A 117390-nucleotide genomic window follows, 5' to 3' on the forward strand; every position below is an offset into this window, starting at 1 on the left:
TTTCTGCTTCAGGTGTCTGTCTTCTTTATTATGTTATCTTGAAAGGAGGACAAGAGCATTACTTACTTCTTTGCTTCAGGCAGCAGTGTCTTCTCTGCTCTGATTCTGCACGATTAATTTTTTATATATCAGTAGAGCCTGTACAGTAAGATATTTTGATGTATGCAAAAAAAAAGAAATAAAAGAAATAAAATTAACATGTCTGTCCTCAGTCAAAATACATTTAATTCCTACTTGGTAGCCTGCTTCTTTTTACTGGTGCTTGATGTAATCTCATACAGGCTGGTTCTGAGCTCCAAATACACAAAATAAAAGTTGGGGGAGAGGAAAGTGAATTTAGGCCTTTGATTCCTTTTAAAAAAGAAAGCTATGATGTTTTAGGTATTGCTACCTTTTCTCCCATAATCTAGACCAGTGTTTCTCAACCTTAGCAAGTTTAAGAGGTGTGGACTTCAACTCCCAGAATTCCTCAGCCAGGCTGGCTGGGGAATTCTGGGAGTTGAAATCCACCCATCTTCAAGTTGCCAAGGTTGTGAGAAACACTGATCTGGACTCTGGGCCAAAGCACAAATCTGGGTCTTTCCATCAAATGCTCTTACATCCTCATAATAGGCTTGTCCTCCGTGGAGCCACACCCAAGTCAAAACTATAGCCTCCACACACAAGAAGTTGCAAGCTGAAGCTCAGGGAAACACCAGTTTGCTAAAGTATGAAACAGCTTTAGAAAAATAACTAATTTTACAATCCAAAAACAGAAGGAAAGGAAGAAAACAGTCTGGGGACCCTGAGCGTCCTCAGCTCCCCACACCAAATAAATTAACCAACGAAGGAGAGTACAGTACAGTAACTGAAATGGAGTATCCTGGGACAGGGCATGGCTGAGTGAAGAGCCTTGGCCAGGCATCCTCCCCTGCAATCTTCTGTTACTGTCCGATTTGCCAATTCTCGGCCTTGATAACTTTATAGGAAATACAACCACTCAGAATAGAATCACAACAAATGTTTTTAAAGTGGGACGCACCCAAGCCCTGGGCTCTGGGGCTATTTCCCCGTCCTGGGCCGGCCTGTACGGAGCAGAAAAAGAGAATTTCCACCCCTTCCCCGCTTCTTCGCCCGCCACCACGCTCTTTGGCGCGGTTATGAAAGCTCTACCCGCGCCGTCCCGTGATGGACAATAGCGGAATCTCCACGTTGCGCAGCCGAAGCGGGGCTTTGCGCGGCCTACCGAAAGCAAAAGCTAGAAGGAGCCCGCCGCTGGCGAACGTTGCGCGCCGCGACGTTTCACGAAAGGGAACCTTCTGACGTCAGAGAACTGGGCAGCCAATCGGGAGCCAGAGCGAGGAATTCCCGCTTCACTTGCCGCTTGTTCTGTCTCTTTAAATGATTCCCTTGAAATGGGGCTTCATTGGGATTTGGGAATAGAGTAATTGCAGCGGGGATTCCCTACGGAGTCGTAGCAAGCTGCCTTGAAACGGGGGGGGGGGGAGAACACGCCCCCCTAGTGAGGGCATCCAGAGGAGTAGTAGGCAAAATTAGATGCCCGCAGCTGTTTGGGAAGGTTCTTTCTTCGCCGCCGAAGGGGAAGGATTCCATCTAGTGGGGGTGGATCCTCAGGAAAGGAACGCGGTTGTTCAGCGCCAGCAAAGCGAATTAAGTAACTGTCTTCAGAAGTGGAGTGGAAGTTAGAAAGATGCGCAGCCCGGAAAGTCAAGACGGATGAAGACGTGTTGTGGGTAAATCTCGGTCCTGTCCGCTCAGCATCAACTTGCCCGTCTTTTCAAGAGCAATTCACCCGCCAGCAGCTGGCTCGAGTGACAGTACACGGGAAGCATCGCCGTCCACTACTTAGTTCTTACGCCTGTTTACGCAGGAGTAATCTCCATTCAGTATAAAGGGGCTGGGTTAGAAACACAAGGCAATTACACTTCCGCTGGTTGGTGTATGGATATTTCAAGACATAGGGCTTATATTTGAACGGCTCAGGGAGCTTTAGTTTCTCTTTTAATGGTGTTAGGAAGGGGGTATTGGTAGTAATTAAAAAGATGGCAGAAATAGTGGGAGAATTTTTAACGGTGAGGTCTTCCTTCTGTTTTGTTCAACTTTCAGTAATGTTATGGGCATCTCCATATAACTTGCTTGGCAGCAATATGAAATTGGTTTACCACAAGCCAGCTGCCTTCTAGGATGTATTTCCCAATTTAGCCTGCAGCTCTGGGATTTCTTAGTGGTCTTCTTTCCAAGTACAAATAAAGTCTGATCCTGCTTAGATTTTTGGGATCAGTTTTGATTGACTAGGGCATGTTGCCTTGCTGGACAAAGGACAATAAGGGTGGGTTATACATGTCTGGGTAGTCTGTGAATTCTATAGTTGTGGCAGGAAGCATCATCTGGAAGGATCTTGTCTGCTTGAAGTCCTTAAATATAAGAAGCATCCTGGTGAAAAAGGAACATAAATCAGTTGACTCCAGCTTATAACATGTAATAAATCATTTCTCTTTCCTAGTCTAGACAATCTTCCATGGTAGCTAGAGAGAACATTTATTTGCGCAGTGTTATAAAAGGCCTGTGCAGCAAGTATGTCTGTGTGTGTGAGCTGGGGAACATGAGAGGACGAGAAATGATCTGTGTCTGGACAAATATGAAAGCAAGATAATTACAAGTCTTTGAAAATAAGGATTGAGACTTACATAGTTCAAATGGGATACCTAAAGTGAGATATATGTCTTGTGTGTTTCTTTTAAGGGAGAAAATCATGAGAGTGCTTGGCACCAATCTCAGACAGAGCAGAAAACAAAGTTTGCAAAAGTTTACTAAGGTGAGACTTTGTAGAGTTGCATTGAACTCTGCAGTGTGTATTGTTTGTAATACTGTATGTCCTTTTTTTTTAAAGTCCTATGAAAGAAAATGGTGGAAAACAAAAATAGCATTCCTTTTGTCTTTGCTGTAAGTGCAAAAGGTATTTGGGGCCCAAAGGAGATGAGATGCAGGGAATTAATCTGCCCTTTAGTTCCAGCTTGTTTACCCAGACTGGCAAGTGCTTGCTTAAGGTCCTTGGCAGAGATTTTTTGCTTCCACTGCCACCTTTTAATAAAGGGGGTGAGGACTCTTTCAATGCAAATTGTGTACTTTGCTACTAAACTGTGACAGATGCATTTTCCATGGTAACCGAAATGGTGGTAACAGCAATGTGTGTGTCAATGTGTGTGTGAGGGGGAGAAATGCATGAAGGAGAGAACAATCCGCTTTTGTTCTGTAATTTGCTATATTTGTTGAGAGGGATCTACAATGGAGGCATTCTTATATGCACATACATACACCGGCTCCACAATTGTGCTACACCATAATTATTAATTAATTTTGGTTTAACACATTTTGTTCACCTGGCAAATACTTGCTAAACCATGGATATGCACAACAGACCATAAATAAGCCAACCATGGTTTAGTACAATATGCAAAGAAGCCAGAAAATGGTGTTTGCTGAAATTCACCATTTTATGCAGCTATTACTAATACAGGAGTCATGATCTCAAACACATCTCAGATTGCACGTGGATGAACAGAAGAAGAGCCATGTTGGATCAGACCAGTGGTCCATCTTTACCAATATCTGAAAAGCTCAGAAAGGGGATGGGCGAAAGCATCTTCTGGCTGTGGTTTCCCAGCAACTGGAATTCAACAGCTTGCTGCATCCGGTCCTGAGTTTTGATAGGCTTATCAAAACTAGCAGCCTCTAATAGCATTATCATTCTATAGCCATAACCAATACACCTATAAGCCTGCCTATCGTCTTCACTACATCTAGCAGTCATGAATTCAAACAATTTAAGTTTAGATGAAAAAAAGACTTCCTGTGGCCTGTCCTCTATTTCCCACTAACCTGATTCACTGGATGGGATGACCCTTAATACTGATTTTATGAGAGAGGTAGGAAAATGTCTCTGTATTATTTTCTCCACCAGTATGTATACTGTCATAAACTTTTCCCATTTCCCAGTCAGGCATCTAATCTGTGTTGTATTCCAAGTTAACTGCACAATTAACTGCACAATTGTGCCTGCCGTCTTAACTCTTTTGATACTTCCCCCCTCTGTGAACACTCCTGGTCTAAATGGCATAAAAATGTAACTATTGGTGGGCTAATTATAACAATTATTACTGGGAAAGCCTTGGGAAGTAGTAGTAATTTGAAATGGGGAAGGTTGGCCCCAACCCTGCTGGCCTTTTGGCACAGGAGTTGTGACGTTAGGTGAGCCTGTTGTTATTATTGTTGATAGTTATTCTCATCTGCCATTCTTTTTGATTGTGTATGGTTATTTTTTATTATATCAACGTTTTTACGCCTGTTCACTGTCCACTTGTGTGAGAAGCAAGGCCAAATAAATTGAATAAAATAAATGCAATGAGAAGGAAACTTTGAAAATGAGAAGAGGTATGTGTCACTTTGGCAGTGCAGTACTAGCTGGCTGTTTGGATACCTTTTGTGTTACAGCAGCTGGATGCACTCCAGAGTGCTGCATTCCAATGTGCTGCAGAAATAATGGAGATGTGCCCCTTGTGAACCCATCCATTGGATTAATTAATGGCTCTGTGCCAATTAAAAGAATCCAGATGGTTCAACTTCTATCAGTTTGGAAAAAGGATCCGATCTGAATTGTTTCAGAAACCTGATTTGATTGAGGCAATCTAGCTATTCAGTTCTGTTAATTTGGATTTCAGGATCAGTTCAGAGGCATTTGAGTCAACAATTCAAATCAACTATGATTTTTTTTTCAAATCATCTTTGAATCAAATCTCTAAAACCTTATTAATTGCTTGGGCTATATATTCTGGCTTTCTGGATAAAATATAACCCTCATGATTTATTATCATGAACCCTCCATTTAGAAATAAATATGAATTGATGGTAGCATTACTTTTACACAACTGGATGGCTGTAGCACAGACGCAAGAAGACATTGTGTCTCAAGGGCCCATCCTCTGGTGTGATGCAACCTGTGACTGATAGGCAGTGTAGAATTAGCTGGCTGCTTTGTTCAATTCTAGCAGTCACTACCACACTGCTACCTGCTGCAGGAACTGTTGGTTGTCAGAGAGAGAATGACATAAAGTTGTGTGTGTAGTGGAATGGCAGTGTATTGTTAGCTGGATGGATATCTGAATGACACCAGCTGACATTCAGCTGCCAGCCTACGGCACATATTTTGGTCATCAGGTGACCTCAATGGTTGGCACAGCAAAATGTTCAAAGACTGTTTGCCATCAAGAAGATTTATTCATATTTATCTGCAGACGACCCACGTTGGGATGTTTCTCTTACTAGGCTGACTCACAGGTTAAAAAATAGGCAAAATTGAAATCGTTTTTCTGTGCACTGGTTAGTGGAAGTTTCTTTAATGTTCTTCATTCTGATATAGCATCTGGTTCTATAGTACCATGTATGCTCTTTCTCTGTGTGCGATGGTTTGGCAGTGTACTTCTTAGTTAGCTGTTGTACATATTCCAGCAACTAAATACACTTCCATATTATTGCACAATTTAACATCATTTTTAGGCTAATATGTTAAATTTGCCTGTAGGGAGAGAAAAGCAGTATCTATCATTGTACATAAACATCCTTAAGGTCTGCAATGCTTAAAAAGTGCACTATATCAGTGACTTTAATTCATTTTGTTCCAAGTTGGTTTGGAAGACGCATCTCTTCCCAACTAGCTTGCCAAAGTTAATAGTAGAAAGGTATATGTATGGGAGGAGGGGGGACCACTATGTCCTTGGGTGTGTGATGCCAGTACCAGAGCACTGGGAAATGGCCATGGAGATTCTCTGATATAAAAATGAATCTCAGATCTTATAGATTAAGTAGATTTGCAATTGTTCTCAGTACTAGTGATATTTAAAAAATGAAAGGGATTTCAGAAATCCCACATTAAGGGGAAACTAAATGGCATTGTGTCTGATTACTGAACATTACCATATAATCCAGTAGCTCAGCTGATAACTTACAGTTGGATCATATCCTCAAGACCTTTGAAAAGGTGCCTTGTGTTGGCTGGATTCAAATTACACAAAGGGATAATGTGGTTTGCTTGCTTTGGTTAGTATGTTGTGTGAACCCAGACAGCATTTGTTCCTAAACCATAGTTTATGGCTGGGCATGTCTTAGGAAGCCAGCCAACTGTATTTTATTCAATAAATCCTATTTAATCAAATGATGACTTAGTGTGATGTGCAGTTGAAATCACGAAGGTGTTTAAGTGCTTCTTGAAGTGTTAAAGCAATTTTTCCCAACTTGGTACCCTTCAACTGTTTTGGATTACCACCATTGTCATTTCCATTCAGCATGCTCAATGGATATGCTTACTGGGGATTATAGGAACTGTAGTTCAACACATTGGGAGAGCATAGAGTTAGGAAGAACTGCATGAGAAGTAGGGACTCAGATATGCAAGTGACTTCTGGCTCTAAAACAGCTTCCCTTAAATGCTGTTTCTATATTTTAAGGGTCAAATCTGCTTCAATCTGCCTATTCAAATGGACATTTGTTGCAATACAGATCCAGTTCTTCTCCCATGATCAGCAAGGTGGCAACATCTAGTCAGTCTTATTCCAGAGTATGCATTCCACATTCTTATACACATTTTCCAAAGTTCTCTCTTCAACATTAAGTTAGAATTCTGTGTCCATTAAGGCATTTATCTCATTATTTTCTCTTACTTTTTCCTTAAAGATAATTTTGTATTTCTGCAAACCTTGACCCTAAGGCCAATGATAATAAGTTGTTTTGAGAAGGTGTTGTTGTTTGGACTGCTTAAGGATTCCACAGAAATTCAGTATTAATATTTGGGATTATTATTAACATTTGCCCTTTCATTTAAAACTGTACCGTCCCAGAATGCTCAGAACAAATCCAGCATTGCCTAGGAAAACTAATTTTGTTGTTGTTCTTTGCAAAGCTGTTTTATCAAACCACACCAGACGTGGATTATTCTCTCTCTTTTTAAAAATGAAACATCTTTGTGAGATTATTTACATTTTTGTAATTTGTCCCCCACGGCAACCATCTGCACTAAGCTTCAATGTCCTTCTGTTGTTGATAAAAAGCTGTGATACAGTCTTTCACTGGAAGCAGGATGATTCAGTGGCCGAAATATTCTCATCAAATGTTCATTTTTATGCTTGGCAAATGGTATTTAAATAATTGCTGGTGCTCCCCCCCACCCCTTTGTGGCTTTCCTGATTGAGATGGGAGCCATAATCTCACACAACTGGAGATGGGTCATTTGGAGAAAGTTGCTTTATTAGTTTGGAGATATGTATTCAAATATTTTCAAAATTTTATGGCTTTTCAATTGCAGAAAACCATATTTTAGGAGAATTAATAATTAATTGGCATATAATGAATAACCATCATAAAGATTCCCGGCCCTTGGAGATCTTTTAGTTCTCATTTTAAAGTACCTTGGATTTATAATTGCATCTGTTGAGTTAAACTCTAGTTGTTTCAAATTATCCTTTCTTAACAGGCCTAGACCATAAACCACATTTTATTATGTTTCTTTTTAACAAATCATGGTTTAAATCTGAAAGCTGCAATTGGACTTTGAGCGCTATACTAGGGACTGCATGTTAAAAAGTGGATGGAGCCAAGAGAAAATAAAATTGGTTTGAATTTTGATTGTGTTTAAATTAAATGAATGAAATATTGCTAATATTATAACCATGTATTCCATCTCTTGGGTCGTATTAAAAATCTAACTGCAACTTTTGGGTAGTTTCTGAGAATTCAAGGACTGCACTCTTAATTAAACAAATCTTCCTGGACTGCGCAGGATATTCTGGATATTTTAAAAACAGAAAGTTTGTGACTGTGAGGAAAGCACTCCATTGTGCTTCAATAAGCTCTCTCGTTTTATTTTTTCCCTAAATATCACCATGTACAGTACATCTGCTGTATTCTTTGTTTACTGCAGCTTTGCCTACACCAGGGTCCCTCCGGACACATAGACTTCAACTCCAGAAATCCCCAGTTAGCATAGCCACTGCCAAGAATTCTGGAAATTGAAATCTACATGGATAGAGAGTGCCAAGACTGGAGGAGGCTGGTTTAATGCTGTTATTTTTTAATAGACATTTTTTCATTGTTTATTTAAGGGCTGACAGTGAAGGAGACTTGAGCTTGGACCAGCCAATTGGTGACAGTCTGATTCTAAGAGACTTTTTTTTAATTGTCAAGAGGGCTAGCCAGTCAGTGCTTTGTTGTTCTAGAATCCTTAAAAGAAGGCTCTGGCTGTGGCAGATTTGCATGGACGCATTGCAGCAGCAACTCCAGCCAAAACTTCCTCTCCCATATGTGCATAGCTACAGGGGCTCAGTTCCAACAGCAGGAGATGTGCTTCTTTATTACTTTCCTTGATGGGAAGGGGCAAGAATAGATCTTTGCCTAGATTCTGCTGCCTTCAGGTGATATAAAGAAGTTGTCCCTGTTTAAAATGAGACTACTTTCATCATCATGTTTAGTTCCATCTAGTAACATAACAGAATGCAAATGCCTATTACAGGTAGTCCTCGACTTATGACCATTCATTTAATGACTGTTCAAAGTTACGACAGCACTGGAAAAAATGACTTGTGACCAGTCCTTGCACTTACGACTGTTGCAATGTCCCCGCAGTCACATGACCAAAATTCAGGCACTTGGCAACTGGCATATATTTACGATGGTTGCATGTCCCGGGGTCACGTGATCACCACTTGCAACCTTCCCAGGGGGCTTCCAATAAACAAAGTAAATGGGGAAAGCTGGATTCACTAAACAACTGTGTGATTCGCTTAACAACTGCAGCGATTTGCTTAATGACCATGGCAAAAAAGTTGTAACATCAGGTCTGACTCACTTAACAACCACATTGCTTAGTGATGGAAGTTCTGATCCCAATTGTGGTTGTAAGTCAAGGACTACCTGTAGAGTGTTCTCAGCTGATTTGGGGGTATCTACATGGTATGATCAAAAAGTCAAGATGGCAGCCACAATGGTGCAACAGAAAGTCTGCCCATTTTTGGCGATGCAATGCTTTAATCACAGTTGTGGCCATCATCTTGACTTTTTTTACTATGCCCTGCAGACACCCCTGAGCTGACTTTTGCTTTACGATGGCAATACTCTAAATTATTTTGATTAATAATAATCCATTTGAGGTAGGTTCTGAAGAAAAATGGATGATGTACTGTTAGCATGTATCACGAAAAGATTGTTTCAGTGCACTGTTTATTGTGTGAAGCAGTGCATTGAATTAAAACAATGGGCTATAGATGTTGGGTTATTTTTAATTATTTTCAGGATTATTCAGGGTCAGCCAAAAATATAAAGCCACTGGGAAAAGTGCAGTTGTGCGTTGGAGGTGCAGTGAAGACAGCTCCTGAGGACAGCAGACTAACCATCATAAGAATAGTGAATTTTGAGCAAGGGAAAAGGACGTCTTTTTGTTATGTTACCCTTAACTTTTTTTGTGTGTGGGTGCCTTTGAATCAGTTTTGATTCCTGACGACTGCCTGGATAAGTCCCTGCAGTTTTCCTGGCAATTTTCAGAAGTGGTTTGCCCTTGCCTCCTTCCTGGGGCTGGGAGAGAGTGACTGGCCCAAAGTCACCCAGCTGGCTTCGTGTCCAAAGCAGGACTAGAAATCACAGTCTCACCATTTCTAGCCTGGTGCCTTAACCGCCACACCAAATTGGCTCTCTCTCTAAAGTCGCAATACCACATTTTGGGTATGTGTGTGTGTGTATAAAATCACAGCAGGAACTGCTTTGGGAAAGCAATATTCATTATAAACCTTTCCCCCTTAAAAAAATACATATCCGTCTCTTATGCTGGTGATAATTAGATTTCCTAACCGGATATCCAAGGTCAACATGTTTGTAGGGTCCAAGGCTCAGTTGGGTAAAGTGCTTAGAGCACTGTTTGACTCTTTGCTTCTCTTGCTCTCAGCATCTTTAATAGTCCTAAACAGAAGAATTTTCTGTTTATCAAAGTTTATCATGGCACTAAATGGCAAGAAAAATCATTGAAAGTTCAGCATTTGCCATATTTGAGCAGGAGTGTACTAAGGCTGGATGGTGAAGTTGCCAAACGGATCCACAAAGCGCAGTAGCTTCCTTAAAGGTCTTCCCTCTTTTTTAAAATGATCTGCCTAATCAGTGCAGCTATATCTGACTTGATGTTTTCTATAGGTTCTTCGGGCCTCAAGAATTTCACAACTTTACCTTCGGGGCTGATAAGATATTTCCAGAAATTCCACTTAGGTTCCTTTTTGGAAGAATCTGCAGAAATAACATAACATAAGACATATTTAGGTCACAAACAGCTGGGATGTGATTTGGAAAAATATAGGCACTCGGTTGGGCCAATACAACTTAGATAAACTCACATATCAATATTAACTGAATTTATGCATTTCATTTTCTCATTCTTTTTATAGACGAATTTGAAAGCAGCAGCTTCTAATTAAAAATTGATTTCAGAACAATATCCTAACCTGTCCATTTCCATGTTACTTTCCATTATTCTATTCTATTTTCTTAGCACTGTCTTCTCCTTACATCTTGATTTTCCTATCTTCCCCTTCCCTACCTCTCTTCTATGGCTATGCTTTTCTTCCTTTGTAGGAACTGAAAAACTATGCAAAAAACAAACCAACAGCCTGGCCTAAGTTCTATGATATTATGCAGCCTGAGCAATCCAGAAGCTTCAACACTACCAAAATATTCCAAAAAGTAGTAATCAATATAAGTAATTACTGTCAGGTTCTATAGTCATAATCATTAATCCAGTTTAATAGAATTATTCTACTCATAATATAAAGCATGGGATAAGATCCACAATTCTTTTATTGTTAATAAATAATCAAAGAGTGACTAAACAAGAACAAATTATGGAAATTTTGCAGAACTGGGTAAATTTATATCTTTCTTCTTTCTGGTAATTAAAAAAAACATGGATATTATTAAAAAATTGAAATATCTGTGGTGTTAATTTGATCTTTGTATACTACTTTTCCCCAAAATGATCTCTCTAGATCAATGTTTCTCAACCTTGGCAACTTGAAGATGTATGGACTTCAACTGAGGAATTCTGGGAGTTGAAGTCCACACATCTTCAAGTTGCCAAGGTTGAGAAACACTGCTCTAGATGAATTGGGATTGTCATACATATATCAAGTATGCATGGGGTAGCCAATGTTAGTCAAAGTGTAGAAAGGAGCCAGAATTAGTGAGCAGTGAAAATATTAGCAGAAGATAACAGAAAATCTAAATACTTTTAGGGGAGGGGTGTTGTTGACTTCTGCTGACTACATGAACAAGTCCAAGCAATTTTCTTGGGAAAATTTTTGGAAGTAGTTTGCCCTTGATTTCTTCCTAGGTCTAAAACAGAGTGACTGGCCCAAAGTCACCTATCTGGCTTCATGTCTTAGGCCGAACTAGAACTCACAGTTTCCTGGTTTCTAACCTGGTACCTTTAACCACAGCACCAAACTGGGTTTCTAATTTAGTTTCTGTGAATGCTATTCTCGATAACGCCCCATACCTTTCAATCAAGTTTCAAGAATCAAGCCATCCTTGTTTCCACTACATCCATATATTGCTTTCTACAGTATGAACGTATGAAGTTTTATTATTTAAATTTCTCACCTTTTTCTTTTTTGAGAATCTCATCAACTCCATTCAACTGTGATTTTCTCAGTCTTGGCCTTCCTCTTGACTCATTCACTCGTCCTTCATAATTGATTTGCAGTTTGATCCTGTTATACCTATACATGTCAGAGCAGTTCCAGTATACCAGGAAGTACCAGCCTGGAAAATGCTTGGGTATATACACATGGATTCTATGCATCCATAACTGCAAACTATTTGGTTTCTTTTAAAAAATAAAAGGTAGAATTCTAAAGATTCTCAGAATAGAGTGCACATGAATGAGCACTGGCTGCATAAGCCCTCCTCATTATCCATGTCCAGGTTCTTACTGTTTTTCTTGGTATCAATTTTAAAGATAAAATTGATACCAATTTTATCCTTTTTCCTTCATTCAGGAAAAATATGATGATAAAGCAGAATTCTGTAAGCTGCATAAATTAGACAAATCAATCTTCTCATCCACACAGACGCAGCTAGGGCTGAGAAAAAGTGATTGGCCCAAGGTCATCCAGCTGGCTTCATGCCTAAGGCAGGACTAGAACTCCCAGTCTACCAGTTTCTAGCCTGGTGCTTTAGGGTGCTATTCTATTTCAAATAGCAGATTTGTCTAGACCAGTGTTTCTCAACCTCTGCAGCTTGAAGATGTGTGGACTTCAACTCCCAGAATTCCTCAGCTAGCCAGGCTGGCTTGGGAATTCTGGGAGTTGAAGTCCACACATCTCCAAGCTGCCGAGGTTGAGAAACACTGGTCTAGACAGCCTTTTTTTCTGGGATTTTGGCTGGCATTCAGTTGCACTTTTCAAGAATATTTGAAGGGATTTAGGTACTAGAAATGTTTTTTTTTTAACAGAAGCTGCAAATCCAAGAAACCTGAAGTCTGTATACATTTCTGCCTAAAAGTAACCTTGCAGAAATCAGACACAACACAGAGCTTAACAGAGACACAAGCTTACCTATCAGAAATTTAAATGCTGGCGATGCTTCAGTTCCTAGAATTTTTATCTTACTGAAGATGGGGAACGTTACTCCATAATTTGATTTAGCAAAAAAATGGATCTCCTCATTCTGGCCTGGCTCCATTTCCCCAAACTGATTGCAGGGGAAGGCCAAGACAGTGAAATGGGATGATCCGAATTCTCTCTGGAGCTCCTGCAGCATGATGTAATTTTTTTCTGTGTACTGGCAGTAACTAGCCACGTTTACAACCAGAGTTGCCTTCAGACAAACAGAAATTAGAAAAGAAAGAAAAAAGCTGATCAGATCAATGCTGATAAAATATCTTCCTATTCTGTTTATCTTGGCTATCCCCATTCAGAACAGTCTAGTATTCAGCTTAGTTGCATTATAAAAAAAAGTACACAGCATTTAAATCATAGGTATTAAGTAGAAGCAAACTATACAATTCAGACAAAGCAAAGCACTTTTTAGTTCTTCTCTTTAGATTATGTGAATTCATGAAACATAAACTTACTTTCTCCCACTGAAATAAAAGCTTGCTTAGCATTACAACATTAGGAACCATCTAGCTTCAGTGGTTCATAAGAACGTATGTGTTTAGTCACCCAGTTCAAGAATTCTAGTCAACAATAGTTCATTGACAAAAACAGATACTTACTGCCTATGCTTACATTTGCAGTTTTTATAATGAAATAAAGAATAATGTAAGAACTGGCCTATCAAACCAGACTCTGCTGGTAACCATCAGATGCCTCTGCAAAGTTTAAAAGCTGGATCTGATTCAGCCAAGCCTCCTTTGTGGTAGATATTCCTGGTCCCTAAAATCAGATAGTGGTGAGAATGAACCACTTCCCAGTTTATCTCAGAAAGTATTACAAAGTGGTTCGTTTAATTCAGTACGTTGGATTTCCACCCTCAGCTATTCCTAAATGTGGTACTATTATGCAGAAAGGATAAAACTACAAGTCTGCCTAACAGTAAAAAAAAAGGTCAGAAATAAAAGATGTTACTTACTTTGCCTCGATATTTCTCCAAGGAGATGGTTCTTCCTTTTGAATCCTTCACTTCAAAGGAATAAAAGTCTCTGTGTTTTAAGAACCTGAGCTTTAACAGGCCCAGTATGGCTGTGCATAAGACCAGAGAAATGAAAATAACAAAAACCTTGACTTTCAGCTTTGAGCTTTTTAGAGTGTATGTTGCAACGGGCAGAGACGGCTCCATTTTGGAGAATTTTTAGGGGAAGTTTCAGCAGGCCTGGAATGTGAGGAGGAGCTGAAGCTGAGCTACAGAAAGCTTGGATTGGAAGAAGGGTGGGGATGTGGGGAGAGAGAGAGAGAGAGAGAACATACTGGCTGGCTGAATTTTTCATTTGGTTTTATTCTCCAGGTCAGATTTCTTAAGGCCGGGTGCTACTTGTAAAGTATCTACACAGTTGTATTAGGACGTTTTAGAACATCTATACAATCTGTCTGGCTGGGGAATTCTGGGAGTTGAAGTCCACACATCTTGAAGTTGCTGAGTTTGAGAAACACTGCCCTACCCCACTAAAACCCCTGACAAGGTACATCAGCTTTCCCCAATCTGGAGCCCTGCACATACAAGTGTTTTGAAGTCCTCATAATCTCCCAGCCTTCACAGCTAACTGGAGGATAATGGGAGTTGACGTGCTGCACCTCCTGTGGGCTGGGAAAGGCTTTGTAGATCAGTGTCTCTGTTGTTGATGACAGTTCCACTAATACAATGAATTCTTCAGTGCTAATAAATCAAGTGTTTTTCAAACTCGGCAACTTTAAGATGTGTAGACTTCAACTCCCAGAATTGTCCACACATCTTAAAGTTGCCGAGTTTGAAAAACGCTACAATAAATCCTTTCTTCTTTCCTTTGCCTTTCTGTTAGGATAGCAGCATAAACCGCTGAGGTTTCCTGAGAGTTACATGAGCCCCAATTCCCCTGGTAATAGCATTCCAGAGCTTACATGCTTACTGGTTCCTTAAGGTGCTTTCCAATACTGTATTTCTCCTTCTCTAAAGACAGGTAGAATATAGATGGAGGCTCATCTCCAACTTGACCTGTGGTGGTAATACATAAATCAGTATCATCAGTGGCCTGAGGATAGCTGACCACAAATTGATTGATGCAGGCGGTAGAATGCCAACGTTTGCACTTTTCTGTATGTTATGATGCAATGCACAAACAAATTGTTCTTGTGCATTTAAAATCCTTTTACTTCCATGAGGTAAAAATCATTTGCAGAAAGCATATTTTTTTTAAAAAGCTATGTACACAAATGTGTATATGTGTCTAAGAACGGATATGAATTTTTTTCAGGACCTTTTTTTAAAAAAAAATGAGGAAGCAAGACAGTAAATCTGAAATTGGAAAAATGTGAAATACTAAAATTGAAGATGGCTGCTGGGCTAGTTTTATTATAGCTTCCCCTCCTGGTTTTAATGCTCTTATTTTAATTTTATTTTTATATATTATGTTTCAGTGCTATTTATTATTCATCAACCTGATAGTTTTTGTTAGCACCTAAATGCTGTAAATAAAACAAAATAATAACCTCCTTCCTGACGTAGTGTTTTCTAGGTACAGTGTACGTAATTCATTTTTTTCTTTATTGCATTAAATCACGTGAAGCCCACTTGCAGTCTTTATACTTACCCAGAGATTGTAGTACTAGCAAAACAATCCTGGGATAGGAATGGTAGGCATGGTGCCTCCCATGTACGATAATATTATCTACATGAAAGTAGCATCTTCACTATCTGAAACTGCATTTGCCTAAAATAAACTCTTAAGTATTACAATAAATTTCCTATTGTAATTAGTTAATTGGATTGTTGAAAACAGGTTCTAAATCTGTCATTGTTTTGTTGAAAACAGCTTCTGGCCAAGACTTCCTATCTGTAATTTAAAAGCTGGAGTCCCAAATGCCAGTTGCTAGTTGCCCAGTTTCCACAGGGTGGCAGCAAATGTGCAGCAGAAACAAAGCAGGTCAAATGTTTCTGGAATGTCCAAAGATAGGCCTGACTCCTTGGGAAGACTGCAACCATTCCAGGTCTGAGTATGTGACACGCTGAGATGCTGCCAAAGCGAAGACATTAAGAAGCACTGGCTGCTTTCAAAAGTTGTTACTAAATGATAACGTTTGATGTGACAAAAGTGGAAAACAAACACTTGACTGAGAATAATCATATGAACACTGGTTGCTTTTAAATAAAATGTAAATACAAATGAAAAGAACTTGAATTTAGTTTTGTCCAGCTCCATCAAGTCCTTCTTCTAATGCAGCTCCTGACATGCTATTTAAAAAGCATGGACAGCTTTTGATTACGAAGATGTTGACCACTTCTGCACCAAATTAACCAGCCTACCAAATCTCTATTGATGTTGGAGGAAAGATGTTGAGTGGTTGAAATTCGGAACATTTTATATAATAGAATAAGTAGAATCCCAACGATCAGTTGCATTAAACAGTAGTGTTGTGTGTGTGTGTGTGTGTATGTGTGTGTATGTGTGGCAGATTGATGAAACACTCCTTTCCTGTGTGCATTGTGATGCACATAGAAATCTGCATTATTCTAATTCAACTTCATTATTCTGTTTAAAGCAGCAAGAATCTGCAGATGCCACAGGGTAATTCTATCCAGTTTGGTCAGACTTTGGCCTTTCCTATCCAACTCCAGGTTGGACCTCTCAAATTAATCAGTGCTGGGTAGCCCTCTTATTTACTGCTGTAGCAAAAACAAGTTAAATTGGCATGCTGGAAATTTAGGAAGAATTTCAACTACAGTATATTGCAGTAGAGCCACAAGGCACTAAAAAACTAATGCATTATTTGAGAACTTCTGGGGAAGAAATGGAGAACTAATGACTGTGGTGGAATGAAGAGCCGGCAAATGGACTGAATCTTCGTAATTGAGCCATCTTGCTCGAACCACAGTTGGTGCCTTTGAAAGAACACTGGGTTTGCATACTTTCTTCTCTAATCACTGTAAGAAATTGCTTGTTAACTGCTTTTCAGCTATTAGGAACCTTTGGATCAACAAGTTTGACAGCACTGGGTGAGTTTCCTTCAATCCTTAGGGAAAGAAAGTTTTCAATACAAGTTTTCAATACTTTTTTGGAATAAACAGCAAAAGGGTGATTAGAACATTGATTTTGGAAAGTTACTGGACTTAGGGGCCAGTTCAATTTGAAATAAGATTTTGAAATTAAGTATAAGAATCCTTACCATGGGAAAATGCTGTGGTTTTGAATTCTTTAAAAAAAACATGTTAGGATGGGATTTTGAAGGTTGGATACTAGAGGAAACCAGAAGGAACTCAAGATTACAATTAAAGGAGAAGAATACTTAAATTTTACTTACTAATACAATATGAAGCAAAATATTTTAACATTGGACATATTGAAGGATATTTGTGAACAAAGGACCCAGAAGTTAATTTTAAGAGGGTCTGCCTCTATAGAGAAACTGAGTTTAAAAGATGTTATGGAAATGGAACAAGTTTTACCAGACAACCTGAGACTGATCTGAAAGCGGATTTAAAAATGACAGACTATAAGAATTATATGGAAAAAGTTGTTAAACTAGATATACAAATGAAAACAGTTGATGTTTTAATAATTAAAAGGGTTATACAAATAACAAACCCAAAGAGTGATCTGAATAACTTTCCTATATTGGATTTACAAAAGAGACTTGTTAAAGTTTTGAAGAATTTTGTGAGAAGAGACCAATGAAAAGAAATCAAGTTCTAGGACATTATTTGAAGGGATTAAAGATCAAGATTGTTAAAATTAAAAGGAAGGAATATAAAGTTGATTTATTTGATCAAGTTTAAAATAGATATGTTGTTATCTCTGGTAACCTTTAATGGACTTTTGCTGACATCAGGACTGAAATGACAAGGCTTTAAGGATTTGTTTTTAGATAACAGATGGGATATGTGAAGAAGAGATCATTTGTTCTATTTTAAAGAGAAGGTGATAAGTTACTAAAACTGTTTAGACTTGTGATGAAGAGGGAAATCATTTCTTTATTCTTTTCTTTTTCTTTACTATATTCTATTTGCTTCTTCCTTTTCTATTTTTCTATTTTTTCTTTTCTGTACTTTCTATTTTTTCTTTTATTCTATTCTTTTTTAGTTTGTATTAGTTTGTATTAGTTTTTATCTTTTTAATTGTAATGTTTAATAAATTTACTATATAAAAAAAAAGTGCATTATTTGGCATGGAAACTGTGAGTGGAGCTATGGAGAAGGTTGCTTTAATGAATACTGAACTCCGGGGCACTAGGCATGCCAGATTTGCAAAACCTCAGAGGGATTCTGGGAAGAACTGGCCATTGTTTCTTCTGTTTTTGGGGCATTCTGCCTGTGCATTCTCCTGCCTACCATTGCACGTGGGATTCTAGTTCTCCCCAGGAATGCAAGAGAAGATGGATGAGTGACTGCTGGGTCATTGGTCAGAGAAATAAATGTTGGTGCTTTAGCTAATGGCCTGGCATATTCTCAAGAGAGTTGGTTTGTTTAATGGATTCATTCTATTTCCCCCTTACCTCTATTTTTTTGAGCCTGCCTTGCATGGTTGGCCACTGAGCATGCTCACTCCTCACAAAATTGTTTTTTGCAAACCTTCAGGCTTTCACAAGCCTGTTGATACCTTCATCTTGTGTATGGATGATTAATGTTTTGGCTACAAAAGGATCCATACTCAGACAATGAATCAATTATTAATAGGTTGAATTGTTACAGCATATAACATACAAGGGTTGTATAGCTATGTCTCAGTGTCTTCTGCCTTTCAGCGTCTTCTAAGTTATGTCTTGAAGCTTCTGTCAGTGAGCCCTTAACATTTACTAATACCACTCATTTGTATGAAAGAAGTAAAACAAGGAACCAGGTATGCAGATAAATAGTTCTGATAATATTACGTTTAATAGTAAATAATTTCATAAGCACAGACTCTCAAACTCTTTTCTAATACATATGAACTGGAAGTCCACTAAGGAACTTCTAGGGGTTGCTGCTAGGAGGAACAGCTACAGAATATCTGAAACTGCCTTCCTAGGGGTGAGACTTCAGTTCATGTAATTCATGAACTAGCATGATCACAATATTTAAAAGAGATGGTTGCCTTTCTTGCCCCTAGTTACCTGACTCTTTTAGGTGGAGAAACCAAGAATCGATTGTGGGGCTGACATAGTATAAGACAACCTTATACTATGACCTTTCCACTACATGCTTGGAGAGATGCTTCAGCTTATTCTTTCAGAGTGACAAGTTCACAGCTACATTCTTTCCTGTATCTTACAGACGTTGATCATTGAAGAAAATAGGGGTTGCCCATCAAGCAGAGGAAACATCAAGTTCTGTGAGAAAGACAAGTGCCTTTGGAAAGGCATGGGGCACCTTCTTTTGAAGGTTAATGATATGCGCCCATTTGGCAGTAAACCTTATACCAACTTTAACTCCTAATATGCTTTCTCCCACTTGAATGTGCTACAGCTCCCAGAATTTCCCAGCTAGCATGGCCACTGCTGAAGTTTAGGGAGTTGATCATAGAAGTAGACTGCATTAAGATTGGGCAAGGTTGTCTTATACTATGTCAGTTCACAATTTAAAAAAAACACTTGATGTTTGGCTATGCTAGGTGTCAGTACTAGGACTTAAGTCAACATCAGGTTGAGAAATATAATCTAACATCTCCTTAAATAATTATACTTAGAATATTAGTCATAGTAATAACCAACCAAGTGCCACAACATGACCTTTTGTACCGAGTTTCTTAGATCTTTTTTCAGTGAGTCATGATCTCCTTTGTCATGTATCCAGATTGTTGTGTAGATCAGGGCACAAAAAGTGGTGTGATGTGAGAAGCCATTTCTTGAAATGATACATGGGAACTAAAACCAACAGCATCATCTCTTCAGTGAAGTGGTTTACGTCTTCATGGTTCCTGTGGTTACAGAGTTTACTTAAAAAAACACCCTGTAGACAAGATGAATTGGTTTTGCAAATATGGAAAGCATTTTCAGGAAGAAAAAAATGTTCAAAAACTTTATAGTAAATGACATTGCAAAAATGGAAACCATGGATAGAAGAACAGAAAGTTTCCTGAAGCTCCAACTTAATGGCATTGCAAAAACATTAATTATCTGAATTAAAATAAATATTTGGCTTAACTATGAATATCATTTGCTGCAGCTAACATTTCTTGTATATATAGCCAACCTGTTAGAAGAGTTCATTGGGCAGATAATGAAAATAATACTTGCCTTAAATTCTTACTGCCCTGTATATATATTTCTGGACTTCCAAGAAGCATCTGGAGATCCACAAAGGTTCTATAAGCACCCCTAAAAGTTGGGGAGATAAAGTGTCAGGAAAGTCAAACTGTGTTATCAAATTTTAGTTTGGAAGAGAGGCATTGGTCCTCATTACTCCCACCTCCAAATTCAACAGACCATCAGCTTAACAAGCATCAAATGCCACATAAAGGTTCCAATTAGAAGTTATTTTCCTGTCAGTTAACCAACAGGGACTAGCACTCAGTAACACTGGCACTTTAGGGTGAAGGAGGTTGTAAGATACAGTTCCCTCAGTTTGAAAAACAGTGTTTACTCCATAAATATCTTGCCCATGTAAAACATTTATTTGTTTCCTTGTTGAATTTTAAAGGTAACGATTGTAGGAAAAGTTGTAACTTTATTACTGTAGCACTGATTTCCCCAAATTGGTGCCCTTCAAGTGTGTTTTGAGTACAATTTTCCAGAATCCACACGGCTTGCAACTGTGTTGGTTAAGAACACTGCTGAAGAGCATCAGGTTGTGGAAGGCTGCTATGCCAGGATGAAAGACAGACCTTATAGGAATATCTTCCTCAACAATGACTTCTTGTTTCATTTAAATTGAGGTATTAGCTGTACATATATGTATGAATCATAATAAGAGTTGTGTTGTATTTTATCAAAACTCCACCATTCTGTTTTCCCAGTGTCAAGCAAGATGTCTGTTGAAGCCTTTAAGCAGGACACAAACACAGTGCCATCCACCAGTTGCATATTCTGTAAGCAACTGATGCCGAGTATTGGAATCTCTTTGCTCTTGGAAATAATACAAAGCATTCATGACTGGTAGTTAGCTATTGATAGCCTTACCCTCTTTAGCTGGGATCTATGGAGATGAGCACATGCAAGTAGGATTGCTAAATTTGCTTTCCCTGGCATGTCCTTATTGCTTTCGGTATTACTACACCTCTGTAGCACGACTTCGATTCTAGCGAACTGGAGCACTGAAAGCCAATGAGATGCTGGATGGTTTGCTTATGATGTGAGTATTCCTCACAGTCATAGCTGACATGTAAAATTGGGTTATCTCTTTGCTGTATGGGCTTCTCTTGGATCTTCCTTTGGGATATAAATTATCATCTTAAGAGCATAGAACATTTAAGAAAATTTTATTGTACATCTTTAACAATAGAATGGTTTGGTTATCCTCTGAACATACTATATATCCTCAGGTTGCAAGGATGGAAGCAAGAATCATTGCAATGTTCCTGGCATTTCAGCTGACACGAAAGACTGTTCAACACTGGACCCAGAAACTAGGTTTCACATCACTGCTTTACGCAATGACTACTCTAAATTGGTATTAAATATCCTAAAATATAATTGTGAAGACTGAAATGTTTATATCTTCTGTCTTAAGAGAGGCATGGTTAAAATGTATGTAACAGCCATAGATGGTGTAGGGAACTGTCATGAGTGCCGTTGAGCTGAAGTCATCAGCGCAATGGCACACATGACAATAGCAAGGAAACAGGAGAAGGGGCTCAAGATAAGTAGCCATCAACTCACAACGACTAACGGCCAACAAACAATAACTAAACGGATCACGGAGCACACCCGAGCCATCAGCGCCAATACAACGGGGATCGCCCAGCTGACAGCAATCACCGGATGAATAGAAAACCCGATGATGGGCGATCCCGGAACGCCAGCGGGGCCTCACAACCCCTCACCCACCGGCAGGGCAACGTATTGGACAAAGGGGGGTGACGTGACCGCGAGTGAGGGGGCGCTGACCGGCGCGGGGTATTTAAACCCCGCACCGGCGCGCTCCTGTCACTCTCAGCTTTTTTCTTCCGACGCTGTAACTGCGCTGTGAATAAACCAGAGCCTGATCCCTCAAGCCAGTGTCTGAGTATTATTCAGAGGCAGGCAGCGCATGACATAAAGCTGAGAGTCATAAACTCAGCCTCGCCGAGCCCCACCGGACGACAACGAGCCGCGGGAGGAATAGACGGCGAGAAGACCAGCAAGATGAAGCCGGAGCGACGCGGGCAAGGAGGGCGAGCCGCGCGGCAAGAGACAGAGGAGGACCGACCAAGGCCAGAGGCACCGCGGACTCCCGGAGCCATGGACGCCCACCCCACCCGACCCGAGCCTCAGCTCCAACCCCAAGGGGAGATGGCGACGGAGGCAACCCGACCGCGGGAGGGAGCAGCATGCCTTCCGAAACCAGCGGAGGACCCCGCGCCCCACATCGCACCCCAGCAACGGGCGTGGAGCGACAGCCCAACGGCGGTCAACACGGAGGAGGACGATGGAGACACCCAGCAGACGGCGGAGGAAGCAGACCAGCGGCAGAGGGAGGACGAACCCCGCCGGCCACCCACCCCCACTGACGCACCAACGGAACCGGCCCCAGCGGCGGCGCGGACTGTGGACAAGGAGGCACGAGCTGAACTCGCGGCCATGCGGGCTCAACTGACGGAACTCCGGACCATGCTCCAGTCGCTTATGCCCCCCGCGCCACCCAACGACGTCCCCGCGCAGGCCCACACCCCGAGCGAAGCACCGAACCCCCACGGGCCAGCGGAGGGTCAGCAGACGGCACAGGCGGACGACACCACAGACCGGGAAGCGAGAGGCAGGGCCGCGCAAAACGCCCGGGCCCCAAAGGACTTCCCCATCTTCTTCGATGGGAACCCCACGAAACTCTCGTTCTTCGTAACGAACGCCAGGGAGTTCATGGGGAGGCACGGACACTCCTACGACTCCAAAGCCGACAAGATCGCCGCCGTGGCGATCAAACTACAAGACAGGGCGGCAGACTGGTACGTCCAACTGTACGAGTCCAGCTCCCCCGCCCTCGCCACCTTCCCTGCCTTCATCAATAAGATGAAAAACTACTTCGAAGACCCCCTAGCCAAAGTAAGGGCGAAAAGCGCACTCCAAAGACTTAAACAGGGCACACGCACGGTCCCTGACTACGCCCTGGAGTTCAAAGCCCTCGCGGGGAAGGTCAGCGACTGGTCCGAGACCACCCTGCTGGAAATGTTCAAAAGGGGGCTCAATCGCGACGTTCTCCAATGGGCCCTCTACTGCGACGACCCAGAAACGCTACACGGGTGGATCCACCTCGCGGGGAAAGCCGAACACGCGCACCGCACCTTCCTCATGACAACCACGGAAGACACAAACTATGCCGGAAAAAAGGTACCCGCACCACACGTGGGGATGGCCGGCCCCATATACCCAAAAAAGAAATTCAATCGGGAGCCCTGCGGGAAGTGTGGCAAATTAGGGCACAAGACGGTGGATTGCTTCGCCAACCGACCGCCGACCAGTGCGCCTAAACCCACCCCGAAAATTAGCCCCAAACCACCCAACCTGGGGCCGCCCCCTCACCGCCGAATGACCGTGGCCACAGCGACACCAGAGGAAGGCTGGGACGCCTACTGGGGGGAAGACGATAACGTAGACCCCGACCAGCCGGCGGGAAAAGCTCCCCGCCTGCCCTGAAACGCGTTGCGAGGCAGGCGGTGGGACAGCAGCGCGGACCACCTCGACGGAACGACGAAAGCCCCGTAATAATGGCGGCAATCAAACTCTCTGCCGGCAACGGAGCCACCACGGCCGTGGCACTAGTGGACTCGGGGTGCTCAAAAAACCTCATCCACCCCGACCTAGTCGCCAAACTCGACCTCTGCTGCTTCCCCCTCCCCACGCCGCTGGCATTCCACCAGCTGGACGGCTCCACAGCGGGAGGGAAACCAGCCACGCTGCAAACCGAGCCGGTCACCCTGCAAATGGGCACTCACACCGAACGCACATCGTTCGTCGTCACTCACATCGGACGGCCCATTGCAGTCCTGGGGATGCCATGGCTCGCGACAAACAACCCGCGCATCAACTGGGAGACCCGCACCTTCACATTTGGCGACGGCGAGTATCGAGCACCAGTTCCAGCGGGCAGAACCAACCCCACTGTAGGACGAGCGGAGGCGACTACACAAGACAACGCCGCTACCACAGCAGACCTACCGGAACAATACGCCGACTTCTCCGAGGTCTTCGGAGAGGCAGAAGCTGACCAACTACCCCCCCACCGCAAGACGGATTGCCGGATCGACCTACTGCCCGACGTCCCCTTACCTAGACCAAAGATCTACTCGATGACCCCGAAGGAGATGGCAACCCTCCGGGAGTTCATCGATAAAAACCTAGACAGGGGATTCATAGAGCCAGCATGAGAAGAAAGACGGCACCCTACGGCTCTGCACCAACTACCGGGGCCTAAACGCGGCTTCCCTGTCCAACAAATACCCCTTACCCCTGGTGAAGGACATGCTCGCCCACCTGTCCACGGGCAAAGTCTTTTCCAAACTGGACCTTCGCGAGGCGTACTATCGCATCCGAATCAGGGAGGGGGACGAATGGAAGACTGCGTTCAACTGCCCCCTAGGCGCCTTCCAGTACAAAGTACTGCCCTTCGGACTCGCGGGGGCCCCTGGGGTGTTCATGCAGCTCATCAATGAGGTACTGCATGAACATCTGTTCAAAGGGGTCCTGGTCTACATCGACGACGTCCTTATTTACACAAAAACGCACGAGGAACATGTGACCCTAGTCAGGCAAGTCCTCGACAAGCTCAGAAGGGCGCAGCTCTATGCCAAGCCGACAAAGTGCGAGTTTCACAAAGCGCGCCTAGACTACCTGGGGTACCGAATCTCCGGGGACGGCATAGAAATGGACCCCGCAAAAGTCGAGGCGGTGCTAAACTGGGAGCGCCCCCGCAACAGACGCCAACTACAGAGCTTCCTCGGATTCGCGAATTTTTACAGGTCATTCGCCCGGGGGTTCGCAGAGATAGCCCTCCCCCTAACGGACCTCCTCAAAACCAAAGGGGTGGGGGACACCCGACGCGCCAAGAACCTGGGCACAGTGCTGAATTGGACTCCCGCGTGCCAGGCTGCATTCAACAAGCTGAAAGCGCTGTTCACTACGGAGCCAATCCTCGCGCACCCGGACCCAGAACGGCCGTTCGTGGTCCAAGCCGACGCCTCAGACTTCTCCCTGGGGGCCATCCTGCTACAGAAAGACCCCACGGGGCTCCTGAAACCATGCGCCTACCTGTCAAGGAAGTTCTCCGAGACAGAAAGGCGATGGCACGTCTGGGAGAAAGAAGCCTTCGCGGTGAAATCAGCGCTAGAGACATGGCGACACCTACTCGAGGGAGCCACCCAACCATTCGAGGTCTGGACCGACCACCGGAACCTCGAGGCCCTACGAACGCCCAGACGCCTTAGCCCAAAACAGGTCCGATGGGCCCAATTCTTCAGCCGCTTTAATTTCCAGCTGAAGTTCATGCCGGGCAAAAAGAACTTCCTGGCCGACGCCCTCTCCCGACTGCCCCAAGACGAAGAGCCTGCCCCAGACACCATTGGGACGGTCCTATCCGCCTCGCAACTGGGGATGGCCGTGACCACCCGAAGCGGCGCTCGGAGGCAGCTCGACTCTACGGCGCAGCCGACGGCGGGACAACCGGCGACCGGAAGAAGCCAACCGCAACTACCAGGGGGAATGCGCACGGACCTCGCCGCCGCCCTCAAAACCGACCCCTGGTTCCTGGCAAACCCCGACAAGGTAACGATGGCACAGGACCTAGCATGGGGGGAAGGCAGAATCTACGTCCCGGACTCGCAACGCCAGGCGATCTTGCATAGGTCACACGACGCCAAACAAGCGGGACACTTTGGGTTCCTCAAGACCCTACACCTAACACGGCGTCAATTCTGGTGGCCCGCGCTCAGGCGAGACGTAAAAGCATACGTGGCGTCCTGCCCAACGTGCGCTAGGGCCAAACGGGCACCAGGCAAACCCGCGGGGCTATTACAATGGGTGGCAGAACCCTCCCGCCCATGGGAGGAAATCTCTATGGATTTTATAGTGGACCTCCCACCCAGCCAGAAGAAAACGGCCATTTGGGTGGTGAAGGACTACTTCTCAAAGCAGGCCCACTTCATCCCCTGCACGTCGGTCCCATCCGCACAACAGCTAGCCAAACTCTTCCTCATCCACGTGTACAGGCTACACGGATGTCCCGCACGTGTGGTGACCGACAGGGGCACACAGTTCACCTCCAAATTCTGGCGGGCCTTCCTAAAGCTGACGGGGACCCAACAGGCCCTATCTACGGCCTGGCACCCCCAGACGGACGGAGCCACAGAGGTTCTTAATGCCACCTTAGAGCAATTCATACGCTCATATACTAACTATCACCAAGACGACTGGGCTGAACTGCTCCCGTTCGCCGAAGTCGCATACAACAACGCCGTCCACACGAGCACGGGGAAAACTCCGTTCGAAGTAGTCTCGGGGCGCGACTTCGTCCCCATACCGGAGCTACCTCAACCCCCGGAACCCCAGGTGGACGCTAGCGACTGGGGACGGAAGATCGCGGAATCATGGCCAATAATCACGGCGGCGCTGAAGGATGCACAGGCAGCCTACAAAGAGCAGGCCAACAAGCACCGGCGCCAACAACCGACGTTCCAAGCGGGGGATATGGCCTACCTATCCACCAAGTTCCTAAAGTCAACCCAACCCTCGAAAAAACTGGGGCCTAAGTACATCGGGCCGTTCCGAGTCACCCAAATAGTGAACCCGGTAGCAATACGCTTGGACCTGCCACACAACCTACGGAGACTCCACCCGGTGTTCCACACCAGCCTCCTGAAACCGGCAACCACCTCTCGATGGCACCCAAGCATGCCACAGCCCTCACCGGTGATGATCGACGGGCAACACCACTTCGAGATAAGGGACATACTCGACTCCCGCAAGCAACGAGGAACTCTACACTATCTGGTCAGGTGGAAACACTTCCCCCACCCGGAATGGGTGGCGGCGCACAACGTTAACGCGCCTGACCTAACCAGAGCATTTCACCGGGCATACCCCGACAAGCCACAACCAAGGTCAGCAAGCCGTCCCCTGCAAACCCCCCCCCCCGCAGGCCCCCCCGCCTCCCGTGCCCCAAGGGAAAGGGCCCCCCCAAGCCCGCGACTTGGGTGGACCTCCCCCCCCGGGACTCCCTCCCCCCGCCCCGGGCCCACGAGGTGGTGACAAGCGTTCGCCAGCACCCTCCCCCCGCCCCCCGGCCGCGGGGGAGTGGCAAGCAAGTCAACAGGGCAACCTGGGGGCAACGCCCAGGAGATATAACAAAGGCGACGCACTTTAAATGGAAAAAAAGAAGGGCCCTACCTGGAGCTGATAAGCACCCGACCAGCCACGCCTCTCTCCTCGCCGAACTGAGCCAAACAAACAGGGTGTGGCTGGAGCATGCGCACGCCAGGACGTGACCCGGGCATGCGCACCATGGACACACCCTGGGAAGGCACGTGGTAGAGGGAGGAGCAAAGGGAGGGGCGACAACTACTCCGGCGGGAATTTTGAGAAAAAAAAAAAAAAGTAAGTGCCGTTTTGACAGCTCCACCAAAAAAAAAAAAAAAAAAACCGGGGGGGAGCACTATTCGGACAGGGGGCAGTATGTCATGAGTGCCGTTGAGCTGAAGTCATCAGCGCAATGGCACACATGACAATAGCAAGGAAACAGGAGAAGGGGCTCAAGATAAGTAGCCATCAACTCACAACGACTAACGGCCAACAAACAATAACTAAACGGATCACGGAGCACACCCGAGCCATCAGCGCCAATACAACGGGGATCGCCCAGCTGACAGCAATCACCGGATGAATAGAAAACCCGATGATGGGCGATCCCGGAACGCCAGCGGGGCCTCACAACCCCTCACCCACCGGCAGGGCAACGTATTGGACAAAGGGGGGTGACGTGACCGCGAGTGAGGGGGCGCTGACCGGCGCGGGGTATTTAAACCCCGCACCGGCGCGCTCCTGTCACTCTCAGCTTTTTTCTTCCGACGCTGTAACTGCGCTGTGAATAAACCAGAGCCTGATCCCTCAAGCCAGTGTCTGAGTATTATTCAGAGGCAGGCAGCGCATGACAGGAACTGCATGAAAAAACAAACATAGCAACTCATGAGGAAACCACAAGTTTCATATTCTGATATATAATGCATCCTACAAATCATAGATATTCTCAGAGCTCTTTGAGATGCATATTTTATTTTGAGATTCTGGTTGAAATAGGGTATTTCTATTCCTTGTTTTTAAGAGAAAAGGAAGAACAGGACTATTAGATTGCTGGAATTCATGAAAGCTTTACTTGATTTGGGGAGATTCTCTCTCCCCAGCAGCCTCCCACAAGAGGGATCTTAACTCTCCATGAGGGTTTTGGTAGGATGCAGCTAAAAAGGACAGTCTGCTGGACCTGACTCCATGTGACTTCATTTACATGTTCCTGTAGTTTGCTTAGCAGTGGGAGTGGCTTGCAACTGTTTTCTCCCAAGATGGTTTTTTCCCACTTCTTAGTTTAATTTGCATCACTGGAATTCCATGATGGTTTCCCACCCAAGATAACTAACTTTTGGAAATTGGGGGAGGGGGGAGAGAGATAGGTGTATATCCTTAATGTGAGCTTTCTTTTATTCATTTGCCTCAGGATCCAAAACAATGTCTTTAAGTGACTTGAACCACTGTTTATAACCACCTCTGAATCTGTGATATCACTAATACCACAGCTAAGTCATGTCATTTAAATTCCTAAACTATTGCCTTTTCAGTATCATTATTCCTTTCCTTATTAGGAAGTTATGTATTGCAAATATTTATTAGTGCATACTCTATCACGGACAATGTTCTTAGTCTATAATTTCGGATTCAAACCAGTTTTCCATTTTCTTCCATATTTCCCTCACTTGTGGCAGTTTGTGGAAGACCAGTTTTTCTTTGATGTAAAGCTTCCGTTCTAGACTTTGAAACAGTCTGTGTACATTTTAAAATTCACAGAAAACCAAGCATTATCAGTTGCGGCCTCTTAAAAGGGATCAGTAGGGAAAACCTTAGGTAAAGGTAAAGGTTTCCCTTGACTTTCAGTCCAGTCGTGTCTGACTCTAGGGGGCAGCGCTCATCTCCATTTCAAAGCCAAAGAGCCGGCGTTTGTCTGTAGACACTTCCGTGGTCATGTGGCCGGCATGACTACACGGAACGCCGTTACCTGCCCGCCGAAGCGGTACCTATTAATCTACTCACATTTGCATGTTTTCGAACTGCTAGGTTGACAGGAGCTGGGACTAGCAACAGGAGTTCACCTCGTCACGCGGATTCGAACCGCTGACCTTCCGATCGGCAACGTCATGAGTAAGGATGGCGAGCAGGGGGCTCCCATCCAGACTGTCAAGCGCATGCGTAGCACTGAGGAACTGTTCAGCCATTCAAAGAGACACAGATCGGGACCGCCTTAACCCTTGGGGGTTATATGTCTGGGTTTTTCCCACGCTTCTTCAGTTTGTTAGGATTCTTGTTAAGTACTAGTAATAAATATTAGAGACCAGTTCATTGTCTCAGTGTGTTTCCTGGTTGTTAGGACATCAATCCTAACAAACTCATACTCCCATCGAAAGAGGGAGGAACAAGCAATTAAGGAGATACGTTTAGAAATGTCTTCAGAAAACCAAGAAATGCGACTCGCCATCCAGCAATTGGCAGCAGCCCTACAACAACACCAGCAACAAGTAGATCTCCAGATCAACACATTACAAGCTGCCATGCTACAGCAGTTACAACAACCAGCTCCGATTAACCCACAACCGGCACCAGCAGCAGCAGCAGCAGCAGCAGCTCCACCAGTAATGTTGAGATCCCAGGGCAGTCTACCAGAGAAATTTGGAGGAGAAGCAGGACAGCTGAGAATCTTTCTCACACAGTGTACTATGTTCTTCGACAGCAGACCCGCAGAGTTTCCCACAGACAGAACCAGAGTCACCTTCATCCTAGGCCTGCTGAAGGGACCAGCTGCCAAATGGGCTATTCCCATGGTGGAGAACAACGACCCGATTCTCAACGACTACCAGAACTTTTTGGCAGGGTTCCGAGCACACTTTGACGACCCCATCAGAGAAGCCACGGCCAGCCGGGAAATTCGGAGGCTCAAGCAAGGTAACAAGAGGGTGGGACTCTACATTGCTGATTTCAAGTTGTTAGCAGGAGATCTGGACTGGAATGAGAGTGCATTAAAAGACCAATTCAAACAGGGGCTGGATGAGGAAATTAAGAATGAATTGGTGCGCCAGGGAACACCAGCTACGTTAGAAGCCCTATATCAGCTATCGGTGGTCATAGATGCCAGGCTAGAGGAGCTTAGGCAGATGCAGCCGGAGAAGCAAGACCCTCAGAGCATTTTCAGGATTTCCAGCTCTCTCTGTAGCAGCCTCTCACTCAGCACAAGAGGAGCCAATGCAGATTGGGGCAAGCAGGAGACTGATTTCCGAGACTGAGAGGCAGAGAAGGAGAGAGAGAGCCCTGTGTTTCTACTGCGGAGCCCAGGGGCACATGGTGAGAGCTTGCCCAGCGAGAGACCAAGCAGCCTTAGTAAGACCCCCAGGGCAGGCAGCTGAAACAAGACCCATCCCCGCCTCTGTTTCCAATCAGGGAAACTCCGTTGGTCTCCCTCCAAAGAGCTCAGCAGGGAGACCATCAATCAATTGAGAAGGGCTCATTCCGAGGATTCCAGGCAAGCCTTTTACTACTTACCAGTAAAAATCCATGTCAACCCAGAGCACCAGGTCAAGCTAGAGGCCCTCGTGGATTCTGGAGCTTCAACTAATTTTATTGATGCGCAGACCGTACAAGACTGCAACATCCCGACCAGAGAATTACCATGCCTCATAGAAGTGGAGACCATTGACGGCCAGCCCCTCAAGGCAGGGCCGATTAGAAGGCTCACAGAACCGGTGCAACTGACAGTGGGAGACCACACTGAGTGGATCCAGCTTTATGTTACTGCATCGCTAAATGTGCCAGTAATCCTAGGCACGCCTTGGCTGAGGATCCACAACCCGTTGATGAACTGGACTACAGGAGCAATCTCCTTCCCAGCTGAGGAATGCCAGCACCACAAGATTCAAGCCGCTCCACGCTCTCCAGCAACCAACGCAGTCACAGTAGCAGGGGGAGTCCACTTGCCAGCCAAGTATGCAGATTTTGCAGACGTTTTCAGCAAACAAGAGGCCACAGCACTACCCCCCCATAGGGACTGTGACTGCACCATTGAGTTGATACCAGGAGCCAAGATTCCAGCAAGGAAACAATATCCCATGTCCCCCAAGGAGTTAGCCACCTTAAAGGATTACTTGGACTCCAATCTCCAAAAGGGGTTCATCCGACCATCTACGTCCCCAGCGTCTGCTCCTACCTTCTTCGTACCAAAGAAGCCTGACCCGTTGGCACCTGCAACCCAGGAGACACCCATGAGAGTGGTCCATGACTTCAGTTTTTTAAATAAACAAACAAAGAGAGAATCCTATCCTCTGCCCTTAATCTCGGATCTGCTAGATCGCTTACAGAAGGCACGCATTTTTACCAGGTTTGATCTCAGGAGTGCGTACAATCTGATCCGGGTGAAAGAGGGGCACGAATACCTGACTGCATTCGACACCAGGTTTGGAAAATTTGAGTACCTTGTTATGCCCTTTGGCTTGTCTAATGCAGGAGCCATATTTTCCAGATTTATGAATCACGTTTTTGCTGATTTACTAGACAAGTACATGGTCGTTTATCTAGATGACATATTAATTTTCTCTGAGGATGCCACAACTCACGTAACCCATGTACGTAATGTTTTGCAAAGACTAAGAGAGAACAGGCTGTTCGCCAAGCTAGAGAAGTGTGCCTTTGATTTAACTGAAGTACATTTCCTGGGCTATATAGTATCCACAGAAGGCATATCCATGGATCCTGCTAAGGTCCAGGCAATTCTCTCTTGGCCACCTCCCCGAAATGTTAAAGATATACAAAAATGGTTAGGATTCTGTAATTTTTATCGCCGTTTCATAAGAAATCACAGTGACCGTACCAGACCATTTACACAGCTCTTGAAGAAAGGCTCAAAATTCATATGGGGGGAGAGGGAGCAAGCAGCGTTCCAGGAATTGAAGCAGCTTTTTGCTTCCCAACCGCTCTTAAGGCACCCTGACCCCACGAAGCCATTCATAATGTATTCAGATGCTTCAGATGTTGCCATTGGGGCAGTGTTTTTGCAATATACAAACAAGGCAGAGAATACATTGCTTCCTTGTGCTTTTTTTTCACGCCTACTCTCACCAGCAGAGAGAAACTATGATGTTTTTAACAGAGAGTTGCTGGCAATTAAAGCAGCATTCCAAGAGTGGAGGCACTGGCTAGAAGGGGCGACCTTTCCTGTGAAAGTTTGCACCGATCACAAGAATTTACAGCTTCTACAGAACACCAGATCCCTCACCCCACGCCAGATCAGATGGAGCCAGTTTTTCTCCCGTTTCAATTTTGTTATTTCTTATGTGCCCGGGGCGCAAAACTGCTTGGCAGACGCCCTGTCTCGATCCTTTCAGGCAAAACCCCCCACTCACCAGGAAGTACAGGCTGCTATATTACAACCTCACAACTTTGATCAGCCGATGAGGAGGAGCCAAACAGAGAATTTAGCAGCAGACAGACAAGCAGAGGACCTATTTTCAAGAGCCAGAGCTCAGCAGCAACAGGACCCGTATGCCAGGGCCAGGATGGATGACCTCCAGAGGGCCCCGCAAGACACTGCCTCCCCATTCAATGTGGAGGCAGGAATCCTCTGGCATAGTGGGCGATTGTATATTCCCCCTTCATTGAGGGAAGAAGTACTGAGACTGTGTCATGACCACCAAACGGCAGGCCACGGAGGCGTTTTCAAAACTCTCCATAGAGCTCTGAGAGACTACTGGTGGCCTAAGATGGTTGCAGACATTAAGGGGTACGTTGCTTCTTGTCACACCTGCAGACGAGCCAAGCCTCTCCCAGGGAAGCCCACAGGACTCTTGCAACCCCTACCCACCCCCAGTAGGCCTTGGGATATGATCTCCATGGATTTCATCACTGATTTACCCCCGGTCCAGGGCCTGACTTCCATACTGGTGGTGGTGGACCTTTTCACAAAGATGGCACATTTTATTCCTTGCAAGGACCTCCCATCTGCACCAGCCACAGCGCAGTTGTTCATAGACCACGTTTTTAGGTATAGAGGCATGGTGAATCACTTGGTGAGTGACAGAGGCCCACAGTTCACTTCCAGGTTCTGGAGGGCCCTTTTCCAGTCATTAGGGGTCCAGATCCACCTGTCATCAGCGCATCATCCTGCCAGTAATGGGCAAGCCGAAAAACTTAACCAGTGGTTACAGCAGTATCTCAGGTGTTACACCACTTATCGGCAAGACAATTGGCCAGCCCTGCTGCCCATGGCAGAATTTACTTATAACAACTCTGTGCAGTCATCTACCCAGATGTCACCATTCCAAGCGCTCTACGGGGTTAACCCTCAGGTGTTGCCCACCTCCTCCCAGCAGGGAACTGTTCCAGCCGCAGCTGATTTTCTTAAAGAGCAACAAGCCGCACAGGAGTTGTTAAAGGAGCAGCTGAACAGGGCAAAGAGTGCTTATAAGAGAGCGGCAGATGCCCACAGGCAGGAGGGGCCAGCGATTGCAGTAGGAGACAAAGTGTGGCTCTCTACCAAGTTTTTGATCTCTACCAGACCCTCCAAGAAATTGGACTCTAAGTTTGTCGGCCCTTTCACTGTGGTGCAGCAGATAAATCCAGTAGCTTATCGTTTACAGCTCCCACCATCCATGAAGGTCCATCCAGTGTTTCACAGAGCCTTGCTAGCCAAAGACCCTCCCCCAAGTAACTTGCGATCACAACTACCCCCCCCCACCTCCAGTAATTGTGGAGGGAGAGGAAGAGTACGAAGTGGAGGAAATTCTGGACTCTAGGAGGAGGGGAAGGGGCATCCAATATTTCATACACTGGAAAGGGTACCCTGAGGAGGAGCACACGTGGGAGAATGCCAGAGATGTACATGCTCCAGCATTGGTTCATCGATTCCATCAGCTTTTCCCTCACAAACCCAAGCCTCGCATTTTACCCGAGATTCCTCTTTCGCCTGAGCAGGCCGAAGAGGCCCAAGCTGAGGAGTTTGTGAGTGTGTATTTCCCCCCGCCCCCACCTGAAGCCTCGACTCCAGTTACAGAGGAGGTGGGGGAACCACAGCCCTCAACCTCGGGCTTGCATTTCCCAGGGGGGAGGGGGGCTGACCCTGCTAACTCTCTAGATGTTTTCCAGCAGCAGCCACCTGGCCCGGAGGCGTTATCGGATTGGGAGGGCAGCACTGCTTCGTCCTTGGAGGAGTTGTCCTTTGAAGATTTGCCTTCCTTGCCCAGTTCCCATGGGACTTTACAAGCAGATAGCACATCTTATCAAGACTCTGGAGGGGAGGGGGCTGAAATGGAATGTGAATCTGGAGGGGAGGGTGATGTCATGAGTAAGGATGGCGAGCAGGGGGCTCCCATCCAGACTGTCAAGCGCATGCGTAGCACTGAGGAACTGTTCAGCCATTCAAAGAGACACAGATCGGGACTGCCTTAACCCTTGGGGGTTATATGTCTGGGTTTTTCCCACGCTTCTTCAGTTTGTTAGGATTCTTGTTAAGTACTAGTAATAAATATTAGAGACCAGTTCATTGTCTCAGTGTGTTTCCTGGTTGTTAGGACAGGCAAGCTCAGCAGCTCAGCGGTTTAACCCGCAGCACCACCGCATCCCCGCAGGGAAAACCTTACCCATGAATTTATTTTAATTATGTTTTTTCTTAAATATAAGAAGCTTTGGGGGAGAGTAATTAGTAATTCTAATTACTAATAAGGGAAAACCTTACCCATGAATAATAAGGGAATAATAAGGGAAAACCTTACCCATGAATTTATTTTAATTATGTTTTTTCTTAAATATAAGAAGCTTTGGGGAAGAGTAATTGGTAATTCTAAATTGGTATGTGGGTAATATACAACGATCAAGGAGAAAGTTCAATATTCAAAGCAAGAAGTCAGACTGAGGGCATATCTAGCAAAATTTTCTAGCACAAGGGTGTATCTAGGTCAAGAAAGTCTACAGGGAAACATGTTCTGCTCAAAGGGAATGTGGAGCAGATGAACTTTCAGTAATATTCAAAGAAAAATGTTGCATAATATAGTTGATTCGGGAGGGGACCCGAAGGAGAAATGGCAGAAATGTGGATTGTAAGCGTGTGAAAACAGAGGAGCAAAGATTATGAGCTGGGAAGTCCTGGAATGCAAGAGAAAAGAAGGCCAGAACATATGGATAAACATCTGGTGGTGGATCTAGGAGCTGACTGGAAGTTAGGAAGCTGTTCTTATTTTAAGAACTGCTGGACTACTGTATCCAGATAGGATAAGGGGTCACATGCCAGGTTAGAAGAGACTGAGATGGACAATGGTGCCACACCACTGAGGAATACTTTTTTTCCCTTTTATTATATAGTTGTAAATCTTGATACATTATCTTGTTTCGATACAATGATATTTATACAATATTAATTAATATTATTGACGTTCTATTGTTTAGATAGAAGCATTGGAAATAAAGAAATGTATTTAATTAAATTAAACAGTGTAGGATGTTGATATTACAAGCATAAAATAATTTGACTTTTTCATCCTACGTTGAATATAATGTTAAAAAAAAAAGAAACTGCTGCAGATTATATCAAAGTATTTGTTATTCAAGAAAGGTTTCAATCTTGAGCTGGTTACCTAGTATTAAAGTTTAGTGTTAATCTATGATCTAGACTATTAATAGTTAAATAGCACTTCTGTTATTAGAGTGTCTGCAAAGAAGTGCACCCTCAAATAGCAGTATTTGAGGTTAAGCTTGTTCGAATGATATTATTTTTCTACTTATCTTTAGATGAGTCATGTACCATTAATTCATACAACAACTCTGAATGTTAGTTTCATTTTCCAGCAGGGTTTTAGACTTCACATTGCAAATTAAAAGGCAACTAAAAGTTATCACATATTGTTCTATGGGATTAAAAAGAACCCAGTCCAATGTGCTGAATTTCCTTGTTATTCATCTCATCCTGTTGACACTGTTTTTCAGTTCTTTCCTAAATTTTGTATCCCATTCTCCTTCTCATGCTGCTCCAGAATGGCAGAAGGAAGGCAATATAGAGAAGAGAATGTATCGGCTCAGGATGGTGGGAATTGCAATTCAACACACTGGGAAGACTCTAGGCCAATTTAATCTCTCTATATTGCTCATTTAATGTTGGTCTGTGCCTATGTGGTATTTACCAAAGGCGCATAAGTGGCTGATATTGGATATAAAATTCTTTCATAATAAATGATGTTCTCTGCTGTTATCCACAGTGGCTCAATGCTAGGATATATGTGTCACCATGATATTCAAATAGCTCATTATCACATTGGGATGCTTCAACAAAGCAAACAAAGTGTTTCTGGCTTATGGTGGTCCCCAGATAGTAAACTTGTGGTTCTAGTGATGGTCTACTGAATATCTGGCCTGATAAGCTCAGTGTGATAATGTAGGGTAGGCCATTGACCTTCATACACCATTCCTCTGCAGTAAAGGTAGGTTCAAGATGAAGTCTGATTTTTACATTTTGATTTATTTATATGTTTGTATATTGCTCCCTATGACAAGGCAACTTGAAGTGGTTTACAATAAAAACAGAAGCAAAATGCAAGATAATGTTGCTTTATACTGTTTAAAACAGGTGGTAGGTGCCTTCTCAATTTCAACAGTGAGCGTTCTAGAACATGGGAGCCACCACAGAAAAGGGCTGCCTGAAAGCTTTTGTGGTCCCACATTGCTTAGGACTTCATATGTCATAACTAAAACCTTGAATCTGACTTTTAGGCTGTTAAAGACAGCCATTGCAGTTGCTACATCAGAGATGTATGGCCAGGTGCATCACTCAGGAACCTGGCCACCATATCAGCTGCAGTTTCCAGACCAAGTGCAAAAGTAGCCACACAGAGGGTGTATTACTGTAATCTAAAAGTGATGTGACTATACATTTGTGCCATCTCTGTGCAGAAAAGGAGATAGATGGTATATTGATTAAGACTGGCAATAGACACTGCTAGCCACGGAAGTCATTTGGACTTCCAATTACTATGATGATTTTAGGAGCATCTCCAAACAATGTATCTGCTCTTTTTGAGTGCAACCCCAATATTTATTTTCAGTCAGAATACACATTACTGTTTTGTACTAGAGTGACCAATTGGAAATTGCTATTATACAATAGTTATACAATAATATTTGGTGCCTTCCAGATGTACTAGACTTCAACTTAAACAATTTGAACACAGCTAGAGGGCATCAGATTGGGGACGGTTGCTGTAGAACTTTTCGGTAATAGCAATTTGTTCAGGACCAGAGAACTTGCATTAAAAAGTGACCCTGCTGGTTCTGGTGCTGCTTCCCTTTCATCAGGCAAGGAGGTGGTACCCATGGCAATTAGCAGTCATTGCTACTGGAGGAGGCGTGAAGGATCAGTAGTTGCACATCTGGAACATAAGCAACATGAAGCAACCTGAAACTGCACACAGTGGATCTCAGGTGAATGCATAAGGTTTCTGCAGTGCATACTTCAGGCCAATGCGTTCACCTGTTACAGGCATTCTTCCATTTATTAAATAGTTCCATATATCAGGAGAGCGGAAGCTGCTTGAAACTTAAAGTCTGAGAAGGAATAAAAGAGCAATGAGGAAGAGCTCTCACTTTGTGTGAGTGCTGTTAGCAGATGTTGCCCAAGGGTCATTCATGTGAAGCATTTTTTTCTGAGTGGGACCAGTGCTTGATCGCAAGGTATTTTGCATATTCAGTTCATGAGGGCTGACAAATTTATTGTACTTAATTAATAGGTAATTTTAGACACTGGGTTTAATGGTTATTTATTTATTCTCAGGGTCTCTTTGGACATCACGTATGCTACTTGAGAATAAACAATATTTTCTTGAAAAGATAAATACCTATATAAAATAAATAATAATAAAGTTAACTCCTGCAATTATGTATATGTCTAGATGCCTACTACATCAGTAAAACCTTTTTCCTTTTTAAATAAGATCAAAAAGGATCTTACCCAAGTCCAACTGGATGTCCATGCAAGCCCAAGAACAGAGTTTACTGCTGCCTCCGTTACCTGCTGGTCCCTTGGAGATCATTTGGGTGGCCTTTGTTTATGGGGCCCCAGACTTTGCCCCATAGCTAAACCATTGCCCAGGGCTACCACAGCTGAGCTGCAAAAATCTGGAATGCTGCTAAGTGGCAAGAAAAAGATGCAGGAAACTCTAGCTCCTTTTTGCCATCTAGAGGTCATCCAGATTTTTGCAGCCCAGATCTCATCACTGTACCATTGCATATGGAACCCAATGGCCCACAGGCTGCATGTTGAAAACACTTCACTACCTTCCGCCAGTTCTGCGCTTGATTCAGGCTGGCTTGCAGTGGTGTCTGCAGGGTGTGGTCAAGGAACTCAAGATGGCAGCTGTGACAGTGCAGTTGAATCTTTGCCTGTTTTTCATGTGCTTAGTGTGTGCGATGCACATAAAAAAACATGCTGAGCTTCAATGGCACTATCACAGCCACCGTCTTTACTTTTTTTACTATAGCCTGTGGATACTCCTGACATCAGCTGCATTATATTCGTGCTTCTGCTTTGCCTTCCTCCCCTCTTTGTATTTTAAGGAGCCCCAGGACTAGAAGCACAGCTTACCTGCCCATCTTCTGAGCAGAACCAGCTCCTCCTCCCTTTTCTTATTTTCACTATTTTTTGCCTTGTGTAGTACCAAACTTTAGCAACCATTTAAATGAACAAGAATCAAAACCAGCCTGGAATTATGTAATGGGTATACTGAAGCCATTAGGGACAGATTGTCATGGAGAAAATCTATTTATCTGGTCGCTAAGTGTCGACGGTGACTTGGTGGCACATAATCCGTCAGTCAGTACTGAAGCCATGAGGGAGCATGAAATACATTTAGGAAAGTCAGAGTTCTTTGGGTTCAACATCACTCAAACTATTAAGTATCTTTAATATGTAGCTTTCTATTACATTGAAATATAGAAAGTTCAGCTAAAACTTAAAACAAATTCAGATACCGTAAGTGCTTTGGCCAAATACACCAAAATAAAAGTGGCAAAGACATTCCTGCAAGGCAGCAGATATCCAACCAGGCTGGTTGCCTAGCACCTGGATTGCGATCATGTGGCCACAGGGGTGCTATGATGGCTGGAACTTCAAGGATTGATTGTAAATACAACTCGTTCAACACCGTCACAAGTTCAAACGGTTGCTGAACGAGTAATTGTTAAACGAGGACCACCTGTCTATCTCCTCTTCCTTCCTTTTCTTCTCAGGTATAGGTCACAATGGAAGAATTTTGCATATGGCACTGAGCCCAGAAGGAAACAGAGTTTTTACTGCTGCAGCTGATGGCACAGCTTCTGTCTGGAAATATAGGATTGTGTAAGCAAGCCAGTGACACCTTTTGAAGTGTGGCTGCTTCTTCTGATAAAGATGCATTATCTTTGTGTTGGTTTTTGTAATAAGGTAGCACAGGGTGCTGCAAAGGATTGTAATAGGACATAGAAAGCTATGCATGCTATACACACACTCCATGGACAACATTCATATATGCTTTTTCTACATGATACCTTTGGACCAGGGCCGCAACTAGGGTCTGTGTCACCTGGGGCAAACACGGATTCCACGCCTATTTTGGCACCCCCCCCAGCATGGTGCCCGGGGCACGTGCCCCAGTTGCCCCCCCCCTAGTTGCAGCCCTGCTTTGGACAATGTCCTAAGCTTGCTGAATGTTAACTTAGATTATTTTTTTTCTGGCTTAAATGATGTGCGAGCCAGCAAAATCTGCAGGGTGAATCAAAATCTGCAAGATGGCAGGCAGTGTCATGACATGCCCAGCATTAGGCACACACAGAGCTTTGATTTCAATGCTATGCCCACCATCTTGCCAATTTTGATTCCCCGCCCCCAAAGATGCCCATGGTGTAAACCTTGCCTGTTAGTTGATTTATGGTTCAATACATTGTACCACCCAGGAAAAAAATCTGTTAATTCAATGATTAGATAAAGCATGTGATGTGAACATTGTCCATATATATATGCAACCATATGAGAAAGGGTCTAGTTCAAAACTCCACTCAAGCATGAACCTTATCTTGGATCGGTCATCACCTTTCAATCTAACCTACCTCACGGTGCTGTTGTAAACTTGGGATGGGAATTAGTGGGTGGCTGTGTTGCATTGTTTTGAGCTTTCCAGAGGAAGAATGGATTAAAAATATGGCACGTAATATCATAATATACTATGTGATGCCTTTCTAATGTGGAATGTTCTGCAAGTTTTTATGTGCTATTTTTACTTCAATGTCCAATTAAACAGATGTGGAACCAAGGGGTGGAGGGAGGGAATATTCAGCCATCAAAAAGAGCTAATTCAGGTGATCACCTAAGTCCAGAGCTGTTTTTGTTTTCTTTGGGTTGCAAACTCTTCTTGGACATAGTGAATATCTACAGTACTGGATTGTGGATTGCAGTGCCTGACCCTCAGAGTTGCATCTGATGCAACTGACTAGCTTTCAGTGCTATGGAGGGAGGGAGGGCCATCTGAACTGAGGGGCCCATCATATGGCACTACAGGTAGTCCTTGCTTAATGACCATTTGTTTAGTGATGTTCGGACTTACGATGGTGCTAAAACTGACTTACGACCGGTCCTCACACTTAGGAGCATCACAGAGTCCCTGCACTCGCATGATCACAATTTGGGTGCTTGGCAACTGGTTCACGTTTTTGACCATTGCAGTGCCCTGTGATCACATGATTGCCATTTTCAACCTTCCCAGACAGCTTCTGGCAAGCAAAATCAATTGGGAACTGCGTGACTTGCTTAACAACCTTGTGGTTCCCTTAATGCCTGCCATGATTTGCTTAATGACTGCCACAAAAAAGGTTGTAAAATTGGGTCAGACTCGCTTAATGACTGTTTCACTTAGAAACTGAAATTCCAGTCCCAATTGTGGTCGTTAAGTGAGGACTACCTGTATATTGTCAGTCACTTTATTCTTGTCTATCCATGTGGCTTTCTTGGTAAAATACAGGAATGATTTATCACTGCTTTTTCCCATGTGGTATGAAAAGATGCTTTTTCTGTTGTCATTGTAGTAGTCATCTACCTCTAGCATCTGTATTGCTGCTGTCCTATATAGGTGCTTGCTTGCTTTAGCTGGGCCACTGGGATGACCTTCATGCCTTGGGTGACCCTGCTGGGAATGTTCTTTACTCATCCCTCCCAGGAACAGCCCCCTAAATCTCATTTCAGTGGACTATGGAATCCCTAATTCTGCACAGAAGCATCTGTTAACTAACTGGCCAAGATCCTGTGGAGCTGTAAAAAAAAAAGCCACATTCACTGAGGGTACCAAGGAATGCTTTTGACCGTGGTTCTTTATGTTGCTGAAAAAGCTGCATCTCAATTCCAGGAAGCCAATATTTTTCTTCATCAAGGTAGTGTGAGGAGCACAGATGAAAGATGAAATGGTGTTGGGAACATTTCTCACAAAGTTCTTGAGAGAAAACTAAATTTAGCCTGAGGAGCCTGCTGTTGGAAGTGAAATGTTTTATTCATGGGCTGCACCTGTGCCTTGAATCCATGTGACTTAATCTTAGTTAAGCATTGATGTTCCATTTATATCAAAGGAACTTAAGTGTACCTCACTTACTTTAAGCATCATGCTGTGTATTTCATATTTTTCAACCAAACAAATTGTTTCTGGTTCTGCAAATGACACTGAAGAGACAGTTTACTCGAACCAACAAATTTGTTGCCAGTGACTTTGGTGGGAAAACTACCTTAGCACTCATTATTTTCCCTCTGTAGGGTAGGTTTTTCAGTGAGAAAGTAACGCAAACGCTGGAGGCCAATAAATTTTCTAAGCTGAAATCTCTATTTCATACCCAAAGCATATACTTCTTGTAAAAATATTCTTTGCCAGAGAATAGAAGACTACCTTAGTACTGATGGACTGAAAATTGAAACTGGTCTGGGGAGGCTGAGCTTCAGGACCAGCCTGAAACATTTACAGTATAGAGTCTATAGCTGATATAGCTAGCATTGAGTGAGATATCATCACTTCTCTTCTCCATCTGTAAAAATGGAAGCTATAATGCAGGAACAGAGGTGGGAAAATTGCCAATCAAGCAGTCGCAAGGTAAAAGAAAATATTCCTCAAGTATCATTCAATCAGTGTGAATGTTCATCTGTGATTGTCTTTATCCAAGAGGTATAGGTCTGTGTAAGCTGAGTATAGATGCCAGGGTATTGGGGATTACTACATTTTTTAACAAAGGAGAGAATGCCTCTTTGTTTCCCACTGCATATCAAAGGCCCACCGGAATCACCCTGAGAAAAAAGACAGACAGTGGTGTTACCATTCACAAAAGCTAAGAGGTATCTCTGCTGATGTATACAGAAAAAATAACCGAATCAGCAGTGAGCCCATGTCTCATTTTTGCTTTCCCTAGGATCACACAGTTGAAATTTAGCAGCAAAATCACACCTTTGGCTGGTACAATTTTTATTTATTTTTAAATGATTTAAATGTATTCAACTTCAGAGAAGCTGAATACATTTATTTTGAATAAGTCTCATTATTCCCACAAAATCAAAAAGGGCAGAAAATATTGCCCCTCTCACACTGATGATATATCTGCACCACTTCTGGAGTCCTTGGAGAAAATAATTGTTTTAAAAGTTCACTGCCAGAAGAAAAAAAGTTCCCTGTGCCTAAGACCGACTATCAAGAAAAGATTGGACAACCATTTGTATGAGGATTCCTGCCTTGGGCCGGGGTTTGGACTAGAAGACCTCCAAGGTTCCTTCCAACCCTATGATTCTGTGATTCTGTGATCATGCCATAAATGAGGGTGTAAAGCAGTGTTTCTCAGCCTTGGGAACTTTAAGATGTGTGGACTTCAACTCCTATGCTGGCTGGGGAATTCTGAGGGTTTGTTTATTTATTTTTATTTATTCTTCAAATTTCTATCACCACCCATCTTTCCCAAAAAGAGGACTCCACACATCATAAAGTTCCCAAGGTTGAGAAACACTGGTGTAAAGTTTTACGTTCTTAATTTAATGGATTCTGATGAATCTGCAACAAGTGTCACTGGCTTCAAAATGGCAGGCATGGCCAAATTATCAAAGCCCCACCTCTTTTTAATGAGCAACGCCACATGCATTACACACAGGTATAAAAGGCTAGGGCTTCAAACTCCTGGTCGGATCCACCATTTTGAAGGCAGGGACAATTGCAGCAGATGCTCCTGCTGATCCATTGGCCAAAGAGCCAGATGGTGTCAGCCCTTTGAGGCTGTCCAGATCAGGAAACTGACTCCGCAAGAAGACAAGAACTATACTTTATTGAGATAGACTCTAGCAACAGAATCTTGCATTTTCCCTTTCCTCCCTATTATACCCTGGGGAGTCATTCTGGTCCTTCTCTAATACTTTCTCATTGTCCTGGGCTCAGACCATGTCTTTCCACCTGTTGTAACAGTTTCTGAACAGTTTCTTCAAGGTCATTTCTATGACTCCCTACATATGACTAAACCTCCTTCAGTTGATCAGCAAAGGAAAGCTGTTTCCTCTACTTCACAGAGGACAGTCTTGAAGTACTCTCAGATCCAAGTCCAATTAAAAAAATAAAAAAACCTGAAAGAAGAGAGAGTGGGAACCTGATATGGCCCATCAATTGTCTGCACTCCAGCTGCAGATATTCAACAATCACAAAGGTCCCATGGTCACCCACTTCCCCACTGTGGTGAGATCCATGGTACAGTAATTCTCTCTATTTAAATTAGCAGTGTTATTGTGAGGATATATCTTCCTATATAAAGGAATGTATAACATGTTTGATGCAAATTTGTATCAACTCTCTTGTTCTCATTTTTGAACAGATATTTCCTATCATTTATTTAACCATATTTATAGCCTCCCCCAATTCTGGTGGACTCTGGACCGAGTACAATAAACATTAAAAAAGATATAAACAATAACAGTGAACAATAAACAAGCCTGGTACATCAAGACCATTTACCTAGCCTAAGGGCTACACACCTGCTGGAATAATGCTGCTTTGGCCTGCTTGCAAAATACTTGTAGAGTAGGGGCCATCCCTACCTCTGGGGGCAGTGTTCATAAAATGGGGGCCACAACTGAAAAAGCTGGTTACCTGACCCACACCCCACAAGCCTCATGAGGTCTGTGGAAGTGGCCATCTTACCTGGCAAGCAACCCTAATTTCAAATCTTCACAAAGTTATCTTACCACACAGGAATCCTTCCCACTTTTCTTCTGTCCAGCACACAGCATCTTCATGGTCACCAAAGGATGAGACTGATAATGTTTCTTGTCATTGCAGATATTTCTGTCAAAGATGGTGACGTTAACTTCATGAAGTTTCTTAAATCTCCTCCTGTTACTAATAGTTCCCCATCCTGCTACTATGCAGGGAGTTCCTGCTTTGATATCACTGGTAGGGTCAGGAAGTGGGATGGTTTTTATTTTAAGCTTTGTTTCCATCACATGAAGCTGGTAAAGAATAGAAATAGCATGCTTGAATTAACAGTTTTTAATACAGGCCATTTTAGATTTTTTTAGGTTCGGTCAGATTATACCACTCCCTAATCCAGCTCAGATTTGTGAGAAGTGAATCTTGTTTTCCTACCAATTTGGGGCACTTCCCCACTCAAGTAAGGCAAAAGGGCTTATTTGGGGTCTGCAGGAGATGGAAGGTAAATCTTGTATTCCAGTGCTGAGATAGGTAAGTCTTTTCTGCTGCAGATCTGAGATAAAATCTTCCTTAATGCTGGGACAGGTGAAATGACAGAAACTGGGAAACAAATGGAGCCAGGGAAAGAAGTAGATAGATGGAAATCCTGAACATTGTGTTTGGCCTACCACCCACAAATTCCCCTATCTGGCTTATAATACACCCAGACGTAACTGGTGGAGTTTACAGCTGGTTCCAGACAGCATATTGGTGTTTCCCAGAAACACCAAAAGTAAATACTTCTTCAGAGAAATATCTTTCTAATATCCCCAGAATGCTCACCATATTATAGCTATGAATAATCACTATTGAATGCCTGCTAAGTGAAGGTGGACAGTATGAAATTGAGTAGGCATATGAAACAACAGACAATCATTCCTGATAGTGGCAGTTTTGGCAGGCCTACCATGTCAAAAAGTCTGCTCTTAAAAACTACCCAGGAAATTTCAGTTCTTGATGCCCTCCCAAGAAGAGATTATTTTGCAATCTGAACAAACAAAAGCTCTACTTGACAAGCAGGCCAGTACTGTCCAGATTGTGGAAGTCCCAATTTTGGGACCTTGTTGAAGTTGAAGCCTTTTTTGCTCCTTATCTGTGACAGTATTTGATTCTTGTTTCTGATTATGCAGTTTGGTTTCCTGGCTCTAGTAATTTTGAGGATTTTTTTTTTTACCCAATCACTATAATGATCATTCCTGATTTGTTAAACCCTATTGGTTTGACTATTTTATTGTGCTATTGTTTTATAAAATTGTAAGCTAATTTGTTTTGGTTTGTTGTATTTGGTCAAGATCCAGGAAATAAAAAAGGATCACTTCAGCTAGAGAGATTGTAATATACTTTCAATTTAAATAACTACTTCAGCCTCAGATATGAATTTTAATTACATACTGATCAAGGAGCATGCTCATATCGATCAACACAATGCTATAGTATGCTCTCAGAACATTCATAACCAATTTACAGATTTACCTTCAAAAGCATAATGTCATTTTCAAATGTTTTTGGATTAAATCCTGGGTAAAAAAAGATTTTAGTACATTCATAAAATGTTTTCGTTCCTTTTTAATTCTGGGGTGACTTCCAACACCAATAAGTGTTTTTTCATTCCTAAAAAGATAAGTAAGAGTATATAGTAATTAATTCACAATAGTAATATTTGTTTTCTTATATCTGTCCTTCCTACTTTCATACAATTTTTTCTTTGGGCATCTTCCCCACAACACCCCTCAAGGATTGAAATTCCACTCCAACTTTATGCAACATAATGCCATCCACATGTCTGTGTGGGGGACCACAACTCCAAGCATCTGGAATCTGTTGTCCAGCTGAACAAGAGATATCATATTGGAGAATACTTGTTATTGTTTCTTGTGCTTGTCAAACCAAAGACTGAGGATATAACATAATCTTAAACATAAGCAAACTTCTTTGTAATATTGAATATCTATTTATATATCTGAAAAATTGCTTCATGTTAATTTTTTTACTGCTACAGCAGGCTACAAGAGCTAATACATAAAAATAATAAAGGCGGAATAGAAAATAATAATAATCAAGAAAAGAGTAAATAATAATAATAACAACAGCAGCAGCAGCAGCAACAATAGGAATAATGGTCTATTTGCATATTTAACATTCACATGTTGGCAGAAGTTCTTGTAGCATTCAAAATTAACTATGGACCAGAAAAAAGTCTTGGAGTGATGCAGATTTAGCAATTTAAATAGAATGAAGCTACAGGAATGGATTTTATTTTTTTGCCACAGAACTAAGAACACAAACATGACATTACAACATCACTGTTCCAAAAATGTCAGAAAATGAACCTCACTTTGCTTTGTTCTTAGAGTCATCTTCCACTTCACCTTTCTCACTTTCAATAAGATTTCTGATTGATTGATTGGTTGGTTGTTTAACAGATATTTAACAATTGTGTTTTCCCAAGTTAACTTAAATCCTATGGCAGGCAACTGCCTCTAGCAATTTATACTAGAAATCAGCTGTAGATATATGAGTGAGAATGCCTAATAGGCTTACCTAAAGGATTCCTGAGAACTGATACAACTGCAAGAATAATTTTGCGCAAAGTATGAATACTCACGGAAAACAGTGGGCTGCTGTTAACACCCAGGTCTCTTTGATCAATGTTCCTGCACATGATAAACGGTCATTTTTGAAGAGGGCGACCACATATGGTTTTGAAGGTTGTTCCTCTTCCAATATATGTGCAGACTGACCTATGAAAAAGAAGCCAATCTGATCAGGTTGGACATGCACACCATACTATGGATTAATTCTTGAATAACTACAGCTCCCTTCGCTAACTGTAATCACATACAAGGAAGGGAAGCAAAGATGATCACATTAGTTCTTTGGACCAGTGGGTTCATTTCAAAATCTGAGATTGTGTCATGGGAGGGCTCACAAAACGAATGTTGGGGAGGCTTGCCCATTCACTAAATGGCAGCCATTCGCAAACCACACATTTTATAGAAGGAAACAGGTGAGGTTGCTTTTTATCATAGGAGGCTCCCTACCCCTCCTCAGTTTACCTTTTTGTCTTTTGGAGGGAGGTCATAGCTGGACATCGGTCTTTGCAAGACAATGGAGCCAACCATTGTTTCTAAAGAAAATCTATATTTCTGAAACTTGTAGTATTTGTAGTCTTTAAGTCACTACGAAAAACTTGGGCTGTAATAGACATTTATCGGGAGAGAAATGAAATGAAACCATTTTGCATTTGGATATGCAAAATTCAAATGTGATGAATGAATAGCAAACTCAAGTGTAAAATCAGTGGAAGCTCTTTAAAGCTTTATTGCAGTACTCCTCTGTTTTGGGGAGAAGGTAATCCCTTTACTGGCGGTGTCCGCATGATCCAACGCTTTTATCAAAACGATGAGAGCAGCATCACGCAAAGGTGACAAAAGTTTCCACCTCTTTCATACATCCATGTGACATCACAGCTCATGTTCAAAAAAGGGGTGGAATTTGCATCATGCCGAGGTGATGCTGCTTTGGTAACTTGTTCCCCCTTGGTCTTCTCCTGTGGTCACCTCTGCCTTAGCACCAATCCCCTCCAGGCATCATTGAGGCTTTGAAAAAGGCTCTGTTTCAAATTTTCTAAAGCCTTGTTGTTGCCAGAAAATCTCTGAGTTTGAATCAGCTGCTAGTGAGATGAGTGTTTCCTTTTTGTTGGAGCCAGAGGGTGGGGGGTGGGCATGGAGCTGGGTCTAGTGATAAGAGAATTGGGGTCTTGGGTTTGAAAGGGAGGCTTCTGTTTCCTTAGACAACCTTGTTCCTATTATGGGAAACATCCCATCGGCCTTTTAAACACTTGCCTTTGTGTCGTGGGCAAGTGAGGAAAATACATTAACAAAATAGCACTTACCCCTCTGGATTCTGAGGAAGAAAATGGTAATAGAAAAGCACAAAACAAACCAAAGTCCCATAGGTGCTACTTTGAGTTCACCAACAACGAGGTATTCAGTATATACTGAACACATAAAAAAGCCAGAATTCATTTGCTCAATGCATTCTTGGCAAGTTCAGAAATATTCACTGACAATAAGGTCAAAAGTCTTTGGAGAAGGAGGTATCATGTCTAGGCAGCAGAGCTTAGGAAGGTGTGCAGTAGGGTAAGAGCGAGAGAGAGAGAGAGAGCGCAAATGGCTGTAGCTGTTAGCGTTTTCACAAAAAAGGGTATGTTGCAGTACTGTAGGCTGAACACTAATCCTGGATAAAGACTGGGGAAAAAAAAGGTCCACTAGAGGCCCACGTAATTATGACATCAACATTCTGTTCCTCCAGCAACTTCTGGAATTGTGTGATGGGATGAATGTTCATCATTCTTTGAGACAGATCTTTGGTAGATAGCTAAATCCATCCGTAGAAACTCTGGAGGAGAAAATGGGGCTGTCCCTCATGTCTATATTGTATGCCCTACCAGGCCAACCAGTGGTGGTCTTTTTTTAAACAGGAACCTCCTGTGGAAGCTCTCCATGTAATAAAAGATAATAGGAATATACAGTGGTTCTGTTCTCATGAGAAATATATATTTGAACCCTATTAAATATATAGGTCGGCAGCTTAATTTATACCATTCCGGTCTATTCTAACAACTGTTGGGTTTGTAGCAAGGACAAGCTAAAGTAGGTAGGTTCATGTACAGTAGAAATGCCAATGATCGTTTCTGTCTGAAAGAGATGCTGGTTGCTGAGAATGATAAGGAATTACGAAATGGTAGGTAGATGGTAAAAAAGAAGTACGATAAAAATTGTGAATTTCAGTTTCTCTAACAGCCTGCTGATCCAGCAGGATTCCCAGTATGGTTAGTCCCTGCAGGGGACTCTGGGATTTCTCTGGATCAGATGGCACCCAGGCTTGGCTAAGCACCAGAGGATTTTAGGATTTAAGTAGCTCTGAAGTTAATGTTTACAATCCTTAAGATTTTAGTGCAATCTGTGCTAAGCATGCAAGGAGAGTATTAGGCCTGGAGTGACATGCAGCACAAGACAAAACACTTTGGGCAGAACAACAGTTGTAGCTTTTTGTTCAGTGACATTACAAGGTTTTGTGTCTGCCATTGCAGAGGTACAGGAAATTCCTTAGATACTTTAACATATGTCTGTAGATGTTTGCAGGTGTCTGACACTGTTACACAACTTTGCATTTATCATTGAAATAGTTATTTTTGTGCCACAAATACTTTATTCCCTTATTTTCCTGTCAGTTTCACACCTCATTATTTATTGCTTCTTGACAGTTGGTGAGAAGGGGGTGCGGTTGGCAAGCATAAAACATTTCCACAGAAAGTTGCATTTCATTTGGTTGTAGAGTTAATTAAAATAAAAGCCGCCATCAACAGGTGAAAGATAATTCTTAGAAATTTGCTCTGGAGTACAATTTAGGTTTGACTGGGGAAGGGTTAGACTGTGGACATTCATAAATACTCATGATTTGCCATTTTTATTTATTTAATCAGTATGGAAACATGTGATACCATATTTTCCGCTCAGTGAGTGCTCAAGGGAATGAGCCAAAATAAATAACTAAAAAAAGTATATCAATTGAAAATTGTTGATCAATGTTTTATGCATTAGAAATAAAGGGTAATTATAAAATCAGAAAGAAGGATTATCTATTAAAAGCTCCACCAGACAATGTTGTCTTCACCAGCCATCTAAAAGACAATTAACAATCTGAAGTGAAGTTCCTTGGTTGGGTAATGCTATGCAAAATACAAAGTATTCTTCTCCAATTTCACTTATCTAGAACACACGATATGTAACAGGTCTCATATTGCAAATTGTGGACAGGAAAAGATCTGTCATTTCAAGCTATTTTGAGTTCATAGGTAGAAACTAGCACCTTGAATCATTTTTTTCAATGGAAAGAAACTAAAAATCTATGCCTACTGTGTTCTTGCAAATGTATTGGCAGGGTTCAAACACTGCACTAAACATTGCTGGTGTAAAATATGGTGCATAATTTAGTGTTGTATAAACCCAACAAATTGCGGCTTAACAAACTATGATTAAACAAACCATGACTTACATAACGCCTAAGCCATGAGTAGTCGCTTATGCTACTGTTGTTTATGTTGTGCTTGCAAAGATACATATGTGGAAAAAAGCTACAATAACACTTATTCTTAGGGTAAAAGAGAAAGAGACTAGGGCAGGGAAGGAATATTTAGGGAAAATCTTCAGTACAGCATCACAAATAGAAATTAGGGTGATGTTGATGGCCAAAGATCACAGAGAAGTCTTAGGTTTGAAGGGGGGATGCTGAATATAGAAAGAATGGATGATGATGTTTATGGAAACAAGAAACCATGAGATTGCTAAGAATTAAGAGTTAAAAGATGAACACTCTCATGGTTTCCTGGGCTTTTTCACGTGGCTGCAATAAAGTTCTGTCATCAAATGTGGGAGCTGATGGAATTGTATGTGCTTACCATAGTTCCAACTCCTATTCTCTTTCAGCAACCAAGCAAAATAAGGATCCATTCCAGGAGCAAAGGGCTGAGGAGAAGTTAGGGGGAAATGCCCCTTTTGGTGCCAGTTACTGTGGGTCCCTGTGGGTCTTTTGTTCTCAATCCCACCAAGAGATTTCCAGGCACTGATGGAGCAGTTCTCCATCTCCTCTTCTCCCATTCTCCCCTCTGCTTCTCTGCTGCCCACTTTTGGCAAGAGAACTGGGGAGGTGGCTTTTGGGCCCTGTGGGTGATGGAATTTTTAAAGGTTAATAAAAGAACTCCAAGCAGCTAACAGCAATCTTGCAGAGTAGAAGCGTGAACCAAAAAAGGAACTTGCACATTAAGCTTAATTAAGTTCAGAAATAAATTCAGTCTTCACACTGTAGTTAGATGAAGAAAATAGAGATAGCTTACTTTTATTCAGTAGATCTGGATACAGGTAGATTCATAGTAGAAAGCACTTTATTATCACTGGTTCATTGTATACACTTTCTATGTGGAATAGAAAATCTGCCTGCAAGTGAGATCGTAGTGGGAGGGCTGCATTCCTGTAGCAGCTCCTGCTTGCAGGTCTGCTAGAAGGGTAATGGAGACTGTTAATACCCAAGCCCAAGAAGGAGGAGGAAGAGGAAGTCAGATGACCCAGGTGACATCCCACAAGCACAATAGAGATGCAATTTGCTATAGCGACCCCCTTATGCTTATGAGACAATGCCGAGTTGATCCCTGGTAATTCCAACTGTGAGAGAGCTATAACTCTTCCTCTGCTGAAAGGTAAATGGCCCAGAAAAATCAGTAGCCAGGGACTTGGCATGCCTCAGGTGGCCAATAAACCTTATCTTGATAATCTGTCAGATCAGGGGTCAATTGAACCCCCTCTAAATTCATTTGCTAAGGCATTTCCAATCTGTGGTTAAAAGGTCAGATATTGAATACTGAATATTGAATATTTAGAACTCATGTGTAGAATGATCCAGGAAGGAAATTAGTTATTTTCTGCTTCAGTTTATGAGCAGAAATATATGATGTGCTTCATGACTTCAAAGGGCAATGATGTTGCTCTTGCTATACAGAGTGTTAAGCATGTGTTTTCAATCACAAGGGTAGTGTCAATCATCCATGGGTTTATCAAAAGATAATGCAATAAAGTCTTCATTAATGCAACAAATTATTAAAAATAACTGTGCTTTTAATTCCAGTTGATATATGTCTGATTCTCATCAGCCTGTTAAACATCTTTTAAATGGCTTCTTTAAGTGTTGATCCAGTTCATCAAAAGCTTTTGATGAGCTGGGATCCTCCAGGATTGTCAACCCCCTACATACACTGTGTATTTCCAATATTACCTCATTCTCTATATATTGACTTCCATATGTAATTCTCCTTCCACTAATAGTGGATGCTTTGGAGAATTTATGAATTAAAGGGCTGCATGTTGGGAGGATTTCTGTTTCTCAGTGATGTCACAATGATTCCTAGAGCACAGCATTGAAGCCTGGGCTTGCTCTGTGGTTTCAATTCAAAATGAAATTGCTTTGATGATGACTATACACATTAGTCATCTACACATCTACTACACAGGCAAAGAAATATTGTCTAACAACAGAAGACTCCTACTCATTTAGTTTCTAACCATGGATGCTTTAGCTGAATTTGTAATGCTTTTAAATGGATATTAAAATGTATTCCTTATTGGTAATAAGGCTGGTCTGATGCTGATCCCAAGATGAGGGCAGACCAGGTACTGGTTGGGCTGAGTTTCAAGGGAAAGAAGGAAAAATCATGCAGTTCTACTCTCTCTGTGGGATGATTGGATCTCTGCCCTGTTCTGCTCTGTTGAGGGCCAACCCCTTTGGAAAATGGTAAAAACTGAAGTAGGTAAATGGGCTGCGTCATTTATCAGTGTTGGGTGCTACTATTTGAAATGCTTCATAGAGAATCTTGCAAACAAATAGATACATTATGAAAGGGTCTAGTCAAGTTTGCTTTCTGATGCTAGGCATTGCTGCAGTTGTTTTTTAACTTGCAGTGTATATTCATATGATTTTGGTGGTACAATCTGATTTCTGTCAGCTCAGAACACTTCCAGTCCACTTATCCAATCGGCTAGATAAGCCAAAATTGTTAACCCTTCCTGCTCACTCTGTTTGTAACTGGAGTGCAAGTCCCATCAAGTTCATTGTGAACACTTGGTTCTCTCTGTATATATATTGGAGCGAGTGTGCATAGTTCTCTGTTCTCATTCTTCCCAAAATGCTTAAGAACAGTCAGTATCATATCTTGAACTCTTTATTTCAAGCAGTGCATGAAAAACTTGAGCTTGTTGGCCTGATGTCTCCTCACTTTCCCCATGGTATGTTTACCAAGCAACAAGTCATGCCTTACAGATAAGCTGCCATAGATCTAAGGTGGCTACATAGAATCATAGAGTTGGAAGGGATCCTGGAGGTCTTGTAGTCAACCCCCTGCCTCATATCATCTCAGACAAATGGCTGTCCAACCTTTGTTTGAAAACTTCCAGTGATGAAGGATTCATGACTACAGGAAGCAAAGGTTTCCGATGCTTAATGGCTTTCACATCTCCACTCATAAAAAGGGTCCACAGATTCACATGAAGTCTCAAATGCTAAAAACACATGTGTGCATAGCTGGGAATTTTGCAATTTCAATGTACCTGGGAGCACCTCCGATTATAAGAATAGTCCAGTTATGTTAGACCACCCCACAGAATGGCATTCAAGAACTGAAGCCATTCCTAGCACAGAACTCATTCTTCCAAATACAGACGAAGTCTGAAGTTTGCCACAAGCAAAGACTGGATACATAGCAGAGATGAACAGGCATGACAAAAGAGTAACAAAAATGGTTTGCAACAAGGCTTTATTTTCTTGTTCATTCTATAAATAAGCCGCCATTTCATTAGTGATAAATATGGGAATAGCTTTATTGAGCAGAGCAAGTGTGTAGAGAGAAAATAAAAATAAGAAAGCAATTCACAAAAGGATTTCTGGAGACTGGCACTTAGCTTTTATAAAGGAGGAAAATCTTTGTTGCAAAATTGCATTTAGATAGAAAGCCTAAATACCAAAGCTGACCAGTTGCCTTCCAGATGAATTCATCTGTGGTCTCTGTCATTGTGAGCCAGCAGGCTGAATGGTTGTGCTATTTGGGGATGGTGAGACTGCAGTCAAATGCATCTGGAGGGCAACAGGCTGGAAACATCTGGCTTGTTTTAGAGAAAGAGGCCTTGTTTTAAAACAGGCTTGTTTTAGAGAAATCATAATGAATGGATGAAGTCCATTAAAAAACACAAGCAATAATTCTATAAACTGCCACCTATAACAGTCTTTATCCAGTGGGTGTATTTATCTGTGAGACGTGTGTAGACACCAGGATACTTGGGAACACCACACTTTTGTCCACCGAAGGAAACAATGCCTCTTTGTTCCCCATTGCATATCAAAGGACCACCAGAATCACCCTGCACAAAGGAGAAAAAAGGGGGGATAGGAGGAGAGAGAGAAAGTTTGCATTATTTGCAGCAGTTGTATGCTTTTCTCTTTTACAGGCCAATCGCAATCATAATGTAATAAAGTATTCATGCTGTGGTCATCTCCTGGTTAGACTACTACCATTTCTTCTACATGGGGCTGCCCCAAAGATGATTCAGAAGCTGAAATTGGCACAAAACGCAGTGGCTCACTTGCTGACTTGTGCTATTTGGCTTAGCCAACTACAGTAACATCTCCTCTGCAGAAGCTGCATTGGCTGCTGGCAGGTTTCTGATCCAATTCAAGAGGCCTGTTGTTACCTATAAAGCCGTAAATAGCTTGGGCCTTAGTTATGTTTGGGACTGAACACTTCAGGTAGAATCTACCTGCTGAACTGGGGCTGGCTGGGAGGGGGGTCCTGCAGGTGTCCACATCCAGGAGACCTGGGGGCAGGGGGCCAGAGGATGCCTTATCAGTAGGAGTCCCCTCCCTCTGGAATAGCTTGACCCCTGCAAGGCCAGAAGTGGAGAAATCTACTCAGAACCTGTTTAGAGAGTCAGCCCTCTGCCCTGCTGCAGCTTGCTGGGCAATGCATGCAAAAAAGGGGCAGGATTTTGATTGCTTTTGGCCACCATCCTGACTTTTTTGACCCTCTGCAGACACCTCTGACTGGGTAACTTTGGGCCCGTGTCTCTCTCTTGGTCAAACCTATCTCACAGAGTTATTGGTGTGGGAAAAGAGAAGAGGAAGGAGTGCTATGTACATCACCTTTATCTGAAAGAAAGGCAGATAGAAACCTACGGAATAGACAAATAAAACTTTCTAAAATGGCATTGTGCAGAAAAAACCTTTATTTCTGACTGTACATATATGTTTGTCTCCCTGCATATCCCACTAAGCCAAAATGCATATCTTCCCAAGACTTTTTTCAAGGAGAAATGGAGAAGAGATGGTGTGTGTGTGTGTGTGTGTGTGTGTGTGTGCGGTTTAGCCCACCACTGCCAGCCATCCCCTTTCTTGATGGGGAAATGGCTAAATACATTTAGCGGTGTGAAGATACAATCTTATGAGTGTGAATTCTGAACATTTAGCGGTGTGAAGATACAATCTTATGAGTGTGAATTCTGAACTTGTGGAGAATGTAACCACATGTAGGCAGGCAAAGTGCCAGCTGCACTTCAGACCAGTTTTCTGAAGAATTCATATTCTCTTTGCTAGTGCCCCCCCCGCCCCCAAGTGCTCCACCAATAAGCCCTTTTTGTTAAAGACTATCATCATAGGTCATAATGCTGCCAGTCGGGAAGGATATATAATTCCAGATGCTTTTTGCAACTGACTTTATGACTGGTAGATTTTACTAATTTTATATTGTTATAGTACAGGGCTTTCATTTCTTAAAACACTCTGAAACAGTGTTTCTCAACCTTGGTAACTTTAAGAGAGGTGGACTTCAATGTATGCAATGCTTGCTGGCAGGGAATTCTGGGAGTTGAAGTCCACCTCTCAAGATTGCCAAGGTTGAGAAACACTGCTCTAAAAGTACGCAATTATTATTACTAATTCTCTCAAATTCTGCCTCCTGTATACTATTTTTGAGCTTCAAAAATTCAGAGCAGGTAGATAAATATACTTACAATACATGAATCCTTCCCTCCTTTCTTGTCACCAGCACAGACCATATTCATTGTCACTAGAGGCTGATAATTATAGTGCTTTTTGTCATTGCAGATGCTTCTTTCAATGATAGAGACATTAACTTCACGGAGCACATCTGATGGCGTTTTTGCTCCACTCTGAGTAATTCCCCAGCCAGCTACAAGGCAACGTGTTCCTGCCTTGAGGTCATCATACACTCGAGGAAGCTTGATGGTGGCAACATTCTTGTTAAGTTTTGCTTGTTTATTAAGCTTAAATGGGACAAGAGGGAAGGTGAAAGAGATTAATCCTTACATTAACAGTCAATATGGTGCGTAACGAGTCACGTGCTGGACTTGGACTTTGGAGAGTCACCCTATCTCAGCCTGACCTACATTACAGTGTTGTACAGACAAAAGGGGTCTGAGAAGGAACATTTATACCATTTGAGCCCCTTGCAGCAAAGACAAACCATAATGGGAACAATAACAACAATAATTCTTTGAACTTCTTCAGCATGTACTGAATAGCAGTCAGGAGGCTTAAGAATTCTTCCATCTTACTCTCCATCTCCTGAATTACAGGGAATAGAATGTTTCCATCACCCAAGTGTGAGAAATACTCTTTATTCCATTGATGCCATCCCCTGTGGTGATCCTCATGCCAATCAACTGGACCCTAACTGTCATGCTCCTCTTATGGGCTGCTTGTCAGCCCTTTGAGGTAGGCCAGATCACAAGCAGGACTGAACAACTGTTCCTCCTCCCCCTCCCTTCTCAAGGCTAGGGCTAAATTCCTTGTGCACTGCTTTCTATAAGGGTGTAGCTGCCACCAGATCCCCAATACGCAAAAAGAAAAGGAGACACAATTCTTGCTTTCCTTTACATTTATATTAGCTATATATATATATCCTTTAGAATATACCTGAAGAAGCATAATGTCATTCTCCTTTGTGACATTATCATAGCATTGGTGAGGAACATGCTTAACAACCTTAAAAACTTGTTTTGTTTTGTCTTTTTCTGAATGAATCCCAAGAATAACTTCAGTGTCTTGTTTCCTAAAAAGAAAAGAGGGTAAGTAAGAATTGAGTAAATTTCATTTCTAGCATGTACAATACTAGTATAATCTCAGCTGAACAATATTAAGTTTCATCATCTGACAGTTCAATCTTCTGTGTTTCTTCATAAGTAAATCCTACTGGATTTAACATGGTTTATTTCCTGGCACATGAATTTAGGATTTGGGGATCCCAGGCTTAGGTACATAGAGTCATCATATATCATTTACATCAATTTTTATTGGAGTATTATTTCAACACAGGAAGTAAATCTATTTTTGATAGGAGATGCAAGATGCTTTCAGTGGCCTATCTTTGGCTCAGTTCACTAATGAACTACAACACACACACATTCACACATATAAATGGGTATTCTGGAGGTTGAAATACAAAGGGAGGCCAAATTATATGCAATTTTCACAACAACAGCAATAATAATGTTCAGGGAAGCATGTGCTATTAATTTCATGCTTAGCTCTACATGGAAAAGAAATATTGGGAAGATGACTTGTGAGAGACCAGAAAAATTCTCTAATGTCTAATGCAGTGTTTCTCAACCTTGGCAAGTTTAAGATGGGTGGACTTCAACTCCAGGAATTCCTCAGCCAGCCTTGTAACTTAACCATGCAATTTAGGGATGAGCAACTCCTAAATTTCAACCCATGCAGAAATTCTCAGTTGGGTAGCATCTTTCAGGTAATTGTTCACTGATCTCAGCTTCTTGACATATATTCTAGGGGTGGGAATGAAATACATACACACACACACACACACACACATACATACATATATACATACACACACATACTAGAATTTTTTGATACAGTAAAAGTATATTAAAAAAAGTTAGAAAGTAAGAAAAAGAAAAAAGAAAGTTGATTCTAATTTCTCACTAATAAGTACATCAGCACAATTTTGTCCCTTGATTTGTCCAGAGTTTTGGTTAATCCAGGCTTCTCTCTACTGTGGCTTCTGGCCCTACATCTGGCCAGAGCCAGTCCATCTGGACTGGATATTTTTTGCGATGAAGCCAGAATGATTCCTGTTGGGTTTTATGGACATTGAATTAGAAAAGAGATATGGGAAACCAATATTATATATGATAACTGTGGCAAGATTACTGTATGCAAAAAGTTGGAAAAGTAATGAAATATCTACAGTGGAGGACTGGATTATAAAATTAACTGGACTTGCAAAGCTGAGGGAAATGGCAAAGCTAACCAGTCTGGTCATAGAAAAAACAAAAATATGTTTTTTTGAAAGTCTGGAAACCTTATATGGAATTTATCTTGAAAGAAGAAAATATCAAATTGATGATTTCTGGATTTGGTGATGAAAAATGGCCAAAGAGGATGGGAAAAAGAATAAGATGATAATTGCTCAAAAGAAAGAAGGACAGAAGGCACAACTGTATGTTTTCTTCTCTTTTTCTTCATTTTCTTTTTTCTTTTTCTTACTTTCTAACTTATTTTAATATACTTTTCTGTATCGAAAAATTCTAGTGTGTGTGTGTGTGTGTGTGTATGTATTTCATTCCCACCCCTAGAATTTATGTCAAGAAGCTGAGATCAGTGAACAATTTACCTGAAAGATGCTACCCAACTGAGAATTTCTGCATGGGTTGAAATTTAGGGGTTGCTCATCCCTAAATTGCATGGATAAGTTACACTTGGCAGAAATCAGCTAGAAAAATAAAACAAAATTAAAAAAGAAATAAAGCAACAACAAGCCAGCCAACTGCTCCAAACTTACACTTTGCAATGAGCTGCTGTTAATACCCAGTTCGGTTTGATCAGGGATCCTCCACAAAGACTTGTTCCTTTGATCTTGGCCATAAAAGGTCTTGAATGTGGAACTGATTCTTTTCCTCCAATTATCTGGGCACAGTGGCCTAAACAGAATGAAGAAGCCAAGCTAATCACAATGAGTCACAAAATACAACTTTAGGTTAATCCATTAGTAGAAGAGGAAAAAGCAGCCAACACAACATATGAATATTAAATCATAAAAAGTGCTCACAGTTTGTGTTATTGTGGAGTATCACCAACTGATTAAAGCAATCCTGTTTTTCAGCAGTTATTAACAAATTTCTCACCTTTAGGGTATAGCACTCCCTGTTTTGGCATGCTTAACTTGGAATTTTAGAGATTACATCTGAAGGACACCAGGTTGGAGAATACTTTACAGGTTGGAGAAGTATCGTTACATACCTTGAAGCATATAAAAATGTGTATATTGCTAAGTCTTTCTATCGTGCTTGGTAATAACAGTAGTGTCTCAGCCCAACTCGCCTCACACAGTTGTTGTGGGGAAAACAGGAGGAGGAAGGGAATAGTAGGTATGCTCCCTGCCTTGAGTTATTTATAAAAATAATAAAGGTGGGATACATTTTTTTAAAAAAGCTATGTTTAATGCAATGATTACTTTTCAGGCCTCTGTAAAAAGTCTATTTTTAGTATGACATCTACTGAATATCTCAGTGAACTGTGCCATGTGTCTGTAAGAGAATTAGTGCACAATGTTATCAGATAGCCTGACAATTCCATTTTAAAAGGCTATATGTTCTGGATGCCCTCCAGAGAATATTGAGTAAGTCTGATTCTCACTAAAGTGCCTAAAATAAAATATTGACTAAATGTTTATATTTAAATTAAATTTCTTTATTGATGGATACAATACACAATTATTAAATCTTTATTTTCTTTATTTTGTGCTTTACTGAAAGAAACAGAACAGAGAGAAAAAGAATGAAGGACTAAGAACAGAGAAAAGAAAGGAAAGCAACAGCAAAAATCATCTATCTATCTATCTATCTATCTATCTATCATCTCTCTCTCTCATCTATCACCCATCCAGGCCTTTGCCGAGGATGATTGACATTCTTTTTCTTCCTTTTCTTTGTTCTTTGTACAGGTCACTCATGCCCTGGTCATCTCCTGCATAGACTACTGCAATGTGCTCTACATGGGGCTACCCTTGAAGAGTATCTGGAAGCTACAGCTGGTGCAAAATGCAGCCATGCGAGCAGTCTTAGGAGCCTCTAGAAGGGCACATATAACACCGTTGCTGCACAAGCTGCATTGGGTGCCAGTTTGCTTCCAGGTCCAATTCAAGGTGTTGGTTATCACCTATAAAGCCCTACATGGCATGGTTACCTGAGGAACCGCCTCACCCTGTTACATTGACCCGTCGCACCCAGTCAGGCAGAGAGGGCATGTTGCAGACCCTGTCCATGAGGGATTGCTGATTGGCAGGGTCCAGGAGGAGGGCTTTCTCTGCTGTGGTACCTGCCCTCTGGAACAAGCTACCCTCTGGGGTAAGACAGGCCCCCACTCTCCTGGCCTTTTGAAAGGGAGTAGAAACTTGGCTATGACACCTGGCCTGGGATGGAAGGGGCAACAGCTCTTCATGGGGGTGGTTGGCCCCGTGAGGGTGCCAGGATAAGAGTTTATTGCCCATTTTGAATTTTATATTTTATATTTATATTGTATTTATTTGTTTTTATATTACTTTTATTCTTCGTAAGCCACCCAGAGTTGTTGTGTATGAGATGGGCGGCAGAGAAATTTAATAAATAAGTAAGTAAGTAAGTAAGTAAGTAAATAAATAAATAAATAAATTTGGGTTTGTATTCTCTGCTCTCTCTCTTCCTTTGCTATGTGTTGTGTGTGTGTGTGTTTTACTGTTCCTTGTTTTTAAATGTTTTAAACTATTTGTAAACTGCCTGGAGTCCCTGGGATTCTGGGTGGCATAAATTTAATTTATCATTATATGTACGTCAATGTGAAATCACAGCTGCCAGTTCTTTAGCTGGTGTTGACCTTCATTTGCATTGAGTTCTTCCCAAGAACCTGGGACGTTGTAATGTATTGGTGTAGTATATGTGCAGTTCCAAGCAGTGTGGCCTTTTGTAATTGACAGATGGAAATTTTGTCAATCCACAGATTTTCTAAACGTTGTCCAAGGCTTTGTGGTGTGACACCCAGTGTGCCGATAACCACTGGGACCACCACTGCAGGTTTATGCCATAATCTTTCAACTTTGATTTTCAGATCTTGATACTTTGTGATCTTCTCCAATTCTTTGTCTTCTATCCACTATCCTCTGGTATTTCCACATCAATTATCCACACTTTCTTCTTTTCAACCACAGTTAAATCTGGTGTGTTATGTGCCAAGATGACTACTACTACTACTGTTGTTTATTCGTTCAGTCGCTTCTGACTCTTCGTGACTTCATGGACCAGCCCACGCCAGAGCTTCCTGTTGGTCGTCAACACCCCCAGCTCCCCCAGGGATGAGTCCGTCACCTCTAGAATATCATCTATCCACCTTGCCCTTGGTTGGCCCCTCTTCCTTTTGCATTCCACTCTCCCTAGCATCAGCATCTTCTCCAGGGTGTCCTGTCTTCTCATTATGTGGCCAAAGTATTTCAGTTTTGCCTTTAATATCATTCCCGCAAGTGAGCAGTCTGGCTTTATTTCCTGGAGGATGGACTGGTTTGATCTTCTTGCAGTCCAAGGCACTCTCAGAATTTTCCTCCAACACCACAGTTCAAAAGCATCAATCTTCCTTCTCTCAGCCTTCCTTATGGTCCAGCTCTTGCAGCCATATGTTACTACAGGGAACACCATTGCTTTAACTATGCGGACCTTTGTTGTCAGTGTGATGTCTCTGCTCTTAACTATTTTATCGAAATTTGTCATTGCTCTTCTCCCAAGGATTAAGCGTCTTCTGATTTCCTGACTGCAGTCAGCATCTGCAGTAATCTTCGCACCTAGAAATACAAAGTCTTTCACTGCTTCTACATTTTCTCCCTCTATTTGCCAGTTATCAATCAAGCTGGTTGCCATAATCTTGGTTTTTTTCAGGTTTAGCTGCAAGCCAGCTTTTGCACTTTCTTCTTTCACCTTCATCATAAGGCTCCTCAGTTCCTCTTTGCTTTCAGCCATCAAAGTGGCATCATCTGCATATCCGAGATTGTTAATGTTTCTACTACTACTACTACTATATTATTATTATTATTATTTGCTTATCTGCCATTTCCCTCCTATCTATAGACACCTGTTCCCTCCCTCCCTCCCTCCCTCAATTCTAGTTGAGAAGTAATTACTTGTAACAAAGAGATACACTTGTATTAGTGTTTAACATATAGTTAGATCCTTGGACTGCTACTCAGGTGCTACGATAACTATGCCTGATATTGCATAAACTATATTTAGTACCAACAGGTGTGGTAGAAAATGTGAAAAGGCCAGGCTGTTTGAAAAAGGTTGCAACCAAGCAGCCTATCCTCATCAGTACAATTGATCATCTCTGGCCAATTAAGCGCAAGAAAGGCCAGCTGATGAGACAGTTATGGAAGAAAGGGGAAGCAGACATGTATGCATTACTTCTCTTTTGAAAAACTAGATTCCTGCCTTGGATGTGCAGCCCTTTCATTTGAAATGTTGTCAGGCTCACTAGGTTGTTCTTTTAATTTAATATATTTATTTTATCTGGAGAGTGAGAGAGAGGAGAGATTTCTTGTCTGTTTATCTTGTAATCATGGTGATTAAGAGTTGCTTAAAATCCTACTCTCTTGAAATAGATCAAAATGCAATGGAACAGAGCACAATAAAATATGTTGAAAATAATGAAAGCCAAGAGTAAAAATAAAGCACAGCCTTTTCCAACCTGGTACCCTTCAGAAACCATTCTACAATTTCCAGAATTCCCATCCAGCATCCATCCTGGCTACCTGCGTGTGAGGAGCACCATCTGAAAATCATCTGCCTTATTGTGCCAAAGAACTTATGTTCTCTCTTTGAATTATATAAAATTTTCCCAAGTGGAAAAGATTCAAATAGATTAATTCAAATAGATTTGTTATGCATTAATTTGACTCTACAGAGATAACCAGGTTAATTTGATGGAGGAAATTGTCCACTGAATAACCAGTGCAAGAGCCACAAACCCCCATCCATCAGCAGAAATGTCAGGACAGCTCTGCTGCAGAGAGACCCAAAGGGAAAAAGCAATGCAAAGGGAGGGAAGCCATTCATCTACATTGCCATTACATTTTGAAATGGTGGGACTCTCTGATGACATAATATAAATTCCTTAATAACTAAATATTGCAGTTTGTATACGAGAACAAATCTGGTATTTTACTCAGTAAAAGTATCAAGTTGTCCTTTCCTGATACAATTCACTAAGAAACAGCAAAGGAACTAAACCACTTTTGTCTGCATTTCCACCAAGCCAGCCTTTATGGTGTCTACATTCCAAACTCTGGCACTGGGAGGGTTAGGCATGACATGGCCAAAAGCAAAGATCTCACTGGTCTGCTAGAACAACAATGAACAGGTGTCAATCACTCCTGCCACAGAATGAGTGATTCTCAGCCTGTGAGATTGCATGAGCAGGAGAAGGAGACATCGGATTTGGACTGTGAACCTCTTCTGTGTGTATATGCTTCTCTCTCCCTCCCTCTCTCTGTCTGTATAAAACCACATACACATATCTTGAATCTTAGAGTTTACAATAGTTGCTTTTCTTCGTTACTAATGGCTTTTCTAGTATCTGTAATAAAACCATCTTCTTAACAGCTGTGGCTTTGAATCTCTCCTGTGAGCCTTCTACTGCCAGCATCAGTTTAGTCTGGAGGAAACCTGAGCAGCTTTCTCTTCTTCAATGAGAAATCTGCATATTTGAAACAAACAGTACAGTTTTTTTATCCCTTCATTGATTGTTCTGAGGTGGCATAATCATAAATGAAAAGTAAAGAACGCAAAGGGTAGCACCTACCTCTGGGACTGCCGAGGAGAAAAATGGCAGCAAAGAACCACAAGCCCAATGGAACCATCATTGCTGTTTTGTGTTTCTCCACATCAAAGTGTAGAATATATATATAGTGAGGATGGAAAGGAAGTGGTTGTGGGTTGCATCCTCTAAAGGGCATTCGTTTACACCCTGTGAAGCCGGAACACCCCTAAGTAAGGCCTTCAAAGTTATCTTCTTTATCATTTCTGGTATGAAGGCTTTGTCATTCTTGGCTAATGAGGTGGATGCAAACTGATGACAGGATACCTGACTTAGGTTTTCATGGTTGCATTTATCTGTGTGTGAGAGAGAGAGGTGTGGGTTGGGTTGCTGAGTAAAAATTGTATGATGAGGTTATTAAACCAAGTAGAACATCCTATACAGGTGATAATTTCCTCTTTATTCAGAGAAAGGGTTGCATTAATTAATTAAATATGAATTTTCTGGAAATGCCCAGTCTTCATATGTGAGGGTAAAAAGTGTGATGTGTGGCTGCTCCTCCAAGCTCATTTTGAGAATATCATCATAAGCAATAAAGAGAATTTCTAGGCAACTGTTATTAATTGGACAAGCAAATCCTCCATGGGCAATTTTGATGAAGCAAAAGCCATTCTGGATGCAACTTGCTTTATGTGCCTCCATCTCCCATCATTTCCACTAACAAAGATAACCCCATTTCCCCCTTTGAAATGCTTAACATTACTGGCATGTGGGCAGCCTAAACTGTACAGTATTTCTGCCATCCATGGAGGTGGTCTGTTTTTCATGGAAGGGATTTTTCACCACTCCTCTGCTTCCTGGTATCTGAGGTACCTCATCTTAAGCATTTCATATCCTTTAGAAATCCAGGTATTATAGCAGTGTTTCTCAACCTCAGGAACTTCAAGATATGAGGACTTCAACTCCCAGAATCTTCCAGCTAGCATGCTGGCTGGGGAATTCTGGGAGTTTAAGTCCACATATGTTAAAGTTGCTAAGGTTGAGGAACACTGCATTATAGTACCTTTATTCAGTCTCCTCTCTATCTTCTCCTGTAACAATTTAGTGTCTTTCATTTTATTCATGGAACTGCCATGTTGTCTATATGTTGTTTACCGCTGCTCAGAAGGACTTCAGTAAAGCAAGCAGTGCTATACTGCCATATTTGTTTTAAATTTGGAGCATACCTGTATGCATGCTTGTAACCATTCAGAAAGTTTTCTGCTGGTCATTTGAAGACCAGATTTACTATCATGGGTCATACTACTGTTGCATCTAGGGGCTAAAGCTTATAATTTTACTGGGGTTCCTGGTTTTCAATCCCAGAATTTGTTTTTTTTTTTTTGGCAAACCAACCAAATATAGACATGTACATAAATGCATGCATTTGAGTGGCAAACATGAGGAAACTTATTTTATTTATTTTATTTTATTTTTATGATGAGTGAATGAAGAGCTTGTGTTTGTTCATGACCAGCACAAGTTCAGATATACACTGGGGTTAGGGTTAGGATTAGGGCTAGGATTTCTGTGGATATGTTATTCAAATAATGGTCAACTTAGAAGCAACATGGACAAAACTTATCAGCTGGTGTGAGCATTTTGAACTGAATGTAATGGAAATGGGAAGAGATAGCTTGGTGATATGGAAAACTCCAAAGAGATTGTTTCCTTAAGTGTCATGCTGTAACAGCAAGAGTAAAAAAGTTAAGATGTAGGAAATAAAGTTCTTTGCAGAAGCTGCATTGATTGCTGATTTGCTTCCAGGTCCAATTGAAGGTGCTGGTTATCACCTTTAAAGCCCCACATGGCCAGGTTATTCGCAGGACCGCCTTTCCCCAGTCACATCCACCCGGCCCACCAAAGCCGGGAGGCAGGGTATGTTGCAGGTCCCTTCAGTTAGGGAAGTACATCTAGTGAGGCCGAGGAAAAGGGCCTTCTCCATGGTGGATCCCTCCCTTTTGAACATCATCCACGTAGAGATAAGATTGCCCCCCTCCCTTTCCAGAAGGCCCTGAAGACATGGTTTTGTCAGTGGGTCTGGGGACCCCAGATCACCTCGGAACCAATCAAATGGTTGATTTGAATGTGTTGCTGCCGCCGTGAGGTGTCCATTGTGTTTTTATGGTTCTTAACTCTGTAAGCTGCCCAGTCACCGTGTGTGAGTTGGGTGGTGTTATAAATTTGTTTAATAAATAAATAAATGAAATGAAAAAATGAACTGCTGACAGGCTTTGCAAAACTGGAAGAAAAGCTTTGCTTCAAGTTCAGATAAACCGGTGTGGAATCAGATAAAAACCTAATCAGCTCTTGGTTCCCACAACTGCATAGAAATGCTGGGATTCAGAGCTGATTTTTAACTGGTGGAAAAAGCTTGTGTGGAAATTCCCAGAGACATAAAAGTGGAAAGCCGAAGGTTTTAAAATGTACAGTATTTAAAATTCAACCTTGTGGACTGTCCAGATTCTTCTTTCGTGTGTCTTAAATCTGTCCTGCTTCCGCTTATTTACGTATTTGTGGATAAAGCAAAGATTTAAAATCTTCAGTGATCTTCCTTCCATTTAATATGAATGGAACTGACTTGTATGTGTGTGTAAGACTTTTCCCTCAAAAACTTTCTCTGCAAATACTCTGGGAAAATTTATATTGGCTTACATAATGTTCAATTTTATGTCTGCTGCTGTTGTTGTGATGGTGATAATGATGAAGATATGGTGATTTATAGAAAGCTAACTTCTGGAGTATCTACTAGGGGTTTGGAAAAGTATGTTAGGAGAAGCGATTGAAGGATTAAAGTCAGAGGTGTCCAGGGAAGGGGTTTCAAAAGTCAAGATGGCAGCCATCACCAGGTAATCAAAGTTCCAACTTTTTTTTGTTTTAGGCACCTCCCTGCCCCTCAAGCCATCCTTGATTAAAGTGATCCGTTCATCTTTCATATTTTCTGATAGATCTATGGTCCTTTCTGCTTCACATAGCATTGGCACTCTCCAGGATCTGTTGTTTATTTTACAGGTATTTTATCCTTTCCCTATGCTGGAATGTCAGTGCCAGGAAGAATTTATTTTTGATGCAAATAGTCACTTTACTGAACTAAGGGGTTCTGATCCTCACGCCCTTAAGTCTTTGTTGGTCTGCAAATGATAAGACCAGTGCAGGATAGAACTTGATTATGCAGCTGGCTAGATGGATTTGTCTGGATGTTTTCCATAGCTATGAACTTGAACTAGCTAAGAGAAGACCCTGAAAGTTTCCTAAATATCTTAGTGGAGTTTGATATCATCAGCTGTGATAAGCTTCTAAATTATCTGGCTAGATTAGGATTTTTTTTTTTTTCAAAAGGGCTCCTGTAAAATGCCTTCCCATGCAATTAATGTCCCCATTTGCAGAGAAGGCATTATGCCAGTTTCTGTGGGTGGGAGGCTAAATGAAAATGGGCACATTTGTTTCAGAGATGATGGCATCTTCCTTCTTTGGCTTATGAATATAACATGGCAAGCAGCAGCTTCTATGCTTCCTATTCCATTGGCTTCTTGTTCATGGACTGGGATGGAGAGAGCTTAGCTATTTGGCTAGCTGGTAGATCTCCTAGCCATGAGTACAGGGGCATCTGCAGAGGGGGTAAAAAAGTTGTGGTGGCTGTGACCACACAGCTGAAGCCCCACCCCTTTTTACATGTGTCGTGCAAAAAAGAGAAGGGGCTTTGATCATCCAGTCACAACCACTATCTTGATTTTCTTAACCTCCTCCCCCCACATGGATACCACAGTGGCTATGGCTGCTCCTTGCCATTTCCATATGACCAATTTATATAGCATCTTCTACTGCCATCCATGTTGTAGATGAATATTGAGAACCAGAGTTTCTCGGGGCAGAAATGTCAAGGCAGAGATGTCAGCCAATATGAAGATCAAGAAGCACAGAGCAATGTGTTAAACCATGGGACGGATGAAAGAAAGAAACCACAGAATGAAACTGCAGTGGATATAAAGAGGAAATTGCACCTTTAAGTCTACAAAGAGCCACCAACTGTTATCATGGCTTCTTCCTAGCATAGGGTAAAGATGCTTATCTAATCATGCTTAAGCCAAGTACAAGCCTAGAGCCTAGTTAAAACCTGCAGAGGTCTGGAAAATTCTTAGCCCAACATAGTAAATTGTTATAAATCACCAGCGAAGAAATCATCTCAGAGCAAAGCTGTTAACTGCACACATTTTTCTGCCCACTAGAGGGCTCACAAATACACCTATATCTTCTGTATTCAGTCACGCTGCTGAATTATATTGTTTAGTTATCCCTCTCTGGTTGGATGGCGCATTATACCATCTGTCTGATAACTCAGGTTTCCAATGAGTTCTTATATTATCAGATTACACGAGTTACACTTTATCCAGGTTTACTTGCCTTATTGCCACAGTACTGCAGAAGATACCATTAAAGTACCCTTTTAGAAGGAAGGTCGTAGTCTACCTAGCAGTTATTTTTGAAAGAAGTGTCCTTGTGCTGAAGACTAAGCTTTTGCCTTGTAGGTATAAAATTATAGGGCATTCTGGTAATATAATAACACCAAATTAAAAGAATGCTGAACACATTTGCAAACATTATTCTCTTTATTATTACAATATATTCCCAGTTCAGTGCTACTATTAAAGCAAGATTCTTAATTCACATCCTGTGTGGTGCCAAGGTGAGCTGGGATCTGAATGTATAGCAGAGTTTAATACAGTCTTCTGCACATGGTGCTGTCCAGATGTACTGGAACTACAACTCCCAGAATGGCCATCCATCCATGGACCTCTAGGCATTGTAATCCTGATAGATCTGGAGGCATCATGTTGAGCAAAGCTGGTATAAGTCACCAGAAATATTTTAACTTCTTAAGTTTTATTTATCATAGGGTTATCAAAGCTGGGCTCCAAAAATCCAAATGATCATTAGAAAATTGTCTCCTTTTGCTGCCATCTAGTAGTTATCTTGAGAGCCAGTTAGAAACCAGGAGACCATAAGTTCTAGTCCCACCTTAGGCACAAAGCCAGCTGGGTGACCCTGGGCCAGTCACTTTCTCTCAGCCTTAAGGGAGGAAGCAATGGCAAACCACTTCTGAAAAACCTTGCCAGGAAAACTGCAGAGATTTGTCCAGGCAGTCTCTGAGAATCAGACATGATTGAACAGATTAAAAAAAAATAAATAGTTATCTAGATTTTTCTACCCCAGATTTGGTAGCCCTATTTATAAACTATTTCTTATGAACACTTATTTTATTTTTTTAATTTTATTGGTTAGTTTCCACAATTATATGGCATATTAGTGAAATCTGCTTGTTATCTACTCAGGACATTTGTAAGAATGATTCACCATGACTAAAGAAACTGACCTATTTAACTTCCTTTTTTGCTTTGGCTAAAATCCAACATAAGACTAAATAAATCCAATTAATTCCAGTGAGATTTAAGTGTCCTAATTATAGTTAGAATTGCAGTCCTTTAAAATAATCTTCTAATGAGGAATGTGAGAATCAGGACCCAGAAACTGATATTAAATATGCTGATATATATTATAATGACATGTTCCCACAAAGTCTTTGAGTTTATATGGGGTTCTCTCTGTTTCATGAAGTTTCATCCTCTTTTCTTTCTGTTGCCGAAAATTCACATTTTGGTCTCAGTGGACAATGCTGAGATTAATACAAAAGGGGTTTTCTGGAAGAGGAATGTTTCGAGAATGGATCCTGTACTCTGTGGCTAAGATAAATCTTTGGTTTATCTTCCAGGCAGGATCATTTATTCACATGGCAGTGCTGTCAAAGAAAGCTTCCTTTTTGGTAATGTGATCTGAGAGTAAGGAAAAAAAAGTTTACAGAGCTGGATTTCAAGAGCAAACATTACTGATATTTTAGGATTATTTTGTTTTTACTAAGATTTATCAGAGGGGAAGTCTAATAGATGCAAAAGTTAAAAGAGTTTAAAGAGTTTAAGAAATACAAATGTAAATAAAATGGTTGTATTTTATTAGAATTATTTTTTTTGGTGTCCCCAATCTTCATTTATATGTTCTTTTTTCTTTCATTCTTGCCTTTTTCCTGGTGTCTTACCATTTGTTCAATCCACACTGTGATTCCCATCTTCAGACATACTGAAATTCAGTTCATTCAATTCTAACCTAGTTCACGCTTCTATTTCTTCTTTCTGTTTACATACACAAATGGAGCTAGTTCAGAAATGTTTGTAAACTGAAGCAATGTTCTGAAACAGTCCCAGTGCTTGCATAAGGAAGCTGTAGGACTGGAAGATAAGCAATTCGCAGGCACTGAGCTGACCTTGAGTGCAAGTCCATAAGGGTCTTGTGGTGGTGGATGAAGTGATAAAACATCTGTCATGACGTCACAATGTAAGAGCAGCGACTTCTGTACTTGTGCCTGCTGATGTGATGCAAGTACATAAGGGTGAAGTTTATGTTATGACATCACTGGTGAGGTTTGTGTATGACATCACTGAATACAAGCCATCATTTTCCCATCGTCATGGCTAGCTGTGGATCCTTATGAAGCTTTCACATTTTTTTTTTTACTTCCCAGACCAGGAATGATGGAGGAACCTTGATCTATTCCCTGGACTGTATTTTACAGTTTTTATTTATTTTAAAATTCTATACATTCTGTCGGATTTTTTAAATGAGTGCTCTCTTTTTTCCTTTTCCTATTTGCTCAATTTCTCCTCATTTTTTTTCTTTTGGTTGAATTTAGCTTGACCTTTTCCAGACTGCAACAATACCTCCAACATACATATTAGCATCTTCGCTGCTGAAAGAGAGGGCATCCTAACTCTGTCAAGCTCCTTTTCTGCTTGTCTTGGCCCTTTTGTGATTGGGATCCAGTTATACCTGTGTCCAAGAAAGGTCTATAAATCACTTTTGGACTCTGTGCTACTATAAATAAGAAAGAAACTCTGTTCTTGCTGTTCCCTCGCCTTTACCCACAGCTGCATTTCCAATGCTTTAGATCTTTTTTCCTTTAAGAACAGTACCCTTCAAAAGTAGGTTTTATGATCTTCTTCTTCTTCTTTATTCGTTTAGTTGCTTCCGACTCTTCGTGACTTCATGGACCAGCCCACGCCAGAGCTTCCTGTTGGTCGTCAACACCCCCAGCTCCCCCAGGGACAAGTCCGTCACCTCTAGAATATCATCCATCCAACTTGCCCTTGGTCGGCCCCTCTTCCTTTTGCCTCCCACTCTCCCTAGCATCAACATCTTCTCCAGGCTGTCCTGTCTTCTCATTATGTGGCCAAAGTATTTCAGTTCGGCCTTTAATATCGTTCCCGCAAGTGAGCAGTCTGGCTTAATTTCCTGGATGGACTGGTTTGACCTTCTTGCAGTCCAAGGCACTCTCAGAATTTTCCTCCAACACCACAGTTCAAAAGCATCTATCTTCCTTCTCTCAGCCTTCCTTATGGTCCAGCTCTTGCAGCCATATGTTACTACGGGGAACACCATTGCTTTAACTATGCGGGCCTTTGTTGTCAGTGTGATGTCTCTGCTCTTAACTATTTTATCGAGATTTGTCATTGCTCTTCTCCCAAGGATTAAACGTCTTCTGATTTCCTGACTGCAGTCAGCATCTGCAGTAATCTTCACACCTAGGAATACAAAGTTTTTCACTGCTTCTACATTTTCTCCCTCTATTTGCCAGTTATCAATCAAGCTGGTTGCCATAATCTTGGTTTTTTTCAGGTTTAGCTGCAAGCCAGCTTTTGCACTTTCTTCTTTCACCTTCATCATAAGGCTCCTCAGTTCCTCTTCACTTTCAGCCATCAAAGTGGTATCATCTGCATATCTGAGATTGTTAATGTTTCTTCCAGCAATTTTAACTCCAGCCTTGGATTCCTCAAGCCCACCATATCGCATGATGTGTTCTGCATACAAGTTGAATAGGTAGGGTGAGAGTATACAGCCCTGCCGTACTCCTTTCCCAATCTTAAACCAGTCCGTTGTTCCGTGGTCTGTTCTTACTGTCGCTACCTGGTCGTTATACAGATTCTTCAGGAGGCATACAAGATGACTTGGTATCCCCATACCACTAAGAACTTGCCACAATTTGTTATGGCCCACACAGTCAAAGGCTTTAGAATAGTCAATAAAACAGAAATAGATGTTTTTCTGAAACTCCCTGGCTTTTTCCATTATCCAGCGGATATTGGCAATTTGGTCTCTAGTTCCTCTGCCTTTTCTAAACCCAGCTTGTACATCTGGCAATTCTTGCTCCATGAACTGCTGAAGTCTACCTTGCAGGATCTTGAGCATTACCTTACTGGCATGTGAAATGAGTGCCACTGTTCGATAGTTTGAACATTCTTTAGTGTTTCCCTTTTTTGGTATGGGGATATAAGTTGATTTTTTCCAATCTGATGGCCATTCTTGTGTTTTCCAAATTTGCTGGCATATAGCATGCATTACCTTGACAGCATCATCTTGCAAGATTTTGAACAGTTCAGCTGGGATGCCGTCGTCTCCTGCTGCCTTGTTATTAGCAATGCTTCTTAAGGCCCATTCAACCTCACTCTTCAGGATGTCTGGCTCTAGCTCACTGACCACACCATCAAAGCTATCCCCGATATTGTTATCCTTCCTATACAGGTCTTCTGTATATTCTTGCCACCTTTTCTTGATCTCTTCTTCTGTTAGGTCCTTGCCATCTTTGTTTTTGATCATACCCATTTTGGCCTGGAATTTACCTCCAATGTTTCTAATTTTCTGGAAGAGGTCTCTTGTCATTCCTATTCTATTGTCTTCTTCCACTTCCGCGCATTGCTTGTTTAAAAATAATTCCTTATCTCTTCTGGCTAACCTCTGGAATTTTGCATTTAATTGGGCATATCTCCCCCTATCACTGTTGCCTTTTGCTTTCCTTCTTTTTGGGCTACTTCTAGTGTCTCAGCAGACAGCCATTTTGCCTTCTTGGTTTTCTCTTTCTTTGGGATGTATTTTGTTGCCGCCTCCTGAACAATGTTGCGAACTTCTGTCCAGAGTTCTTCCGGGATCCTATCTACTAAGTCCAGTCCCTTAAAACTATTCTTCACCTCCACTGCATATTCCTTAGGAATATTAGTGAGCTCATATCTAGCTGATCTGTGGGTCTTCCCTAATGTCTTTAGTCTGATCCTAAATTGTGCAAGAAGAAGTTCGTGATCGGAACTACAGTCAGCTCCAGTTCTTGTTTTTACCGACTGTACAGATGTCCGCCACCTTTGGCTGCAAAGGATGTAGTCAATCTGATTTCAGTGTTGTCCATCTGGTGAAGTCATGTCTAAAGCCGTCTCTTAGGTTGTTGGAAGAGAGTGTTTGTTATGCAGAGTGAATTGTCTTGGCAAAATTCTATCAGCCTATGTCCTGCTTCGTTTTGTTCTCCCAGGCCATGCTTACCAATTCCAGGTGTCATTTGACTGCCCACCTTAGCATTCCAGTCTCCTGTGATGAAAATAACATCTCTTTTAGGCGTGTTGTCCAGTAGGTGCTGCAGATCCTCATAGAACCGCTCTACTTCAGCTTCTTCAGCATCTGTGGTTGGGGCGTATATTTGGATCACTGTGATTTTAGATGGCTTGCCCTGAATTCGAATTGAGATCATTCTGTTGTTTTTCGGATTGTATCCAAGCACTGCTTTAGCCACTTGACTATTAATTATGAAGGCTACTCCATTTCTTCTGTGGTCCTCTTGTCCACAGTAGTAGATCTGGTGGTCATTTGATGTGAAGTGGCCCATTCCAGTCCATTTCAGTTCACTGACACCCAAAACGTCTATCTTTAATCTTGACATCTCACCAATAACCACATCCAATTTGCCCTGGCTCATAGATCTTACATTTCAGGTTCCAATGGTGTGTTGATCCTTAGAACATCGGATTCGCCATTCACCACCAGCACCGTCGGTTGCTAGCCGTCCTTTCGGCTTTGAGCTAGCTGCGTCATCATGTCTGGGGCTAGTTGAACTCCTCCTCTGTTCCTCCCCAGTAGCATTTTGAACATCTTCCGACCTGGGGGTCTCATCTTCCGATGGTATACCGACATATCTCTGGTTGTACTGATCCATTTAGTTTTCACGGCAAGAATACTGGGGTGGGTTGCCATTACCTTCCCCAGGGATCGCATTTAGTCTGACCTCTCTGTCATGACCTTCCCGTCTTGGGTGGCCCTTCACGGTTTAGCTCATGGCATCATTGAGGTGCTCAAGCTCCAGCACCACGACAAGGTAACGATCCTTTGCTGAAGAGGTTTTATGATGCAAGGACCAAAAGGTAGATTAGTGTGGAATGGAGGAGAATGGAAAATAAATGCAAAATGGCAAGATAGAAAAGTTATTCAACTATATACAGTCAGATAAACAACCTGTACAAGAGGCAAGTTAGTGTAGTACTTTACCAGTAAGATAGAGCTTCTACTTAAAGGTAGCAGAGTTTCAGTGAGTCTTATGGTAGAGTTCTTATAAAGATGTTCATAAAGAGTCCATTTCAGATGTTCAGAGTGAACATGTAAGGGCATAAAGTAAATAGGAGGATAAATGTTTGTACAGATCCTGCCACCATAAATGGCTCCTCTTCATGGCTGAATTAAAGTGCTATCCACCAGTTCCTGAGCCAACTGAGAAGGATACTGACAGAAAACCTCCTGCCCTGTTGCTGATCTCATTCTACAATGTGGCTGGTGAAAGATGCTGTCCGTCCTCCATTACTCAAGGAAAAGATTGGTGGCTTCTTCTAGATGAGTTTCCTCTCCCATCAAGAGTCAACAGCCTCTAGGAAAACAGCTACCAATAATTCATCCAAACCCAGGGTGGAATGGGGTAGGATGAGTTTAGATAGATGCTTAGCCACCTATCAAGATGCACAATTAACATGTGGCAAGTACAAGGGGAGTTGTACAGTGAGGATTATTATAGAAAATAGGTTCAAACCTTCCTGCATTTAGTTTTTCCATCCCCTTCTACCTAACAGGCTGGCCTGTTTCCACCTATCCTTTGGTTTTGTGATGGTCAGATTTGTTTTTATCTATTTTTAATGACACATCTAATGCTCCCCACAGCCCCTCTTCTGTATCTGTTACCTGTCAGCTGGATGATTTGTGATCATGGACATAGCACTTTTCTGAAAGTTCACAAAATAGCCTGGCTGGCAGGTAGAAGGCACTGAACGGGGAGTACAGAGGAATGGGAAAGAGTCATTGATATTGGGTGAGCTACATTCTTGAGAAGTGCATGCTGGTAGTAAGTGGCCATGAGTCCAGTTCTGATCTCATGGCTGGCAGTACTTGGAAGTAGCTGCTGGATGGCCATGGAGAACACATGCACTACATTGGACAGATTGGTGTCTGTCCCCCCCAATGGGGGACATAAGTAATTAGTGTTGAAACTGCAGGTACATGAGACCGGGGAGTGTTGCCCAGTCAGGGAGAGAGTTACGCCACTTTTGAGCAAGACTTAGAGATAATAAGGTAATTAAAAAAACATGGAACCTTTTGTTGGTAGAAGCTGTTGAAAAACTGCAACACAGACAATGGTGACAAAACTAACCACATGTAGCTGGCAGAACCTGCCTCTTTCCCAATCTTAATTGATCTTCTGGGAATCCTAGGACTAGCACTCCTATGAATAGAATATTGTGCCTGCATTTAAAAACAGGCCCATCCCTCTTTCAAAAGAGTGTTAAATCTGTAGAAGAAAGTGCTGTGGAAAGCGCTGATCAGACATTTCATGGGCAGATGTCTCTGCAGAAGTGAGGTGCCTGATCTCTCCCACAGCCCAACCCCAAATGTCCATGGAGGGCAATGCCCAATGACTGGGGGTGAGGTGGGGTGAGGTGAGGTAAGGTGAGGCAAGGCTTGCTTGCTTGCAGCAGCCTAAACTGGCCAATAGAAGTTGGGCAGACTCCCAACCCCTGACCTGAATTAGCAACCACATGATCAGTGAAGCATGCCAGATAGTCTCCATGCAAAAATTGGTTTGGGAAAAGAGGGAAAACCCTAACATCTAAGGTTGACTCTCTATCTCTCCATCTATCTACCCATCTCACAAACAAGTCACCTCACTAGCTCACCTGCCCCCTGGGTCCCCGGGCCTGCTGACACTACTAAGTCTTGAGGGACCTTCAGAAGCTCAGAAGTGATGAGGCCAACCTCATCTCAGGGGGGCGAAGATTCCACAATGCAGGTGCCACCCCAGAAAAGGCCTAAATGTAGCTCCCCAGATGACGGAATCTGTAACATGCCCTCTCTGCTGGATTTAGTGGGATGAGCAGATGAAATAGGGGAGAGGCAGTCCCTCAAATAACCCAGTCCCATGCCATGAAGGGCTTTAAACAGCTCAGTTTAAACTCCCAGCTTCATCTGGGAAGAGGCGAAGGCCAAGTTATGAGGGCATGGGACGAAAAGTGATTAGCAAGGCATGTTCATTTTGGGCTTGGGGCAAGCGTGGAAAATCAGTCTTCTCCTCCAGCAGTACAGAATCCAATGTTATACAAGCAATCTTCTGTTTGTGGAATGGGATTTTCTCTTCCTCCCTTCAGCAGCTGCCTATCCTCAAAATACACCCTGGATCAGTGTTTCTCAACCTCACCAGCTTTAAGATGTGTGGACTACCTTTCTCAGAATTCCCCAGCCAGTAGTTCTGCTTAAAGTTGGTGAGGTTGAGAAACACTGCCCTGGATGCTCAGGGTACCTCTGCATCTGATATTCAGAGATTTGGGAAAAAAGAGGAATGTTCACACCTGATTCATTCACGTCTGTCTCTCAGCAGAATTACACCAGGGTAATTCGGGGACTTGGTTCTGTATCTGACTGCCCTCTTGTAGCCTCAAAGCCACATGCAGTTCCCAAATTCCCTTTTTGTTTCCAGAACCACTTTTTTGTTTCCAACTATTCCTGCAAAATTCAGAGACACAGCTTTGGGCCATTTTAAGCATTAGAATAATCTAACAAGTTAAAAAAAAAAAAAAGCTCTTTAAGCAGCACCCAAAAAGTAGAAAAAGGTGGAAAACTGCAGCTTTATCCGCTAGCATATTGCCAACCCCAGAGGGCCTTTCCTGTCTTATAATGTAGCCCCAGTCACAGAGAAGATTTAAGGTGTAATTGTATGCAAACCTGCCTTTCAGTAAGTCCATTCAGCACAGTGGGACCTCCAATAAATATGCATAGGGCATGACTTTTTAAAGACATGTGGCATATTATAGGTTTTTATTACAGGCACTGCCCACAAATTGCAACATTTGAACTGAACAGTAAAGTTTCTTAGAAAAATTCTTTTTCTTCTTTGTCTCCGAAATGTCTCTTCATAAACTAAAGAGGTCAAGAAAACAAGCTAGGCTTTGTATTTGAAAGCATGGTATGGACGACGTTAAGCAACTCTTCAGAGCTTAACCAGTTCACCTCTGAACTTGCACAATTGATTTCTTCCGACTGGCCTCTACAACCTTTTATATAAAGACTTGGGGACTTCTTGATTAACTTGATGTAAGCAGCAATTTGGAATCCAGTTCGTGAACTAAAAATAGATAAGAAACCATTTAATATAGTGCAGACAACAGTGAATCAATTCAGAATGGAAAGCAAATCTGCTTCACCTCAGCACCCCCCTTTTTTTCAGTGCATGTTTACTTATCCTTTTGCAATCTTATAGCATTTTTAACATTTTTGCTTTATTTACTTAAAGTGGAATAAAATCAGTCCTTCATATTTCTCTAGAAGAAAATAATTCATCCTCACCACCAGTACCACCCCAGAATTACACATTCAGGAAATAGATAAAAAATTATGAAACCAACTGCAGATGTACATTGCTTCTCAACCATACATTGCAGCCTATTAAAAATGTCAGGCCTCTGCCTTATTTTTGCAATCCCAAGCAGACAAAGATATTCACAGAGCTTGATGCAAGCTATCTAAGCTTATTTCAGAAAAAGGCCCTGTAGCATCTCATCTCTAAATGCTCTCCCATGTCCTTGATCAGAGCAATCCAGAACATTCTTGCATGCTGAAAGTTAGCATTCCATGAAAAGCATCAGATTTACTTATGAAATTAGCATTTTCTATGATAGAGATTACAAATCCCATTATACTTGCAAAAGGTTGTAAGGCCATGTCTTGATCCACTTGCTGCATTTACCCTCCATCAAAGAGACTTTTCCTATCTGCTTCAATCAATTGCTCATGGCTGCATAAGATCTGTGTATTAATTATTACAATATACACTGAGTCCTCAGGTGGTTCCTGAGTTGTGGGGAATAGAGGGAACAAGTTCTCCTGTTAACATACCCAGGGATGTTATGAACAGATACACCATAAGCCTGGGTTCCATAGGTGATTAACATTCAAATAAATCAATTCCATTTTAATGCTGAGTATCTCTAATGTACACTTGTTGAGATTTTTGTCCTCTTGCACTCTAAGATCTCTTTGTTTGCTTGAAACCTGGGAATAACACAGAGATCTTTGACCCCTGAAGTCTATAGAGGAAGTAAACTTCTTTTGGCTTCTCTTTCATCTATTTTTATCATATATCTTAATCAAATTGTTACATGAAAAAAGCACTGTTAATAACTCATTGAAAAGACATACAAAGAGAAATAGTGCAAAAGGATAAGGGATGTTGTTGGAACTTCCTTGTTTTAGGTTTTTTTCCCCCCTTAGTTTTCTATTCCTGGTATCATATTCTGGAATTCATAGCTTGGCTTCCTATTGCAGCACCCCGTACAGTTCTGTTTCTTAAGAGTACTGTGCCTGTAGTTTTTGTGTAAAGGAAACCACAGGAAAAGTTGGTTACTTCTGGAATGTAAGAAATGATTCCTTCAGTCTTCTATATTCAGTTTAGGAACCAACAACTGTAATATGATTTTCAGATGTTGTAACACTGACCCACACACGGAGGTTATTAATTATACCATATAAACATTATGGTATAAATATATCTGTATTTTAAAAGTTAATTATCCCTTTAATAATATGTTAAGGGCATGTGATCAAAAATAATCTGTTCGCTGAGGTGAAAATGGCTGCATCCTTAAGTATATGTCCCTGATCCACTGGATTCCATAGATACTATTCTTAAAAAATGTTCATAAGGGACAATCTTACTCACACTCTTTATGCTATGTAAACTATTAACCAAGTAAGTTCACATCCAAGATGTTATCCAAACCTTTCTTTGAATATATTTGGGAAGCTACTTATTATTATTCCATGTATCTAGAAAAGGGTAGTACAGTACCTCATTGGCAGAACATGCCTGAGATTCCTTTCAAATCATTGCAGTCCCTTCTGACTTGAGATTACTTTTATTCCCCACATCTCAGAAGGAATCTGACCACATACCATCATCTTAATTCTTGCCAACTTAGAAACAGTGAGAATGAAGAGGGAAATGCCTTCTCCCCCTGAAGTTCAGCATCAGAAAACTTGGCACTCCCATTCCATGTGAAAGGGAAGAAAAATAAACTAACTTGCACACTTCTCCTCATCCATATCTTCACATAGAAATTTGGAGGTATGATCTCAGGGAATGCGGGTGGGGGCATGTAGCCATAAGCTTCAGGCTTACACTCTAGTAAGCCAGGTTTAGATCAGTGGCTTATTACCCTATACCTCACTTACATCTTATTATTGAGCATCGGTGTCTCTCAGGGGTAGGGTGGGGGAGAAGAGAAATCAAGGTGGTAGCCATGACTGTGCAGTTGAAGACCTGCCTTGTTGTACATGCCCTGTGACCCATGTAAAATGGGACAGGGCTTTGATTGCATGGTTGTGCCTGCCAGCTTGACTTTTTTGCCCCCCCTAGAAACACCTGGATCTGGATGGTTACTCAGTTGCATATTTTGTACCAGCTGAAATTCATAAGTTGTTTGTATCCATAGCAGTGCCTTCGCTTTCCTGCAGAGGAATTACTCAAGAAAGAATTGCCACTTCCACTGGAGTACATACATGACATTTTCAGAGTTTGCAGCTTCACTGGACTGATCCTAACAATTCCTTGAGACATGTCTGAGCATACATGATTGGTTAACATAGGAAGTGGGGAGAGGATGGAATCATTTGAAATTTTCAGCTGGTTTATAATTATTATTATGCCAAAAGTTATTTTTGCATGCTAAAGTTTAGTATACCTAGTGGAATACACCTATATAATTTTGCTTTTATTACAGGGGGAATGCAGTGATTTTTCTCTCATTTGGAGCAACTCTGTCTAAAGATGGGAACAACCCTCTTCAACCAGGGCTTAAATCAAGCAAAGCTTGTATCTTGTATCTCATACCCTTTCTCCATCATTTCCCCAAGTTATTGAAAAAAACTTATTTTATGGAAAAAGGGTAGCATGTGGTGGAAGATTTTGATAAGAAATCCTTATGGATCCTGTCTTTGATTATAAATTATATTTCCAGCCAGGGATCACAAATTTTGACCAAGGTGGACACTTAATTGTGCTTTCCATGCATTTATTTCAAACCTTTGAAATCTCTGCAAGGATTTTCAGATGTTCAGTATGGATGTTTGAAAATCCTTATATCATTTGGAGTGGGGGTGAGCTATAAATATTATAAAATAAACGAATAAAGACCTAGCAAAGTGACTCCTATCTCCTAAGCCTTGGAGCAGAGTGGCCTGGTGATCCCACGTGTACATAGAAAGTGGCTTCTGCACAATACAGCAGAGACCTGGCAGACAGTCCCTCAAAGTGAGTTGCTGGGTCAGAACACGGTGCCCTGTTGCAAAAGCGTGGGTGGGCTGGCATGTTCCCATTTCACCCACCTGTAACTTTTAGGATTGTTCCACAAATGAATTGTATAAAGAAGTGGCACATGATGTTGTTGGGGCTGTGTTGCTGAGCTACTGCAGACCTCATCCACAATGATATCTGGGGCAGGGAAAACACCATACTCTGGGTAATAATTAGATGCTCCCTCTTCATGCTGTTCAAGCTCGAAGCTACAGAAGTTCTGGCTAGTGTTGTGAAAATATCAGTGTGTGTGTGTGTGAGAGAGAGAGACAAAGCTGATTTCATATCAGATGTACATTTGAATTAATGCTTCCTTCCATTATTCCATCAAGCATTATAAATCACACATTATTTAATCCTGCTGTTCTTTGACCTAGCTTGTGATCAACTGTTCCAGAATGATATGGTCATACTTCACAGGAACACATTTACCTATGTACAGTATGTGTGTACATGTTTAAATGAAAGTTGAAGTTCCTTTTCAGATTAATTCATTTTGGAGCAAGTTACAACTTTTGCCCTTGCCTAGAAGATTTAAATACCTGAAGCCTGATCACATTTATAAACTCTCTTAAATCTTGTTGGTATTGAATGTTCCTTATTTTTAAACATCTTTTTATCATGTTTGTGTAGGCTTCATAGAATCTGAACTCTCAATATACCAGGAGCCTTTCATTCCTCTGGTAAATTCTTGTACACTGTGAAAATTTTAAATATCAAGAATTTTCAGTGTTGAAGTTTTTCTTGATCAAAGTTGTCAAAGTCTTTTCAGTGTTCAAGTTTTTCTTTTCCTCAAAGTCTTATGTTGTTTATGATACATAATAAATTAACATGGCACCCAGGTGTATGCGCAACTCATGATTTTTAAAATGTATTTGATTTAAAAAATTAAATCCTGCCCATTTCCATTTTGGGACTCTAGGAGCGTTAAAATATTCATAAACAATAATATTCAACCATCTAATCCAGTGTTTTTCAACCTCAGCCACTTTAAGATGTGTGGACTTCAACTCCCAGAATTCCCCCAGCCTCAGCGACCTTAAATGGAATTCTGGAAGTTGAAGTCCACACATCTTAAAGAGGCTGAGGTTGAGAAACACCGATCTAACAACTCATTTAAAAACTATAAAGGGCCTGAATAAAAAGAAATGTTTTATGAACATTTTCCACATGATACGAGTTGTTGTTCAACATGGAACAGGAAGTGGTGGACTCGTCTTCACTGGAGGTGTTTACATAGAAGATGAATGGCCATCTGGTAGAGTTGGAGATCCAAGATTCCTTCCAAACTAGATATGCTATTGTTCTGAAGTCTCCCTGAATATAACTTAGAAAGGACCAGCTTCAGTTCCAATCGCTAGTTCTCGAATAGCCTAATCCCCCTGCCCCCCCAAAATGAAAAAACAGAATTAGTTCTTGATGTTATGCATGCCTATGGTAGGCCTGCAAAAGGTGTCCAGTCAAAGATCCCAAAGTGTGGTACTTAATGGAAAGCAGAGGTCCTCTAAAGTTATTGCTTTGGTCTCTACATATTGATGTGGATGTTGATAAGGTAAACCCTGCACATGCAACATTGGGGTTTCATCAATCAAGGAATGCCTATGTATGCATAACACTATTGCCTGCCTGCCTGACTTTTATACAAGCATAAAAATATTCTATTAAAACAAATGTTTTCATAAAAGTGAAGCCATTAGTGGCCTGCTAGAACCACCTAATGGAGCAGAGTTTAACACAGCAGAGGAACCTGTACATAGAAAACAAATATTATCTTAAATAGCTTCAATGAACATGTCAGAGAAACACAGGTTACTGATCTTGCACAGTTAGCCCTACCAAGCATAAAGAATCACATGCTTAGACATAGTGTAATGATTGCCTATTCCAATTAAAATGATTTATTTTAAATAAATTTAAAAGTAAATAAAAGAATGTCTTACTCATTTTTTTTCTTGGTTGTTACATTCATCTTCGGTGGAAAATGAAGTTCCTTGTATCTTCTGTTCTTTCTAAACTTAATTCAGCCTAAACTCTCAGCCCTATAGCTGCCAAGAGCTGCGTGGAAGAAAAGTGGGAAAAAGTTTCTTTTCTTAGGCTGACTGCATGGCCCAAGATGGAGGAGGAGGCAAAGCATGATGCATGCTTTGTTCCTGGTGGAAGAAGGGGGAAGAGAGAAAGAGAGGAAGTGGGAGTGGCAACGAACAGCTTCCTCTAGCAAGCATCATGGGACAAACTCAATTTACATGCTAATTGAGGCATGCTGATTTGCTAACACTTCCAACAAAAATCAAGTCTACAACCCTAAATTTAATGAGTCAAATGCTTTTTTCTGGGTGTTTACAAGTTGCCCTTGGTTAAAAACTAGCCTGGGAAAAGTGCCATCCTGTTAATCTTAGCTGGCCATCTTGAATACAAGAAGAGCATTAGTGGTTATGGCAAGCAAACTGTGGTTATGGCAAGGAGGACTTCCAGCAGGCCACTTTGGCAGATGAGAAAGGATGGTGGTTTTGTCTAACAAAGTTGACTTCTTGCAAAAACACTTTTGGATTCAGTTCTACTACAAATAGTGAGTATAACTCTGTCTTGGGTATTACACACCTGACCAAACAGCTCTTCTAACCAGTAAGAGATAAGAAGTTGATAGAGGAGGATAGAAATACAACTGGAGATCAATACTGATGACACCTTTACATGATGCCCATTATTCTCCAACTACATTGTGAAATGATGCCTGCTCCTTTAAAAGAGTGCTGAGTCTTGGGATAAATACACAAAGAGAGTTAGTGTACTGAAGTGGTTAAAGTGTTGGACTGGCACCAGGGAGACCCAGGCTGAAATCCACCCTCAGCTGCAGAAATTCATAGGGGATCTTTGAGACAGCCATTCTTCCAGCCCACCCTATCACACAGGATTATTGGGGGAAAGAAAATATAAGAAATGCTTTTGAGCTCTTTACAAAAGGTTTGACATAAATCTAATACATACATAAAGTACTTTATTTCTTCTTGCTGAATTGGATGTGAAAGACTTGAGAACTGCTTCAGAGAAACAGGGAAAGGACATAGAGTTCTTAAAGAGATCATAACACCTCCCCTATTGAGAAAGTTCTCTCTTTGATTCATGCTGACCCTTTGCCATTTTTCTGGAATATCCACAGGAGTTCTCAGAGAGTGTCATGCAAATTTAGGAAAATAAAATATTCCAAGGATCTCTTGTTTGGTGAACTTCATGTTGTGTGCCAGGAATGTCCTCAGGGGGATCAAAAAATCAAGATGGTAGCCAATGCAAAAAAAGGGTGGGGCTTTGAGTGCATGGTTGTGGCCACCACTTTGATTTTTTTGAACCCCCTGTGGACACCCCTGTTTTGTGCAGTAAAATTTTAGCATCTCTCTCTTCACCATCCAATAGTGAGCTCCATAACCACATAGTATGGATAAATAAAGAATTGATCTTTGGATGAAAAGAATGGACAAAGAAGAAGAAATTCAAAACCTGTATACTTAAGTTATTGTCAAAAATGAGGAAATGCCTTACCACAAAGGAAAGGACAGGTCTGTCTAAGATTTGCATATGCTAATTTATATGTATATATTCAATAAAAAAGTGTAACTTAAACAGAAATCTGATACGTTTCAGCCTAGTAGTGAAGACTGTAACCTAGTTCTAGATTTGCCTGCTCCCTACTGATATAACACTGAGGCCTTCACTTCTCCCTAAATGAAGCTTATTGTTGACAGCCCTTCAAACAGAGGAGGCCTTCATCTGGCAGGTTCTTTTCTGAAAATATGATACTTGCTTGGGTGTCTATGGGATGGGCAAGGGGTCAAATAACATTAAATGTTATGATTTGAATTATGTATATCACAGAATTCACACTGTTTCTGTTATGCTGTCATGATGCATGTGACTTTATCGTGGTTGCTTCAGACTCCTAGAGATACACGGCCACTCTCCTTGCATTTGCATTTCCTGCTCTGTCCACATCATTATTATGCTCAAAACTGCTTGAAATGCCTTGCAGATTAACAACTTGAAAATATTTAAATTGCTGGTTGGAAATCACAAAGGACTTACTGCTTGAGAGATTTATTTCAAGGAACTCTCCTTGAGAATAGCATGCCTTTTTGTTGCGCCCTTTCTTGAACTGGCTTTGACAGCTTGAATGGAGTCTCAGGTTCCTCCTCCTGTGAAAATCTGCTATACTGTTCAAGTTGGAGTTGGAAGGCTGGAAGTTCGCTGAAGGAAGAGTCCTTTAGATTTCTTTGAGCTTAATTGAAAGAAATATCCATGGATTGTCTGAGAAGTTCTAATCATCCAAAAGATACTAAAATGATAACCATCTGCGGCAGTGTTTCTCAACCCTGGCAGCTTTCAATGTGTAGACTGCAACCCCCAGCTGGCTGGGGAATTCTGGGAGTTGCAGTCTACACATTGAAAGCTGCCAGGGTTGAGAAACACTGATCTGAGGTATGGAAAGATGAAACCACAGGCCTCTGACATCTCTCCTCTTTTTTGTCTTTGCATTGCTCTTTGAATGCAATCTACCTAACTAAATATTGACAGGATTATTCTTTTTTGTTTCAAGGAATACTTTTCTCTAGCTTTTAAAGTGGGGTTGCCCAAACTTTAAAGCCGTTTTCCCTGTTATGGTGCCCTATTATGGAAGTAGGATTTCAACACATTCTGAAGGCACCAGGCTGGGGTAGGACTGCTTTCAAGTAACGATCTATTGCCTTACCGCTGCAGTTGAGAAAAAGGGATGGAGACAGAAGCTACCCAGTTAGATATATGATCTCTCTTCCTGACAGTGAGCGTTCCTTTTCTGCAAAAAGACTGTAAAGATTTGCAGAGGGATAGAGCCAATGTGAGAACAACACTTGTCCTGAGAGAAGGTATATAACCTACTCTTGCTTCCCCCACCCCCTTTTACCCCTGTGCACTTTTCTGGCAGACATCCTTGAGCATTTGAGACGGATGTGAGAGAATTTTCAGTCCTCACTGGAAAACAAGCCAACTAAACATAACAGATTACATCAGCTCAGGCTTTTCAATTCCTGGATGGTAGCAGCGTGCTAATCCAAACTTCATCCTGGATTTCGCAAAGTAAAACAAGGGAGGCTGGCAAGGGGACAGATTGAGGAAATTGACGACGGCAGGCCTTGTGGGCAAGAGGCTGTATAAAGCTCCAAATCTGTAAGCTGATCTTCAGAACTTCCACATTTGGTTCTTCACTCTTGCATCCCAGAGCAGAAAACATCCAGAGTGAACTTTTGCAACCTGCCATTGGGGACGGCGGAATTGTGCTTTCATCACCAGGAGCCATGAGCAGTTTTCTGGTGTTCACTCTACTTCTGGTACCCTTGCATGTCAGAGCTACCTGGAGCACCAAGTATGCAGTAGATTGTCCCGAGTCCTGTGACAGCAGTGAATGTAAAAACCCGCTGCATTGTAAGCGGACCGTGTTGGATGACTGTGGCTGCTGTAGGGTATGTGCTGCAGCTCTGGGAGAAACTTGCTACCGGACAGTTGCAGGGATGGATGGTGTCAAATGTGGGCCCGGACTGAAGTGCCAGTTTTTTTCTGAAGAAGATGATTTTGGAGATGAGTTTGGTATCTGCAAAGGTAAAGAATGGTCACTGGATAACCTTACCTATCGTGACAATTAATGGTCAATGTATTGCTATTGGAGATTGCTCCAAGAAATATATAAAACTTTTTTTTTTGGTAGTCTTCTTTCAGGCATATGAATTATCCTGCTGAGGTAGGGTAATTGCTGTGACATGGAAAAAGATACAAATAGCTATTGATGGTATTCATATACCTAATACAGGTATCTTCATTTTACCAAAGTCTATAAAATGGGTCATAATTTCTCTGCTTAGCAGACTGGAAAAGAATTGCCTAAGGCTGCCAAAAGGTTGAGCATTTAATCCTAATTTTATTCACACTGTATTTCCTAGAGAATGCTTTACTTTTATCCACTGGGAAACAATATGCAAATATTGTCTGGGAGGTTTATAACAGTTTTTCAAAAGTGTTTGAGCCAATATTCTTTCCCAGAAGTATATAATATAGTATAGTATGTGTGCTGAAATCAAGAAAGTAACACCTGCATTTTACAACATGGGTAAAAATTTTGGAAGGAAAGTCTAGATATGATGATTGCATACCAAACCAACTGTCCCAGTAGTTGCCTTTCTGCAACACCTTCAAAACAGCTGTTGTGAGGTTTGAGGTTCATATCAGCGCCCTCTTGTCCCCCATTTTCTTTCCAAAGTTTAAAATATGTTTGCTATTGCAGTCAGAAATGCAGTCCTATTAACACTGGCATTTTATTCTTTTATTAAGCAGAAAGTGGCAGACACTGTACATCATGAAAAAAGCAGAAGTGGAATTCTAGAATGGACTGCTTTAGGCTGCAGAAGGAGGATTCCATTTTTTAATGCTGCCCATGTTAAAAAAAAAGGCCTCCTACACATTGTATGTGCGTATGTCACATAGAAAGCTCTGTTACGTTCTTTCTGGTGAAGGAGGTTTGCATATGGAGACTCTTGTTTCTTTCTTTCTTCCCTGTATCTCAGCCTTCCCCAACATCCTCTAGATGTACGGGACTTCAGCATAGCTGAAGACCACCTGATTAAGGAAGTTTTTTTCTCTCTCCTTCTCTCCCTCATATATGATCAAAATTTAACTTTCCATCTGCAATCTAAAGTGATACAGTTCACTCCAGTCTACTAATTTCTTTTGCATAAAATGTACATAGTCTCTTAAGCTCCTGAACCCAATACTGTAGATGGCTTTACAAATCTTGGCAGGAGAAACTATAGCTTTGGATTCTTCCGCCTAGGCCAACAAGAACTGCATAATTATCAGTGAGGTTGAGATGGTCCAGTTAATTTGGAGCAAGGCTAATGAAGTTGCAAGGAAACTGAACAGAAGTCAGAAGGAATCTGGTGGTACTTTTTTGTTATCATAAACTAACATGTCTATACAGATGTAGGAATCAATTTCTATTGATAAGTGAATAGCCTCTGTTGGATTAGTTGAGGTCACAATCTTAAAAACGTTTGTTGAGGAATAACTTCTAAGTGACTGTGTTCAAGTTCCCTTCAAATTTGGAATTATTCTTTCTGAGCAAACTTGGTAGTTTTATAGAAAGCACATTCTTGCAAACAGGCTTTTTGAGTGAATATATTACATATTTACATGTTGAAATGGTTTGTGTGAGGTCTTAAACATTTAAGAAAGGAGAGGATACTAAATCCTTTAAGAAAAGAGCTAAACATTCTGATAAAATAAATAGTTCAATTTATTCCATATATAACTTCAGTGACCTCATTTATTTACAAATAGTGATATAACTCTTCTCTGCACACTGTTCTTACTTTTTCTGAAGTTCACTTGGAAGTAGGTCCCACTGTGTTCAATGCAGTTTACTCCCAGGTGAGTGTCTGAAGATTTTCAACATTAGAGTCCAAACATAGTTATTGGAAAGTGAATCTCTTCAACAATTAGTTTGATCATCAGCCTATTTTGATGGAACACACAACTTTCTTTTAAACAGAAGCATTTGTGGTATGTCACCAAAAAAACACCTTAGATTGCCAGTCTACTTTAACTTGGAAGTGATTTTCACTGTAGTAAAATATCACAAGACTTGTTTTTGTTGTGATAAACTAATACAACTAACAAAATGTATCAGTAATGAGCTCAGTCTTGTGTGTGTTGTCTACATACAAGAGGGACATAGCAGCAGGACTGGAGAAATCCTAGGGCTTACAGAAGTGAAAAGAAAGAAAGAAAGAAAGAAAGAAAGAAAGAAAGAAAAAGAAAGAGGGAAGATGGAAAGATGGAAAGAAGAGAGGGAGGGAGGGAGGAAGGAGGAAAAACATCCTAAATAAGAACCCCCTCTATACACAAAGCAAAATAAATAGAGGATGGAGGATGCCCACTGAGTACAGAATGTGGAATAACAACTGGGAGAGGGGCATGGATAAATAAATCTCAGCGCTTCTAACCTTATATGATACATACATCTTGCTGTTCAACAATCAAGCAAACAAACAAGCCTACCAGGAAGATTTTAAGCACTCACTAGAGGGTTAATAATATTGATAGATAACTCTGTTTGCAAGATAATACCTAAGTAGTTTATAGTTCCTCCTCTTCCTCCTCTGTCCAGATACAAATGACTGAGAGAAGGACACATGATCAGGCCTGAAGTATGCTGGGGGATGATGAGGCTCCTTCACATGCAAGGTTCTAAAGTCTTCGAAAATATACCTTAGTCACTTGAATGGCTTTACAGAGATTTTCTCAACTGTTAAGAACAATTTATGTAACTGTCATGTCACTGCCAATAGGAAGTAAGAGAATGAGATGCGTCTGTAATTCAAATAAGCATTTTGATCATACTTTCTCTCTCCCCAGTCCTCCCTCTGACAAAATATAATTTTTTATCTGCAGTCTAAATTGATGCAATCCAGTTCAATCTATTAATTTATTTATTTTTGCACAACCTCTTAGCTCTTGCAAGCATTGGAGTTTCTCCGGTCCTGCCGATATGTCCTTCTTCTATTAGGAAGAGAAAACGAGTCTTCTGTCATTCAAATAATCATTTTTGATCATATAAGATTTAAGCTTCAGTTGGAAACAGATACACATGTAAATAAGCTTTAAAGTACAACATGGTTTGTATATTTTGTTTTTAATTTCATAATACCAATGCTTATATAAGTACTTATAGTGGTTAATATGTCATGTACTGCTGTGTCTTAAAGCAATTGATATTTTCCTGCTACTGGGCTAAATGGTTTAGTTCAAATAATTTGCATGTTTGAAAAGGCCAATATATGTTGCAGTCATTGGAGTTTTGATCCATCCAGATTCCAATGTCAGTTTAGATGTTGATTCAAATCTCAGTTCAGGAAGAATGTTTTGGATTTAAAGATCTCACAAGGCTGATAAAATAGTGTGAGAGACAAAAACTGCATATCCTACACTTAGCTTCTTCAAACAAGCATGGAATAATAATTATAAAACCAAACAACTGACTTTTTAAGATAGAGTATTGAGCAAAGTGTGGGGAAAACGTACATTTTACTAAAACAAAAACCATGGCTAGTAATAATAATAGGGCTGTCAGGTCTGAGCTGCAAAAAGCCATATGACCACTAGGTGGGAGCAAAGAGATCCAGAAAATAAACCCATCTAGCAGCTGTCCATATTTCTGCATCCCAGATAATAGCTGTAGGTAAGAGGGAAAGGCTGGGATTAATCATTGCTTTTCAGGTACACCCTTGGCAACTTTAAGATGTGTGGACTTCAACTCCTAGAATTCCCTAGCCAGTACACACATTATCTACTGGTGCACCTGGAATTTGCCCTGGGTGCAGAGAGGAGATTGCTTTAGCATACTGTGTCAACACTTTGTACTAGGCATGACTAGAAAAAAAGTCTCTCATTTTCTCAGATCTCTATTCCTAAGCATGGCTGGGGAATTCTGGGAGTTGAAGGCCACACATCTTAAAGTTGCCAAGGTTGAGAAACACTGCCCTAGAGTCTAACCACTTTCAGATAGTAAACTAGTGGTAAGGAAAAAAAACCCATACTACTACAAGAATGTTACTCCGTTAGAAGACAAGGCTAAGTTCTAGACAGATTCTAGATATCAAACTTCTAGAATCAACTGAATGAGGAGGACAGGCATACATACATACATTTTGGATCCTGAGGTGGAGCAGAAAGTTCTGTCTTTCTTACATTCCAAAGCCAAGATGCAGAGTATTCAAATTTAGCTAAATTAGTTTGGCAAGTATCATAATAATGCAGTGGATAAGTAACAATTTGCCAATACTCCCCAAATCCCTCAGCCTAGCAGTAGGGCTGGCCCTAGAGAATACTGGCACACATGCCTATTTGCCCAGCCCTGTTCAGGATTAGGTTGTAAATCACATTTTATTTTAGGCTGATTTTCTTTCATTGAAAAGTTGCTCTCATAAATATTATGACAGGCTATTTTTTTTCTTTTAAAAATTTTGTACTAATGTGTTGGCTTTTTAAAAATTTAAAGGAACGGCACGGGCATCCATGAGAGCCATGGGGGGCGGGGTGGGGGGGATGTCAAGTTGGCAACCAGAACCTCCTGATCAAAGCCTGTCCCCTTTTTTATGTGTGTCATGACACAGATGCCCCTGTAGCAAGCACCTTCATTAAAGAGCCTTTGCCCCTTATTTTTGTCCTAGCTAAACGTTATAGAGTATCAACAGTTCAAAATCAGAAAAAAAAACCTGTCTTCAAAGGTGACAGATACTCCTTTGTAGAATTTTTAAGCAGAGGCTGCTTGGAAGTGAGCAAAGACTGCTATAGCACAGATTTCCGCGTTTTGGGAAGACTGGATTAAATGACATCCAAGGCTTCCTCCTTTCATTGTAGGAAAGGATTGTATCTTCTTTGAAGATGATACACATTTACACATGAGTATGCCATATGAAAACAAGGAATATGTTTATTGTCTCAAGCTTAATTTATTTTTCCCTGCTATTTCAATATTAATACAGCTCTGGGTCCAGTGGGATTGTTCAAACAACACTATGCGCAAACAGACCTTCCACTGAAAAGAAAATATAGAGAAATAATTTGGAGAATCACACTAGTCTTTGTACTGATTGATGTGGGCCATTTTTATACCTAGCCAACTTTATCGACTCCTCCCAATTTGTATTTTAAAAGGCTGAAATCTGGGATTAGCTTCTTGGAAGTGAAGAACAATGTACAGTTGAAAAAAACATATTCATAGAATTTTTCAAGGAATAAAGATAAATTATTTGCAATGTTGGAAAATATAGGAAGATAAATATATGAACACTGCTATAATGGATTTTCATGTTATTATATGATGAAGACCTTAGACCAGCCTTCCTTGTTTGGCATCCTCTGCTTGCATTGGAACACAACTCACATAATTCCTAAGTAGATGGTTCTCCAGGATTTCTGGGAATTACAGAGCAATATTTCTAACAAACATTATTTTGAGGGAAAGAGGCCTTAAATGAAGAGGTGAAATCCTATACTAGCTAAGAACAAGCCCTGCTGAATCCAGTGGGGCTTACTTCTGAATAAATTGAAAATAAAAATAATTGTGAAATCATGGAATACTTTGTAAAAATTGTGCAGGTTTGTGATTCCGTGAATCCTCTGCATATTACTTAGATGCAGGCAATGCTATGGTCACTGGGATTTAGCTTCATAGTATACATGCCCATTCAGTAAATTCAGAGAGGAATAACGGACAACTATATTTAGGGTTGCATTCATAACATTCTATTTAATTAATTGATCCATTATCAAATTTGTATGCTGCTGAATCTTCTAGACCAGCCTTTCTCAACCTTTTGACCCTGGAGGAACTTTTACTATATTTTTCAGGCCTTAGGAAACCCCTGCACATTCAGGCTCAAATAGAAGTTTACAAAATTATTATATGCATTTCATGTGTAGGCCTATATATATATGCATCAACAGTGTTCTTAAACTAAACATGAAGAATGAAACTTACCTCTTTAATGTGAAGTTGCCCGAATTTGAATTTAAGTTTTTAAATAAATTGTGATCTCCCAGGGAACCCCAAGTGACCTTTTGCGGAACTCTAGGGTTCCATGGAACCCTGGTTGAGAAGCCCTGTTCTAGACTCATGGTTGCTTGCAAAATGCTAAGACTGAGCAAAAAATGTCCACAATATAACAAAAGATTAAAGCATAGTAATATCTCTATTGCTTTCTAATATTTTATCTTTCAGAGTGTCCCTATGGTACATATGGGTTAGATTGCCTAAGAACCTGCAGCTGCCCCTCTGGGATATGTGACAGAGTAACTGGGAAGTGTGTAAAGTTTTCTTTTTTCCAATTGGCTGCATCAAAACCTCCCCACCAACGAAAATTACTGCTGCCTGCAGGTAAATCTAACTGTGTACATTTCTTAAAGGCATAAAGCATTAGAAGATTTGTCCCTGCCAAGGGCATTTGCCTTTGCAAATTGTATTTGATTAATTGAGCTGTGCACCACAATTGTATTATATGTACCCCAGAGAACTTCCCAATATAGATAGCAAACACAAGATGCTTTGCTTAAAGAAATATCTGACCTCAGTAGTTATTTATTGGCTCAGAGTTCAATAAATGCATACAGAGAAGACTGTTGAAAATTAATAGTCATAAGTCATGGTGCTTTACTGATAAAAGTAATTACTGTTGTTGTAATCAAAGAATGATCCATTTCCCTGATTATTCTGCTGCCCTCCGCACCCCAGCTTCTGCTGTGTGCCTCATCCTGGCGGCAGGATGTTCCTAGGAGGATGATCAAACAATGCCAGGAGTCTAGGCCGAGAGTATATATTCCCAGCAGGGTCATCCGAGTTGTCAAGGCCATCCCACCTGCCCAGCTAAAGCTATCCTGGGCAGCAGCGACACAGGAAGATGCCAGAGGCAAATGATCACTTTAGTGACAATGGCAAAGGCATCAATTCATACTGTGCGGGAGAAGGCAATGGTAAACCACTCCTGTATTTTTACCAAGAAAACCACATGGATAGAAAATCTACCTAAGTGGTTGTTAAGAGTCAAGAATGACTTGATGGCACATAATCAATAACAAAAAATCTGATCATTTTAGTTAAATACTTCATTGAAGCATTGAGCATTGCATCTGAATATTAATAATTTGATTCTTATGGAAATTATCACTGAAATTGCATCAGCAAAGGTAAAATGAAATTCCATGATTCAGTTCACAAGATCATCACTATGCATTGAGAATGGACATGCTATTTAAAGTTCTTATTGATTCAGCCAAAAAGATAGTTGGAAATCTGTATTTTAAATTTTAAAAAAATCTAATCCCCTTTTTTTATCTTTTAAACTTTCAGAGAATGACATGGGATCCGGTGATGGTAATTCGGTGGAAGAGGATTTTGTGAAGGAAAAAGACATTCACTCACCAATCATGAAATGGCTAAATCCTCGCTGATATTAGCCTATGTGGGTTGGATTTCTAACCCATGCTTTCTTCTGATAAATAATGAATGTCCAACAAACCATTTTAAAAACAGTAGATCTCTGACAGAGGAAATGGTAATTTTTTTTAAAAGATCCAGTTTATGGATCTTTGGGAAAGGATTGAATTTCAGCAAGAAACTGTGTACAGTGTACATGATTTTTTGAATATCTTTTGAATACTAAATGTATCATGAATCCTTGAATGTAAAATATTGTTGGAACTTGCATATTGTTGGAAGTTACATATATATAGAAAAACACATATTACTTATTTTTAACATTCTCAATTCTGTATGTCCTGCACAAAATATTTATTCATCAAAGAACTGAAAATGTATGGGAATAAAAAGTAGGATATGTACAGTCTAAACTGAAATCCTAATTCCAGCAGTTCAGTAACAGTAATATAGAGAACTGATAGCTGTTAAATAGGGAACCAGCCTTACTTCTGAAGACGAGTATTAGAATCCTATACATATTATCTGCCAGTAAGTCCCAATGAACACAGTAGGATTTCCTTTTGTATTAAGCATACAGAGAATCTACTTTATGACCACAGTCTTACCCAGAGCTAAAACATAGGCTAAACAAGCTCGTTTACTATTATTAATTAGCTTTACTCTTTGGTAAATTACCCACATCCAGTTCTTCTGACTCAGAAATGCATAGGTCTCCTGTTCCTCTCTTCATTACCACTACTTTGGCACCACTAGCCTCAAAGATTAGTTATCTTCTGTTGAAATCAAGAAGATTGTAAAAGCTTAAAAGATGTCTGGCCTTAACTGGATTGTGCCCCTCTATCTTCTTTATGGGTAACTTATTTGTGAAAATTAAATCGTGAAGGCTCTGTGTCTCATAATGTATTTATTGGGGTTAAATCCATTGTTCCCTTCTGCAGTCAATCAAAACTTAGGCTTGCTTGAATTGTACAGATGAACTGTGGTATCTGAAAATTGCAGTTCACAATAAGAGTGCCAATACAATGAACATTACAGAAGTGCAAACAATCGGCTCTCTAAGTTAATGGATCATTTAAAGGCAAATAAGATTTGAGGCTCCTCCAGGAAATTCTGAGTTGAATAAAAAGGAGAAAGCTGCTCATGTGGTTTGGTGAGCAGGATGAAAGAGTTTATTTAAATAGCGTTGTGAATATTTACATGAGTGTAACTCTTTCATTGTTGTTCTTTGCCAAATATGATGAATCCTTCAATGTTGTTTAACTAACTAATTGTTATTGTAAGACTGTATTACTACAGTTGTTACTGTTAATGTTATTAATCCTTAATAAAATGGATAAAGCCTATTGCTTCAACATTCTGAGTTCTGTCCAGATTATCACATTTAATTCAACATACAGACAGCTTAACCCTTGGTATGCAAGCTTGCGCCTGCATTCTGATTTTTTTGCACCAGAGGCAAATATATAGTTCAGGTGGGATTACCAGACATCCAGCAAAAGGAGGAAATATCGTCCCTTCTGTCCTCATGTCTCTGTCCAGCAGGCATAGCCTTAAAGTCAAATATTATCTGGCTTTTTGAGTGTCTTGTGTTTGTGGGGGGTGGGGTAGGGTGGGTTTGGACTATTTTCACTGCAGCAGTCATTCAAGCTTTCATGCATTGTGACCTTGTAAATTGTCTGCTTCTTTTTTTTCCCTTGTCCATTGACAAACTCCAGACTCCATAGCCTAGATTTATGTTATTTATTTCCTGATTCCAGCAATCAGCTTTAATCCAGCCCCTTCAAACCAATGATCACTGTAGTCTGTAGATCACTTGGCTCATCATACATTTCTATGGTGAAATTTCAAAAGCGCATTGCTGTCAATTCTATATTATCACTAGGATACGTTCTTGAAAATAAAGAATTGTTGGAAAAATATTGTGATGAAAAACCAGTCTTTGTAATTTCATTTACATGTAAAATTACACGTAAAAGAAATTTCATATACATGTAGGCCTAAATACTTTTTTTTTGCAGTTTTTTGCTGTAATTTTTTGTCCAGATGCCAAAAAAATTGAACAGTGCCTTTTCAATATGCCTTTCCCCCCCACATTTATCCGCCTTTCCAATTATCCATGTCCTCCTTTGCCTTAGATATCTGGTAACCCTAAGTTGAGGACTCTGCCAAAATCAAAAGGTAGAAATAACCTGTAAATTGTGGAAGTATGGGGATATTTAGGTCCATAAAAATGGTGGAAAAGGATGCATGGAAGTTGACTTATCTGTCCACTAGTGGTTTCCCCAAACACTTTCCAAGTGGACAGGAGACACATCTGAAAACAGAGTACAGGGCAGCCCTTTGCATGAGTTACTTCTCTCTACTTCTTCTTGTTCTCTCTTGTTGTCTTCACCTCACAGACAACTTCATTCTTTTGGAAGGATTTAACCAAGTGGGATGGGAATTAGGGAATTTGAAGTCCTATACATCCGGAGGGTAGTAGATTGGGAAAGCCTGAGGTAAATGGTAATATCCCTTCAATAATTTTAGATACTTTACTTATGGCATATTCAAATGCCCTGAAGACTCTATTAAATTCAGTAGAGGTCAAAACATATGCATTAGTACAGTTATAGGTGCCATGAAGTTATTTTCTACATTGCACTAGGAATTTCCCTGAGAGAGAGAGAGAGAAAGAGATTATAGACGGATTCATCCATTGCACTAAGCAATTTGATCAATTTTGGCTTAACGTAATGTGTGAATTCAGTCACTGTGTTTTGTAATCATGGCCTATAGTGTAATATGGTATATTAGTCCAGCTAATTGTGACTAAACAAAATAATCATGGTTAATCAAACCATAGCACAGTGTGCTCTCTGAACTCAGCCCATGTCAGCTGAAATGTGTATGCTTATAAGCAGCCAACTGGCCTGTGAGAAAATGGGGCATCAGCATGTCAAGTAACTTCATTAATCATGTCCAAATTTCCTTGGGTAGATCTAGTCACAGTGAAGTAGCAATAACAAGTAGTATAAGACTTAGCCTTTCAATGGAACAGATGCCTTATTTTACCATCATTCAATCATTTGAGATGTGCTTATATATAAATAAGTGGAAATAGAAAGCACATCTATGCTAGTGAAGCATCACGTATACTTGATCACACTACTATTAAAAGTCAATCTACAGTTTGGCACTAGTGTGCAACAATGCCTAAACAATTGCCACTAATGCTAGAGGAAGGTGAATTGTTCCAGACAAATAGGAGATTATAAAATGTTCTCTACAACTACCTCTATCAGATTTGGAGGTTTATACTCACTTTGTTGTACATTTGAAACAATGAACATGATAACCAGAATTTTTTTTGTCAGGCAAGAAGGCACAAGAACAGCGTATTAGAAAAAGGAGAAGGATCTAAAAAAGTTAGGGTTGTAGACAAATGTGTAGAATTATAGCTGTTTTAGTGCAATTCAGCATGTGCCACAGATAAACACTTTGACTTAAAAAAACCACACAAAATTTAATGACTCAGTCTAGGGAGTCATCCAATAAGTACTAGTAATCCTTAGATAACCCAGGCTTTATGAATGTACATGTTCTGCAAGTAAGGTTTCCATTTACTGTATGTATTTTTTTTCCTCAAGGCTAGCATGCTTGAGACAAAAAACAAGGCGTATTTGACTTCTGTCTGTGTTGACTCTGGATTCTTACCTTCAAACTAGCAATGGGAGAGTCATGCACCAACTTTGAGGCCTTGGATCCATGTGCATTCCCAAATCTCTTTTTTGGGAACCTTGGAATCCCATTCATTATAGCTGCCAAAAATGAGCAACATTAAGTGTTTGCCCCTTGGTGGCGGGAGGCTCACAAAACTCTAGCACAAGCCATCATTTTTAACATTATTTTAAACAGATAGAGCAAGTACGCAGAGCATGGCTCCTGGAATATTTTCCAACCCAGCTGTGGCAAAGGAGGCATCTGTATTTTCTTCTGTGTAATGAAAAGTAATGACATGTTGCATGTGTGTGTATGTTTCTGCTTTCATCTTGTGTTTGCTCTGTTTGTAGTTGTGTGGGACCATAAATAAATAATCTGATTTAATATACGACCTATTTGTGTGGTTATCCTGTGTGTTAGGATGAGAAGAATGTTGCTTATGCCCAGAGGTTCTTGAAGGAAGAAAAGGATAAATAAGAAACCAATGAAGTTTTAGTTTATCTAAGTGTAGCAGTTATAAATGAACCTAAATTCTTAGTGTTCATGAATGCTAAATATAAAAAACTCACAGTTTTCATGCTATCTTCCAAAGGTCAGCCTGCACAGCAGTTTTACAAGGTGCTAAAGAACAGAGATTAATCTATCCCATGGGTACCAAAGCATATATTTTGAAAGTAGGTATCATAATTAACACCTGTCTATAGCACCGTATCTCTTTAAATAGTCTGTTGTGATCACTGCAATGCTTTGAAAATATTTCCTGACACCTGGAAATTTGGTAAATATTTCCTGTTTTTATTGTGTCTGGAGAAGACAGGAATTTTCCAAGTTGAATCTAGTTTCTTGACAGAAGCTTGGATGACCTGCAAATAGCTATTTATTAATTTTCTTTCCTTATTGGATGTCAACATGAAGTCACTTAAATTTGGAATAGACAAAATTGACTGTTGGAATCCAAAGCTAGTTGAATGATGACTGTGATATCATTTTATACTTTTAAGATAATTAAAATATTTTACATGTGGTGAACTATAACCATACAAGCTTATTTTTAACATGCAATTCTTAATAATTACTAACCATACCCCACAGATGGTCTTTCTTTCATTCTTGATGGTTGCAATCTAAACACGGTTACAAAGGGGTAAGCCCATGGAATATTCTAGAGGTAACAGACTCGTCCCTGCGGGAGCTGGGGGTGTTGACGACTGACAGGAAGCTCTGGCGTGGGCTGGTCCATGAAGTCACGAAGAGTCGGAAGCGACTAAACGAATAACCAACAACGACAAGCCCATGGAACAAAGTAGAACAGGTAGTGGTATAACCCCACCGCCACAAGCAAATGCTGGAAACATGTATAGGAACACTCTCTAACTCTCATAAACCAATGACAGACAGTAGACAGCCTTTGACAAACTTGATAACTGCCAAAAATCCTTAGTCTATTGCATTCAGAGTTTCATGTTTCAGTTCTATGCCCACCTATTGAACAGTTAGCCTTAGTGCTCAGAGTAGGCCTTATTTTTAAGAAGGCATTTGTTTAATTCTTTATTTCAAAAGATTTAGGCCATTTTTTTAGGATTCAAATCCTCCCAGGTTGGCTTACAGAATCAACAATATAGACAATAACTATCATAATTAATGGCTAGGGATAACAAAACAAAACAAACATTAATATTAAAATTCCCACTTTAAAATATTAAAAACCATTGTGGTTGCATAATTGCAGCACTTGAGGAAATAACATAAAGAATAAATAGATCTTCCAGGCTTTCCTAGAAAGCAAGAATGCATTTTTGTATTTGTTTATTGCATGAGTATCCCACTTCCTCTGAGAGCTTAAGAAGGCATCCCTGGGGGGTGGGGTGGAGAGTCTCCCCTCTGTTTTGCTGCTATCACAGTTACCCTGTGAGGTACATTTGGGGGAGAAAGAGAGGGTGGGGGCAAAGTCACCCAGTGGATGTCATGGCTGAGACATCAATCTGGCTTTTTCTGGTTCAAGTGCAGCATCTTAACCATCCTATTATACTGGCTGATGATGTCTTCCAAAGACTTGAGGCTATTGCAGAAAAGGGTCTCTCCATAATGGATGCCCACCTGACTATGCTTAGAGGCAGTAAACAAGAAGACCCTCCATTGCAGGGGCTTTTGTCAATTTCATCCCAGCTGGTCTGGACTTCAGGGGGAAGCTGCAGAAAGCTAGCATTTGTAATGGTATGTGGGAATGACCTTGGAGAGAGCCGCAGACTAGACAACCGTCATGCAAAAGGTATCTCAGCCCACAGAAGCAAAAGGGGTATGGGAAGTGTCTCAGAAGGGACCCTCCCTAGTTTTATGGAAAGTAAATGCAAACATTGGAACAGTTAGGCATATGGCATAAGACCAAACAGCATTTTGTTCTGTTATACATAGGGTCACCATGAGTCGTAAACGACTTGACGGCAACTGACAACAACAATAAAAAAGTAAAGGAGGGGAGAAATGCTTTCAGACATACAAGGTTCTGTTACTGTAACCTCACAGTGAAGGTAGTGTTAGTAGTCATGGTCTGTGCTTCTTGTCTGGACTGCCTTAAGGGCTGACAGCATTTCCCTTGCAGGACCTGAAGCTTTGGAACCAAGGAGGTGAGGTGCGACAAGAGTTCCCTCCAAAGGGGAAATGGAGAACATCCTGTCTCAAAAACCCACTGAACCATTGAAGCATCCTAGCTTCATAGCAGTTCAACTTAATGACTTCTGTACCAGAATTAAATCAGCTTAGCTTTCCAATGCCACTGATACCATATGTGAGGTTTCAGTCCACTTCTGACTCCGAAAATGAAACTTATCCAGAGCCAGAAGGGGAAAATGAAACTCATCAGAAGAGAGTTGAGGAAGCTGAACCAGGTAGTGATTCAGCAGAGTGGGAGAACTTGCAAATGCAGATTGGACAAACTCAGGTGGGGGATTTGAACTCTCCAATCAGTGGGTGAGACAGGAGAGCTGAGAAGCACGTGAATCAGAAAGCAGCTCGATTGGCTGCTGGAGAGAAAAGGTGCAGAAAGGATCAGCTTAAAAGGCAGACGTGTGAAGAGCAAGCTGCTGGAGACAACCAATTCTTTGAGCTCACAGCCATTTCAGAAGAGTCCTTACCTGCGTCAGAAGCCTTGCCTGTAGCCAGAGTGGAACCAGCGCCAGTGTCTTCTACCTCTGCAGGATCGCCTTCTGCACAAGTTGCTCCAGTCAAACCTCTCCTCGCTGTTCCTGCTGAGTACAGCCTCACGTCTAGCTCCGGACCTCGTCGCCACATTTCAAGGCAATCCAAGGGTGCATCCAGTCTTGCCTTTAGCTCTCAGCCTTGCCTAGAACCTCCAGTCCAGCCCCGCCTCATTTCCAGAGATCAGCATTGCCTTGACTCTCCAGTCCAGTCCAGCCTAGCCTCCACAGCCAAGCCTTGTCTACAGGTTCAGCCCAGTCTTGCCTAGCCTCCACACTCCAGTCTGGTCCTTCTTGCGTGCCAGTCCACGGAACCTTGCCTTTCATTTCCTCCTTGCCTCGCACTCTAGCATCACCAAGTCTGACAGCTTCAGTCAGGGAGTTAGCTGAATTCTGCCTTGCGGTTTTGCCTCAGACTGACACCACAGCCTTGCCTGCTCATCCGTCATTGGCTGGGTGGTCTTGATTGAAATTGCTTGCCTTATCACTCATAGACTTTATTGTTGTAAACAGTTGTTTTTAATAAAGGGTTTGATAATACTGCTGACTGGCTGCCTCATAGTCTGAACAGGATGTCATGGAAAGACAATGGTCAACCACCACAGACTTCTCATGTGGCTGGAGCATAATATGTTTTCTATGCAGAGATCTATGTATAAGTCCATCTTGTCCTTAACCAAGGGCAGCAAAATGTCTTTGGATGGCTTTGTCCATTCTCACTTCTTATTTATATATCAGTCACTTGCCTATTAGAGAACATTCTCATAGATCACCCACACCCCCATATTACTCTTTATTTCCCTCTTCCTGTCTCCAATTAGAGGAAGTGTACTCTGATGGGGTTTTTTTTATAGCATTCTTATTTATTATTGGAGATGGGTCAAGATAGTGAACATTGGTCCATGCAATCACCAGGAGTCAAACCTGACTTGATGGCACCTAGCTAACTATTATTATCTAAGGAGATTGGTGGGCTGGAAGTTTTCAGCCAAATGTTAATAACAATTGAGAATATTTTTATTTGGATGGTTGCACAGATGTGTTGGATTTGCTGGCCTAAATTACCCATTTCATTTTTATGATACTATGATCCTATTTATTTGTCAGTGGTTTTATTCATACTATTTTAATCCTCTTGTAAATCACTCTTCAGGTTTTGTGCAGAAACATATTCTTAAACAAATAATCAGAACCAATGAAACAGAATAATTCTAAAAATCTTTGTGTCAACCACAAATTGATAACAGAAAAGACTATTAGGAAAATAACATTGATTTTCCTTTTAATTTCAAAATGTACTTCTTAAAGAATTCTGTCCTTGTCAACATGATGGGAAATGGACTTTCAAAATGGAGAAATGGTCTGAAATGAAGATCAAAGCATTCTTTCTCTTCCTAGGTCTATTTTTGAAGAACAAGGCCAAAACACCAAACTGAAAAGCTATTGAAATCCAAAAACAATATTAGCAAGACCTGAAGAATGAAGTACAATGGAAAAGGAGAATGCAAGAGAGTCTTTGCAGCTGTGACACATTTTCCTACTTGCTATTTTTAGCATGCTATTTCTGATTTTTATTTTGGATTTGTTTGGCCTCCTATAATACTTCCCCTAACTGTTTTATAGCTCTTCCTTATAGAATGCATTTCAAACATTCTTTTCTTTCCTTCAAAGGAAACCCTAGCACTCCTGGCCAGCTTTAGAGATAATGTTTATCTTGGTAAAGTTAACATTCTTGGTCAATACAATTTAGGAAAACTATTTAGTTGGATTTTTTTTAGCTGCTTAATATTCAAGCTTTTCTAGACCTTCTTCTGGATGAAGTTATGTATATTAGATTATTGACAGTACAGGCTTAACATTTTATGCAGATCCAGCCCTATTCAATTAGCAGAATTATTTGGAACTGAAATTTAGTATCAATTGAATGCTTGACTTTTCCAAATGGAAATAAAGATTTAGAAAAATATTGCTGAAATTGTGCCCAAGAGAGATTTAGTATGGCCATGGAGCCTAGTGTAGAGACGACACCCCTTTATATAAAGGCTCTTTAGTAGTTGGGCTGTGCTTGAAGTTCTCCTTTATTTGAAGAGCTGTCCTGTCTGTCCATTTTACAGAGTTTGGCCTTAGGTTGCTTCATGGCTTTTGAGGCTAAAGAACTAATATCTACCACTTCATTGCCCCATATTAGTTTTTTTATTCTCCCTTTTCAACTAGAAAAACCAACATTCTGTCCTGGCGCATTTGTTGTCACGTCAAAGTATCAGGCAGAACCTAATTTGAATGTCTACAATCTGTTCCCATATTCCATATTTTGACTTAGACCATGCAAATGTTACAAGTTTAAGCTCAAATCAGTCTTCCTCTTTCTATTCCTGTGTTTTTTATAACATCTTGCCTGATAACTACTTTCTTTTCTGAGTTGACCTGTATTGCCCTAAAAGGGAATATTGAAACCTGAAAGCCTGATTATCAGCTCATTTTGTCGGGGTTCAGTTTGATCCTCTGGCTCTAACATTCCAGGTCCATTAAACTATTGAAAGTGCTATTTTAGTGTCTTTTAGGCTTCCAAATCATTTATTTGTACTTTGTAGGATGTGCAACAAAATACTGTAGTTTGGGGTACTTCATCTCAGTTACAGTCTATTCCATTCCCCTCCTCATCTGTTTTTCCTTTTCTTTTTCCATAGTCAATATTTTGTTGACACTGAGCATGCCTGGTACTCACTGGGATATTTAGAAACTTCCATCGGCTGTACACCTTCCACCCATTCTTAGATTGGGCTCATGGACCAGAGGTTTCTCAGTATCTGCTATACTGATTTTATCTACCTTTTTTTCTAGCATATTATGGCAACATGTATTTATCTACATGAAAATTTCTACCAGTTATTTGTAAATTGTATGAAAAATAATTTCCCATTGCTTTTCCTTAGTTTTATATATAACTGTTTTCAATGATGGCCAACTGCATGGCATCACTTAATAAAGAACAGCCACTTGACAATGAACACATGAGTACACAGCCACCAATTACAAAGAAGCTGATTTTGGTTGGATATTAAGAGCAACTTCCTGTCAATTAGAGCTCTTTAACAATGATACAAACTCCCTTAGAATGTGGGAGACTTTTTCAGTGGAAGTATTTATGCAGTGTGGGTGACCATCTGGTGGGGATGCTGTAGAAGCAGGAGATGGGTTTAGTTTATCTGTGAGGGGCCTACTGATCTTTCCATTCTATAATTCTATATAAAAATGCCACAAATATGAAATATTTTTGGACCAAATTTCACATTAGGTGGAATAACAAGATAACCTTTAGCATTCCTCCTGGTTCTAAGATTTTAAGAACTGATGCAACCAGAACCATGAAAACCAAGGGTAAACAAAGTGATACATAGAATTCATGACAATGGATGGATGGATAGATGATAGATAGATAGATGATAGTATACAGTGTTTTTCAATCCCTATGAACCTATGAATTTAGTTGTGTCTTCTCATATGATTTGCAATTTTTTAAGAACATGCTGGGTGAAGCTGTTTCTATTTCTTTAAAAAAAACTTGCTCTTTTCAGGAAAATTACAACTTATCCTCAGTTGATGTAAACAATGCAACTTTCAGACAGAATGGTGCCAAAGGACCAGTGAATAATCTTTTGAGTGAGGGAGATAAGCATTGTGACATTTACTAGACATGAACATTGTGACCTGAGGCTGTAACCCTGATAAAGAATGTTCAAGAATTATAGGCACTGCCTTATTCATTCCCTAATCCTTCTGCCTAATCCATTACAAAGAACATGATGCTGGGGCCATGAAAGACAGTCATGCTCAAAGACTCTGTTGGGATAGGATTTTGGGGCAGAAGTCCAAGGCTCCATCTAGCAGAATGGAGGATCCCCAAAAGCAGCAGGGTTAGGCTATAAACGAACACCTCCAGGCAGGATTCTTCATCTGGACCGCCACACTTCTTCTTTTCCCAGATCTTATACATTTCCCCTATCCCAGAGTGAGAATAAAAATAGATTTTCTCTGACCCAACACACAGAGAGATCATTTTTTAGTAATGGGGCAGTGTCTCTCCAGCTGAGGGAGAAGAATGAAAGAGTGTACATGTAAGGCTGCTAAGTGTGTACACACATGAATATGGCATGTATGTTGCATATGTGCAACAGATAATAGATGTCTGTGAATTGAAAAAGGTTTCTACCTCTATTTTGAGTTTGGGGGCACAGATTGCCTAATCATTCCCTGGTAGACAAAGTTCTATAAAGTAGTGGGGCCTTTTGGGTAGTAGTGCCCTGTCTAGGTTATGCCTTCCCTAAAAAGACTTACCAAGCCCCTTGTGCTTTTGGTCTCAGCTGAATCCTACCCCTGGGACATTTAATTCTACTTCTGCTATATTAATTTTTTTTTGCTATTGTATTTATATAGGGTAGTATATGACTGGTTCTGTTGTGTGTGATTTTTGCTCCTTGTGTTATTTGATAGAAAACTTCACAGAGAACATGTGATTTTAGATGGCAGACTGAGACCTTATCCACAAGGCGGAGGTGATTAACTTTAAACAGGTTTTAAGACAGAAAATGTCAAAACCAGCCCAGCTTTCAGGATTCTCACCAGCCTGAAGAACAGTTGCTATTACCACTTGTCTGAAAGTACAGTAAATGCCATTGACCTAACTGGACTGAACAGGCAGATACAGAGGGTTGCATAGCATCAATGTGTTTCTGTCCTTGGAATACAAACCCAGCGAGTGAGATGGGACTGTAACTAATAAACTCCTCATGTGGATAAATATAATATCCTGCTAGTGGGAACAACAGTACACTTCCATATTAGTGTTTTAGTGAGAATGCAGTTTGCTGTTTACACCAGGTAGCAGCTTGTCCTGGTCTGGGCTTTCTCTCTCTCCCTGATAATCATGGTGTAATTAGGGTGGGACATCAGGAAGTGGCATGTGACAGGGCAGCAGAGAGGTGGAGGGACCATACCTCAGAATATAACTTCAGGAATACTGCATCAATTTCTCCTTTAAACCCATTAACAAAATAGGTGAGTATGCAGAGGACTCAGCATTAGATTAATATGCTCCAAACAGACCTGCTTTGTTAAGCATGTTTTCTGGGTGAAGACATTCTTCCCCTAGGTAGAATCAAGCTTTTATATAGAAATTCCTCTACATTTGTGCAGAGAACTGCACTGTCTCTTCAGATTGTGCATCGCTCTCAGCTCATATGTGTGCACAGGCTTCGGTATGGTCACAAATGTTTCAGGCATCATAGTGCATTGATTGGTGTCTTCCATTCACGGCCAGTGTAGTGACCTTCTCAATGCATAATGTCTGTTCAGCTGGCAACAGCAGCTTTAGAGTCACACAAAGGAATTTATTTGTACAGCTACTGATATGTTGTTGATTCTGGTTTTGGTTGACCAAAATATTCAACAGGCTGTGCCACGTATTTCCAAAGAACATACTTTCAGGTCAGTGCACTGATGTTTACAACCAAGGCACTCCCAGTGGCTCTAGTGCAGCTACTCCAAGTAATGTAATCTGAACTAATAATAATATATATATATATTTAAAAAAAACAAAAACTTGTTAGTTTATTTTTAAACCTTGAGATAATATAGTGTAGAATCCATTGCCCAGAATTTAAAGTATTTTGTTAGACACCCAACTATGCTCTCCAGTGTTGTGATTAATGGAATGTGCTGGTTTATTTTTCCCTTGAGAATCTGAAAGGCTAAAAGAAAGATCACAACTAAACAAAAGCATATCAATAACAGGAAGCTGTTGGTGAGAAATACCCTGATCTTCCTGTAAATTCACGTCACCGCGCTCCTCAGGGACAAAGGTGCACGAACAGCCCAGTAAATAATTATGATTTAATACGGGCCTTGTAACGCTGTTTACCGTACAACAACAAAAAAGAATTGTTTCTCAGGGTGCAAAAAAAGCAAATAACAGAAACCCGTATCAATATAATCAGGAAACACTGATGTTATGTCTGGGTCAGCTGCTGAAAACAGGTTGTAACCCATCAGCCTATTGACTAGATAGCAGGACATGCTCCCGAACAGAAGGATCCGTCATACAAAGCCCAAACCTTCAGATAAGAATAAACTGGAAAATAAAAGCCAATCAACTTCTTGTATGCATTTCTTCTGCTGCACCAAGCACAAACAGTTCAGAACAAGATTGCAACATTCCTCTCAAGATGTTTACCGTATTTGTTTGGAATTTACACATGAAAGAAGCATCTTGTACTTTTCCTTTGCTTGTGTTTTTGTGCGATGCAATGTGGGAATCTTGTGGCTTGGCTGCCAGAGAAAATGCTATAGAAAGAGTTTTCTTCTGTAGGGCAGAAGTTGGAATAAATAGCTCTCAAGTGGTCTCCAAGCATTTCCTAACAGGAGAGCTCCGTTTTGGGGTTCTGGACAACCACTTGCTTCCAGCAGAGCATTCCATTCTGTCCCCATCCCCTTTTCTCCTTTTCTTTTCCTACTGTCACTTTACTCTGGGGTTACTGAGCAATGCCATTTCATGTTGGCCTTTTGGTTTTGGCTTTTCCCCCTTAGTGATTTTGGGGCGTCTGCAAATCTTGTGGTTCTGTTCAACTGTCTGATGCCTCCCTCTGGTGTGCAGGTGGTGCCATTTTGTCTGCAATCATACTGGCACTTACTGCATGTTCAGTATTAGGAATGGGGCTTTGACTGGCAAGTTTTGAACTTGGAAGCTCAGGGAGCTTATGTCATATTTAACCTCAGGAGTGGATTTGCTGGAAGATTTTAGAACTGATAGTGCAGATATGTTGTTCAACTAGACATGTGCCCTAGTGGTATATCATACTGTACAATAATGTGTATTTTTCAATTGAAAGCGCTCCATGACTGAAGGTGCTAACTTAACCCCATCTTTTGCAGGTTATCTCCCAATATCACTCTTCAGCTCAATTGTGAAAGTATTAGTACAGCTTTAGTGACTTGTTTATTTATTTAATAAATTGATATGGCTGCCCATCTCATACGCATGACTCTGAGCAGTTAACAATTTTCTTCAAGTAGCAAGTATAGAGTAGGAGACATTTAAAAAAAAATACTACAATCAGGCCTACTTTCTCACATCACTAAAGTTTTTGTGTTTGTGCTTTGGGCATGACATATGGCCATCCAACCTTGACTGGCCTTGAAAGTTAGGCATGATGGTGCCTGATTAGCACTTGGAAGGGAGACTTCCAGGGAATATTAGAGCTGTAGTTAAAATGGGAAGTTTTAAAACAAAGAAGGCAAGGTTAAACCCCTTCTGCACTGCTGTCAAGAAAACAACATAACCATGTCACTGGGAGTTCAGTTACCTTTTTCACCTTCATAAACAACCTTCCACAGCCTCTTCTCCACCAGATGTATTGGATTTCAACTCCCATAATTGTCAAGTAACATGGTCACAATCTGTCTGGACATTATGGGATTCAAATTCAATACATTTGGATCGCACTAGGTTAGGAAATCTTAGCAAAAATGATGGAGCTCTTCAGCAATGAGCAGGGAAAACTTGTTTTAATCAATGTACTAATTAAAGACAAGTTCAAACACTTTTTCTGTTTTGTTTTGCTCCCACAAAGTCTGTGTACCAAAAAAAAAAGAAAAAAGCATTAAAATATCTGCGGGATCTTGCACCACCACTTTATCCAGCTTCTCTCCCAAAATATTTTGGAGATAATCAGGCAAGCAGTTATGTAAAAGCCATTTAGAACAATTCAGTCTTTGTAAAAGAAGTCTGGGAAAAACATAATTTGCAAAAGAAAAAAAAAAACCAGCATCCTCATTTTGGCCTGTCAGATTTTAAAGCTAAGTTCAAATCAGGGCAGTGGTTTAATTCATAGGTTTTGTAAAAACAAACAATAAATAATAATTAAATAATTAAAAAGCCCAGAGTGAATTCTACCACCCCAACTTCTAAATCACTATTGAAGCACCATAGAAAGGAATGCCAAGTGTCATATTTTGAGAAACTTACAACAAAGATTCTCTGAAGAGATTTCAAATTATTTTTCAAAGCATGCTATTTATGTTTTCTTACCATCTAAACTAATACTCTGCTTCCAAAGAATCGTTGTTTAAAATATTGCTAAGTGTCCCTTGAACTCCTCATCATGCTTCCAAATCTTCTTTTCCATGGATGCACTGTGAACATTGGCTATGTATGAACATCTGGACTTGGTACAACAAATACAGAAATGTTCAAATGTCAGAGGAAATCTTTATGCTCTCCATCAGAGGTGACAGGAAACTAAAAAGGCTCTTAGTACAGCCTTAATACAAAGCTTCCTTTAACATCAAGACTCTAAATAAATCTCTAACCTGGTGACCTCAAGTCATGTTCTAGCTGGAAATTCTTGGAATTGCAGTTCTAAGACATCTGGAGGAATAACCTAATATAAGGGTCATGGAATCATGTTCTGATAAGATTTGTGGAAATTCATAATTGTTCATCAAATCTGCCATTCCAGTGTTCTTCATCCTTATATTCATATCCTTTGGATATATGTGCAGCTCTGTCTGCTTATACAATGCAGCTCAGACTAAAAGATAAAGATGCCCCACTCCAAATATTAGCCAGACCCAATCCTGCTTAGTCTCTAAGAACAGCCAAATCAGCTGAATGTTGCCATTTGCTCCGGCATATGAGCAGAAAAAGGGATATGCCATTTGCTGAGGCCCACGATGCACGGGCACATGCAGCTATGATGAATCATGTATGGGTGAGATGTAGGGCGACAGTATGGTGAGGGCTACCTTAATAGACTATTGGTCTCAGTTCCTCATCTAATACCACCAGAGCTCTTGCTGTTCATTGAGTGTTCTGGGGAATTAGAGTCTCCTCTTGTGCCAACCTGCTGTAAGCCTCAGAGCCAGCAGCCAATCAATCACCTAAAGCAGACAAGGCTGACCAGGGAGACAATGAGCAGGGCTGGTGAGGGAAAACTCAGATAATAAGGGGCCAAATCCTGGCAGGCTGCCTAGCCCCAGGATGCACCTTCAGGTCTGAAGGGCAGAGCTCAGGCCATCTGCTCATCTACTTGGGATGACCCCTAATTGAGCCATGCCCACAGCTGAGGCTACATAGGAGGAGACATCAGGACTTCGGTCTTTTTAGGAAACAATTCTACAATTCTCTGGGCGGTTTACAATTTTTGTTGTAAACCGCCCAGAGTCCTTCCCTGTGGGGGGAGATGGGCAGTGATAAAAATTATATTGATAGATAAATAAATAAAATAAACATCGGACCTGCATTTTTATATCCTTGCTCTGCTCTCAGACTTTGAGCTTTCTGACTTGAATGGACTTGTGGAATTCTCTGGCATTTGAATCCTAGACTAACCCAGACCACTCTTGTGTCTCTGCTGCTGCCTTGCTCCCTTTCTTAGACCTGACTTCTAGCTCTGCTTCTTGCCCCTTACAGCTAAGACTCTGGACTGGATTTTATGGATCTCTGGCTCTGGATCCTTGAGTTCCAAGCTTCAGTCCACACTGGAACTGCTGGCACTGCACCCTTGCTACTAGGCAATATCTCATCTTCCCTGAGCATTATTTGAACTGCAGTCCCATCATTAAACTGTTGCAGCTTGCTAGAGTAATTGCTGTCTGGAACATAACAGAAAGGGCAGAAGACCAGCCTATTTTTTATTTGTTTCTCTGTTGTAAGAAGACTGTTGATGCTTCCGGTTACTTTCTCCTTCTTGGCAAGGCTGCCGAGCCATGCCTTGTCTTGCCTCCAAAATGCAATTCCAAGCAGATGAAATTCTGATTACATCTTTTGAAACCTAATTGTCTGATTTTGACTCAGTGCTTGCTTGTGGCTCTTCTGTCTTTGGCTCCTGCTCATGATCTTGAGCTCAGCCTGCTCTTAGCGTGTACTTACATATTATCCTTTCAGGGATTGCTACAACCACAAAAAAAGGATTAGGTTCTTTACAGAGCTCTCTGCTGCTGGATAGAAAAGAAGCTTGATATGTATAAATAAATATTCTTCGTTACCTTCATATATCTTTTATTCAGGCATGCACCCTTCTAAATCTTTGGATTGCTCACCAATGTCCTTTTCTAAAGGGACCCAGAACCTTTGGGGGAACAGTGGGGCCAGAAGAACATCTGTGAGATGTTGTGAAGTGTTTACAGTGCATCTGGAAGATAACATCACTTGGATTCTTTTAGAGTTACATGGTATTGCACAAGTCCAGTGAAGGAGACCTCATCCTGAGATGCTAACTGGGGCGACTTTGAGCCTCTTAGATCTGAGGAAGTGAACAGGAGCTTTTGGGACATGTTAGAGGGTATAAAGAATGGCCTTGAAGGGCAGTGGGAAGATCCACTACAAAGGCAATGATCAGACAAGCATGGCTTAAGTCCATTCCAGGAAACTAACTTGAGAAAACATCTGAGGCCCCACCCTAATTCACACTAAGATAAAGCGAGGGAAGAGAGAAGCACATTCAGACTTTCAAGAATGTGTTACTATAGCCCTTAAAATAAAAGAAGTTTTACACCTTTATGGCACTGGTTTTTTTTTAGTCTGGTCTACGCTGTAGGACTGATTGGGGCTAGATACCTAGCCTTTCTGGTTTGTGAAAGCCTCCAGGGAAATAACAGGAGGCTGGATTAGAGCAGTTGCAAATGCAGCCTTGGGGAGAGGGTGGTATCACTAGCCCTGGAAGAGGCAGTGGTATGTTCTTATCTCAAGAAACATTGCTTAACTGAGCTATTCTGAAGAAATATCAGGGAGGGTTGTTGAAAAGTTGGTGGGCCTGCAGTTACAGAGGACCTTGGAGGAAACTTTTTTTGGTCAGGCTTCAGGTTGGGTTATAGTACTAAGACCCCCATTAATAGCCCTTTGTAGATGAACTGTGGCAGGATCAGGATAGGGGATTGGGTCTCCCAGTCCTCCTTGATTTCTCAGCTGCGTTCACTATGTGTTATCCTTCTGAACCATCTCTAGTGGGAGGGGGAACTATTTTGCAGTGGTCCTCCTCGTTCCTCCAAGGTAGGTACCAGTCAATGATAGTGAGGAACAAGAGGTTGAGTCCTGAGGCGGTCTGTTGTGTGATGTCACTAGGTTCTACTACTTCTCCCTTCCTAACTACATGAATACATTGGGGGAAGTCCTTCGTTGACATGGGAGTCAGGTATCATCAATGTGCAAATTATACTCTGTTGTATATTTCAACCATGGGCCAAGCAGGAGAAGCAGTTAAGGTCCTGTTCCAGTACCATGAGGTTATGAAAGTCTGGATGCAGAAGAACAGATTGAGGCTCAGCTTCAGCCTCAGCAAGATGGAATGGCTCTGGGTTCAGAGACTATCTAGTAGAGGAGATGTGCCATCTTTGGTCCTAGACATGCTTGTACTCCATCATTCTGAACTGGTTCATAACCTGGGGGTCTCTCTGGACTCACAGCTCCTGTGACAGCTGTGGCCAAGAGTCGGCTGGGGTGAGAGAGAATGACTGGCTCAAACTTACCCAGTGAACTTTCACGGCTGTGGGTGGATTAGAAACTAACACCTCAACTACTAAGCCACACTGCCCTGCCTAAAAGTGTCAGGATCGAAACTGATGACTTTTACCTGTACACCATACGCACTATTCCTGACATACAGTTTTTCCCTGTGGGGTTGAACTAGTTCTAAGCACTGCTCTATCCAGTGCTAATTTAAATATTAGCTTGGAGGCACCACTGCATCTATCAAATCTATACACTAGAATGTTTAGTGACAAGAAACAAAATTACAGAGAAAAGATAATTCAATAAAATCATTCAGATAATCCAATTCACAAGACTGTGTTTCCTTTTCAAATAAGTTTGTTTATTCTTTGAGCAATTTTCTGGTAAGTATAATTTATTTATTGAAACAAAAAGCACTTTGAATAGGATGAAACAGAAATGCCTATTTTAATTAAATAAAGGCTAAAAGCTTGTTATTATGACATAAAAACCTGTTCCAATCCGATTCAGGAAAAAACAGCTATTAGCTTTGATATTTCCCATTGGAGACAAGCGTGAAACAAAAATAACAGTGAAGTTTATGTGCAAAAATACAGAGAACATGAAAGTGTTGTAAGCTTTATGTTTCTATATGAGTCTGTCAGAAACACCCCAGCAAGAAATGCATGACTATTCGCCACACTGAGCCTTTTAAACAGCCACAATCTACAATACCATTTCTTGCTTATAAAAAACCTCAGTATTGTTTTGAACATGAGGCACAAATATCTCTACTAATCTGAAAACGTGCTTCGTAAGGCCACTATGACTCATTTGGAAAAGAAACAAATCTATATTTCTTTATTAGGAAAATGTACTAAAATGAGCAGGCAACAAAACCAGCAGCATCTGCAGGTGCGGATGGGAGGGTTAAAAAGTTATGGTAGTGGCAGCAACGCAACTGAAGTCCCACTCCTTTGAATGTGCATACAACATTGACACACATACAATGAGATGGGGCACTGATTATGCTAACGTGACTGCCAATTTGACTTATTTGACCCCATCCATAAACCCCATTGAAGACAACTAAGTTAGAAATCAAGATCTCTCTCTCTTTCTTTCTACCTATCATGGGCCCCATTCCTTCATTATTAATCGTTGTTTTGGTTTTTGTTTGGTTTTAATCCTGTGTGTGCTGCTCACTTGCAATTGTGAGATGGGGGGCTATATAAATTGATGTAATAAATAAATAATAAATAATAAACTTTGTTATGACTAATCTATGTATCTACTTTAAAGTAGAAATGGATGACCAGAAAAAAACTCAGAATGCATCAGGAAAAAAACCACACCCTTTCCTACCCCCCCAAGAAAAATGTGTTATGAAATACTTTGTTTTAGGATATTAAGTAAAATATTTGATAGGATTTTTCTATGCTGAAACCTTTCCCTTTCCCAAACAACCCTTAAAAGTTATGCAAAGGGAAGATTTTTTTTCACCAGATCATTGCAATTCCTGTGCCGAGAACAAGCTGTCAGAGCAAGATGTATTTCTCCTTCCTGGGGACACACTTGCACTCAGAAACCTCCTGACTGGAATAAATAGGTGAAAGAAGGAAGACCAAGTGATAGAACTGTAGGATAAAACTGGAAAAGCAAAAGACAACACTCCCTTGAGTCAAGCTTGACTCCCAATGATTACATAGATCATGCCCATGTAGTTTTCTTGACAACAATTTGGAATATCTTGCTAATGTCCTTTCCTGTGATGTTTTCTCAACTTTCCAGTCCTGCCTACTACTTTGAGATTTCTTACTGGCCTTTTTTCCAATTCTAATCAGGGCTGACCCTGCTTTGCCTTGGGATCACCAGAGTTGGCCAGTTGCTGCCCCCTGCTGTGGATATTCAGTGAAACTAAAACCTCAAGGCATAATAATAGTAATAAAATTAGAATAAAAGGAAATTTAAAATAAAAGATATTAAAGCGTCTTCTTTGTAAGAGAGGATAGGGGAATTTTGGAAAATTAATTGAGAAACTTATCAATTTGAAATATACAGGTTGTATTTCTTTTTAGAAATTGTTGGGACATCTTCCATTGTAATTACAAAGGAATGGTGTGACATGGAGATTCATAAACACGGGAGCATTCATATAAATGATTTAACCATTTATTGGATTAGTATATCAGTATTTCTCAACCTTGGCAACTTTAAGATGCATGGACTTCAATTCCCCAGCATGCTGGCTGGGAAATTCTGGGAGTTGAAGTCTATGCATCTTGAAGATGCCAAGGTTGAGAAACACTGGTATATATTATGCAATTAAGATTAAGGAGTTAGGATTAGTAATATATTCCTTATATTTACTACATTTATTATATTGCTTATATCTATTATAATGGATATTTTAACTAGACATTTGTGTTTTAATTGTTTGGTGTATTTGATAATTGTTAAAATTATTTTTTAAAAAAGGTTTCCTCGCTATTGTTGTTGTTTATTCATTCAGTCACTTCTGACTCTTCGTGACACCCCCAGCTCCCCCAGGGACGAGTCCGTCACCTCTAGAATATCATCCATCCACCTTTCCTCGCTATACTTTCAGCAAATTGGGATGAACACAACTGCACATGCATTCACTGGTGTTTGTGCATTTATAAACAAATGCAGTATACTGAAATTTAATCATTGCAAAGATGCTGTTAATGATGCATGCAGGTTCAGTATATTTTAAAAATAGCATAGTATTATCCTAATTTGAATTTTGGATTTGTTCTAATAAATAACATATGGTAATCATTTTATAGCTGATGTCTTCCTTGTCTTCAGCCTTACATTGCCCTCCAGTGGTTACATTGCTCTATTTTGTTGGGTGTATTTTATTTTTTGATCCATATAGACTCATACAATTTGCAACAGGAAAATGTATATCATCTTGAAGTTTTTCTAAATATCAAGATTTCTGTAACTATTGACAAGGCTAACTTCTAAACTCAGAAGAGTGTCAGAGGTAGCAAATGAAGTGTGAAAACTAATTACAGAACCAGTAATTTGCTGCGGAGGAGAATGTTAGTTGACTTTGACTTGCATTCAGCAAAAGCCTTCCCCAACGGGCTTTCTTTGGGTATGGGGGTGGGGGGGTTTAAACTAAGCCCAACTTTTCCACTGACTGAATAAGAAAGAAGGCAATTTCAAATAATCTCCAAATGCCATGCTTCTTGCAAAATCTGCTTGAATGATTGGGCAAATCCTCTGGAATAACAGAAGAGATCATTTCCAGGTGATTTAGAGAATGTGTGCTTTAATTAAAGTGATTTTCCTCCTTTCTCAAAATGGGAGTATTGTAAGTGGAACTCCATTTGAGAATCTTCCTAGGAATTGAATAAAAATGCTAGATACAATCCCTAGTGTTTTAAAGTCGCATTTTAGATACTGTACGCTGCAAGTACATGAAACATTTGTCACCTGTACTCTCAACATTATATTCCCATGAGAATCAAATGTTTAAAAATGGAAGGCTGGGTGCAATTTACTTAGTAAGCCTTAGAAATCCATCTCTGACTGCAGAGTCGCAGATACAATTGAGATATTATGCCAACAAATGTTTCTATAGAACTCTTCACACTACCAACCTGATTCAACATTGTGTAATTAAGTATTACATACAAAGCCTTATTACAAGTTTTAGCTGGCGAAGTAGACTGTCATAAGTGGGCCAGAGACTGAATCCTCCTTCCATGTGCAGAAAGAACTGATACGGAAAAGCTCCAGTTGGAGGAATAAAGGAATGGAATAATTTGTGTCAATCTTTCTGTCCCCATAAAACCTCCCACAGTACTACATTCTTGAGCAGCTTTCCCAGCATGGGCACTTTTTAGACTGGGGACTGTGGGTTTTAATTTCCAGAATTTACCAGGCAGCCCAATCACTGCTGAGAATTCTGGGATGACCTGCAGGTTGCGGTCACAATTTTAAGTAGATCCTAATATACAATAATATTCTTAGAGGAGTGTACAGAAAGCAGCCTGCCACACCACATGCCTTCCAGCCATGTTGGACTTCAAATCCCATACTATCTAGCCACCCCAACAAGGGCTACGAATTCTAGGGCCCAGTGTTTCAGGTGACTGAGCTATACCTGAATAATGTAAATCAGAACACTCTTATTACTCTGACTGAACCATCATGAAAGTGTTTCACCTGAGTACAACTAATGGATTAGCTGCAGCTTACATGACTCATGCTCAACATTCTGTACAAGGTGACCTTGATCCTTCAGGGTATGAAGATGGGCTTATCAAGTCTGGTGCTGAGTTTGCGCCAGACAGACCTCAGTGTATTATGTGAGTATGAACTGTTTAATTTGTTGAACAGGCTATGTTCACATAATAAAGCCTAAGCCATAAAACCTGGTTTACAAACCACGATGTCTGGATTCACAAATTATAGCACAAACCAATGACCCATATTTGGCCTTACTGTGATGTGTGAATTGAGCATAGGTGTTCAAAGATGCATAATTATTTCTTTATTTAGTATTATCTTGCCAATTAATACTGATGTGTTAGCAATTTACAGTATCTTTCTTTTACTGTACTAATGAAGCTCCTACTGTAATGTAACTTAGGCTCTGACTAAAGATCTCTCTTTACTTGTATGCCTTCCCTGTATGTATGTATGTATCAAATTTATAACAGGTTTTTTGTTTTTCCCACTGTTTAAAATGAATGTTATTTTTACATTGCTTTTGTATTATTGTAAAGTAATTGTTCTGCTGAAAACCACTTGGAGATTTGCAATGATGGGAAGCATGACATAAATATATTAAATGTGTGCATCTGTGAATGAATACTAGAACTGACTGCCTGAGGAGATTAAATGCATTTTACTTAATGCATTTAAGCAGAGAACAGAGAATAATCTGCCAAACAGGCATTTGTTTCAAACTCTCTTGCAGGTTTTCTACTAAGCAGGAGATCGGACTAGATCAGCAGTGGGTCGTCTTTGCCTGGTTTTCTTAATCAAGTCCCATGGCTCAATTATACAAACTTATCCACCCTACTGAGTGTATACCGTATACCAGCCTTTCTCAACCTGATATTGTCCAAAGAGTAGTAGCTAATGTTAGGCTACAATTCTCAGAATTCCCAGCCAGCAAGAACCATTCTAGAAGGTACCAGTTTGGGGACCTGTGTGTGTGTATGGGGTGGTGGTGGTGTATGTATATCAGTATTTCTCAACCTTGACAACTTTAAGATGTGCGGACTTCAACTCCCAGAATTCCCCACACAGCTTAAAGTTGCCAATGTTGAGAAACACTGATGTGTGTATGTACATATGTATGTATACACACCCATAAATTGTTCCCAAACTGGTACCTTCTAGAATGGTCCTTCACACATTTACATTCATGTGCAAAGTCTGCATGTATGTTTATAAGAGGTACCATTTCTAGCTGATCTTGTATGATCCTCAAAAGCTACG

At 41.0% G+C, this 117390-nt stretch overlaps 5 protein-coding genes across 6 annotated transcripts; 2 read left to right on the forward strand and 3 right to left on the reverse strand.

The window, feature by feature from the left end:
* Positions 1–9575: 9575 nt before the first annotated feature.
* On the reverse strand, positions 9576–14009 carry GPX8 (glutathione peroxidase 8 (putative)). Of its 2 annotated transcripts, XM_063296747.1 has the most exons (3): positions 13657–13996; positions 12639–12900; positions 9576–10314 (listed from the first exon to the last, which is right to left on the reverse strand). In XM_063296747.1, the coding sequence occupies exons 1-3, from the start codon at positions 13861–13863 to the stop codon at positions 10151–10153; spliced, it is 633 nt and encodes a 210-aa protein (XP_063152817.1). In that variant the 5' UTR covers positions 13864–13996; the 3' UTR covers positions 9576–10150. The 2 variants fall into 2 exon arrangements, with proteins under 2 accessions (XP_063152817.1, XP_063152818.1); XM_063296748.1 differs by lacking the exon at positions 12639–12900 and having other exon boundaries at positions 10132–10314; positions 13657–14009.
* Positions 14010–14791: 782 nt separating this feature from the next.
* On the forward strand, positions 14792–39436 carry CDC20B (cell division cycle 20B). Its single transcript, XM_063293161.1, is given in 6 exon segments — positions 14792–14813; positions 15530–15640; positions 36280–36417; positions 36420–36523; positions 37395–37509; positions 39324–39436. Coding segments are annotated over 6 exon segments (603 nt in total).
* Positions 39437–41983: 2547 nt separating this feature from the next.
* LOC134490248 (granzyme A-like) lies at positions 41984–50979 on the reverse strand. The gene is made up of 6 exons (XM_063293162.1): positions 50892–50979; positions 46923–47058; positions 46859–46869; positions 45791–45879; positions 44314–44577; positions 41984–42387 (listed from the first exon to the last, which is right to left on the reverse strand). The coding sequence occupies exons 1-6, from the start codon at positions 50977–50979 to the stop codon at positions 42229–42231; spliced, it is 747 nt and encodes a 248-aa protein (XP_063149232.1). The 3' UTR covers positions 41984–42228.
* A 3144-nt stretch (positions 50980–54123) lies between these two features.
* LOC134491724 (granzyme A-like) lies at positions 54124–63848 on the reverse strand. Its single transcript, XM_063295665.1, has 5 exons — positions 63776–63848; positions 58740–58878; positions 56852–56987; positions 55927–56199; positions 54124–54282 (listed from the first exon to the last, which is right to left on the reverse strand). Exons 1-5 carry the CDS (start codon positions 63834–63836, stop codon positions 54124–54126), a joined length of 768 nt encoding a protein of 255 aa, XP_063151735.1. The 5' UTR covers positions 63837–63848.
* Positions 63849–85363: 21515 nt separating this feature from the next.
* ESM1 (endothelial cell specific molecule 1) lies at positions 85364–94064 on the forward strand. The gene is made up of 3 exons (XM_063296750.1): positions 85364–86135; positions 92311–92466; positions 93436–94064. The coding sequence occupies exons 1-3, from the start codon at positions 85835–85837 to the stop codon at positions 93534–93536; spliced, it is 558 nt and encodes a 185-aa protein (XP_063152820.1). The 5' UTR covers positions 85364–85834; the 3' UTR covers positions 93537–94064.
* Positions 94065–117390: the final 23326 nt, after the last annotated feature.

Source organism: Candoia aspera, chromosome 2 (assembly GCF_035149785.1).
Source record: "Candoia aspera isolate rCanAsp1 chromosome 2, rCanAsp1.hap2, whole genome shotgun sequence".
Lineage (NCBI taxonomy): Eukaryota > Metazoa > Chordata > Lepidosauria > Squamata > Boidae > Candoia > Candoia aspera.

Bases quoted from the DNA above. Each gene is read 5' to 3' on its own strand.
- GPX8 (XM_063296747.1), bottom strand. From the start codon at position 13,863: ATGGAGCCGTCTCTGCCCGTTGCAACATACACTCTAAAAAGCTCAAAG. The intron at 12,901-13,656 runs GTAAGTAACATC...GTTTGTCTGAAG, and splicing joins TGGAGAAATATCGAGGCAAA to GCAACTCTGGTTGTAAACGT. The intron at 10,315-12,638 runs GTAAGCTTGTGT...TTATTTCTGCAG, and splicing joins AGCATTTAAATTTCTGATAG to ATTCTTCCAAAAAGGAACCT.
- LOC134490248 (XM_063293162.1), bottom strand. From the start codon at position 50,979: ATGGGAGAAGAGGAGATGGAGAACTGCTCCATCAGTGCCTGGAAATCT. The intron at 47,059-50,891 runs GTAACTGGCACC...TCTTTTTCATAG, and splicing joins AAGACCCACAGGGACCCACA to GTCAGTCTGCACATATATTG. The intron at 42,388-44,313 runs GTAAGATAACTT...CTTTTTTCTCAG, and splicing joins GTGGGAAGGATTCCTGTGTG to GGTGATTCCGGTGGGCCTTT.
- LOC134491724 (XM_063295665.1), bottom strand. From the start codon at position 63,836: ATGATGGTTCCATTGGGCTTGTGGTTCTTTGCTGCCATTTTTCTCCTC. The intron at 56,988-58,739 runs GTAAGTTTGGAG...TTTTCTTTTTAG, and splicing joins ACAGCAGCTCATTGCAAAGT to GAAACAAGACACTGAAGTTA. The intron at 56,200-56,851 runs GTATATTCTAAA...GTCCCATTTAAG, and splicing joins ATGACATTATGCTTCTTCAG to CTTAATAAACAAGCAAAACT.
- ESM1 (XM_063296750.1), top strand. From the start codon at position 85,835: ATGAGCAGTTTTCTGGTGTTCACTCTACTTCTGGTACCCTTGCATGTC. The intron at 86,136-92,310 runs GTAAAGAATGGT...TTTATCTTTCAG, and splicing joins TGAGTTTGGTATCTGCAAAG to AGTGTCCCTATGGTACATAT. The intron at 92,467-93,435 runs GTAAATCTAACT...TTAAACTTTCAG, and splicing joins AAAATTACTGCTGCCTGCAG to AGAATGACATGGGATCCGGT.